The sequence below is a fragment of the Lissotriton helveticus genome, chromosome 1_2 (genome assembly GCF_964261635.1).
Source record: "Lissotriton helveticus chromosome 1_2, aLisHel1.1, whole genome shotgun sequence".
Lineage (NCBI taxonomy): Eukaryota > Metazoa > Chordata > Amphibia > Caudata > Salamandridae > Lissotriton > Lissotriton helveticus.
In genome coordinates this window covers 364,455,693-364,584,533 of record NC_136058.1, presented here as the reverse complement: position 1 = coordinate 364,584,533, position 128,841 = coordinate 364,455,693, and the positions used below count along the sequence as shown (strand labels likewise).

General features: G+C 46.8%; 1 protein-coding gene across 1 annotated transcript; it reads right to left on the bottom strand.

Moving 5' to 3' along the window:
- Nucleotides 1-38,068: 38,068 nt before the first annotated feature.
- FAM216B (family with sequence similarity 216 member B) lies at nt 38,069-100,263 on the bottom strand. The gene is made up of 4 exons (XM_078672247.1): nt 100,104-100,263; nt 66,489-66,571; nt 66,237-66,357; nt 38,069-38,388 (listed from the first exon to the last, which is right to left on the bottom strand). Exons 2-4 carry the CDS (start codon nt 66,567-66,569, stop codon nt 38,279-38,281), a joined length of 312 nt encoding a protein of 103 aa, XP_078528373.1. The 5' UTR covers nt 66,570-66,571; nt 100,104-100,263; the 3' UTR covers nt 38,069-38,278.
- Nucleotides 100,264-128,841: the final 28,578 nt, after the last annotated feature.

Sequence of the window (128,841 nt, the reverse complement as noted above, 5' to 3'; positions counted from 1 at the left end):
CGCCGTCGAGGCGAAAGTTGCCGTCGAGGCGAAGGCATTTGCCGTCGAGGCGAAGGCGTTCGCCGTCAAAGAGGAGGCGTTCGCCGTCAAGGAAGAGACGCTCGCCGTCGAGGGGCCGACGCTCGCCGTCGGGTCGACGTTCTTCGACGCCAAAGAGGCGCAGAAGGAGTTCTGGTGCCATGAGTCAGTCTAGCCGGAGGCAGGTGCCGATAGGGGATTCTCCAACGCCCCAGCCTAGAAAAGGAGGCAGATCACCGGGCTCGGTGTACTCTGAAGTCTATACGCCTTCTAGGCCAAAGTCGGTTACGCCCCCTTACCCAGGGGACCGCCTCCGCGGGCTCCCACCCTGCCTCCGCTTCCACCTCAACCTCTACCTCAACCTCAACCTCAGCTTCCGGCTGACAGGCCTCCTCCGGTTCCTCCGAGGACGGCTTCGCTGCCTCGATATCCGACGCCCCCTAAGGGGACCCCTCGGCCGAGGGACCCTGCCGGGCCAAAGTCGCCCACTCCTGTGAGGCCGGCGGAGCGCCCGAAGCCAAGGAGGTCGCGATCTCGCTCCGGTCGGAGGGGGAGATCGCGGAGTCGTCTACGAGATCAAGAAGACGTCACAGGAGACGAAGATCACGGTCCCGCACGGACTCTTCCGGGACCAGAACCTACTCACCGACTTTGTCGGAATCCCCGGGGACGAGAGTATCTCCGGTGGACGACATCAGCACATTCCAGGATGTTCTCCTGAGGGGTGCAGCTAAGTTGGGTATCACGGTGACGGTGCCTACTCCCACGACATCCGTGATTTTCGAGACACTGCATAAAAAACACCTGTCTCGACCTTTACTGCCTCTAGTGCCAGGACTGGTAGAGCCCGCAGAGCAGTTGTTTCTCACCCCTGCGGTGACGAAGGCCGCTCCCTCTCGGCTCCTTAAGAAGTACAGGGCCCCGGATTCTGACCTGGCTTTTCTTTGGATGGATCCGACTCCGGACTCTGTCATAGTGACGGCGGCTAGGAAGCAACATGCCACTTCCCCGTCTTCTACTGTACCTCCTGATAAGGAGAGCCGATGGATCGACTCGGCAGGCAGTGGGACGGCCTCTACTGCGATGAAGGTGGCCAGTGCTGCGGCTTTGCTAGGGCGATACGATCGTGCCCTATGGGAGTCCCTCCAGCAATTTGCTGAGTTCCTTCCCCGAGAGAAGAAAGAGGACTTTCAAGAGATCCTGAAGGAGGGGATGCTGGTGTCGAACCAGCTCATCAGCACGGCTGCTGATACGTCTCTTCTGGCGGCACATGGGTTCTGTCATGGTGTCAACCAGCGACGCCACGCTTGGCTTCGACTTACATCGCTCAAGCCCGAAGCTCAGCAGCGGGTGGCCAGTCTGCCTTTCTCGGGGAAAACCCTGTTTGGCAAGCATGCGGATGACGAAATGGCCCGCATGAAGGCGGAGGCCGAGACCCTAACGGCGGTCGGGCTGGAGAAGCCCAAGGAGAAGAAGACCTACTGCCCATTCCAGAGACGGTTTGGGGCGCAGGGCAGAGGGCTGTACTCCCAGTTCTTTCTGGTTCGCAAGAAGGACAAGAACGAGTTCAGGCCCATTCTAGATTTGCGACAAGCAAACAAGTGGATTCGCAGAGAGAAGTTTCGCATGCTGTCGTTGCATCAGATTTATCCTCCGCTGCAACAGGGAGACTGGCTATGTGCTATAGACCTACAGGATGCGCACTTCCATGTGCCCATTGCACACAAACACAGGAAGTTCCTGCGATTCCAAGTCGGTGCCAATCATTATCTGTACACAGTACTGCCATTCGGGCTGAAGTCTGCGCCCAGAACATTCTCGAAGTGCATGGCAGTGGTAGGTGCACACCTAAGGAATAACAAGGTGTTTGTCTACCCGTACCTGGACGATTGGTTGATCAAGGCGTCCGTCTTTTCGGAAGCTCAAGCGCACTTCCAGAAGACGTGTGTTCTCTTGAACAAGCTGGGGTTGCACATCAACATGTCCAAGTCTGTCCCGACACCGGTCCAGTGCATACAGTACTTGGGAGCCTCCATCAATACGATGTCAGCAAGCGTGAATCCTTCGGAGGAGCGACGGTTATCACTCCTTCGGAAGGCTCAGGCTCTTATGACCGCTCCATCTACAACAGTGAGGACGGTGTCTTCTCTACTGGGGTCGATGGCCTCTTGTATCTTCCTCACGCCACACGCACAGCTGCACATGAGACCATTGCAGGAGTGCTTGGAGGATCAGTGGGATCAGAGGAAAGGGTCTTGGGACGACAAGATACGACTGTCTCTGCATGCTCTTCAGTCTCTGAAGTGGTGGTGTTCAGCGGAGAACCTCCTCAGAGGAGTCCCCTTCCACAAGGACATTCCCACACAGACTATCGTGAGGGATGCGTCTCCCCACGGCTCGGGGGCGCACTCCAGAGACTTACAGATTCAAGGAACGTGGTCCCCGACGAAGTCCACGTACCACATCAATTTCCTGGAACTCAGAGCAGTTCACTTGGCATTACAGGCCTTTCATTCGTCCTTCCGGACCAACTCTCTGCTTGTACAGACAGACAATACGACCACGATGTATTACCTCAACAAGCAAGGGTGCTCGAGATCACGCACTCTGTCACAGGAGGCGCAGGCGATCTGGCGCTGGCTTCTGGCCAGAGGAATGACGATAACGGCCACCCATCTACCAGGTGTGCAGAATGTTCAGGCAGACGCACTGAGCAGACTGATTCAGGAAAACCACGAATGGGTCATAAACGACGAAGTGCTAGGAGAAGTCTTCGCAAGGTGGGGGACTCCAGACGTAGATCTGTTCACCACTGCCGAAAACAGAAAATGCCGAGACTTCGCCTCCAGGTACTACCAGCAGGGGATGTTGGGGAATGCGTTATGGATCAACTGGTCGAACAGCTTTCTGTATGCTTTTCCACCCATTCCCCTGTTTCCGGCGGTGCTCAGCAAGTTGTCCCAGTCCAGGGCGCGGATGATCCTGATTGCCCCGGAATGGCGAAGACAGTGGTGGTTCACGGACCTGCTTCACCGGTCTCTCCTTCCTCATATACGGCTGCCGTGCAGGCCGAACCTTCTCACGAAGTTCGGGGGTCAGATGGTGCACCCCAACCTCTCGTCTTTGAGTTTGGCGGCATGTCTCCTGAGATAGTGCAATATGGCCATTTGCATCTACCAGAAGATTGTATGGACATACTGAAGGAGGCTAAGCGACCTTCCACTAGGACTTCCTATGCTTACAAGTGGAAGAGATTGTGCATCTGGTGCAAGTCCAAGAACTATGACCCGACGACGTGTAAGGAAGATGTTATCCTTACGTATCTTCTACATTTGGCGTAATCTGGCCTTAATGTCCATTCCATTAAGGTTCATCTCGCTGCGCTGACTGCCTACAGGAAATGCCCTTCACAGACTTCCTTCTTCCAGATCCCTGTGATCAAAGATTTTTTGGAAGGCTTGAAGAAAGTGATCCCTCCTGTCCGGCTTCCTTCGCCTTCATGGGAATTGAACGTGGTGCTGTCCAGATTGATGAAGGAACCTATTGAACCTATTCATAAGGCTTCGTTGCAGCACCTGTCCTGGAAGGCGGCGTTCCCCGTGGCCATTACATCGACCCGCAGGGTGAGTGAAATTCAGGCGTTGTGTTGCCAAGAACCTTATACTGTATTTCATGCTGCTAAGGTTGTTATGCGTACTCACCCTAAATTTCTTCCAAAGGTTATATCTGATTTCCATGTTAACCAGACCATAACTTTACCTACGTTTTTTCAGAATCCTTCATCTCCAGCGGAAAGGTCCCTGCATTCCCTGGATGTTAGGAGGGTGTTGAAATTTTATCTGGATAAAACCAAGGAAATTCGTAGGTCAGACCAATTGTTTATCAATTATGGATCAGTCAGGACCGGTCTTGCTACCTCGTAACAGTCCATCTCGAGGTGGATTGTTCCTGTATACAATTGTGTTACCAAAAGGCTAATAAGATCTTAGGGGGTAAACCTAAGGCTCATTCCACCAGGGGCAAAGCTGCCACGACTGCTTTGCTACGTAATGTTCCAATTGCAGAAATCTGCAAGGCGGCCACTTGGAAGTCGGTCCATACCTTTGCTAAGCTCAGGTTGGGCAGGCTTCGCTGCGAAATCTGTTCGCACAGTAGTGGAGTTATTTCTCTTTTCTCCACCGCCGCTTTGGTGTGGGGATGGGCTTGCCATTCTATTCACTAGATTATGACTATACACAGAGATCCCCTACTACAGAAGGAGTAGTTTCTGTCCTGTAACTCCAGTTCTGTAGTAGGGGTATCTCTGTTATAGTCATAAGCGCCCGCCCTCCTCCCTGGTGGAGAGAGATACTCATGTAAGGAATGCTACAGGTCTGGCGTGTTACGCTTTCTAAAAGAACTGAAAGTAAAAGGGACCTGCAGTGCATTCTGGGATACTGTGAGACTTCTGGAAAGTTCTCTTAAAGGCACAGTATCCTGTTCTGAGCCACATAATGGCAGCCTATGGGGGCGTGTCTGTCCATTTCTTCCTCTCTATCATTCCAGAGGGTTTTGCTGTTAAAGGCAAGGTTTTTCTCTTAGAGAAATCAGGACAGGCTGTGCTGTTTGTGGATTTTGGTGGAATTTCTAGTTGAAGTACTGGACAGTGTAGCCTGTGGATATAGGCTGCATTATCTGTCTTTAAATTCTCTCTTAAGTGTCTGTGCAGTTCTGCATGTTTTGACAACTTAAGAGATTATTTTTGATTGCTCCGGGGTCCACGCACATGGGCGGGACTATTCACTTGATTGTGACTATAACAGAGATACCCCTACTACAGAACGGGAGTTACAGGACAGAAACTACTCCTTCTCCCCCTTATATGCCTGCCTCTCCTCCTATTTCTGTACACATTACACCACCTCCAATGTCACCTGACTCACAAGATGACGATTTTGGGGATGGGGACGGGAATGGGGATGACGATTATCATACCCTAAAAGGTCCGGACATACCACATGACATTGATCCATGGGGTGATTATGATAAGGATCCAGATCATCCTAATGAACCTGACCTGTTTCCCTCCAGACCGTCCCCACTTAATGACAACATTTGCTTTACAAAACTTATCAACAGGGTTGCCCAATATCACGGGGTGCAACTACATCAGACCCTCCAGAAGAGAATTTCCTGGTATAAACGTTCACATGAATGAATGAATGAATGATGTGAGTCTTGTTGTGCGCATACTTAGCCCCATGGGCGTCAAGGCGCCTAAAACAAATAGTACAGCTAGCAAATCAACCCAGCAATCCATCATTGATAGGCCTTGATGAAGTACCACGTCTTCAGGGCTTTTTTAAACAAATCAATTGAGGGAAGTGATTTAACCTCAATTGGAAGAGAGTTCCACAGCTTAGGGGCTACTACAGAAAAGGCTCTTGCTCCCCATGTGGCTAGCCGTATGCGAGGCACTACCAATTGGGAGAGACCAGCAGATTGTAGAGATCTAGCTGGAGGATAGTGAGAGAGCAGAGACCCAAGTGAGTCGTCCGCACCTGCCTTAAGTGCTCTATACGTAAGACATAAAATCTTAAAAGAGACTCTGTACTGAACAGGGAGCCAGTGAAGGTCTCTCCTGGCAGTCGTGGCAGAAGATGCCAAGGGAAGGGTCAACACAAAACGTGCTGCTGCGTTCTGTACTATTTGCAGTCGGTGAATAAGGCCCTTGTTGGACTCCGCATACAAGGAGTTGCAATAATCAAGCCTTGAGCCAACAAGGGCGACTGCAATCTGCTTGCGGCCTGGAGAGAGAGATAGTTACGGATCCTATTTAGGATCTTGATCACACCCCAGCAGGTGGCCACCGTCCTATTCACTTGGAGCTTCATGGAGAGTGAGGTGTCAAAGACCACGCCGAGATTTCTGGCTGATTGGGAGGGAGTGGGGCAGATACCAAGAGACGAAGGCCACCACTCACTCGACCAAGCATCTTGGTCCTTCCCAAAAACCAAGACCTCTGTCTTATCGCCATTTAGCTTTAAGGAGTTGATAATCATCCAGTCAGCTACATGCTGCATGCATGACCTAAAGCTAATGGCAGATAGATGATCAGAGGAATGGGCCAGAGACACCATGATCTGGGTGTCATCGGCGTAGGATACCACCTCCATCCCCTGCGATCTTACTAGCCTAGCAAAGGGGGCCACGTAGATGTTAAACAGGGTCGGACTAAGAGCCGACCCCTGTGGCACCCCACATTGCAACGACTTGGCAGGGGAGAGGAAGTCTCCAAGCTTTACTCTCTGTTCTCTACCGGTGAGAAAGGAGTTAAGGAGATTCAGAGCCGGCCCAGAAACCCCTGCCTCCCTAAGCCGAGATGTTAAAATGGCGGGAGACAGGGTATCGAACGCGGCTGTGAGATCTAATAGGACCAGTATAGTAGTTTGGCCACTCTCCACTTTCCGGCGGATGTTATCTGCCACAACGGTGAGAGCGGATTCAGTACTATAAAATTTCCTGAATCCGTGCTGTGTGCGATCCAGGTATTCACTGGTCTCCAGAAAAGTGGATAGATGTAGGTTAAGGTGTGCCTCCAAGATTTTCGCAGGCGCCGGAAGCAGAGAAATGGGCCTAACATTTTTAAGAATGCCAGGATCAAGAGAAGGCCTCTTCAGAAGAGGCCTCACAATCGCCTTCTTCCAGACAGATGGGAAGGAACCCTGGATGATAGCACTGTTCATAACTTCTAGCAAAGGTGGGAGAATACTATTCCTGCACTCCTTCAGAGTTTTTAACGGCAGGGGATCCGTAGGGGAAGAGGATTTAGTCCTATCAAGTAGGAGACTCAGTCCTTCTAGAGACAGTAATGGAAATTGCCCAAATTGTTTAGAAGGGAATTCACCCATGGAATCTAAGTTAGAAATAGCAGAGGAAGTATCCCTGTCCAAGGAATGTCTTTGTCCTTCTAAGGCGATATGAATGTCCAGAATCTTGTTATGAAAGAAGTCAGAGATGTTATTGCAAAGGTCCTGGGAGCTGACCACAGGGTCAGGGAGTTTGAGAGAGCATAGTGAGTCAGCAATTTTGAAGAGTTCCCTTGATGAAGTTAGGGAACCTGTAAGATTGGTAAAATACTCTTGCTTCTCCACTATGACTCTCTGTTTGTAGTCTCGTAAATCAGACTTCAGGGTCTCTCGATCTTTCGGATCCCAGGACTTCCTCCATCTTCTCTCACTCCTCCTGCAACCCTGCCTTAAAAGTCTCAGATGTTCAGAGAACCAGGGTGCGGTAGGTTTCTGCCGGGCTGCATATCGAAGGGATGCAGGGGAAAGCTTTTCTACAGCACTAGTAATGGAATCAGTAAATTTTTGAGCTGCCTCGTCCACACCCTTCAGGGAGATAAGTTCTAATGTCCGTATATGAGGAACAATAGTATCGTCAGTGATATTTCTAAAATTTCTCCTGAGAATAAATGAAGAAGCGGCCGAATTGGATGAAAAGGGGTCAGAGAAAACAAGTTCAAATGGCACAGCAAAATGGTCTGTCCAGACCAAAGGCAGAGGCGAGCCAACAGTTAGCCTGAGATCACTCGAAAATATTCCATCAAGAATATGGCCAGCCTTGTGGGTTGAACTACTCACTAGCTGAGTAAAGTCAAAGGCTCTGAGTAATTCAGTTAGTGTCTGGGTATCCTTGGAACTAATGTCGTCCAAATGGAAATTAAAATCACCCAGGATAGAGAGATAGGTCTTTCCAAAGTAAGGTTCTAAAATTTCCAATAGCTGTGAAGAAAAATTCGCCCTCGGGCCAGGCGGCCTATAAAGCAGTATCCCAGTAAAAGAGACTGATGGAGCGCATAATATACTAAAATAGAGTGCCTCAAAACAATCTCCTGGTCTTAACAGCGATTTAGTGGTACAGGGGAGAGATGACTTACAGAGGACAGCTATTCCTCCTCCTCTACAAAGTGGTCTGTCCTGTCTATACAAAGAATAACCGTCAGGAATGGCCAGGAGTAACTCATGTCCAGAGGACTCCGAGGCCCACGTCTCAGTAATAAAAACCCAGTCCGGCTGTCTTTCTTCCACAAAATCGGGAAGACGACATTATGCTTGATCAGCGATCGTGCATTGATTACAAACCCAGTTTTAGAAATCGGGATAGGGCGACATCCTGAGCGAGGATGAGATCTAATAGAGTTAATATCAGGGCAGTGAAAAGAGGTCTTACATGAAAAGCATTGCTGGGAGTGTCGGAATCCTTCGGGGGACAAGCGGTGAAAACACCGTTGCACTGGAGGCTTAAATGCCCTGAGTTCCAGCACGGAGTATTGCCTGGTTACCTTACAGGATGGAAGGAGAACGCCTACCATGTGCAGCCCGTCCTGCAGCCCGTCCTCAGCGCGGACGGGCGCAGACGGGCTGAACTCAGGCGTAACTCCGGCGGAAATCCGGCGATCCCGCTGCGCGTAGGCATGGCTGCAATTTATGCTGGTCCAGCCTCCTAGCCGAGGACTAGACCGCGAGATGACTCAGCCCTCACTCAATATGGCCCCCAATTCGAGACTGTGGAGAGGGACCCGCAAAATGCGGTGTATTCACAAATTATAATGCAGGTGAAAGTGGCAGCGTGCTGGTGAGCGTGGCCAATAGTTTGTTTTTAAAAACGAGGGAAAATACTAAACTAAAATGCTAACAAAAATACAAAACGGGATTGATTAAAAATACAAGGCTGCGCAATGCTACAGCGCTGCAGAAGAAATGCCATACTCGCAAAGGTCTACTAACTCTCTACCCATGCTCAAGGGCATGTTAAAACATACCGACGAGGTATACAAAGAGGTATTCAAAGACCCAGTTAGAGCCAGGATACTGACACCTAGGTGGATAAAACAATTCAAGCCCGCTCCTACAAACCCTGTATACATAAATGGCCAGTTACCGTTAGCCTCTCTTGTTGTTTCTAACGCCCGCAAGAGAGCTAACTCTCAAACTACAGGCAACACACCTCCTCCTGATAAGGAGTCAAAACATATTGATGCCTCTGGCAAGAGAGTAGCTTCACAGGCTGCCAATTATTGGCGCATCGTCAATGCTCAGGCTCTGTTAGCACTCTACAACAGGGTCATGTTATGATGAGTTGGGAAAACTCATGCAACGTTTACCAGAGGAATATAAAAATAAGGCTAACAACCTCATTCAAGAAGGGAAGCTCATCACCAACACTTCCATAAAATGTGCCCTAGATGCAGCAGACACACCTTCTCGTGCTATCAACACTAGCATTCTGTTGCGGAGACACACTTGGCTTCGAATCTCTGAATTCAAGCAGGAGGTACAATCCTCCATACTTAATTCACACTTTGATAAAGAGCATCTTTTCGGGCCAACAGTAGATACTTCATTTGAAAGAATAGAGAAAGACACAGAAACTGCTAAATCCATTGGAGCCCTACAATTGCCTTCTAGCAGGGGTTCCTTTTGTCGCTCCTTTTACAGGGGTGGCTCAAAAACACTGTCGTCAGAAAATCCCTCCTCCTCTTACAAAGGGAACAACCTATCTAACTCCTCCAGAGGCTATTTTCGAGGAGGTTACAGAGGAAATAATAGCAAGGGAAGAGGCAGCGGTAACTCCACCTGCACTTCCCCTGCCAATAAAGTGACTTCACTCCACTACCCCCGATCATTCCACTCCTGTCATGGGACGTCTCTCACAGTTCCTACCTGCCTGGGAGTCAATCACCTCAGACAAGTGGGTAATACAAATTTTCCAACATAGTTATTGCCTGGAACTTACCAGTACTCCACCAACAATCCTCCCAAGACAGCGTGCAATGTCGTCAGAACACCTCTCCCTGTTAAAACAAGAGGTTCTCTCTCTGTTAGAACCCATCCCATTGTCATCAAAGGACGGAAGTGTACTCCCTATACTTTTTGATTCCAAAAAAAGACGCCTCTCTCAGGCCCATACTAGACCTCAGACAACTAAATCTCTACATTCAATTGGACCACTTCCACATGATCACCCTTCAACAGGTGCTCCCGTTGCTTCAGCAAGGCGACTTTCTTTTCACTCTAGATTTAAAGGACGCCTACTTCCATATTCCTATTCACCCAGTGCACAGGAAATATCTCAGGTTCTTGGTGGACAGACAACATTACGAATTCAAGGTCCTTCCTTTCGGAGTAACTACAGCACCAAGATTCTTCACCAAGTGTCTAGCAGTAGTTGCAGCTCATATAAGAAGACACCACATTCACGCCTTCCCTTACGCCACACTCACAAAACAGTTCAGCTGCTTCACGACTTGTGTTTCACTGTCAACCTCACCAAGTCTCATCTTCAACCCTCCAACACGCAATAGACACTTGCAAAGCTCTAGCGTACCCCAACCCAGTCAGAATATGCAACATGCAAACCCTAATATCACAATTTCAATGCAGCACTCACTACCAGACTGTGTGTTTATGCAGTTGATCGTAATGATAGCGTCTTGCTTTCTAATTGTTTCTTACGCAAGACTCCAAATGCATCCCCTACAGGAATGCTTAGCACGTCAGTGGAACTAGGCTCAAGGTCAGGTAACCGATCTGGTGTTGGTGGACAGCCACACTCATCTCTCTTTGCAGTGGTGGAATACACAAAACCTTTCCAAAGGACGACCATTCGTTTACCCGGTTCCACAGATTGGATTGGATTGGAGACTTGTTAAGCGCTCGATTACCCGAAGATGTCTAATGTCCAGCTGATGAAAAGAAAACCACGATTGCTTTGTTAATGTATGATTTCTTCTATTTATTAAATAGCCATGTTTTTAGCTGTTTCCTAAATTCGAGTAGTGATTTGCAGTTTTTTAGTTGTAGCGGCAGGGAGTTCCAGATTCTCATTGCCCCTAATATGAAACTCCTGCCTCCCCAACGGGCCTGCCTGTGTCTGGGAGTACTCAGTAAAAGTGCCTAGGAGGATCCCAAGTTTCTGGCAGGGGTGTATTTTTTTAATTGGGTTCTCAAATAAAGGGGACCTAATCCCTGTCCTGCTTTGAATGCTAGACACTGGGACTTGAACGCTATCCTCTTGTCCACAGAAAGCCAGTGTAGTTCCTTCAGCCGATGTGATACTGATTGATGTTTTGGTATATTGAGGATCAATCTTACGGCTGCGTTCTGCATCCTCTGGAGCTTCATCAGCAGCTGGGATTGTGTGCAGACATATAAAACATTGCCGTAATCGAGTCATGAAAGGGCCAAAGCTGTGACTACTGTTTTCACGGAATCGGGTGGAATAAAACGCTGAATTTTTTTGATCATTTCGAGGATGCCCCAAAAGGTCGATGTGAGTTTGTTAATTTGGTGCTCAAAGGTTAATCTGTCATCAAAAATTAACCCTAAGTTCTTAGCTTTTTTTACTGGTTCAGGACAATCTCCCATTTCACTGGGCCACCATCTGGGGGACCAGAAAGGGGTCTTTGCACCCAGAAGGAGGACTTCCGTTTTTTTGCCCGTTCAGTTTTAAGCAGTTGTTTTGCATCCACCTACTGATGTTCGTCATGCAGGCATTAAAGCGGTCAGCAGTTTCATCGATGTTATCTGAGACTGAGACCACTATTTGTGAGTCATCGCCTTATGATATGGCCGAGAAACCTCCTTGTCTGATGATCTCTGCCAGTGGGGTCACATAGATGTTCAAAAGTGTGGGACTCCGGGGGGAGCCCTGGGGTACCCCACATGGCAGGTCAAAAGATTCCAGTTCGACTACAAATGTCATATTGCTCAGGTCTAACTGCATAAGGCGGATAGAGGTGTCATGGAATCCTTGATTCTTTAGTCGGTCTGCTAAGATTTCGTGGCTTATGGTATCGAAGATGGTGCTCACAGCAGACGAATCCCTCACTGGTTGGGGAGCTGATCCTCAAAAACGTCCCATTTAAGGCATGTGGACTCTACACCAAAAACAACTCCACATAAACCATCTGGAGCTGCTAGCAATTTTTCTAGAATTGAAAGCTTTTCAGATACATCTAATGAGCAAAGCTGTCCTAGGGCCCGATTCACAGATCTAACTTAAGACAAAATCCTAAACTTACTACTTTTGGTATTCACAGAAGTTAGGATTTTGTCTTAAGTTTGTCTTAAGACAGACTTAAGACAGACTTAAGTTAGGATTTTGTCTTAAGTCTGTCTTAAGTCTGTCTTAAGACAAACTTAAGACAAAATCCTTACTTCTGTGAATACCAAAAGTAGTAAGTTTAGGATTTTGTCTTAAGTTAGTTCTGTGAATCAGGCCCATTGTTCGTACACACAACATGACAGCAATGTACTACATACAAAAACAGGGGGACATACTCTGTACAGCTTTCACACCTAGCTTAAAGTATATGGAGATGGGCCATACCTCAAAAAATATATCTCCTTGCAGAACATCTCCCAGGAGTAAACCATCAAATTGCGGATCTGCTCAGTCGTCAAAGACAACAGATCCACGAATGGGAACTACACCCTCAAGTTCTTCTCACATTTTTTCAAATGTGGGGCTGCCCAGAGATAGATCTGCTGCCACAGACCGCAAAGCAAAATGCCCAAACTTTGCATGCAGGTATCCACACCCTTTGTCCACAGGTAATGTGCTTTGGATCAACTTGTCAGGGATATTTGCTTACGCTTTTCCACCTCTCCTGCTAATTCCATTACTGGGTCGGAAGCTCAAGCAACATTCCCTCACAATGATCCTAGTTGCTCCCACATGGGCTCGACAACCCTGGTTCACAACCCTGTTGGAACTATCAGTAGTTCCGCATCAAAATCTACACCTTTCCCCCAAGCTTCTCACGCAGAACCATGGAGAGATAAGGCATCCTGATCCCTGTCAACTCAACCTTGCGATCTGCCACCTGAAATCATAGAGTTTGGCTACCTTAATCTTCCACCAGACTGCATGAACGTCATAAAAGAGGCTAGACGCCCTACCACAAGAGCATACTATGCAGCAAAATAGAAACAATTTGTCATTTATTGTAATAACAATCAAATCAATCCACTTAATGCTTCAATTCAAAACATAATTTGGTATCTGTTACACCTACAACGGGTTAACTTAGTATATACATCAATAAAACTGCATCTTGCTGCAATAGCGGCTTACCTACCAAACAGGCAACACTTGTCCTTGTTTTGTGTACCCGCTATCAAAGCCATTATGGAAGGACTCAAAAGAATCATTCCTCCTAGACTTCCACCTTCACCTGTGTGGAATCTTAATGTTGTCCTTACAAGACTCATGGGCCCACCATTTGAGCCGTTGCACCAATGTGAGCTACAATTTCTGACCTGGAGGGTAGCCTTCCTTATAGCCATCACATCTCTTAGAAGAGTTGGTGAGCTCCAGGCACTAACCATACAAGCACCATTTTTACAAATTCACTAAAATAAACTGGTTCTTAGGACTAACCACAAATATTTCCCCAAAGTCGTTTCTGCCTTTCATCTCAACCAGTCTGTTGAGTTACCCGTGTTTTTTCCCCAACCAGACTCAGTGGTTTAATGTGCTCTTCACACATTAGATGTTAAAAGAGCATTACTTTATTACATTGAAAGAACTAAATCTTTTAGGGAAACCAAACAACTCTTTGTTGCTTTTTTCACCACCGTATAAAGGCAATCCTATATCAAAAGCAGTTATTGCACGGTGGATAGTTATTTGCATGCAAATATGTTACGTTAAAGCTAAACGCACATTAACAATTCCCCCTAAAGCACACACTACACGCAAACTGGGGGCTACCACAAATAGAGAGTAAGGTTCTAACTAAATTTACCTCTGCCTACTGTTGTGAGCTTATTTCACGCTCTTCTTCTTTCTTTGCCCTTTCCTCCTGTTCAGCCTTGTTGTGCATGAAACCTGATGACTGCATAGAATGTTGGGTGCTTGAGGTTAGGCAGTTGGTGTCAGCAGGCTGAGCAGTAAGGATATACTGCTCCTGGTGGGAAATACTTCATAGCCTAATTTACATCTTGGCTTATCTAAGCTTCCTGTAACTTACCTACAAATGAAGTTACTACTTGGAATCAACCACTTGATTTCTTGAAGATTCTAACTTTGTAACACCTACCTTTGGTGTTCCATTTGACTTTGTGCACACTATACCTCACTTTGGTATTGTATATACAGAGCCAGCTTCCTACAAAGGGTTTGCAGGGATTGCTTTTCGCAGAGACATATCAGGATTTTCTTTGAATTAAACTGGCTAGTGCAGGTGTTCATAGACAACACCATCTTTATGTGGTACTGTAACACACAGGGTGGGATTGGGTCATGGACTCTTGTCAAGAGGCCCTGTGTTTCTGGGCATGGCTGGAACATCAGGACATGTCCCTGGTGGTTCTACACCTTGCGGGCTGTCTGAATGCCACGGTGGATGAATTCAGCTGAAGATGCCTAGCGGATCACGAATGTAGTCTCCATCTGGAGGTGGTGAAGGTTCTCTTTCAGCAGTGAGGAGAACCTTGGTCAGATCTGTTCACCACCGCCAAGAACACGCAATATCAGCAGTTCTGAGCGCTGGAGTTTCCAAGGCAGCTCTCGCTCAGAGATGGTTTTCATCTCGAGTGGAGCTCTGGCCTTCTCTTCACCTTTCTGCCAATATCAATCCTGCCTAGAGATCTCAAGAAGATCAGGAGCGGTCGGGCCCAAGTCATGCTTGTGGGTCTGGAATGGGATCAGAGAGTTTAATATCTCGAGCTGTTGAGGATAGCATGGAGTTTGAGCAACAGCAGTTGACAGCTTTCGACCTTCTGCCTGAAGTCTGCAATGCTGCATTGGCAGACAGACAACCCTCCACCAAGACTGTGCATGCCTGATGTTGGGGCAAGCTGTGCCAAGGTGTGCAGAGAAACAGGTTTAGCCTCTTTCTGCTCCCCTCTGTCAGGTCCTTCTCTTTATCCTTTCTCTTTCCAGCAGGGCTATGCTTTGAGCATCTTAAAGGTCTAACTTTTTGCCATCTCAGCCTTTCTGCAGTTGTCATATCAGCCATCCCTCTTCAAGCCCTGTTGAGAGTAGGTTATTGTAAGGTTTACAATACATTTCCACCTTTGCCTTTCATCATGCCTCAATTGGACCTTAATCTAGTCCTAACGTTTCTGATGTGCGCTCCCTTTGGGCCATCGCACACTGTACTCTCAGGCTCCTTTACCATCAAGACAGCCTTCCTGGTGGCAGTAACATCTTCCCGGAGGGTCAGTAAGCTTCATGTTTTGACATCCAAGCCTCCATATCTGAACATCTATCCAGACAAGCTGGTTCTGTGCACTAGAGCTTCCTTCTGGCCGAAGGTCGTCACTCCCTTTCATGTAGGCTAGTCCATCACATTGCCTACTTGTTATGCTCCGCCACAACTCTCCAAGGAAGAGAAGCGACCACGGCTGGAAGTCTCTATCAGATTAACAAGTTACTTACCTTCAGTAATACCTTATCTGGTGGAGACTCTGTTCTGATTGCTCCTGAACAGAGGGAAAGCGCAAAGAGGGTATGATGTGTAGAGCACCTGCACTCTTCCTGTGTACTCTACTTCAGTGATCTTTTGCAGTAGATCTCCTCCCACAGTCGGAGGGGCAATTCTGCACCCCAACCCACAAAACCTACACCTTCATGTCTGTAGAATTACTGGGGATACCTGAGCTTCTTTCGCCTGCTGCCTGAGATGGTATATGATCCTGTCAGCTTGTCACTCCTCCACGAAGTCTGTTTACGTCAAATGGTGGATCCTTTCTGTTGGCTGCTGTGCAAAAGAGAATGCATACACCCTTGAAGGCACACATGTCAGATGTGTTAGATTTCTCTCTTTATCTGGCCCGGTAGGGTTGTGGATAGAGATTTCATTACAGCCTTTTCTGCATTCATTTGTCTTCCTGATCATCCATCTTGGGTTAAAATCTCCGATTGTTGCAAGATTTTGAAGGTGCTTACCTGCAAGATTCCTCCTTCACCATTTGTTACTCCCCTTATTTGGTTCTAAGATTATAGAAGCGTGTAGGGTCCTGTGTGAACCTCTACTCAGTTCATATATTTAAGCCTCATACCTGTCCTTGGTGGCCATCCCTTCAGCACGATGTGTCAGCGAGGTGCAAACAATGTGTTTTCGTCTACCAAATACGTGCGTCTACCTGGACAAAAAGGTCCTGAGTGCTAACCGCTTCGCTGCGGCCGAAAATCCCCCACGGTGCGGAAGAATTCCATGCATGCACGGTTCGGACGGCCCCCGGTTGTCCTCCGCACACACCCACCGGCCGGGGGATGTCAGACGCACGGAAGCGGCTAATGCAAATTCCCTGCCCAAGATGATGACCCGTTTTGATATGGGGCAGTCTATTACTCTTTCTACCTTTTTTCCTCTACTCCTCCCACCAAAGAGCAGAAGAGATCATCACATTGGCTGGATCCTCGTAGCGCAGCCAGTTTTTACATCGACCTGACTAGAGAGTTCAGGTCTGACAACCAGCTATAGGATATCCTAGTCTGAATGTTCCATCCTGGAAAAAGGAAGTGCTATGGTATCTATTAAAAAGGAAAGAAATCTGCAGATAAAAGTATCCATAAGAAGAAAAAGTTACCGCTGGTAATGATTTTCATGTGGTTACTCTACCTGCAGATTCCTCACTGATCCTGCCCACTCCCCTGTTCCGAGGCCTGAAAATTAATAAGGTTCCAAGTTATCGATCTGATGAGAGCCATTAAGGACTTGGAATTTAAATGGATTAGAAATATGACATAGGACACCAGGGTGGCATTAAATGGCTAAAGTAGTGTCACCTGCACTGCAGTCAGCACCACCTACCATGCAGGAAAGCTATTGTAACATCTTCCCAAAGATTTTCTATATGAGATAAAATAGTAGAACATTGGAATGTTGACAGCTCCATTGAAGACAGTGGAGTACCTCCGGGCTAATAATGGCTGGTATAAGCCCGGCACTCCAGCATTCCAATGTTTGTCTTCGTGTTTCTCCCTTTTTAATTTTGAAAATTTCTATCCTTAGTGGGTGGAATGTTCTAATAGCCTTATATCCCTTCTACATTTGGCTACACAAGTCGTTAAAGGTCCTCTACCTCATATAAAGCCCTCACCTGTGGCTTGGACCTATAACTCAGGTTCATGGCCTTTAACAATCGCTATAGGCCTCAGCAGTTGGCTATAAGGCTATATTATTTTCTTGCTTTTCCAGCGGGCTTCAGGGTTGCTTCTTTCATATACTTCATCTCCACTTCTTCCTTCTTTCTGGTAGGCAGAGTCCAGGGAGAGTTTGGCAGTTTCAGTCTTCACAACGATCATTCCATGCATCTCTAAAGTCCATCTTGAAGACCTGCATAAAGTGCGGGACAAAGATGATTTTTTGTCCACAATCTCAATGTTCAGTCAATTTATATTGCCTCTCTCCAAGATCATGTTAATCAGAATTGTGATAGTTTGCTCTGCAAAAACCTTCTGCGATATGGAAGGAGTTCAGTGTTTGATGCTCGAGCTGCCTCTATAGGTCAGGAATCTGTTTACGGTGATCTCCCACCACCAATGAAGTATTGCTCGGTTGGCTTCAGAGCCCTATGTCACTGTTACCGAGACCCTGAAAGATACCTCTTTGACTATTCTATTGACAGAATCTAATGTAGCACCATCAGCTGTTCCAAACCACTGCCAGTGTCGCAGAAGCCTCTTCCGCCACCAAAGACATCTTACCCAAAAGGATTGGTACAACTCTACCCTTGTCAACATCAGTCTTGTAACCACATTAACCCCTTCGACGCTCATGACGAGCTCAGCTCGTCATGAGGTACACCTCTCGTACGCTCATGACGAGCTGAGCTCGTCATGAACCGTGGGTTTTTAAAAACTTCAGCGCATAGCAGGAAAATGCGCCGCACGGATGGTGTTAATGTTGATGAAGGTCTCGTTTACGAATATTTCCTTGTTCACTTGAACATAATGTACAAAGCCATATCCTCTTCAACCTTTTTATGAAGCACGATTCAGGATATACCAATCTCACCTGCCATACCCTTAAAATCGATACAAGCGTCATCTATTAAAAGAAAAATTCTTGTGATGCTGATTTTGGAGGGATTGTCCTTTAGCTAAGGATGAATAAGTGGTATAAGCTTTCTTGGATAATGAAAAGAAAGAACCTAAGTGAGCGGGCGGACTGTCATTTTCATGTTTTTTCTTAACCTCTTTACCGCAGCGCAAATTCCGTCGCGGTGCGGGCGTTCTAATAGGTGGGCGGGGCCGCGTCGGCCAACGGACGTGTGCCGCACTACCGAGGTAGTACGAGCGACGGCCGTTGGCCGACGCGCGCAGCGAAGGGGTGAAAGTAGACTGAAGAAGAAGATCCTTCTTGGTGTAAGACTATCAAATATACAGCTAAGGAGTGTGTTATATGTTACCTGTTACCTGCTAGATAGAGCAATTATCAGCATCTCCCAGTTTTTCAGTTGTCTGAAACTCACTACACCCAGGTCCTTTCACCATCCATGTGCAAGACGAGTTCCATGTGCGTGCATGAAGTAGTTGTGGTGTATTTTACCCTAGCTAAAAGGGCCAAATCCAGTGGCACATAAGATGGAGGGAGAGAGTCAAGAAAGTTGATGTGACTTGGAGAGTCCTGTCTGATTGAGGAGCATTTAGAAGAGGATGCAGCAGGTTGTTTTGATGTCAAGGATTTCTCCCCTGCCCTCTGTTTTCCTCGCCCCCCCCCTCCTCAACAGTCCATCCCTACCCTGCTGGTTAACAGATAGCTGAGTGGTATAGCTTACATATATTTAGCCCCCTTAGTTTTGGTTTCTCCGGTAAGAGGACTCCATGCTCTCTCTCACCTCCCTGCTCACACTTTTCACAAAGACCATGACTGCACCAGTCTGCATGGCAATGGCAAAGATACTGAACTGCCCAGAACTGGTCACAGAACTAAACGACTAGAATGCACAAAGTCTGTCTGCAACTTGGGCATAATGATGGAACAGAAATCTCCAGTCATTGTAAATCCCAATATTTTCTTACCAGGTGCTTGGGGTCCCACACCAGTAGTGACTAGGGGAATACTTTGGGCTCCAGTGATGTGGCGCGAATTGCTAACTCCCTTTACCAGGTTCAGGACCAGAACCTGGGGAACATCTGACAAGAACCTGGGGAACATCTGACAATCCTGCGGGGAGGGGTAGCATCATCGGATCTTGACTGAGAGATATGACTGACTGCACAGGAAGGGCATGGGATGTGCCCTTGCAAGACGACACTACTCAGAAGAAGCGATGACTGCATGGGGTCTGACAACCCATCAGTATTACTATTGGGATAAGACTCAAATAGACTCGGTTACAGAGTACAAATATTTGGGGGTGATCATTGACAAAGGCGGGCACTTTGTAACCCAAAGATATATAATTAAAAGGAAGGGCGTAGCCCTAGCCACCTCAATGAGAAACCTCAATCCCAAACTGACGGGTCCCTCACTTGCACCACTGGTTGAAGTTATACGAGCACAACTCCTACCTACAATACCTTATTGGAGCGAGGCACAGAGGGGAAGGGACTCGAAGCTCTTGGATGTTGTGGTCGCAAAAATGTATAGAATCAGTTTTTGGTTTACCAACACGAGTCTCTTCAGCACAAATTAGGCTTGAGTTTGGTGTTTAAAAACAGACCATTGCAAGAAAAGGTGCGATAGTCATTTTCTGGGACACAGTAAGGAAATCCAAATCAGGTACCCTAAATTGGCACTTGTGGTCTGAGCTACAACAGAAAGAAGCATCACCAGCGGCAAAATATTTAGCAACTAGCTTGTCCACTTTGGGCAACCCCTATAAGTCATTGCCGCCTTAAAAAATCAACAAAGAAAATAGTAAAGAATCAATCTTGGATTGAAGATAAGGCACCCTTACAAGGAGGCCGCATGGCTGGATGATCTTGAGTTCCTATTCCTCCCTGGCTACACAAAAGTATCTAGCTTTGTGTTTTGCCAAATATACAAAATTAAAAATTTTAAAATACAGATTAGACTTGCTGCCATGCACAAAGCACTTTCCATAAAGGCTGAAAAACAATCTGATCCCAATTGTCGCATATGTGGGACATCGCAAGAAGATATGCTGCACCTTCTCTGCACATGCAAAGAACTAACAAAGGAAAGGAGACCACTTTTAAAACCACTTGTTAATCAGAGAGGTATTCGCACACGGAGACAGGCTGTGCTGACACGTTTTGCACCAAAGGACACACAGCTTAACTGCCGCTTTGTAAAATTCTTAAAACAAGTGGAGAGGAAAATGCCAAGTCAGGACAGTAATTCAGCTGACAAGGAAAAGTCGGACGCTGCTAGACAACTGCTTATTCCTTTAATGTACTGTAAACATCAATTGGTTATAGCAGTAAGGATATACTGCTCCTGGTGGGGCAAACTTCCTAGCCTAATTTCCATCTTGGCTTATCTAAGCTTCTTGTAACTTACCTACAAATGAAGTTACTACTTGGAATCAACCACTTGACTTCTTGAAGATTCTATCTTTGTAACACCTACCTTTGGTGTTCCACTGGACTCTGTGCACACTATACCTCACTTTGGTATAGTATATACAGAGCCAGCTTCCTACAAAGGGTTTGCAGGGATTGCTTTTCGCAGAGACATATCAGGATTTTCATTGAGTTAAACTGGCTAGTGCAGGTGTTCATAGACAACACCATCTTTATGTGGTAGTGTAACACACAGGGTGGGATTGGGTCATGGACCCCTTGTCAAGAGGCCCTGTGTTTCTGGGCATGGCTGGAACATCAGGACATGTCCCTGGTGGTTCTACACCTTGAGGGCTGTCTGAATGCCACGGTGGATGAATTCAGCTGAAGATGCCTAGCGGATCACGAATGGAGTCTCCATCTGGAGGTGGTGAAGGTTCTCTTTCAGCAGTGAGGAGAACCTTGGTCAGATCTGTTCACCACCGCCAAGAACACGCAATATCAGCAGTTCTGAGCGCTGGAGTTTCCAAGGCAGCTCTCGCTCAGAGATGGTTTTCATCTCGAGTGGAGCTCTGGCCTTCTCTTCACCTTTCTGCCGATATCAATCCTGCCTAGAGATCTCAAGAAGATCAGGAGCGGTCGGGCCCAAATCATGCTTGTGGGTCTGGAATGGGATCAGAGAGTTTAATATCTCGAGCTGTTGAGGATAGCATGGAGTTTGAGCAACAGCAGTTGACAGCTTTCGACCTTCTGCCTGAAGTCTGCAATGCTGTCTTGGCAGACAGACAACCCTCCACCAAGACTGTGCATGGCTGATGTTGGGGCAAGTTGTGCCAAGGTGTGCAGAGAAACAGGTTTAGCCTCTTTCTGCTCCCCTCTGTCAGGTCCTTCTCTTTATCCTTTCTCTTTCCCAGCAGGGCTCTGCTTTGAGCATCTTAAAGGTCTATCTTTCTGCCATCTCAGCCTTTCTGCAGTTGTCATATCAGCCATCCCTCTTCAAGCCCTGTTGTGAGTAGGTTATTGTAAGGTTTACAATACATTTCCACCTTTGCCTTTTATCATGCCTCTGGACCTTAATCTGGTCCTAACCTTTCTGATGTGCGCTCCCTTTGAGCCATCGCACACTGTACTCTCAGGCTCCTTACCATCAAGACAGCCTTCCTGGTGGCAGTAACATCTTCCCGGAGGGTCAGTAAGCTTCAGGCTGTGACGTCCAAGCCTCCATATCTGAACATCTATCCAGACAAGCTGGTTCTGTGCACTAGAGCTTCCTTCTGGCCGAAGTTTGTCACTCCCTTTCATGTAGGCTAGTCCATCACATTGCCTACTTGTTATGCTCCGCCACAACTCTCCAAGGAAGAGAAGCGACCACGGCTGGAAGTCTCTATCAGATTAACAAGTTACTTACCTTCAGTAATACCTTATCTGGTGGAGACTCTGTTCTGATTGCTCCTGAACAGAGGGAAAGCGCAAAGCGGGTATGATGTGTAGAGCACCTGCACTCTTCCTGTGTACTCTACTTCAGTGATCTTTTGCAGTAGATCTCCTCCCACAGTCGGAGGGGCAATTCTGCACCCCAACCCACAAAACCTACACCTTCATGTCTGTAGAATTACTGGGGATGCCTGAGCTTCTTTCGCCTGCTGCCTGAGATGGTATGTGATCCTGTCAGCTTGTCACTCCTCCACAAAGTCTGTTTACGTCAAATGGTGGATCCTTTCTGTTGGCTGCTGTGCAAAAGAGAATGCATACACCCTTGAAGGCATACATGTCAGATGTGTTACATTTCTCTCTTTATCTGGCCCGGTAGGGTTGTTGATAGAGATTTCATTACAGCCTTTTCTGCATTCAATTGTCTTCCTGATCATCCATCTTGGGTTAAAATCTCCGATTGTTGCAAGATTTTGAAGGTGCTTACCTGCAAGATTCCTCCTTCACCATTTGTTACTCCCCTTATTTGGTTCTAAGATTATAGAAGCGTGTAGGCTCCTGTGTGAACCTCTACTCAGTTCATATATTTAACCCTCATACCTGTCCTTGGTGGCCATCCCTTCAGCACGATGTGTCAGCGAGGTGCAAACAATGTGTTTTCGTCTACCAAATACGTGCGTCTACCTGGACAAAAAGGTCCTGAGTGCTAACCGCTTCGCTGCGGCCGAAAATCCCCCACGGTGCGGAAGAATTCCATGCATGCACGGTTCGGACGGCCCCCGGTTGTCCTCCGCACACACCCACCGGCCGGGGGATGTCAGACGCACGGAAGCGGCTAATGCAAATTCCCTGCCCAAGATGATGACCCGTTTTGATATGGGGCAGTCTATTACTCTTTCTACCTTTTTTCCTCTACTCCTCCCACCAAAGAGCAGAAGAGATCATCACATTGGCTGGATCCTCGTAGCGCAGCCAGTTTTTACATCGACCTGACTAGAGAGTTCAGGTCTGACAACCAGCTATAGGATATCCTAGTCTGAATGTTCCATCCTGGAAAAAGGAAGTGCTATGGTATCTATTAAAAAGGAAAGAAATCTGCAGATAAAAGTATCCATAAGAAGAAAAAGTTACCGCTGGTAATGATTTTCATGTGGTTACTCTACCTGCAGATTCCTCACTGATCCCACCCACTGCCCTGTTCCGAGGCCTGAAAATTAATAAGGTTCCAAGTTATCGATCTGATGAGAGCCATTAGGGACTTGGAATTTCAATGGATTAGAAACATGACGTAGGACATCAGGGTGGCATTAAATGGCTAAAGTAGTGTCACCTGCACTGCAGTCAGCACCACCTACCATGCAGGAAAGCTATTGTAACATCTTCCCAAAGATTTTCTATATGAGATAAAATAGTAGAACATTGGAATGTTGACAGCTCCATTGAAGACAGTGGAGTACCTCCGGGCTAAGAATGGCTGGTATAAGCCCGGCAATCCAGCATTCCAATGTTTGTCTTCGTGTTTCTCCCTTTTTAATTTTGAAAATTTCTATCCTTAGTGGGTGGAATGTTCTAATAGCCTTATATCCCTTCTACATTTGGCTACACAAGTCGTTAAAGGTCCTCTACCTCGTAAAAAGCCCTCACCTGTGGCTTGGACCTATAACTCAGGTTCATGGCCTTTAACAATCGCTATAGGCCTCAGCAGTTGGCTATAAGGCTATATTATTTTCTTGCTTTTCCAGCGGGCTTCAGGGTTGCTTCTTTGATATACTTCATCTCCACTTCTTCCTTCTTTCTGGTAGGCAGAGTCCAGGGAGAGTTTGGCAGTTTCAGTCTTCACAAAGATCATTCCATGCATCTCTAAAGTCCATCTTGAAGACCTGCATAAAGTGCGGGACAAAGATGATTTTTTGTCCACAATCTCAATGTTCAGTCAATTTATATTGCCTCTCTCCAAGATCATGTTAATCAGAATTGTGATAGTTTGCTCTGCAAAAACCTTCTGCGATATGGAAGGAGTTCAGTGTTTGATGCTCAAGCTGCCTCTATAGGTCAGGAATCTGTTTACGGTGATCTCCCACCACCAATGAAGTATTGCTCGGTTGGCTTCAGAGCCCTATGTCACCGTTACCGAGACCCTGAAAGATACCTCTTTGACTATTCTATTGACAGAATCTAATGCAGCACCATCAGCTGTTCCAAACCACTGCCAGTGACGCAGAAGCCTCTTCCGCCACCAAAGACATCTTACCCAAAAGGAGGGTACAACTCTACCCTAGTCAACATCAGTCTTGTAACCACATTAACCCCTTCGACACTCATGATGAGCTCAGCTTGTCATGAGGTACACCTCTCGTACGCTCATGACGAGCTGAGCTCGTCATGAACCGTGGGTTTTTTAAAACTTCGCCCACAGCGGAAAAATGCGCCGCACCGATGGTGTTAATGTTGATGAAGGTCTCGTCTACGAATATTTCCTTGTTCACTTGAACATAATGTACAAAGCCATATCCTCTTCAACCTTTTTATGAAGCACGATTCAGGATATACCAATCTCACCTGCCATACCCTTAAAATCGATACAAGCGTCATCTATTAAAAGAAAAATTCTTGTGATGCTGATTTTGGAGGGATTGTCCTTTAGCTAAGGATGAATAAGTGGTATAAGCTTTCTTGGATGATGAAAAGAAAGAACCTAAGTGAGCGGGTGGACTGTCATTTTCATGTTTTTTCTTAACCTCTTTACCGCAGCGCAAATTCCGTCGCGGTGCGGGCGTTCTAATAGGTGGGCGGGGCCACGTCAGCCAACGGACGTGTGCAGCACTACCGAGGTAGTACGAGCGACGGCCGTTGGCCGACGTGTGCAGTGAAGGGGTGAAAGTAGACTGAAGAAGAAGATCCTTTTTGGTGTAAGACTATCAACAATACAGCTAAGGAATGTTTTATATGTGACCTGTCACCTGCTAGATAGAGCAATTATCAGCATCTCCCAGTTTTTCAGTTGTCTGAAACTCACTACACCCAGGTCCTTTCACCATCCATGTGCAAGACGAGTTCCATGTGCGTGCATGAAGTATTTGTGGTGTATTTTACCCTAGCTACAAGGGCCAAATCCAGTGGCACATAAGATGGAGGGAGAGAGTCAAGAAAGTTGATGTGACTTGGAGAGTCCTGTCTGATTGAGGAGCATTTAGAAGAGGATGCAGCAGGTTGTTTTGATGTCAAGGATTTCTCCCCTGCCCTCTGTTTTCCTCGCACCCCCCCCCCCTCCTCAACAGTCCATCCCTACCCTGCTGGTTAACAGATAGCTGAGTGGTATAGCTTACATATATTTAGCCCCCTTAGTTTTGGTTTCTCCGGTAAGAGGACTCCATGCTCTCTCTCACCTCCCTGCTCACACTTTTCACAAAGACCATGACTGCACCAGTCTGCACGGCAATGGCAAAGATACTGAACTGCCCAGAACTGGTCACAGAACTAAACTACTAGAATGCACAAAGTCTGTCTGCAACTTGGGTATAAAGATGGAACAGGAACGTTCAATCATTGTGAATGCTCAGAGTCTGTCTGTAACTTGGGCATAATGATGGAACAGAAATCTCCAGTCATTGTAAATCCCGATATTTTCGTACCAGGTGCTTGGAGTCCCACACCAGTGATGACTAGGGGAACCCTTTGGGCTCCAGTGATGTGGCGCGGATTGCTAACTCCCTTTACCAGGTTCAGGACCAGAACCTGGGGAACATCTGACAAGAACCTGGGGAACATCTGACAATCCTGCGGGGAGGGGTAGCATCATCGGATCTTGACTGAGAGATATGACTGACTGCTCAGGAAGGGCATGGGATGTGCCCTTGCAAGACGACGCTACTCCGAAGAATCGATGACTGCAAGGGGTCTGACAACCCATCAGTCTTACTATTGGGATAAGACTCAAATAGACTCGGTTACAGAGTACAAATATTTGGGGGTGATCATTGACAAAGGTGGGCACTTTGTAACCCAAAGATATACAATTAAAAGGAAGGGCATAGCCCTAGCCACCTCAATGAGAAACCTCAATTCCAAACTGACGGGTCCCTCACTTGCACCACTGGTTGAAGTTATACAAGCACAACTCCTACCTACAATAACTTATTGGAGCGAGGCACAGAGGGGAAGGGACTCGAAGCTCTTGGATGTTGTGGTCGCAAATATTTATAGAATCATTTTTGGTTTACCAACACGAGTCTCTTCAGCACAAATTAGGCTCGAGTTTGGTGTTCAAAAACAGACCATTGCAAGAAAAGGTGCGATAGTCATTTTCTGGGAAAAAGTAAGGAAATCCAAATCAGGTACCCTAAATTGGCACTTGTGGTCTGAGCTACAACAGAAAGAAGCATCACCAGCGGCAAAATATTTAGAAACTAGCTTGTCCACTTTGGGCAACTCCTATAAGTCATTGCCTCCTTAAAAAATCAAGGAAGAAAATAGTAAAGAATCAATCTTGGATTGAAGATAAGGCAGCCCTAACAAGGAGGCCGCATGGCTGGATGATCTTGAGTTCCTATTACTCCCTGGCTGCACAAAAGTATCTAGCTTCGGGTTTTGCCAAATATACAAAAATTTAATTTTTAAAATACAGATTAGACTTGCTGCCATGCACAAAGCACTTTCCATAAAGGCTGAAAAACAATCTGATCCCAATTGTCGCATATGTGGGACATCGCAAGAAGATATGCTGCACCTTCTCTGCACATGCAAAGAACTAACAAAGGAAAGGAGACCACTTTTAAAACCACTTGTTAATCAGAGAGGTATTCGCACACGGAGACAGGCTGTGCTGACACGTTTTGCACCAAAGGACACACAGCTTAACTGCCGCTTTGTAAAATTCTTAAAACAAGTGGAGAGGAAAATGCCAAGTCAGGACAGTAATTCAGCTGACAAGGAAAAGTCAGACGCTGTTAGATAACTGCTTATTCCTTTAATGTACTGTAAACATCAATTGGTTAAAGTGTTTTTTAACTGGTTTTAATATTTTAAAAACTAATGACATGCAATGAGATATTTTGTAGCAATGGTTTTAAGTAACTCTGCTAAATAAAATAAACTTGACTTGAAACAAAAAAAACGTGTATTACTGTGATGGGGAGTGTGCCCCTCACCAAGGTACAGAGCGGGTGGTCTGGGTCCCAGACGTGTCTTACCAGCAGTAGCCACACCGACACCCTGTAATTGAGGCTGTCTGGCAACTCTGCTGAAAATGAGTTGCACTGTCCATGGCAAGGATTTTTTAAAGGATTGTCTGTCCCTTGACAATGTTAATCGTATCAGCTGACTAAAGTATGTAAGAGGTGACCTCCAAAGCCTGGGAAGGATGGATTTATTTGATAACCCAGAGGGCATATGCAAAAAGGTTTTACCTGGGCAAAAAGTGTTTTTTTTTAGTAGGCGTTGTTGTGATAGAGAAGCAACAGAGCTGAGTAAGCCAAGTGTGCATATGTACATTGGATTAAAAAACGTACAAGCCATTGAACCATATCTTTTGGGGATCAAAAGCAATCATGATCGTTTTTTACTCACCAGATTTAGGCTTGACCGTTTTCATTACCTGTTGACCCAACCACGTGGTACCCATAGAGGTCAGTGCCTCATGCCCTGTGGCTGCGATGATTGGTCTCTTCAGGACATGATGCACTTTTTAATGTTTTGCAGTTTTTATGAGGCAACCCAGAAAGTCTTTTATTATTCCTATTCTTAAAAAGACTGGTTTAAGGAGGGTGAGACCCGCTTTCATTTTTTACAACTTTTATCCAATGATACTGTGTTGTATACTCTTAGTTTTTTGATGGCTGCCATTAGGCTTGGGTCAAGCTGTGATTAGTTCTGTCAGTGTTTTTTTTATCATTATCATATCGTATTGTAATCATTTTAAAACAGGCACAATGTTGGGTTATTTTGTAAAACCGTGGATTTAAATTGATGTTTGTATGGCTTTTATGGTTTTATCTGAAAAAAACGAGTAAAGTTTGTTGATGATGAGTTGCACTGAAAAAAAAAGTGCCAAAAAGTCATGAAGCACTTCGACAAGCTGCAACTACTGGATGTGGCTCGACTCTCAAAAAGTGCCAAGGTAAAGTCAAGTCCAGCCTAGAAGGCCTACTGCTGCAATCAGGGGTGGGCATCTGTTTGGGTGGGTCAGTGGGGGGAGGTTTTGGAGTTGGGCTGGAGGATAACCGAAGTAGCACGATCTCCACGACTGTGAACTCCAACACCTCCAACGCACCCTAAACAGACCGGTGCTGGCGTTGCCACCACTGACCGAAGCTTGCAAGTGCGGGCACTTCTCTCACACGTGGAGACTGCCCTAACCTATTTGGACAGTAAATACTGCGAACTTGACTCCTAAATGAGCAGGTAGAAGTCAGAAGTGAATTACTAGTGAATGTGTGTGCATGCTAAACAGCAGGATGGGTTCCCCCACCTGATGTCACTGAGATCCTCTCCTTACAGGGCAACTGGTCATGGCATGTTACTTTCAGAGTTTCCCTGTAATACCTGTAGGTATAGTGCTCATTAACACCAGTAAAATGCCTTTTGTATGTTATATGTAGTAATTCAAGTTGTTTGCAGGCTAGTGCAATAAAATACTTTGTTTTGATAAACCAAACTTCTGCCTGGACAACAATGTATTTATTTATATTGGCTGTTTGTTGAGTTCTGAGTCTCTAAACCCACACCACCTCCCTGAGTAACCTTTGGCCTTCTCACCCACACTCCAAGTTTGGGTCCAAAAGTATGGTTAAGCCCCAGGATGCCAGTGGCAAGGACCCAGAATCTCAGAATCTAGGCCCAGTAACCCCTGACTGGACCAAGGTTCTTAAAAGTATCCCCACATATGCCATCCTCTGCAGAGGAAGAGAAGCAGGGTGATGATGTCATACTTCCACCAGTGTTTAATTTGTGAAAGAAAGAGTGTCAATAGCCGAAGCTCTGTTCAGAAGCTGAAGGCCAGTGCAATTAAACATAGGCATACAGAATAATACCAAGACTTGTAGTCTTTAATCCACTACCAAACATTCCCTGCCCCGTAGTCTCACACTTGCTAGTTCCTGCTTTCTGTTTATAATGGTTTTGCCGTCTTTTTTCCCCCTCCATCTTTTTGATCTGTCGTCCCTTCTCTTGCACTTGGTAAATACCTGATATGAGAAAAATAAGTGCCGGTGCAACCCATTGGCTCAAATTAAGCAATGCTTTCTACACTCCCCCCCAGGGGCTGATCAACTTTGGAACGTACGAATGGGATATCTTAGTGGCTATGATATAATCTTCATATATTTCCCATTTAGGGATCTCGTTTTGCATTATATGCATTAATTTATTCAAGCGTATATTTTCCATTGGAAATGCACCAATGTAAATATTGTTCATATAGCTGTTTCATGGCAACATAATGTAGCTTGCTCGCATATTTGTTCTAAAATGGTTTGATAGCATGATCCTCTAGTTAATGTTCTTAAATAGTCAAAAGATTTCATAGAAACTGGTAACTTTTTTACTCTGTGTTTTTGTTTTTAAACAGTAAGGATTATTTTACTTACCCTGTAAGCATCTGTTCTCGGCATGTAGTGCTGTAGATTCACATGCTTTGCATAAGTACGGCATCTAGTGTTGGGCTTGGATGATTACATGTTGTTTTTGTTCCAAGAAGTTTTCTTCAAGACAGGCTGTTTGACTCCTCGTCTCGGGAATACTGCACATGGTCATCGACGCGATCTTCAGATTGTTTTGCCGTGGGTAGGTGAGAACGTAAAGAATGCTGTGCATGTATGCATTGAGATGGCCATGCGTTCATATGAGATAAAGTATATGAACTGCAACCTACACAAGAATTTAGGGAGGAGGGATGGCGCATGTGAATCTACAGCACTGTATGCCAAGGACAGATGCTTGTAGGGTAAGTAATATAATCGGTTTGAGGCATGTGTGCCGTAGATACACATGCTTTGCATAGACTGTAAATCAGTCCCTCTCTCTAGGCAGTGGTTAACCGGTGAGGGTTGCAGTTGTCTGAAAAAGAGTCTTAAGTACTGCCTGACCAACATTGGCTTGTTGGCATGCAAATACATCCACACAATAATGTCTTGTGAAGGTGTGTGGAGTAGACCATGTTGCTGCTTTACAAATATCAGCAATAGGAATGTTCCCTAAAAAAGCGATAGAAGCTCCAATTTTTCTAGTGGAGTGTGCTTTTGGTGTAACAGGTAAAAGTAGTTTAGCCATTTCATAGCATGTCTGTATGCATTTAACTATCGATCTTGAAATGTCTGAGTTATAAATTGCTTTCCCTAAATGAGGAGGTACAAAGGCAACAAACAATTGTTTAGTTTATCTAAATGATTTAGTTCTGTCAATGTAATACATTAATGCCCTTTTTACATCTAAAGTGTGTAATGCACTTTCTGCAACTGTGTCAGGTTGTGGAAAAAACACAGGTAAATCACTGTATTGATTAATATGAAAACTGGAAACTACTTTTGGTAGACATTAGGGTACGTTCTCAGCACTACCCTATCTTTGTGTAATTGTTTTAGGGTTAATGCCTGAATTTCACTGACTCTTCTAAGAGAAGTAATAGCAATTTAAAAAGCAAGTTTCCATGAAAGATAATGCAAGTGACAAGAATGTAATGGTTCAAAAGGAGGACCCATTAATCTTGTCAGGCAAATGTTTAGATTCCACGCTGGGGCAGGTGGACGTCTAGGGGGATTTATCCCTTTAAGTCAGTCCATTAAAGCATTTATAACAGGATTTTAAACACTGATATTGTTGTTTATTCTGGAGATATGCGGCAATAGCTGCAAGGTGTAATCTCATAGAAATATATGCTAATCCAGCAAATTGTAAATGCATTAGGTATAAAAATGAGCGTTTGCACCTTAGCTTGAAATGGATTAAAGTTTTGTTTGACAGAATATAACAAAATGTTTCCATTTTGCTGCATACCATTGCCTTGTAGTTAGTTTATGAGCTTCTTTAAGAATGTTTATACAGTCTTGAGGCAAATTTAAATAACACTTCAAGAGCCAAATTGCAAGACTCATTTCTTTGGGATTTAAATGTCTTAATGTTCCATGGCTCGGCATGAGAAGGTCTGGGTTGAGGTGAAGCTTCTCGTGTGCTATTAGAGATAGTTCCATGAATGTTGAGAACCATGGTTGTCGAGCCAATGTGGGATCTATTAGCATCATGGTGAGCGATGTTTTGCCTGAGTTTCCTGATCACGAATGGAAGTAGTGGGAGAGGTGGAAAAGCAAATGCAAATACCCCATACCAGTTCATCCACAGAGAATTGCCTTTGGACTAATGGTGGTGATATCTGCTTGCAAAATGCGGACATTTCGTGTTTTCTTTTGTTGCAAAGAGGTCTATCTCTAGAAATACTCTTTGCAAAAGTATGGTTGAAGAACATTAGGGTACATTTTCCATAAGTGAACTGGTTGTTGTGATCTGCTCAGAAAGTACGCAAACTGATTGCTTGTCCCTGGAACATGTTCTGCTGCTAACAGATGAATGTTGTGGTGTATTGCTAACTTTCATATTTTCTGAGCAAAGCGAGATAATTGGAGCGAGTGTCCTCCCCCCCATGTTTTTGTAAAGAATACATTGTTGTTATATTGTCTGTTCATATAACTTTGTGTTGTAGGTGAATTAAGATTTATTTGCTGGATAGGTGATTGATATGGAGATTCTTGTGTTTGGAATACCATAGACCCTAAATAGTAAGGTGTTGGAGATGTGCTCACCATCCTGTTAGAGATGCATCTGTTGTTAGAGTTATTTGTGCAACTGGGTCTTGGAACGGTCGCCATTTGGATACATTTTTTGGTTTGCACCATTATAGACAGCGATACGTGCAGTTGTTTACCAACACTAGATCGTGAAGTTGACCCAATGACTGAGTCCATTGCTGGGAAAGACACTGTTGTAGAGGTCTCATGTTGAGTCTGGCATGTGGGGCTATGTAAATACAAGATGCCATCATGCCCAGAAGTCTGAGAAATGTTTTGGCTCGAATGTGAGTTCCTATTTGAAATTGTTGAATTAAAGCTAGTATATTGCATTTCTTTCTGTGTTTGGGGATGCTAATGCTTAATTTGTGTTGAGCGTAGACCCTAGAAATGCTTGAGTAGCAGCTGGCGATGAGATTTTCGTAGGTTGACAGTGAAGACATGAATGTTTTCCCTGCGCAGATGTGCTGCCACAACTGCTAAGCACTTTGTGAATACTCTTGGTACTGTAGTGATTCCAAAGGGAAGACCTTTGAACTGATAATGATTTCCCTGAAATAGAATTCTGAGGTATTTTCGGTGTGCATGATGAGTTGGTATATGCAAATAGGTGCCCTTTAGATCTAAGGTTGCCATGGAGTATTCTTTATGTGATAAAGGGATGATTTCTTGAAGAGTGACCATATGGAAATGTTCTGATATTATGTAATGATTTTGTGGTCTGAGATCTAGAATGGGCCTGAGAGATGCATTCTTTTTGGGAATAAGGAAGTATAGTGAATATACCCCTGTCCTGTGAAATTGGGGTGCAACTGGTTCTATTGCTCCTTTTTTGCAACAGAGCTGTTGTTTCTTGTTGCAGAAGGATTTGGTGTTGCATTGATAGATTGTGTTTGCGAGGTGGAATATTTGGAGCAGTTGTTATGAGTTCCAGAGAATAACCATGTTGAATAAAGTGTAAGAACCATTGGTCTGTTGTAATTGAATTGGAGAAATTGTTGAAGATGACCCCCAACTGGTGTTTGGTGCTGTGGGGGAAAGGTAAAGGAGTCATTGTTTATTGTTGGTATTTGAGGAACGTGTATTGTTCCCTTTGCCTCTTGCTTTAAAATTGCTTCCTCTGTAGAAGGTCTTAGTTGTTGAGGTTGGTCCTTGATTTTTATATTGTGAACCAGTGGTATCTGTGGAAGCTGTCCTTGCCCTTCGTTTAAAATTTGGCATACGAAAGGAACTTCTATAGGTGTTTGTTTGAAGAGCTCCCATTGATTTTGCTACCTGTGTCATTTTCCTTTTTGTGTCTACCTGGGGGCCAAGGAGATGTTGCTTGTCAAATGGGAGGTTCAGTATAGTCTATTGTACCTTAGCTTTGAAACCTGACACCCTTAACCATGCATGCCTTATTATTAAGACATTGGTATTTATACTCCTAGCAGCAGTGTCGGCTGCATCTAATGCACACTTAAGAGTTGTTGGTGATAAGTTTGCCTTCATTAACAATCTCTTGACCTCTTTTTCTGTGCTCCTTTTGGAGATGTTGGAGAAGGCCCTCCGTTTCGTCCCAGTGGGCCCTGCCATACCTTGCTAGTAATGCTTGGCTATTAGCTTACGCCAATGATTAGCTGCTTGTGCTGCAACTCTTTTACCAGAAGCATCCATGAGTTTGGATTCTTTTTCTGTTGGTGGTGCCTCTCCAGTTGTTTGGGAATTAGCCCTTTTTCTAGCATTAGATACTGCTATTGAGTCATGAGTTAATTGACATCTAATAAAATGGGGTCTGAAGGTGGTGGTTTGTATTTTATATGAATGCGAGGAGTAATTACACTTCCTTTAACTGGTTGTTTGAAAACTTCTAACAGACACATTGAGTCTTCAGGCAGGACCAACAGGTGTCTTCCTACTGAATACTGCCTCCATTGTTCTCTTAAGTTGTGAGCAAGGCCATGTAAGAAACCCAATAGGTCCCTTCAAATGCTAAGATTAGCTTAGAGGAGGTGGAAAATCAATGCAGAACAATCCTAAATTATTGTTTCAATGTTGCAGTATTTTCTGTACTTTTTATTGACAAACATTGTTACCATTAATCTTATATATCTTTATATTAACCACTGTTTCATATTGTATGCACTGGGGTGAGTTTTTGATTTAAATTAAGTAGATTCCTAGTGTGAGTTCTTGAGTGTGTCTATTCATGATGAAAGAAGGTTGAGGTCCATTGATCACAATACTCCTGTGCGTCTTACAGGACTGATCAATACCTAATGTGCACCCTTCTCATGTAAATGCTCAGTGGGCTGTGTGAGTTAAAGTCCATTGAGTTCACTGTCTCATGTTGACGAAGTCTTCACTGCCAGAGGGTCTAGATAACCCTATCCTAGACCGTGCCACGAAGGAAATTCCATAAAACATATTGGCCCTAGAGGAATGTCTTTATTTTTCATTGTAAGCAATTCTCAACCTGATGTGATTGGGAAATTCTGCAGGTGAGTGGAACAAGCGTCACAAATGTTTGATCTCCTCATCTCCCCGACAAATGGAATATTTAACTAAAAAGAAACAAGTAGTGCCTGAAAAGTAAGCAGTGGAAGGACAGAAGTAACGAGGCCATGCTCCAGAGGAGGGACAAACACAAGAAAAGGATGGAAAGCACACACAAGCTGAGAAACACAAAGCAGACAAATGAGAGTGAGAACAGGGTGGTAAGCCATGAGTGGGCTCCAAACCCACTCAAACCTGAAAAAAAGTAATATTCTCAAACAGACGGCTTGAGTGCTTCAGAACAGAAGGTCTTTGCTTGATAAATCCGTATTTGTAGAGCGCGAACTATTCACCACTACGGGTCTCAAGGCGCTGGGGGCCATCATGGAAATCAGTGAGCTATTGCCCAGAGTCACATGGTGCTGAGCTGAGCTGCCGCCGGACCCGGGGATTGAACTGTGAACCCCGTGCTCCGAAGTCAGCTGCCCTGGCCGCTGCACCACAATTCTCCACTAGGTTTCTGGAAGAGTAGCAGGGCCAGCGATATATTTATTGAAGGTGATGAAGCATCAGCAGACAGCGAGGATGCTTTAATGCATAGCCCTACAGCTTAACTATTGTCAGTACTGGGACAGTATGGTTGGTTCTAGAAGACCTCATTCAGACTGAAAGGCCAAGTCCAGATATGGGATATGCCCTTTAGACAAGCTTTATTATTTCTCCAGCATTGTGACAAAGCACGTCAGGTGATAAAATCCAACACTGAAACCGCAAGATTGCTGAAAGCTTTGCAGATTGTACCGACTGTTTAGGTAAAAAGCGATTACCTTCTAGAAGAGTGATCAACATTTTATTGCTATAATGAAGATTGAAAAAAGAGAAGTAATAGGGAGAGCCAAACCTAGGTTCTGGCTTGCCACTTAGAGCCCATGCACCAGCCAAGCCCTGAAAATAATTGCTATGTAAATCTACAACATAGAGGGTGTGAGCAGCGCGAGCTAGGCGCTGGTGGTGAGAGGTGTTCTGTTCCATATTCAGGCTAAAAAACTGGATGACTTAGAACCGCTGCATTTTTAAACAAATATTTTAAAACCACTTGTGATTTATTTTGGAGCAATTCTGATCTTTGTACTTTCATGTGCGAATTTATTGGCTGAACTTTTGCACATTGCTACTTTGCACATCTACCTCCGGCACTTTGGTCAGTCCCCGTTCCGTCATGGCTGTTTGTACCGCTTGAACGGAGGGACGCGACTCCTCCCCCTCTTTCACTTCACTCCCGGATACCCTCCCCTAAAGGGAGATGTGCACGAGGCCGCGCCGCGGACGCGCGCTGCTGGCGCGCCGAAGGCAAGCCCGTCTACGCCTGTCCGCGACCGTAACGCGGCTGGGGTCAAGGGAGGAGCTATTGGCCCTGAATTCAGAACAGTTCTGCAGAGCGGCCAGGGCCGATTTAGCTTACACTAGCCTATCTCAGGTATGTCTGCACTGCGGGAAGTTGCTCACCAAGGCTAACTCCACCCGCACACACAAGCCCAAAGCCATAGCAGGACGTCCCAGGTATGCCTTCAGAGCAGGCCTGCTGAATTGCAGATCACTGGCTAAACATGCAGAAGATATATGGCTGCTGTTGGAGGACTCGGAGTGGGACGCCATGTTTCTGACAGAAACATGGCTGAACGACCACAATATGACCGCCATTGCTCTAGCTGTTCCACAAGGCTTTAGAATGTGCTTTTCGAATCGGGATAGCGATAGAAGGGGCGGGTGGGGGGGGGTGCCTCTCATTTTTAAAGACAGGTACACGCTTACATCCTCACAGCCGACTACAATCCATGGGGTGGAAGGGATAAATTTTTGCCTCCAATTTAACCCTCAACAGTCGCTGGCTGGGCTAGTTATTTACCGACCCCCTGACTGTATGGTGGCCAGCTCAATCGAACTTATGGACATTATTGTCCAAAGCTCTCTTTCTCACCCGCATTTTTTAGTAGAAGGGGACTTCAACGTGCATGCCGATAGTGCCAACTGCCCCCTGGCGGAGCAGCTAATTTCTACTCTGAGCGCCGCCAACCTGTCATTGACTATCACTGGGCCCACGCACAGAGCGGGACATACGCTAGATTTGATTTTTTCCAACATTAGGGATTTATCAGCTGAGGCACCACAGCTGCTACTTTGGTCGGATCACGCTCTGATCCCCTTCGTTGTTACATTACCAGTTGGGGGGCAGGAGGTCGGAAGACGCTCCTTTCTGCATAGACAATAGAAAAATCTGCAACCTGAAACCATTGGTCCAGCCCTCGCACGGAATCCCCCGGCATTGACTTCTAATACTAATGCTGATGCAAAGGCTATGAATCAATGGATAGGGGATATGGTGGAGACTATTGCCCCAGTTAAACGTGCAATGTCACGGAGGGAATCCCCCTCGGCCCCCTGGTTCTCTGCGGAACTGAGGGCAGAAAAATCAGCCTGTAAGAAGTTGGAGCGAATATGGAGGGTTAACTATTGCGAATTGGCTAGGAATCGTTATAGGATGGCCATCCGCAAGCTTCAACAATCAATAAAAAAGACAAAAAAATAGTGCAGTCTTTTTTTAAACCCAGAAGCATTGAAACAGAGGTTATCCCTTCTGAAACTCTCTGTGATAGGATCTCGGAATTTTTCGATGACAAAATCAGGACAGTATACAGGGCTTTCTCCCAGCCCAATCCCACGGTAATGGTGGATATGGCTGAAGCCAGTGTCTCTCCTGCGTCCCTAGGTCAATATCATCCAATCTCGCTCTCGGAGGCTTTGCAGGAAACAAAGAGATGTAAATCAGGGTCGCCAGATGACCCATGTCCACCTAAGCTTTGGAGTATGATGGCGGATTCAGTCGCGCCCATTCTCCGGCATATATGGAACATGTCTATTTCCACGGGGGTGTTTCCCGATTGTTGGTAACATGCCACACTTCTCCCTCTGAAAAAAAAAATGAATGGGGATTCGGACGCCCTCAGTAACATGCGCCCAATTTCTCTATTGGCGGCACCAGGCAAAATGATGGAGAAACTGATTCAGCGCCAACTGAATAGATTTACGGACGACAATAAGATCTTGCACGAGACCCAATCGGGCTTTAGGGCTGGTTTTAGCACCGAGACCGCCCTGATTGAGGAAGCGGAGTCGGTCAGGTGGTCGTTAGATTCAGGGGCATCGGCTATGCTGGTGCTCCTGGTTCTATCTGCCGTTTTCGATACGGTCGACCACGGCAGACTACTACGGCGACTGGAGGAGATTGGCCTTCAGGAACAAGCACTTGGGTGGCTGCACTCTTAATTGTCTAATAGATCACAGAAGGTGGCACTTGGCGCTTTTTCCTCCAAACCTAGGCGGCTGGGTTGCGGGGTCCCACAGGGATCGGCACTCAGCCCGTTGCTTTTTAACATTTATCTTGCCCCCCTATTCACTTTAATTGTGAACTAAGGAGTCACGGCGATCTCATACGCCGATGACACCCAGCTTGTTTTCCCGTACTCTGAGGTGTCGGAGACAGCGTTTGCTAAATTCAAGGGCTGCCTACGTGATGTAGGAGAGGAAGGCAGATAAAAGCTCGGCTTGTTATGGGCTCGAAGTTCCAAAAGGACCTCGAGCTGAGCCAGTGCCAGACTTCGGCTTGAGCTTTCAGTGGCTCGCCCACCTCAACTAAGGACTTGACATTCATGTTTCCACAGACAAAACTTTAATTTACCTTGTGCAAAAAAATTGTTTCATCCTATGAAAAAGTGTAATATTACCCCTGTAGGCCACTGCTAATGAAATGGCCTTCCATCTCTTGGCTCCCACAATTACTCAGGCGCTCCTTCGTTTTCCACGCCTGTTACTTTCTCATTTGAAAATAAGTCTTCACAGAATGCAGGAATTACATTTTATGTAAGACATTTTCAGCACAGTTCTTTTTTCGTAGCTTAGTAAATTTGAGACCAAAATAAAGCAGAAGTTTCCAGCCTCTCTTGTTGAGAGGACAGTAGGTTCATGACAAGCTCTGTTTAAAGATGCTGTTGCGACACACCATCCGACACACCCCTGGCATGACCCAATCCCAGGATGGTTTCTGACGCTTTTCATCTCCTGCTGGCCCTCTTGTCTCTGATGCTTTTGGTGGTGGCGTGGTCCATCTCTGGTCTCATCAGAACAGACAAGTAGCGCGCCGCATCCGCATACGTGATGTAACCTGGACCAATGAGCAAGAAATACACTCGATTAATGGACCATTGTGGAGGAAGACTGTTGTACCCACCAACATTCCGTTACCATCTCTCACTCTGGCTGAGCAGCTAGGAGGAACTAGGCTGATATACATATAAATGTAAACCTTAGGATATAACAAAGACCATCCCTGACTAATCAAGAGAGCTTCTGGCTGCAGCCTCCTTAGACACGCACATCAATGCTCAGCCTATTTCACCTCGTCTGCAGCAGCATCAGAGCCTCTGCTTCATCCGAGGGTCTCCTGGCTGTTGTAATGTGAGATGACTGGTTCCTTATAATGATGGAGCATGCCACCACAGGTGGGTCAGGGAACCCCTCCTTTGAAAGGGATGCCCACCCCTACTGGCCCTCTTTTCTGCCTTTTCCTGTCTTGTTTGTTGCAGACCCAGGTGTTTCTGTTGTGGTGAGGACCACTGGTTTGGCCATATGTTTAGCTCTTGGGCTCCCACTGCTGGGAAGCAGGCAGAACACTGGATCACTTAAAGTGTTTTGATGCTCCCCAGCACCAACATCCAACTGGTGTGAAGCAGCGTGAACTCTTAAAACTGTGTTACAAAAGGGATGGGCAACCAGCATTTGAGTTACCTCTGCTTATTGGCTAAGCACCTCACCAGGGCACTCGTCCGATCCAAGACCCCCCTCTGATTACAATGTGTTGTGCGGGTAAAACCTGTGTGCTCTGGGGCGAGCTTTGTGTGCACAGATTGCAAGTTCTCTTGTGGAAATAATGTTGCTAATTTACACATGCGCAAAATGGAACCTTGTTCATAATCTACAGTACCGCAGATTGGGTTAGAAGGGCGTAAAGACAATAGGTAAGGTGGGAGGGGCTAGAGACAACAGGTAAGGTGGGAGGGGCTAGAGACAACAGGTAAGGTGGGAGGGGCTAGAGGCAACAGGTAAGGTGGGAGGTACTAAAGACAACAGGTAAGGGAGAAGGGTCTACAGACAACAGGTAAGAGCGAAGGGTCTAGAGACAACAGGTAAGGTGGGAGGGGCTAGAAACAACAGGTAAGGTGGGAGGGGCTAGAGACAACAGGTAAGGTGGGAGGGGCTAGAGACAACAGGTAAGGTGGAAGAGTCTAGAGACAACAGGTAAGGTGGGAGGGGCTAGAGACAACAGGTAAGGTGGGAGGGGCTAGAGACAACAGGTAAGGTGGGAGGGGCTAGAGACAACAGGTAAGGTGGGAGGGGCTAGAGGCAACAGGTAGGGTGGGAGGTACTAAAGACAACAGGTAAGGGAGAAGGGTCTACAGACAACAGGTAAGAGCGAAGGGTCTAGAGACAACAGGTAAGGTGGGAGGGGCTAGAAACAACAGGTAAGGTGGGAGGGGCTAGAGACAACAGGTAAGGTGGGAGGGGCTAGAGACAACAGGTAAGGTGGAAGAGTCTAGAGACAACAGGTAAGGTGGGAGGGGCTAGAGACAACAGGTAAGGTGGGAGGGGCTAGAGACAACAGGTAAGGTGGGAGGGGCTAGAGACAACAGGTAAGGTGGGAGGGGCTAGAGGCAACAGGTAAGGTGGGAGGTACTAAAGACAACAGGTAAGGGAGAAGGGTCTACAGACAACAGGTAAGAGCGAAGGGTCTAGAGACAACAGGTAAGGTGGGAGGGGCTAGAAACAACAGGTAAGGTGGGAGGGGCTAGAGACAACAGGTAAGGTGGGAGGGGCTAGAGACAACAGGTAAGGTGGGAGGGGCTAGAGACAACAGGTAAGGGAGAAGAGTCTAGAGACAACAGGTAAGGTGGGAGGGGCTAGAGACAACAGGTAGGGTGGGAGGGTCGAGAGACAAGAGGTAAGGTGGGAGGGTTTACGGACAACAGGTAAGGGAGAAGAGTCTAGAGACAACAGGTAAGGTGGGAGGGGCTAGAGACAACAGGGAAGGTGGGAGGGGCTAGAGACAACAGGTAAGGTGGGAGGGGCTAGAGAATCAGGTAACATGGAAAAAAGCAACAGTGAAACCCATCCTTAAAAAGAATAATGCTGATCCTAAACTGTCTATTAACTACCGCCCTATTTCCCTTTTACCATTTTTTGGCAAAGTCATGGAGTCCTTAATAAATAACCAACTGACTAAATATCTAGAAGACAACATGATCTTAGACACCTCCCAATCGGGCTTTAGAGCCTGCCACAGCACTGAGACCGCGCTTTTAGAGGTGGTAGACAACATCCGGCTGGCCCTGGATGCCAAACAATCGGCCATCCTGATCCTATTGGATCTGTCAGCGGCCTTCGACACCATTTCCCATAGCGTCTTGTTGAGACGGCTGGCGGAGATCGGTGTCGGAGGCCGCGCACACAGTTGGATCCAGAGCTATCTTGCCGGAAGACAATCTCAGATTAAGATCGGTCCATTCTCGTCCCCCTTTGTGGAAAATGATAAAGGAGTACCGCAGGGCTCCATATTGAGCCCCACTCTATTTAATGTTTATCTATCCCCACTAGCAAAGGTAATCAAAGCACACGGCTTTGATACGATATCCTATGCTGATGACACTCAGATTCTGATAACCTTAGGCCCCAATCCGGCAGATGCCAAAATCAGATTCCAACAGTGCATGATCGACATTCAAAAATGGATGAACAACAATTATTTAATGCTGAATGCTGCAAAAACAGAGATCATGCTATTTGGCATGGCCAATAAAATCTGGTCCGACGAATGGTGGCCTACGGCCTTAGGCCCCTGCCCTGTCCCTAAAAACACAGTCAGAAACCTGGGAGTCATCATTGATGATAAACTATCCCTGACCCCACACATAAACAAAATTGTCCATTCAAGTATCGGATTAATGAGAAGTCTTAGAAAATTTTTTAAGTGGCTCCCACTTGCTTCTCGAAAACCCCTCATTCAAGGCCTCATAATCAGTCGTCTTGATTATGGAAATGCGCTATTGGCCGATGTGAACGACAGTGCCCTCACCAAACTCCAGACTCTGCAGAATTCAGTGGCAAGGCTGACTCTAGACCTCCCACCCCGCACACCTTCAGCCCCATGTCTGAAGGCGCTCCATTGGCTCCCCATAAGAAAACGTATTTCATTTAAAATCTGCTGCTTGGTGCATAAATCCATCAACGGACACGGACCAAAATACCTACAGCGGAAACTCCAAGGTTACTGTCCCGGGAGAACCCTGCGCTCTTCTACTAAACATCTTTTAAAGGTCCCCAAGGTCAGGACCGTAAGAAACGGAGACAGAAGCTTCTCCAAAATAGGCCCCACCATCTGGAACACACTACCACTAACCATCAGACTGGACCCCAACCTTAAAACTTTCCGCAAAAACCTTAAAACATGGCTTTTTAGTCTGTAATTAATCCCCTTTGGGTTCTCTTCTCTCCAGTTGTCTCGCAAGCGCTCTGAGACCTATTGGTGAATTATGCGCTATATAAAAATAAATACATAGACATAGACATAAGGTGGGAGGGGCTAGAAACAACAGGTAAGGGAGAAGAGTCTAGAGACAACAGGTAAGGTGGGAGGGGCTAGAGACAACAGGTAGGGTGGAAGGGTCTAGAGACAACAGGTAAGGTGGGAGGGGCTAGAGATAACAGGTAAGGTGGAAGGGTCTAGAGACAACAGGTAAGGTGGAAGAGTCTACAGACAACAGGTAAGGTGGAAGGGTCTAGAGACAACAGGTAAGGGAGAAGGGTCTACAGACAACAGGTAAGGTGGGAGGGGCTAGAGACAACAGGTAAGGTGGAAGGGTCTAGAGACAACAGGTAAGGTGGAAGAGTCTACAGACAACAGGTAGGGTGGAAGGGTCTAGAGACAACAGGTAAGGTGGAAGAGTCTAGAGACAACAGGTAAGGTGGAAGAGTCTAGAGACAACAGGTAAGGTGGGAGGGGCTAGAGACAACAGGTAAGGTGGAAGGGTCTAGAGACAACAGGTAAGGTGGAAGATTCTAGAGACAACAGGTAAGGGAGGAGGGTCTACAGACAACAGGTAAGGGAGAAGGGTCTACAGACAACAGGTAAGGTGGAAGAGTCTAGAGACAACAGGTAAGGTGGAAGAGTCTAGAGACAACAGGTAAGGTGGAAGATTCTAGAGACAACCGGTAAGGGAGAAGAGTCTAGAGACAACCGGTAAGGTGGAAGAGTCTAGAGACAACAGGTAAGGTGGGAGAGGCTAGAGACAACAGGTAAGGTGGAAGGGTCGAGAGACAAGAGGTAAGGTGGGAGGGTTTACAGACAACAGGTAAGGTGGGAGGGGCTAGAGACAACAGGGAAGGTGGGAGGGGCTAGAGACAACGGGTAAGGTGGGAGGGACTAAAGACAACAGGTAAGGTGGGAGGGACTAAAGACAACAGGTAAGGTGGAAGGGTCTAGAGATAACAGGTAGGGTGGAAGGGTCTAGAGACAACAGGTAAGGTGGAAGGGTCTAGAAACAACAGGTAAGGTGGAAGAGTCTAGAGACAACAGGTAAGGTGGGAGGGACTAAAGACAACAGGTAAGGTGGAAGATTCTAGAGACAACAGGTAGGGTGGAAGGGTCTAGAGACAACAGGTAAGGGAGAAGGGTCTACAGACAACAGGTAAGGTGGAAGAGTCTAGAGACAACAGGTAGGGTGGAAGGGTCTAGAGACAACAGGTAAGGGAGAAGGGTCTACAGACAACAGGTAAGGTGGGAGGGGCTAGAGACAACAGGTAAGGTGGAAGGGTCTAGAGACAACAGGTAAGGGAGAAGGGTCTACAGACAACAGGTAAGGTGGGAGGGGCTAGAGACAACAGGTAAGGTGGAAGGGTCTAGAGACAACAGGTAAGGGAGAAGGGTCTACAGACAACAGGTAAGGTGGAAGAGTCTAGAGACAACAGGTAAGGTGGAAGAGTCTAGAGACAACAGGTAAGGTGGGAGGGGCTTGAGACAACAGGTAAGGTGGGAGGGGCTAGAGACAACGGGTAAGGTGGGAGGGGCTAGAGACAACAGGTAAGGTGGGAGGGACTAAAGACAACAGGTAAGGTGGAAGGGTCTAGAGATAACAGGTAGGGTGGAAGGGTCTAGAGACAACAGGTAAGGTGGAAGGGTCTTAGAAACAGCAGGTAAGGTGGAAGAGTCTAGAGACAACAGGTAAGGTGGGAGGGACTAAAGACAACAGGTAAGGGAGAAGGGTCTACAGACAACAGGTAAGGTGGAAGAGTCTAGAGACAACAGGTAAGGTGGAAGAGACTAGAGACAACAGGTAAGGTGGGAGGGGCTAGAGACAACAGGTAAGGTGGGAGGGGCTAGAGACAACAGGTAAGGTGGAAGAGTCTAGAGACAACAGGTAAGGGAGAAGGGTCTACAGACAACAGGTAAGGTGGAAGAGTCTAGAGACAACAGGTAGGGTGGAAGGGTCTAGAGACAACAGGTAAGGGAGAAGGGTCTACAGACAACAGGTAAGGTGGAAGAGTCTAGAGACAACAGGTAGGGTGGAAGGGTCTAGAGACAACAGGTAAGGGAGAAGGGTCTACAGACAACAGGTAAGGTGGAAGAGTCTAGAGACAACAGGTAAGGTGGAAGAGTCTAGAGACAACAGGTAAGGTGGGAGGGGCTAGAGACAACAGGTAAGGTGGGAGGGGCTAGAGACAACAGGTAAGGTGGAAGAGTCTAGAGACAACAGGTAAGGTGGGAGGGGCTAGAGACAACAGGTAAGGTGGAAGAGTCTAGAGACGAGAGGCTAGGTGGAAGGGTCAAGAGACAACAAGTAAGTGAGAAGGGTCTAGAGACAACAGGTAAGGTGGGAGGGGCTAGAGAGAACAGGTAAGGTGGAAGGGTCGAGAGACAAGAGGTAAGGTGGGAGGGGCTAGAGACAACGGGTAAGGTGGGAGGGGCTAGAGACAACGGGTAAGGTGGGAGGGTCTAGAGAATCAGGTAAGGTGGAAGAGTCTAGAGACAACAGGTACGGTGGGAGGGTTTACAGACAACAGGTAAGGTGGAAGGGTCTAGAGACAACAGGTAAGGTGGGAGGGGCTAGAGACAACAGGGAAGGTGGGAGGGGCTAGAGACAACGGGTAAGGTGGGAGGGGCTGGAGACAACAGGTAAGGTGGGAGGGGCTGGAGACAACAGGTAAGGTGGAAGGGTCTAGAGACAACAGGTAAGGTGGGAGGGACTAAAGACAACAGGTAAGGTGGAAGGGTCTAGAGATAACAGGTAAGGTGGGAAGGTCTAGAGACAACAGGTAGGGTGGAAGGGTCTAGAGACAACAGGTAAGGTGGGAGGGACTAAAGACAACAGGTAAGGTGGAAGGGTCTAGAGATAACAGGTAGGGTGGAAGGGTCTAGAGACAACAGGTAAGGTGGAAGGGTCTAGAAACAACAGGTAAGGTGGAAGAGTCTAGAGACAACAGGTAAGGTGGGAGGGACTAAAGACAACAGGTAAGGTGGAAGATTTTAGAGACAACAGGTAGGGTGGAAGGGTCTAGAGACAACAGGTAAGGGAGAAGGGTCCACAGACAACAGGTAAGGTGGAAGAGTCTAGAGACAACAGGTAGGGTGGAAGGGTCTAGAGACAACAGGTAAGGGAGAAGGGTCTACAGACAACAGGTAAGGTGGAAGAGTCTAGGGACAACAGGTAAGGTGGAAGAGTCTAGAGACAACAGGTAAGGTGGGAGGGGCTAGAGACAACAGGTAAGGTGGGAGGGGCTAGAGACAACAGGTAAGGTGGAAGAGTCTAGAGACAACAGGTAAGGTGGGAGGGGCTAGAGACAACAGGTAAGGTGGAAGAGTCTAGAGACGAGAGGCTAGGTGGAAGGGTCAAGAGACAACAAGTAAGTGAGAAGGGTCTAGAGACAACAGGTAAGGTGGGAGGGGCTAGAGAGAACAGGTAAGGTGGAAGGGTCGAGAGACAAGAGGTAAGGTGGGAGGGTCTAGAGAATCAGGTAAGGTGGAAGAGTCTAGAGACAACAGGTACGGTGGGAGGGTTTACAGACAACAGGTAAGGTGGAAGGGTCTAGAGACAACAGGTAAGGTGGGAGGGGCTAGAGACAACAGGGAAGGTGGGAGGGGCTAGAGACAACGGGTAAGGTGGGAGGGGCTAGAGACAACAGGTAAGGTGGGAGGGACTAAAGACAACAGGTAAGGTGGAAGGGTCTAGAGAAAACAGGTAAGGTGGGAGGGACTAAAGACAACAGGTAAGGTGGGAGGGACTAAAGACAACAGGTAAGGTGGAAGGGTCTAGAGACAACAGGTAAGGTGGAAGAGTCTAGAGACAACAGGTAAGGTGGAAGGGTTGAAAGACAACAGGTAAGGTGGAAGAGTCTAGAGACAACAGGTAAGGTGGGAGGGGCTAGAGGCAACAGGTAAGGTGGGAGGTACTAAAGACAACAGGTAAGGTGGGAGGGTTGAAAGACAACAGGTAAGCTGGGAGAGTCTAGAGACAACAGATAGGGTGGAAGGGTCTAGAGACAACAGGTAAGGTGGAAGAGTCTTGAGACGAGAGGCAAGGTGGAAGGGTCTAGAGACAACAGGTAAGGTGGAAGAGTCTCTTGTGACATTTGATAAAAGAGTCTTCCTTTTCTATAACTAAATATCCAGTTGCCACTCCCGTTCATATCCCCTCCTCACCTGGAACATCGCCTTGTAAAAGATAGCAGACACAAGTACCGCTCCCAGGTATTCTAGAAGGAGATAAGGGTGTGAGGGCATTAGGAGGATAGGGGGGCCAAAGACTACGACTTGGATTAATGAAGCTCTCCTGCAAGTAATCTGGATGGTCCATCTCATAGTGGTGTGGTAATACCAGACCTGATATTTATGGTACTCTTTAGGTGCAGTACTAATGAGCCCTGAATCTAGTAGGATTGTGGTAACACCACACCCGGTAATCACAGTGCTGAGGAGCCCTGAATCCCATAGTGGGGTGGTAATACCACACCTGGTAATTACACGATCCACAGGTGCAGTGCTAAAGAGCCCTGAATCTCATAGTGCGGTGGTAATACCACACCTGGTAATTACACGCTCCACAGGTGCAGTACTAAGGAGCCCTGAATCTCATAGTGCGGTGGTAATACCACACCTGGTAAGTACATGCTCCACAAGTGCAGTACTAAGGAGCCCTGAATCTCATAGTGCGGTGGTAATACTACACCTGGTAATTACATGCTCCACAGGTGCAGTGCTAAGGAGCCCTGAATCTCATAGTGCGGTGGTAATACCACACCTGGTAATTACACGCTCCACAAGTGCAGTACTAAGGAGCCCTGAATCTCATAGTGCAGTGGTAATACCACACCTGGTAATTACATGCTCCACAAGTGCAGTATTAAGGAGCCCTGAATCTCATAGTGCGGTGGTAATACCACACCTGGTAATTACACGCTCCACAGGTGCAGTACTAAGGAGCCCTGAATCTCATAGTGCGGTGGTAATACCACACCTGGTAATTACACGCTCCACAGGTGCAGTACTAAGAAGCCCTGAATCTCATAGTGCAGTGGTAATACCACACCTGGTAATTACACGCTCCACAGGTGCAGTACTAAGGAGCCCTGAATCTCAAAGTGCAGTGGTAATACCACACCTGGTAATTACACGCTCCACAAGTGCAGTAGTAAGGAGCCCTGAATCTCATAGTGCGGTGGTAATACCACACCTGGTAATTACACGCTCCACAAGTGCAGTACTAAGGAGCCCTGAATCTCATAGCGCGGTGTTAATACCACACCTGGTAATTACACGCTCCACAAGTGCAGTACTAAGGAGCCCTGAATCTCATAGCGCGGAGGTAATACCACACCTGGTAATTACACGCTCCACAAGTGCAGTACTAAGGAGCCCTGAATCTCATAGTGCGGTGGTAATACCACACCTGGTAATTACACGCTCCACAGGGGCAGTACTAAGGAGCCCTGAATCTCATAGTGCGGTGGTAATACCACACCTGGTAATTACACGCTCCGCAGGTGCAGTACTAAGGAGCCCTGAATCTCATAATGGGGCGGTAATAACAGACCTGGTAATTATAATGCTCCTGAGGCGCAGTACTGAGGAGCCCTGAATCCCTTAGGATTGTGGTAATACCACACCTGGTAATTACACGCTCCACAGGTGCAGTACTAAGGAGCCCTGAATCTCATAGTGCGGTGGTAATACCACACCTGTTAATTACATGCTCCACAGGTGCAGTACTAAGGAGCCCTGAATCTCATAGTGCAGTGGTAATACCACACCTGGTAATTACACACTCCACAGGTGCAGTACTAAGGAGCCCTAAATCTCATAGTGCGGTGGTAATACCACACCTGTTAATTACATGCTCCACTAGTGCAGTGCTAAGGAGCCCTGAATCTCATAGTGCGGTGGTAATACCACACCTGGTAATTACACGCTCCACTTGCAGTGCTAAGGAGCCCTGAATCTCATAGTGCGGTGGTAATACCACACCTGGTAATTACATGCTCCATAAGTGCAGTACTAAGGAGCCCTGAATCTCATAGTGCAGTGGTAATACCACACCTGGTAATTACACGCTCACAGTTGCAGTGCTAAGGAGCCCTGAATCTCATAGTGCGGTGGCAATACCACACCTGGTAATTACATGCTCCACAAGTGCAGTACTAAGGAGCCCTGAATCTCATAGTGCAGTGGTAATACCACACCTGGTAATTACATGCTCCGCAAGTGCAGTATTAAGGGGCAGTGAATCTCATAGTGCGGTGGTAATACCACACCTGGTAATTACATGCTCCACAAGTGCAGTACTAAGGAGCCCTGAATCTCATAGTGCAGTGGTAATACCACACCTGGTAATTACATGCTCCACAAGTGCAGTACTAAGGAGCCCTGAATCTCATAGTGCGGTGGTAATACCACACCTGGTAATTACATGCTCCACAAGTGCAGTACTAAGGAGCCCTGAATCTCATAGTGCGGTGGTAATACCACACCTGGTAATTACACGCTCCACAGTTGCAGTGCTAAGGAGCCCTGAATCTCATAGGACCCGATTCACAGAATGAACTTAAGACTAAATCCTAAACTTACTACTATTTGGTATTCACAGAATGCACTTACTACTTTCGGGATTCACAGAGTCAACTTACTACTTTCGGGATTCACAGAATAAACGTACTACTTTCGGTATTCATCGAATTGATTTAAGACTACTAACTCTTAGTCCGAACTCGGGCAGGAAATTCCGGCCCGGAGGCAGAGCTTCCGGCTTGGAGGCGGAGCTTCCGGCTTGGGGGCGGAGCTTCCGGCCCGGAGTCGGAGCTTGCGGCTTGGAGGCAGAGCTTCCGGCTCAGAGGTGGGGATTTTAGCCATGGCTGAAATCTCCACCTCTGGGACGTAAGCTCCGACTCCGGGCCGGAAGCTCCGCCCCCAAGCCAGAAGCTCCGCCTCCAGTCCGGAAGCTCCACCCCAAGCCGGAAGCTCCGCCTCCGGGCCAGAATTTCTGGCCCGAGTTCGGACTAAGAGTTAGTAGTCTTAAATCAATTCTGTGAATACCGAAAGTAGTAAGTTTATTCTGTGAATCCCAAAAGTAGTAAGTTGACTCTGTGAATCCCGAAAGTAGTGAGTGCATTCTGTGAATACCAAATAGTAGTAAGTTTAGGATTTAGTCTTAAATTCATTCTGTGAATCGGGCCCCACGTGTGGTGGTAATAGCACACCTGGTAATTGCATGCTCCACAAGTGCAGTACTAAGGAGCCCTGAGTCTTATAGTGCGGTGGTAATACCACACCTGGTAATTACATGCTCCACAAGTGCAGTACTAAGGAGCCCTGAATCTCATAGTGTGGTGGTAATACCACACCTGGTAATTACAGGCTCCACAAGTGCAGTACTAAGGAGCCCTGAATCTCATAGTGCGGTGGTAATACCACACCTGGTAATTACAGGCTCCACAAGTGCAGTACTAAGGAGCCCTGAATCTCATAGGGCGGTGGTAATACCACACCTGGTAATTACAGGCTCCACAAGTGCAGTACTAAGGAGCCCTGAATCTCATAGTGCGGTGGTAATACCACACCTGGTAATTACATGCTCCACAAGTGCAGTACTAAGGAGCCCTGAATCTCATAGTGCGGTGGTAATACCACACCTGGTAATTACATGCTCCACAAGTGCAGTGCTAAGGAGCCCTGAATCTCATAGTGTGGTGGTAATACCACACCTGGTAATTACATGCTCCACAGGTGCAGTGCGAAGGAGCCCTGAATCTCATAGGGCGGTGGTAATACCACACCTGGTAATTACATGCTCCACAAGTGCAGTACTGAGGAGCCCTGAATCTCATAGTGCGGTGGTAATTACACACCTGGTAATTACATGCTCCACAAGTGCAGTACTAAGGAGCCCTGAATCTCATAGTGCGGTGGTAATACCACACCTGGTAATTACATGCTCCACAAGTGCAGTATTAAGGAGCCCTGAATCTCATAGTGCGGTGGTAATACCACACCTTGTAATTACACGCTCCACAGGTGCAGTACTAAGGAGCCCTGAATCTCATAGTGTGGTGGTAATACCACACCTGGTAATTACACGCTCCACAGGTGCAGTACTAAGGAGCCCTGAATCTCATAGTGCAGTGGTAATACCACACCTGGTAATTACACGCTCCACAGGTGCAGTACTAAGGAGCCCTGAATCTCATAGTGCGGTGGTAATACCACACCTGGTAATTACACGCTCCACAAGTGCAGTACTAAGGAGCCCTGAATGTCATAGTGCGGTGGTAATACCACACCTGGTAATTACACGCTCCACAAGTGCAGTACCAAGGAGCCCTGAATCTCATAGCGCGGTGGTAATACCACACCTGGTAATTACACGCTCCACAAGTGCAGTACTAAGGAGCCCTGAATCTCATAGCGCGGAGGTAATACCACACCTAGTAATTACACGCTCCACAAGTGGCAATACCACACCTGGTAATTACACGCTCCACAAGTGCAGTACTAAGGAGCCCTGAATCTCATAGTGTGGTGGTAATACCACACCTGGTAATTTCATGCTCCACAAGTGCAGTACTAAGAAGCCCTGAATCTCATAGTGCGGTGGTAATACTACACCTGGTAATTACAGGCTCCACAAGTGCAGTACTAAGGAGCCCTGAATCTCATAGTGCGGTGGTAATACCACACCTGGTAATTACACGCTCCACAGGGGCAGTACTAAGGAGCCCTGAATCTCATAGTGCGGTGGTAATACCAGACTTGGTAATTATGGTGCTCCTGAGGTGCAGTACTGAGGAGCCCTGAATCCATTAGGATTGTGGTAATATCACACTCAGTAATTACAGCGCTTCACAGGTGCAGTACTAAGGAGCTCTGAATCTCATAAAGGGGTGGTAATATCACACCTGGTAATTAGAGTGCGCCACTGGTGCAGCACTAAGGAGCCCTGTATCCCGCAGTAGTGTGGTAATACCATACCTGGTAATTACAGTGCTCCATAGGGGCAGTACCTCTGCATTGGTTTTCACGTGGATCGTATAATGAAGACCTAGCTGAGAAGTATTTATTTACAAAATGTAATTAAAAATTCCTTTTTGGGGATTTGGCAGTGACAGTGTGGCACTTACGTATGCCTACTACCACTCCTGGGGTATAGACCATCAACCAGGGCTATCCAGCCCTCTGTCCTGGGCCCTCTGTAGGGAACTGTGACCCTTATTTCCCCTCTTCAACAGTATTTGACTACAAACACCATAATGCTTAGGGGGCCAGCAGCGCTGCCCAGTACAGGATGAGGCCAGTGCGTCGAGAAGTCTGAAGCCAGAACCTGCAATCAGTGGGGCATATTTACAAGGAATTGACGCAACGCAACACGGAAGGCAGCTTTCTGCGCCGCGCCATAAGGAAAGTGCAGGGTGTGTCGTATTTACAGCAGTACGACACATCCTTGTCCTTACCTTTGCGCTGGCGCACAATTGCCTCACTAGCGACAATGCGGGCACCCTTGCAGCATGGTGCAAAGGTTTCTGCATTGAAATCAGGGTGTTTTTGTGGGGGAGGGGACACCTTCCCTCATAAATTACGCGGGAACACCTATCGCAATGCACTTGGAATGCCGATTTGACGCAGAGTAATTGCGCTGCTTACTCCTTAGTGACGAGACCATGAAATACACGTCAAGTAGCTTTGCGTGGCCTCATAGATATGGGTCTGTACTCTGTGCCACCACTACGTCAAAAACAGTGATGCAGCCGCAGCGCAGCCTCCTTGTAAATATGCCCCATTATTTCTAACCGGTTACTCTCTCAGTCCTGTGGGTGTCCATGCTCTTTCAAGTCAAATTATCAAACTGAAACGACCTAAAGGCCAACAGACTGCCACCATCACACTGAGAAGGACTTAAGACTTCTCTGAATTTCTGATAAAATATTTCCTGTTCATACTGAGCAGCATTTACAAAACTTGTTTTTAGAAACTTACTTGTGGATTTCATTGTGACTGTGTGGCACCCTCTCTCCCATCTCCCTCGCAGGTTAACTTAACTTTACTTTAGCAATCTTTATTTCGGCCATGTGGCCATCAAAGATATACAATAAAACATATACAACCATTATAAAATCATCCACAATCAATACAAATTTATACACTGTAAAATTGTTCATTTCTGTAATTTGAACTACTAAAATCACATTTGGATTTGTAGGCTTAAAATTAAATGGGAACCTGCGACTTCAGGATACGGGTGCGGGTGTGCCAGACATTGGAGAGAAATTTTGCTAATGCAAAAACGATTGGAGTTGAGACGTCGGTTTTTAAAATTCTGTACATCGGGAGATACTCCCTACAACCAAGGTTTCTAATAAGTGGAAGGAGCCAATATTTCCTAGCTGCCTTGTAAGTTGTGCAAAACAGGACCACATGTAGATCGGTTTCCTCGGCACAGGAGCATGCCGGGCACTGCTTGGAAGAGGGCGGGGTTGACCAGGAGCTGGTAAAAGATCGCAGAGGCAATGTGCCATATCTCCATTGGAGAAACAGCTTCCTGGCCAGCACGGGGGATATAGCGTCCAGAACCCTCTCCAGCCTATAAGAGTCCTTGCTTAACGCAAATGCAGATGTTAATGACCCCTCCCCCTGGGAATCCAGGGCAATGCCTAGTTTCTGTTCATGATAAACATTGACCAAAGCTCTCCGTGAGATGTTTGGTGAGGCGCTAGCAGTGCTTAATTTGTAAAATATGAAGTGCAGGTGCTCAAATTTTTGTTGGAGGCCACACCTACTTTCTCTGGCTCCACCCACTTCCTCCATTGGCTCCACCCACTTCCTCTTTTAGCTCCTTAATGTATTTTTTTTGCCCTATTTATGTAATATGGCCACATCAGTCAAAAACATGCCACCTTTTAGCAGGCAGTGCAATTGTAGCACAAGAAGGGAGAGTACAGGTGTCCATGGTCAGCACTGGAAATAACCTTGCTGGGCTTTCTGGCCTCTCCTCTTTTGTGAAACAATAAATCCACACTTCTGTGAATTTCAGGCTGGCTCTCCATGTCACCCCCAGACCCCATCTGATTGACCCTGGCTGGGGTTTGGGCTATTGCAGATGATTCACAGGAAGGGTTTCCACCTGGCCACCTTTTATAGCATTTGTTTTATTGTTCCAGGCGGTACACAAATTAGGAAAATACCTTAAAGCTGGTATTTTTACCTTTTATCATTAAAGCCTTAAAACTGTAACTATGAGAAGAAAGCACTTTAAAATGTGTTCTAAAGCTCATTGAACATCCCAAAGTGATAATTAAAGTAAACAAAGACAGGCCACATTAAAACTGAACACAGGTGAATTTCCATAACGTTGTTTTTAAGTATCATGTCCTGGCCCTAGCATACTCTTAACAAGTAAACAAATGACTAGTATTTTTCTGTGGGAAACGTGGCTACCCTCTTCACAGGGCTGCTCCATGTTTGGGTTTCTGCCACTCTCCTCCTTCCTTGTCAGGGCTCAAGCACTGCTCCCTTGAATCAGTTTATTAAGTGATATATTTTGTAGTTTGATATAGCATGTATCAGACCTGGTACGGACTTGTTACAATAAGGTGAGAGAGCGTAAAAAAACAAATACAAGAGCGAAATGTATGCACACACCACTTAGACCTGATAGGTGGGAAATGATAAAGTGTAATGAACAAGTCTGATGATATTATACTAAGTAAATCAGCAATGGGAGTCAACACAAACAAGTCATCTGGATGCTGTTAGCTGCGTTCGTTAGAGTGATCTGAGGCATCACCTTGAATGGTGCTGGTAGGTTTGTTGGAGTAGTTAGACTAGGGATCAGTGCTGTTCAAATAGAAGGTTCTTCAACCCACTTTGAAATACATCTGTAACAAACCATGCAATCTGTAGCGTATGTTACACAAGCAGCACCATAAAACTTGCCTCACTTTTGCCGATGATAGATTGTGGCCAGCCACTGTTCTACCCAGAATCAGGCCTAGAGCTAAATAGCCAAGGACAGGCCCTGGAACCGCTGAGGGGAAGAAAGGTGGCTCACTAGAGTAGCGAAGTTATGCAATGTAATTGCTTTGCGATGTAACTTGCCAATGGAGAGGTTACCAGGATGGAGAGCAGTAGTACCTGCAGCAGAGGTATGTATCACAGGGAGGCAGGGCAGAGGGTCTGGAGGGGTAGGGAACTGATAAAACAAAACAACAAAGGTGAGAGTACGGAATGCTGATGGATGAATTGCACACATCGAAGAGCCAAAAGAACTGTGAAACGTTGGAAAGCACTGACTGAGTTCCTGCGCTGAGTTTATATAGTCACTGCCTCCCAGAAGCCCTGCCCATAATTCAAAGGTATCCATCAAGTTAAACGTCAGGATCCCATGCGCCATATATGCCAATCCTGACATTTAAATATGACTGAAGGCATGATGCCTGCATGGCTGAGTATTGGCCTTTCGTTAGCTAAATCTTTACCTCCCTGCTAGCAAAAATCATTACTCCTTTGGGGTTTACCTCTCAGAGTGGATTTCTTCGGGTACTGCTGGAAAAACGTAATAACCTGTTGGGCTTGCATAAAAGAGGCTTTCTCCCAGGATTTTTAAAGAGGCATCATAACTATTTGTGTGCAAAATTAACATAATTATGCAAAATTAGAAGGATGCGTTTTGCGTTAATAAAAGTGCAAACAATCAAAAGCACATAAACACCAGCCACTCATGTTCCGTTGTTCTAGGGCACTTAAGGCAAACAGAGCGTTCGTTGTAAATGCTTACAGTGAATGGCACCGGGTTGGTTCTGATTGGGTTGCCGTTGCTCACACACACTGTAGCTTCGCTGGTGATACTCAGTCTGAGTCTGACCCCTGAGTCTCTAGCACTCTCTGCCTGAGGCTGCGAGGCACCAGTTGTGTGATTGTGTCTCTCCCTCTGCCCCCACCAAGTGTTGCACAAAGTCACACTGCCGTCTCAGTAATGCTGCGTGCCCCTCCCCCGCCTACTAACAGGGTTTGTGCACACACACTTTGCGTCTGCAGCCTCAGTGTGGCTGGTGTGTGATGTCTCCCTGCCCTCAGAGTGTTGCCCGGGCTGGGGTTACAACGCCACGCCACCACACCCAAGTCTGACCCGAGAAAGTGAAACCATCGGGATCGGCTTCGCACACCAGCCGCCATGTTTGAGCAAGTCAGCGAGCGGCTGGGCGAGTAGGCTATTCCCGCAGGCTGCGCAGGCCAGTACAGTACTGCGGGGCCAGCACATTATACCGATACGGCCAGTGGGCCTTTAGCGAATCTGATTCTTTGAATGAATGAAAACATGGATGTATTGAATGCATGCATTGCAGCATTTGCATTCTACTATTCCTAATAATCAGTATTATAATATCGTAGCTTATGGAGCTGCCGTCCCCCCTATTGTGAACTGCGCCATGCACAGCACTCTTGTGAGTCACCTCTGAACTCACCCCCACAATGCACTGAGACAGTCACTCATGTCTCTGTTGTCTAACATCACCTACTGACATCCCCCATCGAGAGGTTCACAGCATGCCAGCACTACACGCCTCTTGAGCCCTGCAGCCGGCACAACGGGCCCATTTCTTTGAGCTTCGCAGCACTACAGAGAGCCACACCTGAACTGCGCTGTGCACCAGTGTGCTGGCACTGTGAGCTACCATACTACCTTGACATAAATGTTGCATGGGTGAGATGCCCAATAAGCTCTCAGACTAATGACGCACATCTGTCCTGACTGGCGAGTGCACGTACCCTAGAAGTGCCTCATTAACACAGCTCCCACAATGCACCTCTGTTTTAAGGAGCAGTGCATGGGCTGACATCTGAGGATGGAGACTATGAGAGCACTCCTGGCAGCTCACGCGGGCCAATACGGTTGAAACATGTCTCTCTTTGAGGTAGTTCGGGGGTTAACACGCCTGCTGCAGAGATCTGCTTGGGTGGATACGAGTCTCACGCTGCTGTATACCCTTCTTTGCTCTCCAATACCGCAAGACCGGTATTTCCTCAGGGCAGTCAGTGTGCACAGTATTTTGGGTTGAAAATGCTCCAAACGAGGCATTTCCAGTGAAATAAATGTTCACACTGCACTTTCGGGGTGTTTGCTCGTCATTGCGAAGACGTTTCACGTGGAAAATTACACCTGCTTTGCTTTTCATTGGCAATGTGTGTCCTGTAATGAACCCGAAGGTGCGATTTTCTAGTCATTACATTACATTACATTCCTGAAAACTGGTACCAAGGCCTGCGCGTCCCTGAACCTTCAAACAGCAGATAGACACATAAGGGCAAACTTATTCTACTCGGTAGTTTACTAACTAATTCATTCAATCAATGTTTCATTTAACTTAATCCTTACCGTTACTCGTGGTGGGCGGTCCGGCTCAGTGAATAACTTATGTTTTTTTCACGATTATGCGGCCTGCTGGCCTGCCTGCCCTGCTGCATACAGGCTGCCCTCAGGCTCAGCCTCAACGGCGTCATCTGTGGGGGGCAGTACGGGCAGCGCCGGTGGCTCGTGGATGATTCAACAACGGATAACCAGGAGGTTAGCAGTGAGCTGCGATGGTTATGCTGGGGCGTGGCGCGGCGCGCGCCGTCATATGAAATAAAAAAATCTGCGCATGCCGCGCGCTGCACGTACAGCCCCCAGGCCCGGCTCCAGGAATGTGAATTTGGGTGGGCCAAGGGTGCATTTTGGTGGGCCACTGCGGGCTCGATTTGTCGCATACATTTCTAGGCAGACCTCCTTCAGGGCCCTCCTTTATCTCTTCTTAGTCTTACAAGGCCCAGTAAAACTCACTCTTTTCGAAATATCTTTGTAATGTGATCACTATCAAAAAGTGTTTTTTCGATGTAGTGTTCCTTTGATGGGAAGAGGAGGTTTCTGAGGTGAGAGTATCAGGCAAGTGGCACTTCTCGGGCTTGATTATCTACTGTTCCTCTCCAGTGCACCTTATCTCAGAGATTACCTTGGGCCCCATATCAGGCACCATTGGGCTCCACTTTCATTTTTCCCGGTAAAAACATTAGTAAAATCACCTTCATACTTAAAACATTGAATATAGCAGTAAATATAATTAGCACGCACTTTAAAGTATGTTCCACAGTAGCCCTTATGGCCCGACTGCTAATTAAATAAACAAAAACAGAAAGGCCATGACAGGGCCGGCTTCGGCGCTGATGTAAAAAGTATTTTTTGGCACAGCACCAATAACCTCTTTCTCTGTAAATACCTTTACTACCACCTTCCAACAGTGCCCCTCATCCCTCCATGGCCCCCCTATTGACATCTTCCTCGGATTCCCTCAGTGCCACACGCCACAAGTGCCCTTTATCTCCCCATAGCACCTCCCCCTTATGACCTCCTCCTCGGATTCCCTCACTGCCACCCTCAACCAGTGCCCCTCATCTCTCTGTAGCCCCTCCCCCTCATGACCTCCTCCTCAGACTCCCTCACTACCACCCTCCAACAGTGCCCCTCATCTCTCCGTAGCCCCCCCCCCCATGAACTCCTCCTCGGACTCCCTCACTACCACCCTCCACCAGTGCCCCTCATCTCTCCATAGCCCGCCCCCCCTATTGACCTCCTCATTGGATTCCCTCACTGCCACCCTCCACCAGTGCCCCTCATCTCTCTGTAGCCCCTCCCCCTCATGACCTCCTCCTCAGACTCCCTCACTACCACCCTCCATCAGTGCCCAACATCTCTCCTTAGCTCCTCCCTCCACCCCATGACCGCTTCCTCGGATTCCCTCACTGCCACCCTCCAACAGTGCCCCTCATCTCTCAATAGCCCCTTCCACGACCTCCTCCTCGGATTCCCTCACTGCCACCCTCCATCACGGTCCCTCATCTTTACGTAGCCCCTCTCGCATATGCGTTTCAATTGTTGTATAGCGCTTCTCATATCAGTGTAGTATGTCAGTACTTTACACCACGCATACATTATACAGAGACAATGAATCATACAAGTATGTAAATCAGTCTACAGGGAATGTCACATAAGCCAATGAGGATTACAAGTGTAGGAATCACATGTCATCCATACTGGTGGGCAGTATATTTTAAGAGGGGTTGGTCACGGGAAACACAACCTTAGGATTTAAAGAGTATTCCATGGGAGTCAGCTTTACTGATAAAAATGTACATCTGCCCAAACATACTCATTTTAGCAACATTAGAATGATGAAAGGCTGGGGAAGTTCTAACTATATCACAAAACAAAAAAAGCGAAGTTCTTTCCATACCATTCATTTTTGTATGCAGCTCATTGGTCACTGTTCTATGTTAGGATTGTAACTTCTGAACTGCAAGTTAACACAAGGATCTCTGTGACAAAGGCAGTAACCCACTGAGCTATCCACATGAAATACAGCTCATCTGCATTTAAAAACTACTAACAGACAAATGATTAATCACCAGCATTATGTGGGCATTTTGTATTGTCTTATTGTTGTCCTGCTTCGGCCATGATAATGAAAAAAAACTGTTTAACCACTTCCATGCTCATGACGAGCTCAGCTCGTCATGAACAATGGAAATAATGGATCTGCAGCACAGAGGATGAATTGCTGTAGCATTCATGTGGTTAAATGAAGCACACAAGTATGTGTCCTGTTGGGCCTGGGCAGATTTTAAAAAGAAAAAAAAATTAACACATTCTCTTACCTACTCCATTAGTCAAACTTTTTGTCACAACCTGATGTGATAAGCCGCTGCAGGGGCCAGGAAAGGTGACTAGGAATAAACAAACTTATTTTTCCTGCGCTGCATAGAAAAGATATCAAGGCAGCAGGACAGCAGGCAAAGGTTACCAAAGGTTACCATTGTCAAAGAAAGGATTTGTCGCCTTTCGCCATGCAGAGATGAAGGGGTTAAAAAATAAACAAAGCCTCATTAACATGTAAATTATCTTTTAAAGACCTGTGAAGTACTCGGGCTGCACTAATCTCTAAAACTGTTTGTGTGTGTGCTCGCACGGGAAGCTGTCTCGGCCCGGGCTGACACGCACAACCTGTGCGTTGCATGCCGGCCTTTAAGCCCTCACTGCGAGGGCCAAGGCTCCTGGTTGGGTGGGCCTGGCCCACCCGGCCCACCCGCTAGAACCTGGCCTGCTGTTTGGCATCTTTCCCAGATAGGAAAATTGAGAGGATGTAATGTTAGGGTCAGACAGGCCCGGCTCCAGGAATTTTTAATTGGGTGGGCCAAGGACGCATTTGGGTGGGACACTGCGGGCTCGATTTGTCGCATATATGTCTAGGCAGGCCTGCTTCAGGGCCCTCCTTTACCTCTTCTTAGTCTTACAAGGCCCAGTAAAACTCACACTTTTCCAAACCTCTTTTTAATGTTATCACTCACAAAAAGTGTTTTTTCTATGTAATGTTCCTTTGATGGGAAGAGGAGGTTTCTGAGGTGGGAGTATCAGGCAAGTGACACTTCTCTGGCTCCCTCTGTGTGAGCCTTCAGGGAGAATCCCTCTTCATTACTACCTCCACCTGACCACGGACTCTTCAACGCACTCCCTTACAAGCTTGATTAGCCTCTCCAGTGCACCTTATCTCAAAGATGACGTTGGGCCCCGCCCCATGTCAGGCACCATCTCCCGGTAAAAACATTAGTAAAATCACCTTCATACTTAAAACATTGAATAGAGCAATAAATATAATTAGCACGCACTTTAAAGTATGTTCCACAGTGGCCCTTATGGCCCGACTGCTAATTAAATAAACAAAAACAGAAAGGCCATGACAGGGCCGGCTTCAGCGCTGATGCAAAAGTCTTTTTTGGCGCTGCACCAAAAACCTCTTTCTCCATAAATACCTTTACTACCACCTTCCAACAGTGTACCTCATCCGTCCATGCCCCCCTATTGACCTCTTCCTCGGATTCCCTCACTGCCACACGCCACAAGTGCCCCTCATCTCCCCGTAGCCCCTCCCCTTTATGAACTCCTCCTCGGATTCCTTCACTGCCACCCTCCCCCAGTGCCCCTCGTCTCTCTGTAGCCCCTCCCCCTCATGACCTCCTCATCAGGACTCCCTCAATACCACCATCCACCGGTGCCCCTCATCTCTCCCTAGTTTCCTCCACCCCATGACCTCCTCTTCGGATTCCCTCACTGCCACCCTCCACCAGCGCCCCTCATCTCTCTGTAGCCCATCCCCCTCATGACCTCCTCCTTAGACTCCCTCACTACCACCCTCTACCAGTGCCCCTCATCTCTCCCTAGCTTCCCCCTCCACCCCATGACCTCTTCCTCGGATTCCCTCACTGTCATCCTCCAACAGTGCCCCTCTTCGCTCCATAGCCCCTCCCACTACCTCCTCCTCGGATTCCCTCACTGGCACCCTCCACCAGCGCCCCTCATCTTTACGTATCCCCTCTCTCATATGCATTTAATTTGTTGTATAACGCTGCTCATATCAATGTAGTGTGTGTCAGTACTTTACACCACGCACACACTTACAGAGACAATGAATCATGCAAGTATGTAAATCAGTCTACAGGGAATGTCACATAAGCCAATGAGGATTACAAGGTGTAGGAATCATAGGTCATCCATTCTGGTGTAGTATATTTTAAGAGGGTTTGGTCTGGGGAAACACAACCTTAGGATTTAAAGAGTATTCCATGGGGGTCAGCTTTACTGATAAAAATGTATATCTGCCCAAACATACTCATTTTAGCAACATTAGAATAATGAAAAGACTAGGGAAGTTCTAACTATATCACAAAACAAAAAAAGCGAAGTTCTAATTATACCATTCATGTTTGTTTGCAGCTCTTTGGTGGCAGTTCGTTGTTCACTGCCTTTTGTTAGGATTGTAACTTCTGAAGTAACACAAGGATCTCTGTGACAAAGGCAGTAACCCACTGAGCTATCCACATAAAATACAGTGCGTCTGCATCTAAAAAATACTAACAGACAAACGATTGCTCTAAAGCAGGATCATTAATCACCAACTTTATCTGGATATTGCCATTTTGTATTGTTTTATTGTTGACCAGCATCGGCTATGATGAAATGATAAAAACTGTTTGAATGAAGCACATACGAAGTATGCGTCCTGCTGGGCCTGTGCAGATTTTAAAAAGAATTTTTTTTTGTAACACATTCTCTTACCTACTCCATTAGTCATATTTTGTGTCACTGCCTTATGTGATAAGCAGCTGCAGGGGTCAGGGGGTGACTAGGAATAAACAGACCACTTTCCGCTGCGCTGCATAGAAAAAGAAATATCAACGCAGCAGGACAGTAGGCAAAGGTTACCAAAGGTTACCGTTGTCAAAGAAAGGATTTGTCCCCTTTCACCATGCAGAGATGAAGGGGTGAAAAAAGTAAACAAAGCGTAATTAACATGTTAATGGTCTTTTAAAGACCTGTTAAGTACTTTGGTGCGGCTGCGATAATCTTAAACTGTCTGTGTGTGTGCGCACGGGAAGCTGTCTCCCCGGGCTGACACACACGACCTGCGCGTTGCGCCTGCCTTCAAGCCCTCACTGCGAGGGCCAAGGCTCCTGTTTGGGTGGGCCAGGCCCTAACCCCTATCAGAACAGAACAGAAACCAAATCCAGCCCTCCCCTGGTGCCCCAATAAATCAGTGTGTGTGACAGTTAGTAACCAAGGGTGCGGCCACCATGATCACCTGCAAGCAACTGCAACATACTGTACACATCATTTATTCTCTTGACGACGAATGGACGGCACCGCAGGCACGCAGGCAGCCTCAGTGCAGGCAGGGCATCTAATGTTAACCTCTCACTGTGACCTGCATGATTGAACACGCTGAGCACAGTATTATTACGGGCAGACTTGGTAAATTAAAAAAAAAATCTATGTGCATGTGTGACGCACGTTTGGGATGTGTAGACCCGGCCCTGTCAATTAAGTGCCGGTGCTAAGCACCGGAAAGCACCGGCACAAATTAAGCACTGGGCGTTAGCAGGATCAGACCAGAGGTCAGGAAACCCCAGTCTCGTACAGGATTTTTGAATATATTTTATCCAGGGGATCTGTAATGCTTTACGATGAGTTAAAAGCTCCCTCAATTCCGCCCTATAAACAGAGAGTTCTTGACTACTCCATAGCCTTCGCCAGAAGACTATGGGTCTGAGACCTAGTTCGTCAGCTATTGGTCTCAGTCCCAGATCCAGCCTCAGGGGAAGTAGTGGGGTGCTGGGCGGAAGTGCAACTATCTGTCTGATAAAGTTGTTCTCAGTTACGGACAGACTGCGGGAAGATGTATGGCCCCATAGTTCCGCCCCGTACATAGTAGCACCCCTGGCCTGTGCCTTGTAGATCTGGATGAGTGGCCCCAATGGGCGGTATGTGGAGCCTTTCATCATCCGAGTGATACCCCCAGTGGTCTGTACTAGTTTGAGGTTGGCCCTAGTCTGATGTGGTCCCCAGGACATACTTTCGTTCAGGGTTACACCTAGGTATTCAAAGGTGGAGACTCTCTCTAGCCGTGATGCTCCCAGGCATGGATTCGGGCGCAATTTTTGGCTAGGATTCAGGACCATGAACTTAGTTTTTGCAGCATTAATTTCTAGGCCCCTGTCTGTGCAAAAGGCCACAAATGAGTCGAGGATCCTCTGGATCCCCATAGGGGTTTTAGACAGCAGTAGGGTGTCGTCTGCAAACATGATTGCAGGCACCCTGCTGCCGTTCAGTTTTGGGGCGTCAGTATATTCAGTGCCGTTCAGATGGGCGATTACCCCGTTGATGAAGAGGCAAAACAGGGTCGGTGCCAACACACAGCCCTGCCTAACCCCCCTGTCAACGGGGAATCTATCCGTCAATTCCCCAGACCTCCCGCACCTCACTCGAGCATAGTTATTATGATGCAATCTCTGTAAGATTATCAGGATGTCCGGGGGTACGCCCATCTCGGCCAGGACACTCCAAAGTTTCCCTCTGGGCACCAGGTCGAAGGCGGCCCTCAGATCCACAAATATTGTGTATAAGCTGCCGCCTTCGAATATCGCTGCCCTCCAATAGATGATGTTCAATCGGAAGACCTGATCTACTGTGGAAATTCCCTTTCTGAAGCCCGCCTGATAGGGACTAAGGACCCCCGTTTCTTCTGCCCAGTCCTGAAGCCGGTTCAGCAGTACCCTAGCAAACAGCTTCTGTGGCACATCAATTAAGCTGATTGGTCTGTAATTGGCTGGGAGCAGAGGCGAGCCCTTTTTGAATATGGGAACCACCTCTGCCCCCAGCCAGGTACTCGGGATTTCCATGCCACTCACAACTCCGTTAAACAGAGCGGCAAGGTAGGGGGCCCAAACATCGGGCTCCTGCTTGAACAAATCCCCGGGCATCCAATCCTGGCGCCTTACCCGAAGTCAATCCTGCTATTGCTGCCCTAGCCTCCCCCACTGTTATTAAATCCCCCTCGTAATCAGCCCGACCAATACCGGTGTCATTCCTAGTTTCTCCCAACTCAGAGCTATAAAGGGATTGAAAGTGTGCCTGCCACACCCCTGCTGCGATGTTAGGCTCAATAGCTGAGTGGAGGCTCCCCGACCCCCCGTTCACTACTCTCCAGAACATTCGATGGTCTCTTTTTGCAAGGGAATTAGTAAGCTCCTCCCATTGATTCTCCTCCCATTCAGTTTTAGCATGGGCAATTAGTTTTTTGTATGCCTGTCTGCTTTCTCTTAGCTTCTCACCCCCTAAGCCCTCCTTGATGTTTCTGAGAAGTTCTCCCTTTGCCTTTCTACAGGCTGTATTATACCATGAGGATTTGTGTAGCTGCCCCCTCCTCTGTGCACATAAGTGGAGGAGTTTGGGGCCAGAACCTGGGGAGCTCGAGTTAACCCCTCTCCTGCTGGAGGCCGGTGCTCCGACTCTGTCCTCCTTTGAGTCCCTTTTCTGTGCTGGCTCTTCTGGGCTGACAGCGGAGGAGACCACAGGTGGGCCTGTGCAGGGTGGTCTGCACACCCTCAAGGGCAGGCCAAGGCCCGACGTCTGCTGTGCTTCTCTTGATTCAGTCCTCCTCCCTACAGGTATTCTTGACTGCAGCAGAATGGTTCTGTCTTTTGATCAGCTGGTTTTGCACTATCGTAGAATTAATGGTCCAATAACTTTATATCATCAACGGGCTCTGAGGGGCTTATTTATGAGCCCTTGCTTCACTTTTACACCGCCGGTGCGCCACTTTTTGTGACGCAGCAGTGACGTAAAAAATGCGCCTTGTTGAACCATATGTACAAAGTGACGCATCTAGGTAGATACATCATTTTGTAAACCCCTGCGCCACATTATACCTGCGCCAGGTATAATGTATGCAGGGGGGGCGTTCTGAAGTAAAAAAGGGTTGAAGAAGTGAAGCAGTAAAATCTATAAGATGTCACTGCGCCACTTCTAGGACACAAATGCGTCAATATCTTACACCTGCGTAAGACTGACACAGACACATTTCACATGGGACTTGCCCATTTGTGAATGACCCATTGCTAGAGTTGCGTCACTTTTGTGACACACTCCAGCAATGCGTCATTTTTGCATCTACAGATATGTCAGAAATACTGAACTATTTGTAACTCTTTGCGACATGATGCGTCATACAGTAAATATGACGCATCATTGGTGTCGCAAGGAGGGCGCAATGAAAAGTGACGCATTGCTGTTTTCTCGCAGTGATGCGTCACTTTTCATAAATGAGGCCCTCAGTTTTTAAGTGAAATCTTAAACCTAGATTCCCAAAAGAGCTGTGTGCGGTACTTCGAGGGGGAGTCCAAAGGCAGGGTACATCCACTTAACATTTCACTGCCTTTTTTCTGTGGCACAAATACAAAGAAGCTTGTACCTGAAAATATTGAGATCTTCAACAAAAAATGTAATTGGTGGAAACATGTTCTGCTCATACTTTCATCAAGATAAAATGTCTGCACTCTGAAACAAGGGCTATTCTCAGGATTAGCAGAGCAGATCTTTGAGCTCGAGCAGAACTATCGGAAATGCTTGTTGTGGCACAAAATATTGTGAGAAGGCATCTAACATAACATTACACGAGTATTTGTAAAGTGCATTTATCACCCGTGGGTCTCAAGGCGCTGAATAACAGATGTTTATTGTTTCCCAACTCAATGGTACTCATTTTTATCAACCTCAGATGGATGAAAGGCTGAGTGGACTCGCCGGGATTTGAACCTGTGACCATGAAGTCGAACACAGGCCCCTGCAGTGGATGCATTAGTGCACTGAGCCACCAGACCCGGCTGCGGGTGTGATAATACTGTCATTCTCTTTTATTATTTCCACTGATGAATGCCAGCCTGATAGGACCCGAGAGCGCCCCTCTCCACGGTGGGCATCCTGCAGAGACTGTGAATTCAGCTGCAGACACGCGAGGGGTGGATTCTTCAGAGGTCTCAAGATTGGACCCCCACAGCCCTGAGAGGTGTTTATAGGGCACGAAGGCCCTAGTGCCAGGTGTTGATAGGATTCATCATCTACTAATATGACTTGTTTCTTGGGGCTCATCCTTCCCCTCATGGCCTCAAGCATCATAGCCGTGAAATGACATCTTTCTGCGCTGCCAGGGGGCCGTGCAACTCCGCAACGCAAAATGGGAATGCCGTGTTGACAGTTACACATAATTAGGGCTCACGGTTTTATGGTATTTATTTATTTGACATTTCCGTCTGTATTTATCCATATTTCTTTTTTTCAACTTTATCTGTATTTATCCATTTTTAGTAAGGGTTTTTTGAGAAAAATAAAGCTGAAACTGGTATATTTCCACATTTATTTAACCAATAAATATGCAATTGGACTTGAATGCCTGCGTGGTATCAGTGACATGACCACCCGCAGAAGATAAATCAATGCACTTTTATGAAAATATGCACATTTCAGTATCAGCCTTGTGCATATCTGCTGCTGTTTAAGCCTCTTTATTAAAATTCCTTTTTTTAACCCCCTTACCTATCAATCCTCACGGTTATTCGCCTGGTAGTCATGACAAAGTGTATTTAGAATCACTCAAAAAGCACCCAATTTCCGTTTTTATCCACATTAAAAAAAATACAGACAAGAAAATAAATGGTTTTCTTGTCTGTATTTATCTGTAAAAATCAGTAAAAACGGAAAACAGGGAGTCTTACACATAATGAACTATTAGAACACATGAAACCTAATAAAAAAGAAACCAAAGAAATAAAATGAATAGCAATTGACCTGTCTTTACCTTTGGTTTGAGTAGGCCGGCGAATGTTTGCTTAAATATACAACAGAGTCATTGTTGGTAGGCCTACACCCCCGATGTTTGGGGGGCGAGTGCCCCTCAGATCTGGAGTGGGTTGGACCCTGCACAGGGTAAACATTCCTAGGGTTTGGGATAGCGCTGAGAAGCACAGGCCAGGTTCTTCGTGGCCCCTTTCATCAGGTCACTTACCCAGAAGGTTCTGGCGTTGCAGGCTGTGGGCGTACTTGTCGTACATGATTTCCCGGTCCGGCACAGCATCATACACCTGCATAGTGCTGTATAAGTAGCGCTTCTGTCCAGGCCGCAGCCCCTGGGAAATCAGGAGATGGGGGACAAGGAAGAAGATGAAGGCCCTGGCTAGATAGAGTCACCATACTTAAGACTCGTTCAGTTCTCCCTTAATATCACCTCCCTCCTGGCATGACCCATGTCTCTCCTCACCCTGAAAATGGACATATTGCGTGCAGAAGAAGGGAGTCGGACTCGGTCTATCTTCTCCAGGTTCCGTGCGGCCCCTTCCATTCCTGTGGGAGAGGAGAAGGAAAACAGTGTTCAAGGTGAGACACCCATCCAAGTTTTCATAATTTATTAACAGAAGCGCTAGACAGTGCCTAACCCACATCAGAGAGCTAGAGTATAAACTCCACTGGAATGGTCTATTACTTTTTGGGACAAACTTTGGTCCCGTTCTCTCAAAATCTCTTGTTCCGCTTCTCTTACTCAATCTATGTTCTTACTATACCATAGGCTTTATCTCACTCCCACCTCTATCGCTAAATTCTATCACTCTATTAATACAAACCGTTGGACTTGTGGTTCAACTAATGCCGATCTTCTTCACATTCTTTTTCTCTGCCCTGCAGTCTCCTCTTTTTGGGAGAAAGTTTGATCCTAAGTGTCTCGCCTACTTAATATTTCCATTCCCTATTCTATCCCCCTGCTTTTCTCTGGAAGTCTCTCTGATTCCATAGACCTTCTCCCTCATAAAAATTGTCTTTTTGACCTCATGCTTGCTTTGGCTATCCAACACATTACTCTCAATTGGAAAACACTAACAAAACTCTCCATTCAATACTGGTGGAATAGCCTCTGTCATATGCATCGACTTGATATTGCTTTTGCCTCCTCTTGTAAACCTTTGCTCAATAGAGATCTCTTTTGGTAACCCCTTACCACCTATTTAGATAATTTAGTATTAACTGATAACGCTCGTTTAAATGCTGAAAATTTCAAACCTCCTTGAACATTTATTTTCCTAATTCCTTACCTTTTACTGTTTTTTGATTACTACATATATTAGCTTAATTAGTTTTATCTTTCTTATTCCGATGTAAGATGCAATTTCTTAATTTATTAGTTTTAGAATATTGTTAGAACTGGCTATTTCTGGTAGGCTAAGGCTGATGCCAAAGCCAGGCAGAAACCACCATTCTAGTCAGGGCAAGGGAGTCACACGCCAAGATAACCCCTGCTCACCCCCTTGGTAGCTTGGCACGAGCAGTAAGGCTAAACTCGGAGGCAATGTGTAAAGCATTTGCGCCAGCACACAACAGCAACAACATCCTAGGCACACCACAAAAGGAACTCCACACAAGGTTATATAAAAATAATTTCTGTATTGTCAAAATCACATCAGATAGAAATCGCACATGTACATTGTGCCAACTGGCACGGGCAATATTCACAAGGGATTATTCACAAGACAGGGCCACAGTCAGGATCAACACTTTAGAAATAGAAATACTGTCAGAAATTAGAATAAAAGGATATAAAATCACTGTAGCACAAATTAGCAAGAATAGCACACAACCAGTAACTACTGGTAACAGGTAAGTACCACCTACGCAACCCTAACCACCTTAGGAGAATGTCACGCAGGGGACCAGGACCTTACTAGGACCACCTGTACTGGAAAGAACAACCACCTAAGAATAAAATACATTTAGGGGTATCAGCAAGAACACATTACACATGATGCATCAAACATTCAGAGGTGTAGGGAAAAAGGTAAACACATGATGTATAAAAACACATTCAGCGGTGTAATAATAAGGCACATGATGCATCATAAACACATTCAGAGGTGCAGGGAAGGAAAAACACATGATGCCTAAAAACATTCAGAGGTGTAAGATCAAGGTGCGCAATCATATTAAAAGCATTACATTTCCTAGCACCACACCACACTGCGCAAAACTCACATATAGCCATGTCTGAACTGGGGTGGCAGAGTGGGCTAAAGAACGGTGATGGATTAAACCCAGATCTTTTGACTGGGTGTGAGTGTTTGATTGATTCAGATGCTCCGTCCATCACCACCCCCTTTTGTACCGCTTTTGGCCGCCATAAGTGTGGCAGGGTATGCTCAGATGTGAGTCCCTTGCTCACTTTGCCACTGGATTCAAGCAAACCGGGCTGAAGACGGCTGGAATGCCAGAAACCGGTCCTCGGAAGCTTGTTTCCGGTCCAGGGAAGACATGGCTTGGCAGTTCGGGCTGGACTGTTCCCATGAGGCACAGGGGCAGACTGATTTGCATATAGCCATGTCTGAACTGGGGTGGCAGAGTGGGCTAAAGAACGGTGATGAATTAAACCCAGATCTTTTGACTGGGTGTGAGTGTTTGATTGATTCAGATACTCCGTCCATCACCACCCCCTTTTGTACCGCCAAACTCACATTAGGCAATTACCATCACATAGATAATCACTTTGCGCCTAAATAAAATCACATACCAGCCCCCATCTCATAAAGGGATTAAAGAGCCCTGTGTCCAGAATGTCAGGGCGTGCTGCCAATGCAGCGCCAATCAGGGGTGCGCCACTGGCGCAAAACCTAAACGTTGCAGGTGCCCACTACTTGCTGGGCACCTGAGAACAATCAAGACCTAAACGGTGCCCAGCAATTAGTGGGCAGCTGTGAGTCAAGACTGCGACAGGGTCCTCACCGGCCCTTAGGAGCAAAGTCTGCACCACAATCTCTCACTAGCCCCTCATGACAATAAACAGGTGCCCCCAAACGTTGGAGCTCTCAGGCTCTGGCCACAAACATGCGGCCTGGGCTCTCACTAGCCCTCTCTAAACAAGTGTGTCCAACGTACACACATGCCCTTGAGCCTCTCAGGCTCCTAAAACAAATATGGCTGGAGGCTGTTCTGCCAAAGTCAGTTCTATGCTAACTCTAGCGCTGTTCTGGGGCGCCCGTCCTGTGTTTATCAGAGGGATCGCCTCCACACCTCAGTAAAGCTTTCCCGCGGTCACGTGAGGTCCCGTCAGCTCTCCGCCCATTCGAATGACTCCACGAGCAGCGGGGAGCTAGGATGCACCTTGCGGGCTGGGACGGCTGCTCGAAGACGAGGCCCACACCCACGGATCCCTCAGCGAGGTCGGGTCTACTCACGGATCCCCCGGCGAGGTCGAGTCTCCTCACGGGCTCGGACGCAGCTCCTTCCCACGGTCCAATCAGTGCGCGGCCCTTCAGGCGAGCCCCTCGTGACGTGTAGACTCCTTGAGCTGATGGCCACTCGCAGCGCGGCTCCACCGGCGAGCCTCCACAGGAACCCGGGAGTCAGCCAATGATAGCACGGCTCCCGGGACAAGCCCTTCTGACGTCACAGCTTCTGCGGGGCGACTCAGCGAATCGGAGCGCGGCTCTCGGGGCAGGCCCACAGCAGTGGCCAATCAGAGCGCGGCTCCTGGCGAAGAACGACCAATCAGGTCGCGGCCCCTTCGTTTTCTCGACTCTGCGACCTCGGAGCGAAGACAGCCGCTTTTGATCAATTTCAGGGCCCCGGGCTGCGGCGATGAACTGCAGGCAGGCGAATCAACACGCCCCGCACTGGGGAAGCTCACAACCCTTCGGCCACCACCAAACACGTGTCGATGAACACGTCGACCTCGTAACACGGCGGCAGCAGTCAGCGCGGCACTCTCAATCAGATCAGAGAGCAGCCAGCGTGCTACACGGGGCAAGCAGCAGCTCTTAGTCGAGCCGCCCCCGATTTCCACCGCACACAGCAGCTTACGATCTCTTCAGCCCACAGCAGCTTCAGGGGACAAAGCAGAGTCTTGTAGTCCTTAACAACCTTTCTATCCCTGGGTTGCAAAACAGGAGACCAGCTCTTTTCAGGCCCTTGGAGATTCAGAGACACAGCACACAGCAAAGTCTTTCTTAGGTCAAGCAGGAAGGGTCACAGCACACAGCAAAGTCCCTCTCCTCCTCAGCTTCAGTTGGTCAGCAGAACAGGTCAGCCCTTAAAGCACACAGCAAGGCAATCTTCCTTCAGTTCTCTAGCAGTCCTTCTTCCAGCAGAGGTTCCTCTTGATTGTAGAATCTAATTTTCTGTTGTCAGGGGTCCTTCTCTTATACCCCTAAAAGTCTTTGAAGTCCTTTGAAGTCTTTGTGCAAGTGGGCCCTGAGCCCGGTCTAAACCAGTTCTAGGTGTTGCTGGAGCACTGGGGCTTTCCTGGCTTCCTTCTCTCTTTCAGTATCAGGGACAGAGGTGACAGTCGCCCAGCGAGAGGTGGAGCCAGCATTGTGGTCAGGCAGGCACAGCCCTATTCACTCCCAGGTGCTATCTCCTCCCACTTCCCTGGCAGCAGATGCATCCTTTCATCCACGGACTCAGACAACCTCCTGGGGGCTCTGCAGCCCCTGTCACCCTCAAGCTAGACAGTCAATCCACAAGCAGGCCCAGGCTCACTCCTGGGGCCAGGCTCCAGCCAATCACACGCCAGGCACAAATTACACAAATATACCAACTATTAAAAGTGGCACTTCTAGACTAGACACAATCATGCCGCATATACCATTGCGCAGCATTCAGTCTCACAAGTTCCTACATACCAAACTCGACCCTGCACTCCCCACACATAAGGAACTACCATGGGCATACATATTCCCCATTCATTCCTATGGGAGGGCAGGTCACTCACCACACATACACAGAGAGCTCACGCACTTTACACTGTACCACAGTGAAAAAGTGCGCAGAGGCCTAAAAATCACCAACACCAGGTCACAGAAACAGGCTAGGAAAGAGCAAAAAGTTTCGGGGTGAACCTGCCAAAAGGGCCAAGTCCAACAAATATTTACCTTCCTTCCTTCCCTCTCCCCCCTTCCTTCCCTCTCCCTTATTCCCTTATTTAAATTGCTTTCTTTTCTTCTGTAAATAAACCTCTCATTCGATATGTTTTTCCCTTATAATGAAGTAATTTGTATCATTGGTTTCTTGTTCTCCGTACTACCTTTTATTTGAAATAAAGCTTTTAAACTTATTTTTAAAAAAGAAACTCCACTGGAATTACAAAGAAGCCAGATGCACAGGATGGGCCTGGAGACGCAGATCCCGGCCTAAGTGTAGTTGGCTTTTGTCAACGTCTTGAATGTTTTCTTTTACACTTTCTGATGTTGGTGAACTTCAAAAAACAACGTCTGAAATCCCTCGAAAATAATTTGAGTGGTTAAAAAAAGCAAAGAAAACATATTTGCTGTAGGAAAATTGCTCACATTTTGTTACTGTCATTTTCCAATTGCAAGTGAAGCTTTGCAGTCATTGTAAACTTTGAAACTTCATGAACTTATAAAGTTGACCAACTTTGCCAGTTGAATTATGAAGTCATGCACCCCTATCTGCACCCGGTGCAGAGGGGTGCCATCTCTTTATGCACATGGGCTGGGAGGCAGGTTAACCTAAGTCCTCCATATGCAGGACACCGCAGCATGACCGGAGGGGAGGGCCACAGGGGAGTTTCTTTGGCCATTGGGATCTCTGTGTTCTGAATAGAAGTATTAAAGGGCCCATCCATAGGAGAGGAAAACAAAACCAACTTGTCGCCAATTGTTGTAGTGTTAACTCACGAACAAGCTGTGCTCAAAACACGTTTGTTTGGCTTCCAACTCCACAGCTCCCTGGAGACCATCTGAAACCCACCCGTGGTCAGTTCCAAGCCAACATTCCATCTCAAACCCCTTATGACATAGGTGACATAGAGTTGACTTTTACCATAGAGTATGACGTACAATAGTCTCCTTGTTCATGCCTGCATCTTTAACAATCACTAACAACAGGCATTCTAGAATGTTGCTTTGTTGGATGAGGGCAGCTATTTTTGAAATGTATTGTTACGCCATAAACAAGATGACCGCTTTAAGATTTGTGAGAGACATTCTAGGATGTTGCTTTGTTGGATGAGGGCAGCTGTTTTTGAAATGTATTGTTACGCTATTAACAAGATGGCCCCTTTAAGATTTGTGAGAGGCATTCTAGAATGTTGCTTTGTTGGATGAGGGCAGCTGTTTTTGAAATGTATTGTTACGCCATAAACAAGATGGCCCCTTTAAGAATTGTGAGAGGCATTGTAGAATGTTGCTTTGTTGGATGAGGGCAGCTGTTTTTGAAATGTATTGTTACGCCCTAAACAAGATGGCCCCTTTACTATTTGTGAGAGGCATTCTAGAATGTTGCTTTGTTGGATGAGGGCAGCTGTTTTTGAAATGTATTGTTACGCCATAAACAAGATGGCCCCTTTAAGAATTGTGAGAGGCATTCTGGAATGTTTCTTTGTTGGATGAGGGCAGCTGTTTTTGAAATGTATTGTTACGCCATAAACAAGATGGCCCCTTTAAGATTTGTGAGAGGCATTCTAGAATGTTTCTTTGTTGGATGAGGGCAGCAGTGTTTGAGGTGGATTATGATGCCATAAACAAGATGGCCCCTTTAAGATTTGTGAGAGGCATTCTAGAATGTTGCTTTGTTGGATGAGGGCAGCTGTTTTTGAAATGTATTGTTACGCCATTAACAAGATCGCCCCTTTAAGATTTGTGAGAGGCATTCTAGAATGTTGCTTTGTTGGATGTGGGCAGCTGTTCTTGAGGTGTATTATGATGCCATGAACAAGATGGCCTCTTTAAGATTTGTGAGAGGCATTCTAGAACGTTGCTTTCTTGGATGAGGGCAGCTGTTTTTGAAATGTATTGTTACGCCATGAACAAGATGTCCCGTTTAAGATTTGTGAGCGACATTCTAGAATCTTTCTTTGTTGGATGAGGGCAGCAGTTTTTGAAATGTATTGTTACGCCATAAACAAGATGGCCCCTTTAAGAATTGTGAGAGGCATTCTAGAATGTTGCTTTGTTGGATGAGGGCAGCTATTTTTGAAATGTATTGTTACGCCATAAACAAGATGGCCCCTTTAAGAATTGTGAGAGGCATTCTAGAATGTTGCTATGTTGGATCAGGGCAGCTGTTTTTGAAATGTATTGTTTTGCCATAAACAAGATGGCCCCTTTAAGAATTGTGAGAGGCATTCTAGAATGTTCCTTTGTTGGAGGAGGGCAACTGTTTTTGAAATGTATTGTTACGCCATAAACAAGATGGCCCCTTTAAGATTTGTGAGCTGCATTCTAGAATGTTTCTTTGTTGGATGAGGGCAGCAGTTTTTGAGGTGTATTATGATGCCATAAACACGATGACCCCTTTAAGATTTGTGAGAGACATTCTAGGATGTTGCTTTGTTGGATGAGGGCAGCTGTTTTTGAAATGTATTGTACGCCATAAACAAGATGGCCCCTTTAGGATTTGTGAGAGGCATTCTAGAATGTTGCTTTGTTGGATGAGGGCAGCTGTTTTTGAGGTGGATTATGATGCCATAAACAAGATGGCCCCTTTAAGATTTGTGAGAGGCATTCTGGAATGTTGCTTTGTTGGATGAGGGAAGCAGTTTTTGAGGTGTATTATGATGCCATAAACACGATGACCCCTTTAAGATTTGTGAGAGACATTCTAGGATGTTGCTTTGTTGGATGAGGGCACCTGTTTTTGAAATGTATTGTTACGCCATTAACAAGATGACCCCTTTAAGATTTGTGAGAGGCATTCTAGAATGTTGCTTTGTTGGATGTGGGCAGCTGTTCTTGAGGTGTATTATGATGCCATGAACACGATGGTCCCTTTAAGATTTGTGAGAGGCATTCTAGAATGTTGCTTTCTTGGATGAGGGCAGCAGTTTTTGAAATGTATTGTTACGCCATTAACAAGATGACCCCTTTAAGATTTGTGAGAGGCATTCTAGAATGTTGCTTTGTTGGATGTGGGCAGCTGTTCTTGAGGTGTATTATGATGCCATGAACACGATGGTCCCTTTAAGATTTGTGAGAGGCATTCTAGAATGTTGCTTTCTTGGATGAGGGCAGCTGTTTTTGAAATGTATTGTTACGCCATGAACAAGATGGCCCGTTTAAGATTTGTGAGCGACATTCTAGAATCTTTCTTTGTTGGATGAGGGCAGCAGTTTTTGAAGAGGATTATGATGCCATAAACATGATGCCCCCTTTAAGATTTGTGGGAGGCATTCTAGAATGTTGCTTTGTTGAATGAGGGCAGCTGTTTTTGAAATGTATTGTACGCCATAAACAAGATGGCCCCTTTAGGATTTGTGAGAGGCATTCTAGAATGTTGCTTTGTTGGATGAGGGCAGCTGTTTTTGAGGTGGATTATGATGCCATAAACAAGATGGCCCCTTTAAGATTTGTGAGAGGCATTCTGGAATGTTGCTTTGTTGGATGAGGGAAGCAGTTTTTGAGGTGTATTATGATGCCATAAACACGATGACCCCTTTAAGATTTGTGAGAGACATTCTAGGATGTTGCTTTGTTGGATGAGGGCACCTGTTTTTGAAATGTATTGTTACGCCATTAACAAGATGACCCCTTTAAGATTTGTGAGAGGCATTCTAGAATGTTGCTTTGTTGGATGTGGGCAGCTGTTCTTGAGGTGTATTATGATGCCATGAACACGATGGTCCCTTTAAGATTTGTGAGAGGCATTCTAGAATGTTGCTTTCTTGGATGAGGGCAGCAGTTTTTGAAATGTATTGTTACTCCATGAACAAGATGGCCCGTTTAAGATTTGTGAGCGACATTCTAGAATGTTTCTTTATTGGATGAGGGCAGCAGTTTTTGAAATGTATTGTTACGCCATAAACAAGATGGCCCCTTTAAGAATTGTGAGAGGCATTCTAGAATGTTGCTTTGTTGGATGAGGGCAGCTGTTTTTGAAATGTATTGTTACGCCATAAACAAGATGGCCCCTTTAAGAATTGTGAGAGGCATTCTAGAATGTTGCTATGTTGGATGAGGGCAGCTGTTTTTGAGGTGTATTATGGTGCCATGAACAAGATGGCCCCTTTAAGATTTGTGAGAGGCATTCTAGAATGTTGCTTTGTTGGATGAGGGCAGCTGTTTTTGAAATGTATTGTTACGCCATAAACAAGAGGACCTCTTTAGGATTTGTGAGAGGCATTCTAGAATGTTGCTTTGTTGGATGAGGGCAGCTGTTTTTGAAATGTATTGTTTCACCATAAACAAGATGGCACCTTTAAGATTTGTGAGAGGCATTCTAGAATGTTGCTTTGTTGGATGAGGGCAGCTGTTTTTTGAATGTATTGTTATGCCATAAACAAGATGGCCCCCTTAAGATTTGTGAGAGGCATTCTAGAATGTTGTTTTGTTGGATGAGGGCAGCTGTTTTTGAGGTGTATTGTGATGCCATGAACAAGATGGCCCCTTTAGGATTTGTGAGAGGCATTCTAGAATGTTGCTTTGTTGGATAAGGGCAGCTGTTTTTGAAATGTATTGTTTCACCATAAATAAGATGGCGCCTTTAAGATTTGTGAGAGGCATTCTAGAATGTTGCTTTGTTGGATGAGGGCAGCTGTTTTTTAATGTATTGTTACGCCATAAACAAGATGGCCCCTTTAAGAATTGTGAGAGGCATTCTAGAATATTGCTTTGTTGGATGAGGGCAGCTGTTTTTGAAATGTATTGTTACGCCATAAACAAGATGGAATGACAGGTTTGTTCCACTCCTCCAGGAGTCTTTGGAGCCAAAACGTTTCCAAGTCTGTGGTTTCTCAGGATGTTAGGAGCACTGTGCTGTGATACAGCCCAGGGTTGCAAGACCTCAGTAACAGCACCTATCGTCTAAGTTCTTCTCCGGTCCCAGACAGCAGATACAGTCCTCTTCTGATCGTCCAAACTTCCAGCAAGTGATCTGAGGAGGGCAGTGGGAATACTACTTTTACTGCTGGCACCACCTTGTGGGTGACTACTAGTCCCTCCCTAACTAAAAGGGTGACATTTCAAGGGGTAACCGTACCCACTTTTTAAGCATTTCCTGTGTGCCCTACAGCAAATAATCCCATAGTGCCCCTCTCTACAAAAATACGTCTCCCCTTGTGCAGATGCCTGTGTGCCCAGCTCAGAGGTGAGGTCAGGGAAATGAGCAACCCCACCTCTATGGTAACTCTAACCTAGGTCTAGGGGCAGATCCTCTCCGACTGGGCTTGGAGCCTGCCTGACTGGGGCACAAAGGAAGGGTCTGCCAAGTTGATAACATTTACCTATCACATGGTATGCCCCTTTGAAGTTGATCAAGGTCCGGGGTACAGTCCACAGGCCATTCTGTCAAGGGAACAACACCACCTCCCCACACACAAGCCCTTTGTGCTGCTCTGGAAGTGTTTTTCGTGCCATATCAAAGGGACTATTCAGCTGCCAGGTGACAGTTGGAGCTCATGCAAATGGGCCGGCAGATGTTTTAGGCAGGGAAGGGTATAGTTCTAAAAGTACCTATTCCGTAATAGTTATTAAAAATTCAATTATACCATTATATTGGATTTTGAATACCTATTAAAAAGAGTCTTAGTATTATATTTCAAACTCTATCCTAACCAAAATTAGCATTATTAAATGTAATAAAGTAACCCACTTTTTCCAATTGTACAGATAACTTTCACACAGAAAAGTATCTTTTGGGGCTTTTTCGCTGTAGGACAAGCTTAAAACTAAACATTTATATGTCCTACTTTTAAATACACTGCATATACCCTGCCTTATGGGTAAGGTTGGACATTATTTGCGTAATTTGCTGTAATGTAATTATGTGAAATTTCAGCAAAATTGCATGAGATTACATATAATTATGTGAGCAGCGTAACCCTAAATAATGAACCAGAGAATGAATTTTGCGTTCGACAAATTGTATTTAAATGCAACAGAACTTAAGCAGAAGTAGCCAGCAGCCACTCGTGCTCCGTTACAGTACTCTTGGGTAGGCAATTATGCAAGCAAGCGTAATTGCATAATTTTCAGTAATTTTGTGCTACAAGAAAAAAACACATTATTAAAATTACTCTGACTACTCCGATGTAATACAAATTTTGCCCAGACCTACTTGTGGGCACTAAGGCCTACTTAGGGGGTGACTTTTAAATATTTAGAAGGAAGGACACCCCAGTGCATTCATAAAAAAACATCATATAGGGGACTGCAGAGCTGTTCAAAACTACCAGCTTACTGAAAACCATAAACTGTCTGCCCATCTCTCACACCTCTTCACCCATCACACCGATCAGCATTGCATCCTGTAACATATTACCCACACCCCGTAGTCATCACATTCAACATGGAAAGACTTTGACACAGGATCAAAACAAAGACAGCGCACCTCCAACCACACACCCATGTAGGCAAGTGCTTCAGCACTCCAACACAGAGTAGTAAGCACTATAAAATGTAGTAATACAATATAATAAATAATGTTTTAACTTATGTTTTCCACCATGCTCCATATTTCTTCCTAGTGAAATCTTTATTCCCCTCTTGCACCCTTCCCTTCCCTGGATATTGTTTTTTCACCTCAGCCGGCAAGGTACATGGTTTGTGTGACTGCAGACATTCTGATGCTCAGAAGATCTCCAGTGACCACCCGTTTACCGCATGGAAACAGCCCTGCACACCAATCACAACTGCCTTAATGAACTCCATCCACTCTGGAGCATCATTCAACCCATGCCCTCATCAACTCTTTAACCTCAGAAGCAACAAGATCAGCCACCAGCTCACCGCCATCCTTAACACCTTCATCACCTCAGCCACTTTTCTCAACACCGGGAAACACTCAGAGGTCAGACCCCTCCTCAACAAAACCTCCGCAGACCTGAGCGATCTCCTGAACTCCCGCCCATCTCGCTGCTTCAGTTTCCCACCAATGTCCTGGAGCAGGCCATCAACCTCCAAATCATCAAACACCTGGAGAGAAACATCCTACTAGACCCCTCCCAATCAAGATTCAGAGCCAACCGCAGCACTAGACGGCCCTGATTACCACGACAGATCGACAGAGGAGAATCACCCGCCGCCTGATTCTTCACGACCTCTCCACAGCCTTTGACACCATCTCCCACCACACACTCATCAAACGACTGTGCCAGATCGGAATCAAAGACGACACACTTAGATGGATGGCATCTTACCTCACAGGGTGTACCCAGAGAATCCGTCTCCCTTCCTACACCTCACAGTCCAAGCGCATCATCAGCGACGTCCCGCAAGGTTCATCCCTCAGTCCAACCCTATTCAACATCTAAATGACTGCTAGCAGACATCGTCAGAACCCACCAAATCAACATAATTTCTTCCACGGACGACACCCAGCTCATCCTGTCGCTCTCAGCTAACCCCACCATGACAAAGTCCAACTTCCACAACTGCATGAGAAAAGTCTCCACCTGGATGAAGAACAACTGCCTGAAGCTCAACACAGACAAAGCCAAAGTGCTGATTTTGTCCGCCACACCTCCCTTGAAACGACACCTGGTGGCCATCGGAATTTGGAACCACCCCCACACCGAAAGACCACGCTGGCAAACTCAGCATCATCTTGGACAGTGAGCTCTCCATGACAGGACATGTCAACACCATCTCCTCAGCCTGCTTACACACCTGCATGCTCTGCAGAATCTTCAAATCGCTCCCCCTCGGTACCAGGAAAACAGTGACGCAAGCCGTCATTACCAGCCGCCCGGACTATGGCAGCACACTATGCAGACACCGCCAGTGAACTCATGAGAAGACTCCAGGTGATTCAGAGCGCAGCAGCACTGGCATCCAGGAAAGATGTCAGTTCAAAATACAGAGGTCCTGAGCAAATTAAAGAATTATAAACAAATATAATATATAGAACACAATGGTAGCTATATAATTCTCCTGTCCAGCCGGACCAGGGATTTATTGTCAATGCATAACACAATAAGAAGAAATACAAAACAGTAATCATGGAAGGTAGGGCACAATCCTGTGCCGTACTGGAAAAATAGGGACAGACAAGAGAGAGATTACACAGGCAAAGAAACAGAGCAGCCTGGACACTAGTTATATCAGTGCAAGTAGTGTTCTCCAGAGTAGAACATACACAGTATTTACACAATGGTTTACATGTATGTCTACTTATAAAAGTCGACGATGTTTCGATCCATTTGCTCTAATCTATGAGGATCATCCTCAGGACTAAAAATCAATTGTATTTTGCCTGAATTAAATGATACGCCTGTTTGGAAGGAAACAGGAGGGAAGAAAAAGAACAAGGGTTTCTTTTTAGAAGATCAAAGTGTAAAGGGGGTCAGCATTTCGATTGCTTTTTCACACAGTTACAGTATTCGGAAACGCAGTGAACCATCGGATATCGTGCCGGTATTGTGCCACTACAATCGCCATGTGTAAAAGTGCGAGAATTATCTCTTGATTCGCTATCGGATTCCAAGTTGTGAGGGCAGTGTTGGTGAGATGTGGCGTAGAGAGACCACCGTGCAGCGAATTGGCCGAGCTAGGTGACGAACTCACTAGACTGCTGTTATTGGGGTGATAATAGAACGTGCATCCTAACGTCACTGGAGGGTAGTCATACTGTGAAGTTATAGTGCTTGTTGGTTGGCAGCTTACCTCTTTTTGGAGGGGGCTGAATGCTGATTAAGGCATCTGCCGCTTCGGGCAGTCAAGAGGTAATGCAGATTAGGGGACACGGATTTTTTGAAGTCACAATTCCGCTGTAAGGACGAGAGGGGTTTTAGCCAAGAGGCGAATAATATCATGCATTTCAGTTGGCAGTGTGAATGGCGAAACCTTACCGAGTGGGATTTCAGTCTGCAGTCACTGGGTATGGGATTACCCTTCTTTTCGCGCGGTTTCTGGATGAGAAATCCCGCTGTGCAACTGGGAGAGACAAAATATTAAACTCACAGGGGGCTTCGGATAGGGCGGTAGGTGGGCGAGCGTGGCCACAACTACGCGGGTGAGAAACTTACCGAATTAGCTGATAAAGGACAGGATTTCAAAGGAAGGTCCGTGGCAATCCAACGGGGTACACTTGCCTTATGGTCAGCCTGTGAAGTTACTCGGCAGCCATATTAAGAGACCTGGGATTCGTGGTCAGGTGATCCTGAACCTTGGTCACGCGCTAAGGGTTAGAAAGGTCTAACCGCAGTGACACTGAACCCTGGCGGACATCTTGGAATGGTGAGGGATCGTATGTATAATGGTGAAGAATTAACGAAAAGTGATTATTAAAATACGGCGCAAGTGAGTGAAAGGTGTCCGTGACAGAGGATTTTTATAAAAACATTATACACATTATAAAAGTACACATTTAGATAACGACCGCCTGAACTGCGGTTGTTCAAGTACAGCGCACGTGTCATTCATGGTTTCTAGACTACAATAAGGTAGTCCAGTCCTCAGTTCTATTGAGACCTGTCCATATAGTATCAAATTGAATTATACTCTTCAATTCCTCCCGATTCAGGAGTTGGGCCAGATTTCCACCTCTCTGTGGTAATTTGACGACCTTCAGGATTGTCCATCTGATATCATCGTCAGTGTGGTCCATTTCCACGAAATGTTCAACCAGTGGAGCATTGGGAGTCCTGCACCTGATCCGGCTCCTATGTTGACAGATGCGGATCTTTGCTTTCTGCGTAGTCTGCCCCACATACATTTAAGGGCAAGGGCACAATATCGTATAGATAACATTATGAGTGTTACAATTGGAAAAAGATTTTAACTCAACATTGACACCATTATGATCAAAATTTCGTGTCTCAATTGTGTACCCACAGACATTGCATCCACCACATTTCACATGGCCCAGAAGCGGGGGGAGATTCCAATTTGCTTCAATCGTTGTTCTAGGGACAGGGGCGGGTAGCGCTGCTCTGACCAGGTGGTCCTTAAGGTTCTTACTCTTTCGGAAGGCAAAAATGGGTCTCTCTAAGTGGATGGGGCCTGCATTGATCATTGGCCAGTGCTTCAGGATAGATTTTCTGATTTTGTTTGATACCGGCGAAAAGGTAGTAACACAGGCTATTCTTTCTGTTTGGTCACGTACCTTCGGTGTTAATAAGGCCTCCCTAGGGCAATACCATGCCCTTTTAGATGCATTCTTGACCAATCTCCTTGGATACCCACGGTTTTTTAGTTTGTTTGATAGAATGGTGGCCTCTCTGAAGTAGTCAGATTTGCATGAACAATTACGTCTTATTCGTAAAAATTGCGAATAAGGCAGAGAATCTATTAGTGCCCTGGGGTGATTGCTCCCATAGCTCAGGAGCGTGTTACGCTCCGTAGGCTTTCTGAAGAGACGTGTAAGTAATTCAACTTCTTTGTGGTAGATTGTGAGATCCAAAAATGCAATCTGTGCTTTATCATGCGAGAGTGTGAAGTGAAGATCAGCACAGTTGTTATCCAGCCAGTGCAGAAAATGATGCAGCGTATTGATGTCCAAATTCCATATGAGGAAAATGTCATCAATATATCGCCGCCACAACCCAATACTTGAGTAGAAAGGGTTAGAGTCTGACAGGATTGCGGTGGTCTCAAGTTCGTCCATGAAAAGAATAGCCAGGTTCGGGGCAAAAATAGCCCCCATGGATGTCCCCTTTATCTGTTGGTAGAAGGCATTATCAAAGGTGAAAAAATTCCTTGTCAAGCAGAGCTCCAAAAGTTGGAGGATAAAGAGGGTTGGGATTTTATGTGGCCGTGGACGGGAGTCAAGTTTTTTCTGGATGACTAGTAGAGCCGCTATTTGAGGGATGTTCGTATATAATGACTCTACGTCTAAAGTGCACAGTGTGCTAACTAGTGGATCAAAGGGGTAATGTTCAACTAGGTTAACCATAGCCATGGTATCCCTAACATAGCAAACGGTACCTGGCACGAAATCTTTTATAAAGAAATCAACGAAGGCACCTAGTGGCTCGAGGACTGACCCGCAGGCAGAAACAATTGGTCTACCTGGGGGGTTGCTAGTGCTCTTGTGCACTTTAGGGAGAGTATATATGACAGGTAGACGTGGAGATTTTACATTAAGGAAATTAAACTCCTTTTTGCTCAAATATCCTTCAGCACATGCTTCAGATGTGATTCTGAGTATAGTCTCCTGAAGGTCCTTGGTGGGGTTCCCTGCCAATCTTTGATAGTGGTCGGTGTTAGAAAGTTGTCGTAAGATTTCATCTTTGTATGAGTCAATGTTTTGAAGGACAATCCCGCCGCCCTTGTCTTCACTTTTTATTATTAGTGAGGGATTGTTCTTTAGTGTGCTTATGGCATCCTTCTCTTGGCGAGAAATATTGTAAGGAATGAACAATTTTTTCTTTTCTAGTGCTTGAAGATCATTTTGAACTAATTTTTCGAAGGTCACGATCTCAGATGGGATCATGCTGGCAGAGGGCAAAAATGTAGATGGTGGACGAAAAGGTGTACTTGAGTAGCTAGAGGGTGAGGGGTGGAGTTGGAAGAAGGCCTTTAGACGGACTAACCTAAAAAATCTTAAGAGTTCCGTCTGAAGGTCCATAAAATTAGGTCGAATTGTGGGGACAAACGATAGCCCTTTCTTTAGGAGTTCAAGTTCGGAGTTTAGCAGGTTATGGGTTGAGAGGTTAAAGTTCGGAATGATTTCTGATGCAGAGGTAAGAGAGACCGTCCCTAAATATGAAACAATGGAAGCATCAGCACATTTAAAAATGAGGCTGTCGCCGCTGCGGTGGGGTCAAAGAAATACCCCACCACTTTTGTGTTTATGGTGTACATGTGCTGTGTGGGCTTGGCACGAAACAGTGAGCACGCCACTCTTAAAAAATAAGGTTAAAAAATAATGGTTGAAGAAGGAGATAAAAAACTTGGCTTAAAAAGACGGTGTGCAACTCTTTCTCTTACGTGATATTGTCAAATTTAGCCCTGTAAGGGTTAGCACCCAATGAAGAAAAGTTCTCTGTAGAAGAAAAAAAGAGGAAACATCGAGCATTTCATGCCGGGCGGAACAACACGGTTCACCTAGCACGTCTGCTTAACACGAGTCAGTGGAAGATGTGAAAACTAATACTTAACCATGGACATTCGATGAATTCACTGTGGACATTTTACTACTTATGTGTTTAAACAAGATATTTCAGAGCAATAGAGATATTGTTATGTTATAGCAGTGCGAATTTTGGATTGGATAATATAGTACGTCACCATAAGGGAATATGGGAGATGTAGTTGCCCCTACGAGTGTCTGTTTATTCAGGTGCATGCTATGGGATTAAGTAAAGGGGCGGGTCTCAGTTACGTAGGCGGGAGCTTGGAGTTTAAAATGATGAAGAACAACGCAGTAGAGAGAGCGTTTATTTCCACAAAGGACAGGAAGATGACGTTAACCGAGCAGGTATGTTGAATGTGAAGATTCGAGAAATAAGGATGAGGGCGGGTAGAGAGAAGAAGTGAATTAGAAAGAAGATGGTAGAAGAAGGGTGATGGAAGGTTCAGTTGACATGTGCAAGCAAAACCGTGGGTTGAAAGGGTGTGGAAAGTTATCACAGAAGGAATGTAGGGAGGATACTGAGCTGACCCCCAGGGAGAATGAAGAAACTCTTTATTCTGTAAGCACACGAAGGGGATAACGTTAAATTAACAAATTAGATAGAAGGAGGATATCCGTTTAAGCGCTGTATGAATATGTCTAAATAATATGTAAGTTTAAATAACATGTATGTTAATACGCAGTACGATATGAAAAGGGTTTTAAAGAATTGGAGACCATGGGTTAAATAGTGGGTTGCTAATATATGTTCTATTGTTATTTACAGTATGTTCCCTGACGAAGGACCCAATGGGTCCGAAATGCATTGGACAAATAAACAAACTGCTTGAATGGAACCTTGCATTATTTCGTGTTTTTGGTCAAGAGGTTCAGATGGCCCGCCATTACATGAGAAACTTGGAAAATTTGCATTTGCCTTGCATGATGAGAAGTTTAAGACACACGACTTAAATGAACATGATTGCGCAGTGCATAAGCTATGGTTTAAGACAAGATTATAAAAAGATGAAAAGTTAAATATGAAACAATGGAAGCATCAGCACATTTAAAAATGAGGCTGTCGCCGCTGCGGTGGGGTCGAAGAAATACCCCACCACTTTTGTGTTTATGTTGTACACGTGCTGTGTGGGCTTGGCACGAAACAGTGAGCACGCCACTCTTAAAAAATAAGGTTAAAAAATAATGGTTGAAGAAGGAGATAAAAAACTTGGCTTAAAAAGACGGTGTGCAACTCTTTCTCTTACGTGATATTGTCAAATTTAGCCCTGTAAGGGTTAGCACCCAATGAAGAAAAGTTCTCTGTAGAAGAAAAAAAGAGGAAACATCGAGCATTTCATGTGGGGCAGAACAACACGGTTCACCTAGCACGTCTGCTTAACACGAGTCAGTGGAAGATGTGAAAACTAATACTTAACCATGGACATTAACATGTATGTTAATACGCAGTACGATATGAAAAGGGTTTTAAAGAATTGGAGACCATGGGTTAAATAGTGGGTTGCTAATATATGTTCTATTGTTATTTACAGTATGTTCCCTGACGAAGGACCCAATGGGTCCGAAATGCATTGGACAAATAAACAAACTGCTTGAATGGAACCTTGCATTATTTCGTGTTTTTGGTCAAGAGGTTCGGATGGCCCGCCATTACATGAGAAACTTGGAAAATTTGCATTTGCCTTGCATGATGAGAAGTTTAAGACACACAACTTAAATGAACATGATTGCGCAGTGCATAAGCTATGGTTTAAGACAAGATTATAAAAAGATGAAAAGTTAAATATGAAACAATGGAAGCATCAGCAAATTTAAAAATGAGGCTGTCGCCGCTGCGGTGGGGTCAAAGAAATACCCCACCACTTTTGTGGCGATATATTGATGACATTTTCCTCATATGGAATTTGGACATCAATACGCTGCATCATTTTCTGCACTGGCTGGATAACAACTGTGCTGATCTTCAATTCACAATCTCGCATGATAAAGCACAGATTGCATTTTTGGATCTCACAATCTACCACAAAGAAGGTGAATTACTTACACGTCTCTTCAGAAAGCCTACGGAGCGTAACACGCTCCTGAGCTATGGGAGCAATCACCCCAGGGCACTAAAAGATTCTCTGCCTTATTCGCAATTTTTACGAATAAGACGTAATTGTTCATGCAAATCTGACTACTTCAGGGAGGCCACCATTCTATCAAACAAACTAAAAAACCGTGGGTATCCCAGGAGATTGGTCAAGAATGCATCTAAAAGGGCATGGTATTGCCCTAGGGAGGCCTTATTAACACCGAAGGTACGTGACCAAACAGAAAGAATAGCCTGTGTTACTACCTTTTCGCCGGTATCAAACAAAATCAGAAAATCTATCCTGAAGCACTGGCCAATGATCAATGCAGGCCCCATCCACTTAGAGAGACCCATTTTTGCCTTCCGAAAGAGTAAGAACCTTAAGGACCACCTGGTCAGAGCAGCACTACCCGCCCCTGTCCCTAGAACAACGATTGAAGCAAATTGGAATCTCCCCCCGCTTCTGGGCCATGTGAAATGTGGTGGATGCAATGTCTGTGGGTACACAATTGAGACACGAAATTTTTATCATAATGGTGTCAATGTTGAGTTAAAATCTTTTTCCAATTGTAACACTCATAATGTTATCTATACAATATTGTGCCCTTGACCTAAAATGTATGTGGGGCAGACTATGCAGAAAGCAAAGACCCGCATCTGTCAACATAGGAGCCAGATCAGGTGCAGGACTCCCAATGCTCCACTGGTTGAACATTTCGCGGAAATGGACCACACTGAGGATGATATCAGATGGACAATCCTGAAGGTCGTCAAATTACCACAGAGAGGTGGAAATCTGGCCCAACTCCTGAATAGGGAGGAATTGAAGAGTATAATTCAATTTGATACTATACGGACAGGTCTCAATAGAACTGAGGACTGGACTACCTTATTGTAGTCTAGAAACCATGAATGACACGTGCGCTGTACTTGAACAACCGCAGTTCAGGCGGTCGTAATCTAAATGTGTACTTTTATAATGTGTATAATGTTTTTATAAAAATCCTCTGTCACGGACACCTTTCACTCACTTGCGCCGTATTTTAATAATCACTTTTCGTTAATTCTTCACCATTATACATACGATCCCTCACCATTCCAAGATGTCCGCCAGGGTTCAGTGTCACTGCGGTTAGACCTTTCTAACCCTTAGCGCGTGACCAAGGTTCAGGATCACCTGACCACGAATCCCAGGTCTCTTAATATGGCTGCCGAGTAACTTCACAGGCTGACCATAAGGCAAGTGTACCCCGTTGGATTGCCACGTACCTTCCTTTGAAATCCTGACCTTTATCAGCTAATTCAGTAAGTTTCTCACCCGCGTAGTTGTGGCCACGCTCGCCCACCTACCGCCCTATCCGAAGCCCCCTGTGAGTTTAATAATTTTGTCTCTCCCAGTTGCACAGCGGGATTTCTCATTCAGAAACCGCGCGAAAACAAGGGTAATCCCATACCCAGTGACTGCAGACTGAAATCCCACTCGGTAAGGTTTCGCCATTCACACTGCCAACTGAAATGCATGATATTATTCGCCTCTTGGCTAAAACCCCTCTCGTCCTTACAGCGGAATTGTGACTTCAAAAAATCCGTGTCCCCTAATCTGCATTACCTCTTGACTGCCCGAAGCGGCAGATGCCTTAATCAGCATTCAGCCCCCTCCAAAAAGAGGTAAGCTGCCAACCAACAAGCACTATAACTTCACAGTATGACTACCCTCCAGTGACGTTAGGATGCACGTTCTATTATCACCCCAATAACAGCAGTCTAGTGAGTTCGTCACCTAGCTCGGCCAATTCGCTGCACGGTGGTCTCTCTACGCCACATCTCCCCAACACTGCCCTCACAACGTGGAATCCGATAGCGAATCAAGAGATAATTCTCGCACTTTTACACATGGCGATTGTAGTGGCACAATACCGGCACGATATCCGATGGTTCACTGCGTTTCCGAATACTGTAACTGTGTGAAAAAGCAATCGAAATGCTGACCCCCTTTACACTTTGATCTTCTAAAAAGAAACCCTTGTTCTTTTTCTTCCCTCCTGTTTCCTTCCAAACAGGCGTATCATTTAATTCAGGCAAAATACAATTGATTTTTAGTCCTGAGGATGATCCTTATAGATTAGAGCAAATGGATCGAAACGTCGTCGACTTTTATAAGTAGACATACATGTAAACCATTGTGTAAATACTGTGTATGTTCTACTCTGGAGAACACTACTTGCACTGATATAACTAGTGTCCAGGCTGCTCTGTTTCTTTGCCTGTGTAATCTCTCTCTTGTCTGTCCCTATTTTTCCAGTACGGCACAGGATTGTGCCCTACCTTCCATGATTACTGTTTTGTATTTCTTCTTATTGTGTTATGCATTGACAATAAATCCCTGGTCCGGCTGGACAGGAGAATTATATAGCTACCATTGTGTTCTATATATTATATTTGTTTATAATTCTTTAATTTGCTCAGGACCTTTGTTTCTTAAAGTAGCGTATACCCGTGGTCCTTTGCTACCTAATGGGTCCCCCTTGTTTTCCAAAAAGAAGTTCAAAATACAGACCTGCACCTACAAAAAGCCCTTCATGACCAAGGACCGGCATACCTGAGCCGGCTGAATTTCCACAAACCATCTAGAAACCTTCGCTCGCCCTCGCACAGACACCACGGGGTAGATTCACAAACCCAGTATGCCACATTTGCACCGCCGTTGCGTCACTTTTGTGACGCAGCGGCGGCGCAAAGCCAGCGCCATGCTGCGGGGTATTTACAATGTGGCACATCTAGGGAGATGCGTCACGTTGTGAAGCCCTGTGCCACATGTGGGCGTTCCGGCATGGGGGGGGGGGGGGCATTCCGGCGCAGGAACACCTCGGAAAAGTGGCTGAGTGAAATCTACAAGATTTCACTCAGTCACTTTTACGGCCATGCTGCGTCAAAACCCGGTGCCTGCTTGAAGCAGACGTAAGGATTGACGCAGCATGTTAGGCATAGAGGCACCTCGAGCCTTGCTGGAGCTGCATCGTGCTTGTGGCGCGACTCCAGCAATGCGCCGCCTTTCCGCCGGGGGATGCAACGCGCATCAGTGGTGGTGCACGGATGGGTTGGCGTGTCGCAACTGTTCTGGCGCATCCCTGCTGATTAGCAGAGATGAGCCAGAAGTCGTAAATCTGCCCCTACGTATCTGCCGCTGCTGCATTGGAGCATGCTTCTTCGCCCACCTCGCCGCCAAGTTCTGGAACGCCCTCCCCCTCTGCCTCCGAACATCACCCTCGTTGACTGACTTCAGGAAGAGAATCAAGATCTGGCTCTTCTACTGCAACCCGCAGCCCAGTGCCTGGACACCCTCACAGGTGATAAGCTGCACTTTACAAGTAGCATTTGATTGATTGAAAAGCCCCGTTCTGGCCACGCTGTGATACTTCAGCGCACCTCTAGGTGGCGGCGTTAGACCGATAATTAACCTTTCCTATAGGAGCAATGGCCGGGCAGGTAAATTCATCTGAAAGTAGTACTCTGGGCCCGTGGCAGCAGTGCAGCAGCTCGTGCCTCGTGCATGTTGAGAAAAGGTAATAATGAAACACTTTTGTAATGTAATTGCAAGACAAACCCCTATGCAGAGCTCCAGGTAAAGGGGAAAACTTATAGCTATAACGCTTCCTTGTGGAAGTCTCGAAGCTTCCATGCATAAAGAGTTATCAGACATCTTGTGAGGGGCGAGGAGGAATACACCTTATTTGCAGTTTTTTTAGAGGAAAATGGAGGCTCACCCCCCACAAGGAAGATACTCTAGAAAAACCCATCAGTTTAAGATATTTCTGAGGATTCAAATATTAAAGCTATAATTGAAAAAACAATGCAGTCTATCGCCGTCTTGGACTTCTTGACTCATCATTTTTTTTTTACTCCAGTTAATCTCAGTAAGGACTTGAGAGACAGCTCTGCTGTCTGAGGCCTAAGCCTTTTACATCTGTGCAGCCTTGAGGTAGCTCTGCTGTCTGAAGCCTAAGTCTCTTACATCTGTGCAGTCGAGGGGTAGCCCTTCTGTGCAGTCGAGGGGTAGCTCTGCTTTCTGAAGCGTAAGCCTCTTACATCTGTGCAGTCGAGGGGTAGCTCTGCTGTGCAGTCGAGGGGTAGCTCTGCTGTTGGAAGCCTAAGTCTCTTACATCTGTACAGTCGAGGGGTAGCTCTGCTGTCTAAAACCTAAGCCTCTTACATCTGTGCAGTCGAGGGGTAGCACTTCTGTGCAGTCGAGGGGTAGCTCTGCTTTCTGAAGCGTAAGCCTCTTACATCTGTGCAGTCGAGGGGTAGCTCTGCTGTGCAGTCGAGGGGTAGCTCTGCTGTTGGAAGCCTAAGTCTCTTACATCTGTACAGTCGAGGGGTAGCTCTGCTGTCTGAAGCCTAAGTCTCTTACATCTGTGCAGTCGAGGGGTAGCCCTTCTGTGCAGTCGAGGGGTAGCTCTGCTTTCTGAAGCGTAAGCCTCTTACATCTGTGCAGTCGAGGGGTAGCTCTGCTGTGCAGTCGAGGGGTAGCTCTGCTGTTGGAAGCCTAAGTCTCTTACATCTGTACAGTCGAGGGGTAGCTCTGCTGTCTAAAACCTAAGCCTCTTACATCTGTGCAGTCGAGGGGTAGCCCTTCTGTGCAGTCGAGGGGTAGCTCTGCTTTCTGAAGCGTAAGCCTCTTACATCTGTGCAGTCGAGGGGTAGCTCTGCTGTGCAGTCGAGGGGTAGCTCTGCTGTTGGAAGCCTAAGTCTCTTACATCTGTGCAGTCGAGGGGTAGCCCTTCTGTGCAGTCGAGGGGTAGCTCTGCTTTCTGAAGCGTAAGCCTCTTACATCTGTGCAGTCGAGGGGTAGCTCTGCTGTGCAGTCGAGGGGTAGCTCTGCTGTTGGAAGCCTAAGTCTCTTACATCTGTACAGTCGAGGGGTAGCTCTGCTGTCTAAAACCTAAGCCTCTTACATCTGTGCAGTCGAGGGGTAGCACTTCTGTGCAGTCGAGGGGTAGCTCTGCTTTCTGAAACGAAAGCCTCTTACATCTGTGCAGTCGAGGGGTAGCTCTGCTGTGCAGTCGAGGGGTAGCTCTGCTGTTGGAAGCCTAAGTCTCTTACATCTGTGCAGTCGAGGGGTAGCTCTGCTGTCTAAAACCTAAGCCTCTTACATCTGTGCAGTCAAGGGGTAGCTCTTCTGTGCAGTCGAGGTGTAGCTCTGCTTTCTGAAGCGTAAGCCTCTTACATCTGTGCAGTCGAGGGGTAGCTCTGCTGTGCAGTCGAGGGGTAGCTCTGCTGTTGGAAGCCTAAGTCTCTTACATCTGTGCAGTCGAGGGGTAGCTCTGCTGTCTAAAACCTAAGCCTCTTACATCTGTGCAGTCAAGGGGTAGCTCTTCTGTGCAGTCGAGGGGTAGCTCTGCTTTCTGAAGCGTAAGCCTCTTACATCTGTGCAGTCGAGGGGTAGCTCTGCTGTGCAGTCGAGGGGTAGCTCTGCTGTTGGAAGCCTAAGTCTCTTACATATGTGCAGTCGAGGGGTAGCTCTCCTGTCTAAAACCTAAGCCTCGTACATCTGTGCAGTCAAGGGGTAGCTCTTCTGTGCAGTCGAGGGGTAGCTCTGCTGTTGGAAGCCTAAGTCTCTTACATCTGTGCAGTCGAGGGGTAGCTCTGCTGTCTAAAACCTAAGCCTCTTACATCTGTGCAGTCAAGGGGTAGCTCTTCTGTGCAGTCGAGGGGTAGCTCTGCTTTCTGAAGCATAAGCCTCTTACATCTGTGCAGTCGAGGGGTAGCTCTGCTGTGCAGTCGAGGGGTAGCTCTGCTGTTGGAAGCCTAAGTCTCTTACATCTGTGCAGTCGAGGGGTAGCTCTGCTGTCTAAAACCTAAGCCTCTTACATCTGTGCAGTCAAGGGGTAGCTCTTCTGTGCAGTAGAGGGGTAGCTCTTCTGTACAGTCGAGGGGTAGCTCTTCTGTACAGTCGAGGGGTAGCTCTGCTGTCTAAAACCTAAGCCTCTTACATCTGTGCAGTTGAGGGGTAGCACTTCTGTGCAGTCGAGGGGTAGCTCTGCTTTCTGAAACGAAAGCCTCTTACATCTGTGCAGTCGAGGGGTAGCTCTGCTGTGCAGTCGAGGGGTAGCTCTGCTGTTGGAAGCCTAAGTCTCTTACATCTGTGCAGTCGAGGGGTAGCTCTGCTGTCTAAAACCTAAGCCTCTTACATCTGTGCAGTCAAGGGGTAGCTCTTCTGTGCAGTCGAGGTGTAGCTCTGCTTTCTGAAGCGTAAGCCTCTTACATCTGTGCAGTCGAGGGGTAGCTCTGCTGTGCAGTCGAGGGGTAGCTCTGCTGTTGGAAGCCTAAGTCTCTTACATCTGTGCAGTCGAGGGGTAGCTCTGCTGTCTAAAACCTAAGCCTCTTACATCTGTGCAGTCAAGGGGTAGCTCTTCTGTGCAGTCGAGGGGTAGCTCTGCTTTCTGAAGCGTAAGCCTCTTACATCTGTGCAGTCGAGGGGTAGCTCTGCTGTGCAGTCGAGGGGTAGCTCTGCTGTTGGAAGCCTAAGTCTCTTACATATGTGCAGTCGAGGGGTAGCTCTCCTGTCTAAAACCTAAGCCTCGTACATCTGTGCAGTCAAGGGGTAGCTCTTCTGTGCAGTCGAGGGGTAGCTCTGCTGTTGGAAGCCTAAGTCTCTTACATCTGTGCAGTCGAGGGGTAGCTCTGCTGTCTAAAACCTAAGCCTCTTACATCTGTGCAGTCAAGGGGTAGCTCTTCTGTGCAGTCGAGGGGTAGCTCTGCTTTCTGAAGCATAAGCCTCTTACATCTGTGCAGTCGAGGGGTAGCTCTGCTGTGCAGTCGAGGGGTAGCTCTGCTGTTGGAAGCCTAAGTCTCTTACATCTGTGCAGTCGAGGGGTAGCTCTGCTGTCTAAAACCTAAGCCTCTTACATCTGTGCAGTCAAGGGGTAGCTCTTCTGTGCAGTAGAGGGGTAGCTCTTCTGTACAGTCGAGGGGTAGCTCTTCTGTACAGTCGAGGGGTAGCTCTGCTGTCTAAAACCTAAGTCTCTTACATCTGTGCAGTTGAGGGGTAGCTCTTCTGTGCAGTCGAGGGGTAGCTCTTCTGTTGGAAGCCTAAGTCTCTTACATCTGTGCAGTTGAGAGGTAGCTCTGCTGTGTGGTAATTAAGACGGTTACATCAGTGCAGTCGAGGGGTAGCTCTTCTGTGCAGTCGAGGGGTAGCTCTGCTGTCTAAAACCTAAGCCTCTTACATCTGTGCAGTTGAGGGGTAGCTCTTCTGTGCAGTCAAGGGGTAGCTCTGCTGTCGGGTAACTAAGCCTGTTACATCTGTGCAGTCAAGGGGTAGCCCTTCTGTGCCATCGAGGGGTAGCTCTTCTGTTCAGTCGAGGGGTATCTCTGCTGTCGGAAGCCTAAGTCTCTTACATCTGTGCAGTCGAGGGGTAGCTCTGCTGTCTGGTAACTAAGCCTGTTACATCTGTACAGTCGAGGGGTAGCTCTGCTGTCTAAAACCTAAGCCTTTTACATCTGTGCCATCGAGGGGTAGCTCTTCTGTGCAGTCGAGGGGTAGCTCTGCTGCCGGAAGCCTAAGTCTCTTACATCTGTGCAGTCGAGGGGTAGCTCTGCTGTCTGGTAACTAAGCCTGTTACATCTGTGCAGTCGAGAGGTAGCTCTGCTGTCGGGTAACTAAGCCTGTTACATCTGTGCAGTCGAGGGGTAGCTCTTCTGTGCAGTCGAGGGGTAGCTTTTCTGTGCAGTCGAGGGGTAGCTCTGCTGTCGGAAGCCTGTCTCTTACATCTGTGCAGTTGAGTGGTAGCTCTGCTGTCTGGTAACTAAGCCTGTTACATCTGTGCAGTCGAGGGGTAGCTCTGCTGTCAGGTAACTAAGCCTGTTACATCTGTGCAGTCGAGGGGTAGCCCTTCTGTGCAGTTGAGGGGTAGCTCTTCTGTGCAGTCAAGGGGTAGCTCTGCTGTTGGAAGCCTAAGTCTCTTACATCTGTGCAGTCAAGGGGTAGCTCTGCTGTCGGGTAACTAAGCCTGTTACATCTGTGCAGTCGAGGGGTAGCCCTTCTGTGCCATCGAGGGGTAGCTCTTCTGTGCAGTCGAGGGGTAGCTCTGCTGTCGGAAGGCTAAGTCTCTTACATCTGTGCAGTTGAAGGGTAGCTCTTCTGTGCAGTCAAGGGGTAGCTCTGCTGTTGGAAGCCTAAGCCTCTTACATCTGTGCAGTTGAAGGGTAGCTCTTCTGTGCAGTCAAGGGGTAGCTCTGCTGTTGGAAGCCTAAGTCTCTTACATCTGTGCAGTCGAGGGGTAGCTCTGCTGTCTGGTAACTAAGCCTGTTACATCTGTGCAGTCGACGGGTAGCTCTGCTGTCTGGTAACTAAGCCTGTTACATCTGTGCAGTCGTGGGGTAGCCCTTCTGTGCAGTCGAGGGTTAGCTCTGGTGTCGGAAGCCTAAGTCTCTTACATCTGTGCAGTTGAGGGGTAGCTCTTCTGTGCAGTCGAGGGGTAGCTCTGCTGTCTAAAACCTAAGCCAATTACATCTGTGCAGTTGAGGGGTAGCTCTGCTGTCTAAAACCTAAGCCTGTTACATCTGTGCAGTTGAGGGGTAGCTCTGCTGTCTGAAGCCTCTTACATCCGTGCAGTCGAGGGGTAGCTCTGCTGTCTAAAACCTAAGCCTGTTACATCTGTGCAGTCGAGGGGTAGCCCTTCTGTGCAGTCGGGTAGCTCTTCTGTGCAGTCAAGGGGTAGCTCTGCTGTCTAAAACCTAAGCCTGTTACATCTGTGCAGTCGAGGGGTAGCCCTTCTGTGCCATCGAGGGGTTGCTCTTCTGTGCAGTCGAGGGGTAGCTCTGCTGTCAGAAGCCTAAGTCTCTTACATCTGTGCAATTGAAGGGTAGCTCTTCTGTGCAGTCAAGGGGTAGCTCTGCTGTTGGAAGCCGAAGTCTCTTACATCTGTGCAGTTGAGGGGTAGCTCTGCTGTGTGGTAACTAAGCCTGTTACATCTGTGCAGTCGAGGGGTAGCTCTGCTGTCTGGTAACTAAGCCTGTTACATCTGTGCAGTCGAGGGGCAGCCCTTCTGTGCAGTTGAGGGGTAGCTCTTCTGTGCAGTCGAGGGGTAGCTCTGCTGTCTAAAACCTAAGCCTCTTACATCTGTGCAGTTGAGGGGTAGCTCTGCTGTCTAAAACCTAAGCCTGTTACATCTGTGCAGTTGAGGGGTAGCTCTGCTGTCTAAAACCTAAGCCTCTTACATCTGTGCAGTTGAAGGGTAGCTCTTCTGTGCAGTCAAGGGGTAGCTCTGCTGTTGGAAGCCTAAGTCTCTTACATCTGTGCAGTCGAGGGGTAGCTCTGCTGTCTGGTAACTAAGCCTGTTACATCTGTACAGTCGAGGGGTAGCTCTGCTGTCTAAAACCTAAGCCTGTTACATCTGTACAGTTGAGGGGTAGCTCTGCTGTCTAAAACCTAAGCCTGTTACATCTGTGCAGTTGAGGGGTAGCTCTGCTGTCTAAAACCTAAGCCTGTTACATCTGTGCAGTCGAGGGATAGCTCTTCTGTGCAGTCGAGGGGTAGCTCCGCTGTCTGAAGCCTAAGCCTGTTACATCTGTGCAGTCGAGGGGTAGCTGTTCTGTGGAGTCACGGGTAGCTTCAGACAGCAAACCTACCTGTGACCCACAGAATAGCTACCCATCAACTGCACAGATGTAACGGGCTTAGGCGTCAGGCAGCAGATCTGTGCAGTCGAGGGGTAGCTCTGCTGTCTGAAGTCTAAGCCTCTTACAACTGTGCAGTTGAGGGGTAGCTCTGCTGTCTGGTAACTAAGCCTGTTACATCTGTGCAGTTGAAGGGTAGCTCTTCTGTGCAGTCGAGGGGTAGCTCTGCTGCCTGACGCCTAAGCCTGTTACATCTGTACAGTCGAGGGACAGCTGTTCTGTGGAGTCACGGATAGGTCTGCTGCCTGACGCCAAAGCCCCTTACATCTGTGCAGTCGAGGGGTAGCTATTCTGTGGAGTCACAGGTAGGTTTGCCGTCTGAAGCTTAAGCCTGTTAGATCTGTGCAGTCGAGGGGTAGCTCTGCTGTCTGACGCCTAAGCCTGTTACATCTGAGCAGTTGAGGGGTACCTCTGCTGTCTGAAGCCTCTTACATCTGTGCAGTTGCTCAGGTTAGCTCTCCTGTCTAAAATAAGCCTGGGCGTAGTTCGCGAAGTTGCGCTACGCAAAGTGCACTACGCGAGCTACGTGAACTGCGTAGTGCACTGTGCAAAATGCTGTTCGCACTGATTGCACAGTGCGGACAAGCATCCGTCACTGTGCAATCAGTGCAAACTTCATTTTGCACAGTGCAAGCGGTCGTTTTCTGCCGCTTGAGCTGATTTCTAAACGCGGACTGGTAGTTTCTCATCGCGAGCGGTCGCGAGCATACGCGATCACTTGCAATGAGAAACATGATCTCCCCGCGTTGAGAATCTCGCCGGGAGGTTTATTTTCCACGCTCGCAATCGGCAACTTGATGTTGCTGATCACGAACGAGGAAAAAGTCTCGCCGGGATGTCATTTTGCATGCTCGCGGTCGCCAACTTTATGTTGAGGACCGCGAGCAAGCAAAAAATGACCCTACGCTATGCGTGTTTGCACTGTGCTCTGTGCAATTCGCGTAGTGCAAAGTAGCGCAAACTACGCGAGCGTAGCGTAGTGCTTGGCCCATGGTTAGTCTAAAACCTTCTTGCCGGACATCGTTTTGGAGTAAAATAAGACCGCTGCGCTGACCGCGAAGGCCTCTGATCGTTTTTGGAGAGAATATCATAGAAGGAGTTTGAGATCCGCTTATGTATATATAGCAGGAAGTGCGATTAAGGAGTAGAGATTTTTTTATCCCAGTGAATACATTATCTCTCATTTACGAGGAGCAGCTTCGATATCCCTTGAGTATTACCCAGATCTACACTCTATTTAAAGGCAGTTAGGTGATAAGACTGATGACATCCATTTAAATACAGGCAATTACTATGGAGTGAAGATTAATGTCTAAATCCAGATATACTTTTCAAATCAGAAGAGAAAGCAGATTCGACCATATAGGAACCATATATAATAAAGAGCAGATAACATTGGCAACCACTGTTAAAGAAAACCCTGACGAAGGCTCTGCCGAAACGCGTTGGTAGCCAACAACTATGACCAATGTTTAGAGATTGGATCTGATAATATCATCTTATTTCCATCCCTTTTATCTACATGTAATATCTAATAGAGTTCTAAACAATTGTATCGCAAGTGCAGATGTAGATTCAAGTAGGGTCTCTTGTTATGTATTAATCGGTGGTTTGATAATCCATGGACAAATATGTTTTGATCTGTATATGTGTATATATTGTTTTTTCCATGTAATTAATTGTCTTTTGTAAATTTTTGATAAATTGATTTAATAAGATACAAAAATAATAAATCAAAAATATATTTTTGATATATTGTTTCATGTATTTTGATTGAATAACGGTCGGTTGGTCATAAGTTTCAACTAAAATATTCAGCACTGAACCCGGTGCAGCGCTGGTTTCTCAATAGTAGTCTAAAACCTAAGCCTGTTACATCTGTGCAGTTGAGGGGTAGCTCTTCTGTGCAGTCGAGGGGTAGCTCTGCTGTCTAAAACCTAAGCCTCTTACATCTGTGCAGTTGAAGGGTAGCTCTTCTGTGCAGTCAAGGGGTAGCTCTGCTGTTGGAAGCCTAAGTCTCTTACATCTGTGCAGTTGAGGGGTAGCTCTGCTGTCTGGTAACTAAGCCTGTTACATCTGTGCAGTCGAGGGGTAGCTCTGCTGTCTGGTAACTAAGCCTGTTATATCTGTGCAGTCAAGGGGTAGCCCTTCTGTGCAGTTGAGGGGTAGCTCTTCTGTGCAGTCGCGGGGTAGCTCTGCTGTCTAAAACCTAAGCCTGTTACATCTGTGCAGTTGAGGGGTAGCTCTGCTGTCTAAAACCTAAGCCTGTTACATCTGTGCAGTTGAGCGGTAGCTCTGCTGTCTAAAACCGAAGCCTGTTACATCTGTGCAGTCGAGGGGTAGCTCTTCTGTGCAGTCGAGGGGTAGCTCCGCTGTCTGAAGCCTAAGCCTGTTACATCTGTGCAGTCGAGGGGTAGCTGTTCTGTGGAGTCACGGGTAGCTTCAGACAGCAAACCTACCTGTGACCCACAGAATAGCTACCCATCAACTGCACAGATGTAACGGGCTTAGGCGTCAGGCAGCAGATCTGTGCAGTCGAGGGGTAGCTCTGCTGTCTGAAGTCTAAGCCTCTTACAACTGTGCAGTTGAGGGGTAGCTCTGCTGTCTGGAAACTAAGCCTGTTACATCTGTGCAGTTGAAGGGTAGCGATTCTGTGCAGTCGAGGGGTAGCTCTGCTGCCTGACGCCTAAGCCTGTTACATCTGTGCAGTCGAGGGATAGCTGTTCTGTGGAGTCACGGATAGGTCTGCTGCCTGACGTCAAAGCCCCTTACATCTGTGCAGTCGAGGGGTAGCTATTCTGTGGAGTCACAGGTAGGTTTGCCGTCTGAAGCTTAAGCCTGTTAGATCTGTGCAGTCGAGGGGTAGCTCTGCTGTCTGACGCCTAAGCCTGTTACATCTGTGCAGTTGAGGGGTACCTCTGCTGTCTGAAGCCTCTTACATCTGTGCAGTTGCTCAGGTTAGCTCTCCTGTCTAAAATAAGCCTGGGCGTAGTTCGCGAAGTTGGGCCACGCGAAGTGCACTATGCGAGCTACGTGAACTGCGTAGTGCACTGTGCAAAATGCTGTTCGCACTGATTGCACAGTGCGGACAAGCATCCGTCACTGTGCAATCAGTGCAAACTGCATTTTGCACAGTGCAAGCGGTCGTTTTCTGCCGCTTGAGCTGATTTCTAAACGCGGACTGGTAGTTTCTCATCGCGAGCGGTCGCGAGCATACGCGATCACTTGCAATGAGAAACATGATCTCCCCGCGTTGAGAATCTCGCCGGGAGGTTTATTTTCCACGCTCGCAATCGGCAACTTGATGTTGCTGATCACGAACTAGGAAAAAGTCTCGCCGGAATGTCATTTTGCATGCTCGCGGTCGCCAACTTTATGTTGAGGACCGCGAGCAAGCAAAAAATGACCCTACGCCATGCGTGTTTGCACTGTGCTATGTGCAATTCGCGTAGTGCAAAGTAGCGCAAACTACGCGAGCGTAGCGTAGTGCTTGGCCCATGGTTAGTCTAAAACCTTCTTGCCGGACATCGTTTTGGAGTAAAATAAGACCGCTTCGCTGCCCGCGAAGGCCTCTGATCGATTTTGGAGAGAATATCATAGAAGGAGTTTGAGATCCGCTTATGCATATATAGCAGGAAGTGCGATTAAGGAGTAGAGATTTTTTCATCCCAGTGAATACATTATCTCTCATTTACGAGGAGTAGCTTCGATATCCCTTGAGTATTACCCAGATCTACACTCTATTTAAAGGCAGTTACGTGATAAGACTGATGACATCCATTTAGATACAGGCAATTACTATGGAGTGAAGATTAATGTCTAAATCCAGATATACTTTTCAAATCAGAAGAGAAAGCAGATTCGACCATATAGGAACCATATATAATAAAGAGCAGATAACATTGGCAACCACTGTTAAAGAAAACCCTGACGAAGGCTCTGCCGAAACGCGTTGGTAGCCAACAACTATGACCAATGTTTAGAGATTGGATCTGATAATATCATCTTATTTCCATTCCTTTTATCTACATGTAATATCTAATTGAGTTCTAAACAATTGTATCGCAAGTGCAGATGTAGATTCAAGTAGGGTCTCTTGTTATGTATTAATCGGTGGTTTGATAATCCATGGACAAATATGTTTTGATCTGTAAATGTGTATATATTGTTTTTTCCATGTAATTAATTGTCTTTTGTAAATTTTTGATAAATTGATTTAATAAGATATAAAAATAATAAATCAAAAATATATTTTTTATATATTGTTTCATGTATTTTGATTGAATAACGGTCGGTTGGCCATAAGTTTCAACTAAAATATTCAGCACTGAACCCGGTGCAGTGCTGGTTTCTCAATAGTAGTCTAAAACCTAAGCCTGTTACATCTGTGCAGTTGAGGGGTAGCTCTTCTGTGCAGTTGAGGGGTAGCTCTGCTGTCTAAAACCTAAGCCTCTTACATCTGTGCAGTCGAGGGCAGTTCTGTTGCACAGGTGTGGGTAGCCCTGGTGCCCTGGAGGCGGCAGAGGCTGACAGGGGTCATCCGCACAGCAGGTAAGGACAGACATGAGGTCAGAGCGGGTCACAGGACAGGCAGTAAAACCCCGGACAGCATTACCCCTGCAATAGTTAATAGTGATAATGGACCGACAGGTACACCAGCCCTTACAATGGCCTCTGCTCCTCTAACTGGGGGAAGAAAAGGAAACATGTCCAAAGCTCTGAGATTTTGCTACATGAACAGCTCCCGTGAATGTGCGGGGGTGAGTGCGGGTGGGTGTGTGTGGAGGGGGGGGGGGGGGTAGTAGGAGGAATATCCTCGAGCTCCCAGATTGTCACCAAATATATTCTCTTTGACCCCTGTTGCTTTCTGCAGACCGGACTCAGTCATGGACAAACAGGCCAGTTCTGCACAGTGGAGAGGGCCGCCAGCCACTTGTGGCCTGTTGTAACCTGCAAGTTGCATTCTGGGACTTGCAGTTTCACCTTTGCATGTGTATTTGAGGATTCAAACCACCCACAGCTAGGAAAAGCCAGAAGTAGCCGAGACCGCTGGCTGCAGCCACAGATGTGCTGCCTGCCCCGAACCCCTCCCAGTCACGCCCGGCCCTCCTGACTTACCTGCGAGAGGGCTCCCGTCCCCGGTGCTGCCTTCATGCACTCTCTGGCTCCGACCTCACGCACGCCACGTCCGCCCGCAGGGCTCCTGTGTTTACACCTGGAGCACCTAGCAGCGAGGGAGGGGCAGGAATGGGGGAGGGACGAGAGTCCTGGAGAGAGGGAGGGGGAGACGGAGGGAGGGACAGAGGCCTGGAGAGAGAGAGAGGGAGGGAGAGAGAGAAGAGGGACAGAGGCCTGGAGAGAGAGAGAGAGGGAGGGACAGAGGCCTGGAGGGAGAGAGAGAGAGAGAGAGAGAGGGAGGGACAGAGGCCTGGAGGGAGAGAGAGAGAGAGAGAGAGAGGGAGGGAGGGACAGAGGTCTGGAGGGAGAGAGAGAAGAGGGACAGAGGCCTGGAGAGAGAGAGAGGGACAGAGGCCTGGAGGGAGAGAGAGAGAGAGAGAGAGAGGGAGGGACAGAGGCCTGGAGGGAGAGAGAGAGAGAGAGAGGGAGACACAGAGGCCTGGAGGGAGAGAGTGAGGGAGGGACAGAGGTCTGGAGAGAGAGAGAGAGAGAGAGGGAGAGAGAGAGAGAGACACAGTGGGACAGAGGCCTGGAGAGAGAGAGAGAGAGAGAGATAGAGAGAGGGAGGCACAGAGGCCTGGAGGGAGAGCGTGAGGGAGGGACAGAGGTCTGGAGAGAGGGAGAGAGAGGGAGGGACAGAGGCCTTGAGGGAGAGAGGAAGGGGGGGCAGAGGCCTGGAGAGCGAGAGGGGGGGGGGAACAGAGGCCTGGAGAGGGAGGGAGAGGGAGGGGCAGAGGCCTGGAGAATGAGAGAGAGAGGGAGGAACAGAGGCCGGGAGGGAGAGAGGGAGGGAGGGACAGAGGCCTGGAGAGAGAGGGGGGGGGGGCAGAGGCCTGGAGAGAGAGAGAGAGAGAGAGGGAGAGGGAGGGAGAGGGAGAGAGAGAGAGAGAGAGGGAGGGACAGAGGCCTCGAGGGAGAGAGGGAGGGGGGACAGAGGCCTGGAGAGTGAGAGGGAGGGGGGACAGAGGCCTGGAGAGTGAGAGGGAGGGGGGGACAGATGCCTGGAAAGAGAGGGAGGGAGGGACAGAGGCCTGGAGGGAGCGAGGGAGGGGGGCAGAGGCCTGGAGAGAGAGAGAGAGAGAGAGAGAGAGAGAGAGAGAGAGAGAGGGAGGGACAGAGGCCTGGAGGGAGAGAGAGAGAGCACCTGATGGAGGCAAATTCTGGATAGGACTGTAAAGAATTGATATTAAAGAAAAAGGGGTAACCCTGTGTCCCTCAGGGTATACAACCATTACCACGCAATTTTTACAACGACCTACCTTTACCACGCAATTTTTACAACGCAGGATCCATTACAACGAAGTACCATTACAACGCATGTATTTACAACGCAGATACCTTTACAACGCATACTATTACAACGTAAGTATTGGTAAGTATATAATTTTATTAAAAATATTATAGGTTTGGGTTTTTGGGTAAAGGGGTATTTTTAGGGTTCTGGGCAAGGTTTGGGTTTTTGGGTAAAGGGGTATTTTTAGGGTTCAGGGTCAGTTTTGGGTTTTTGTGTAAAGGGGTATTTTTAGGGTTCAGGGCAAGGTTTGGGTTTTTGGGTAAAGGGGTATTTTTAGGGTTCAGGGTCAGTTTTGGGTTTTGGGGTAAAGGGGTATTTTTAGGGTTCAGGGTCAGTTTTGGGTTTTTGGGTAAAGGGGTATTTTTAGGGTTCAGGGTCAGTTTTGGGTTTTTGGGTAAGGGGGTATTTTTAGAGTTCAGGGTCAGTTTTGGGTTTTTGGGTAAAAGGGTATTTTTAGGGTTCAGGGTCAGTTTTTAGTTTTTGGGTAAAGGGGTCTTTTTAGGGTTCAGGGTCAGTTTTTAGTTTTTGGGTAAAGGGGTATTTTTAGGGTTCAGGGTCAGTTTTGGGTTTTTGGGTAAAGGGGTATTTTTAGGGTTCAGGGTCAGTTTTTAGTTTTTGGGTAAAGGGGTATTTTTAGGGTTCAGGGTCAGTTTTGGGTTTTTGGGTAAAGGGGTATTTTTAGGGTTCAGGGTCAGTTTTGGGTTTTTGGGTAAAGGGGTATTTTTAGGGTTCAGGGTCAGTTTGGGGTTTTTGGGTAAAAGGGTATTTTTAGGGTTCAGGGTCAGTTTTGGGTTTTCGTTGTAAATACATGCGTTGTAATGGTACTTCGTTGTAATGGATCCTGCGTTGTAAAAATTGCGTGGTAAAGGTAGGCGTTGTAAAAGTATGCGTTATAACGTCATACATCCGTCCCTCAGAACCTGGGTATTTAATAGTTAAGCAAAAAAGTGGTTCTGTTGGGTAAGACACATTACTTTGACAATGCTTATTAATGCAATCAAGAACAAGTGCTCTCTGATACACACCTAAATTGAGAAATGAATGCTCAAAATACAAAGTCGTGAAATCAAGAGATTATATTGTGCAATTTATAACAGAATTCATTCATTTTGTATCTGAATTGCTTCATTCAAGGATAACATATACAAATATATACAAGTGTTGCATTGGCCAGATGGCAATTTGCAACCAAGGATTCCTAGTGTTCTTATTGGGATCCTGGTGGTTCTGGACCTATGACATGCGTCGACGTTTCGACCATCATGCGCCCCAGTGGGTGGTCGGTCCACAGCATCTGATTCAAAGGGTTGTTGCTAAGAATTGGCAAATAAGGGAGAGAAGAACAAGGTGGGACAATTCCTAAAATCAGACAAGATGGGCCGCCAGTATCGGAAAGTATTGTGTACCTGTGAGTTCCGAATACCAGTTGTGTTAAAACCTATTTTTTTTAATTTAATATGCTATAATGTGATGTATCAAAGCCAATGCTTCACATGCTAAAGACAAACACTTCTCTTGAATTTTATCATATTTTACATGAATATGTTATATGATTTACACAGCAAACATATAAGGGCTTCGTCGTGCACGGGCTCTAAAATCTGAGCCAGATCCTTGGCTGTGTACTCATTGTTAATTTGTTGGCTCGCCCACCTGGAAGATATCTGTAACATAGTGCTTAATGCTTGTATTCCTTTATTCATTTGTTCCTATGTTTCTCCATTGCATATTTCAGGCTTCCTAGTGTTTTCCTTTAAGTAGCACCATGGAGATAGAATCGTGCATGTTTGAGAGGAGTCAGCTGCACCTGGCTTTAGCTGGTGGATGAATTGGTTTTCATTCTCTGGATGAAAACTTACTTCTAACCTACAAGGCTTCTGTACCTCCCTCTGGAATGCAGCTCATGACACTCCCTTGCAGGTCAGCTGAGGAATCTCAATTGTGGAAATGAACTTTTGTTCTTTATCTGAGAGGCTAAAAGTAAGGACAGTTAAAACATTCATTACAGATGATTGGTCACACTAGCCTGGAGTGGGAAGAGAGAAGTAGGGGAGGGATGAGAGGCCTGGAGGGAGAAGAGAGCAGCAGGGGAGGGATGAGAGGCCTGGAGGGAGAAGAGAGCAGCAGGGGAGGGACGAGAGGCCTGGAGGGAGAAGAGAGCAGCAGGGGAGGGACTAGACAACTGGAGGGAGAAGAGAGCAGCAGGGGAGGGACGAGAGGCCTGGAGGGAGAAGAGAGCAGCAGGGGAGGGACTAGACGTCTGGAGGGAGAAGAGAGCAGCAGGGGAGGGACTAGACGTCTAGAGGGAGAAGAGAGCAGGGGAGGGACAAGAGGCCTGGAGGGAGAAGAGAGCAGCAGGGGAGGGACGAGAGGCCTGGAGGGAGAAGAGAGCAGCAGGGGAGGGACTAGACGTCTGGAGGGAGAAGAGAGCAGGGGAGGGACAAGAGGCCTGGAGGGAGAAGAGAGCAGCAGGGGAGGGACGAGACGTCTGGAGGGAGAAGAGAGCAGCAGGGGAGGGACTAGACGTCTGGAGGGAGAAGAGAGCAGCAGGGGAGGGACTAGACGTCTGGAGGGAGAAGAGAGCAGGGGAGGGACAAGAGGCCTGGAGGGAGAAGAGAGCAGCAGAGGAGGGACGAGAGGCCTGGAGGGAGAAGAGAACAGCAGGGGAGGGACTAGACGTCTGGAGGGAGAAGAGAGCAGCAGGGGAGGGACTAGACGTCTGGAGGGAGAAGAGAGCAGCAGGGGAGGGACTAGACGTCTAAAGGGAGAAGAGAGCAGGGAGGGACAAGAGGCCTGGAGGGAGAAGAGAGCAGCAGGGGAGGGACGAGAGGCCTGGAGGGAGAAGAGAGCAGCAGGGGAGGGACAAGAGGCCTGGAGGGAGAAGAGAGCAGCAGGGGAGGGATGAGAGGCCTGGAGGGAGAAGAGAGCAGCAGGGGAGGGACTAGACGTCTGGAGGGAGAAGAGAGCTGGGGAGGGACAAGAGGCCTGGAGGGAGAAGAGAGCAGCAGGGGAGGGACTAGACGTCTGGAGGGAGAAGAGAGCAGCAGGGGAGGGACGAGAGGCCTGGAGGGAGAAGAGAGCAGCAGGGGAGGGACTAGACGTCTGGAGGGAGAAGAGAGCAGGGGAGGGACGAGAGGCCTGGAGGGAGAAGAGAGCAGCAGGGGAGGGACTAGACGTTTGGAGGGAGAAGAGAGCAGCAGGGGAGGGACTAGACGTCTGGAGGGAGAAGAGAGCAGGGGAGGGACAAGAGGCCTGGAGGGAGAAGAGAGCAGCAGGGGAGGGACTAGACGTCTGGAGGGAGAAGAGAGCAGCAGGGGAGGGACTAGACGTCTGGAGGGAGAAGAGAGCAGCAGAGGAGGGACCAAAGACCTGGAGGGGGGAGAGAGCAGCAGGGGAGGGACGAGAGGTCTGGAGGGAGAAGAGAGCAGCAGAGGAGGGACGAGAGGCCTGGAGGGAGAAGAGAGCAGCAGGGGAGGGACTAGACGTCTGGAGGGAGAAGAGAGCAGGGGAGGGACAAGAGGCCTGGAGGGAGAAGAGAGCAGCAGGGGAGGGACTAGACGTCTGGAGGGAGAAGAGAGCAGGGGAGGGACAAGAGGCCTGGAGGGAGAAGAGAGCAGCAGGGGAGGGACGAGAGGCCTGGAGGGAGAAGAGAGCAGCAGGGGAGGGACGAGAGGCCTGGAGGGAGAAGAGAGCAGCAGGGGAGGGACGAGAGGCCTGGAGGGAGAAGAGAGCAGCAGGGGTGGGACTAGACGCCTGGAGGGAGGAGAGAGCAGCAGAGGAGGGACGAGAGGCCTGGAGGGAGAAGAGAGCAGCAGGGGAGGGACGAGAGGCCTGGAGGGAGAAGAGAGCAGCAGGGGAGGGACTAGACGTCTGGAGGGAGAAGAGAGCAGCAGGGGAGGGACTAGACGTCTGGAGGGAGAAGAGAGCAGGGGAGGGACAAGAGGCCTGGAGGGTGAAGAGAGCAGCAGGGGAGGGACGAGAGGCCTGGAGGGAGGAGAGAGCAGCAGGGGTGGGACTAGACGCCTGGACGGAGGAGAGAGCAGCAGAGGAGGGACGAGAGGCCTGGAGGGAGAAGAGAGCAGCAGGGGAGGGACTAGACGTCTGGAGGGAGAAGAGAGCAGCAGAGGAGGGACGAGAGGCCTGGAGGGAGAAGAGAGCAGCAGGGGAGGGACTAGACGTCTGGAGGGAGAAGAGAGCAGCAGAGGAGGGACCAAAGACCTGGAGGGGGGAGAGAGCAGCAGGGGAGGGACGAGAGGTCTGGAGGGAGAAGAGAGCAGCAGAGGAGGGACGAGAGGCCTGGAGGGAGAAGAGAGCAGCAGGGGAGGGACTAGACGTCTGGAGGGAGAAGAGAGCAGGGGAGGGACAAGAGGCCTGGAGGGAGAAGAGAGCAGCAGGGGAGGGACTAGACGTCTGGAGGGAGAAGAGAGCAGGGGAGGGACAAGAGGCCTGGAGGGAGAAGAGAGCAGCAGGGGAGGGACGAGAGGCCTGGAGGGAGAAGAGAGCAGCAGGGGAGGGACTAGACGTCTGGAGGGACAAGAGAGCAGGGGAGGGACAAGAGGCCTGGAGGGAGAAGAGAGCAGCAGGGGAGGGACTAGACGTCTGGAGGGAGAAGAGACCAGGGGAGGGACAAGAGGCCTGGAGGGAGAAGAGAGCAGCAGGGGAGGGACGAGAGGCCTGGAGGGAGAAGAGAGCAGCAGGGGAGGGACGAGAGGCCTGGAGGGAGAAGAGAGCAGCAGGGGAGGGACGAAGGCCTGGAGGGAGAAGAGAGCAGCAGGGGTGGGACTAGACGTCTGGAGGGAGAAGAGAGCAGCAGAGGAGGGACGAGAGGCCTGGAGGGAGAAGAGAGCAGGGGAGGGACAAGAGGCCTGGAGGGAGAAGAGAGCAGCAGGGGAGGGACTAGACGTCTGGAGGGAGAAGAGAGCAGGGGAGGGACAAGAGGCCTGGAGGGAGAAGAGAGCAGCAGGGGAGGGACTAGACGTCTGGAGGGAGAAGAGAGCAGGGGAGGGACAAGAGGCCTGGAGGGAGAAGAGAGCAGCAGGGGAGGGACTAGACGTCTGGAGGGAGAAGAGAGCAGGGGAGGGACAAGAGGCCTGGAGGGAGAAGAGAGCAGCAGGGGAGGGACTAGACGTCTGGAGGGAGAAGAGAGCAGGGGAGGGACAAGAGGCCTGGAGGGAGAAGAGAGCAGCAGGGGTGGGACTAGACGCCTGGAGGGAGGAGAGAGCAGCAGGGGAGGGACTAGACGTCTGGAGGGAGAAGAGAGCAGGGGAGGGACAAGAGGCCTGGAGGGAGAAGAGAGCAGCAGGGGAGGGACTAGATGTCTGGAGGGAGAAGAGAGCAGGGGAGGGACAAGAGGCCTGGAGGGAGAAGAGAGCAGCAGGGGAGGGACTAGACGTCTGGAGGGAGAAGAGAGCAGCAGAGGAGGGACGAGAGGCCTGGAGGGAGAAGAGAGCAGCAGGGGAGGGACTAGACGTCTGGAGGGAGAAGAGAGCAGGGGAGGGACAAGAGGCCTGGAGGGAGAAGAGAGCAGCAGGGGAGGGACGAGAGGCCTGGAGGGAGAAGAGAGCAGCAGGAGAGGGATGAGAGGCCTGGAGGGAGAAGAGAGCAGCAGGGGAGGGACTAGACGTCTGGAGGGAGAAGAGAGCAGGGGAGGGACAAGAGGCCTGGAGGGAGAAGAGAGCAGCAGGGGAGGGACTAGACGTCTGGAGGGAGAAGAGAGCAGCAGAGGAGGGACGAGAGGCCTGGAGGGAGAAGAGAGCAGCAGGGGAGGGACTAGACGTCTGGAGGGAGAAGAGAGCAGGGGAGGGACAAGAGGCCTGGAGGGAGAAGAGAGCAGCAGGGGAGGGACGAGAGGCCTGGAGGGAGAAGAGAGCAGCAGGGGAGGGACGAGAGGCCTGGAGGGAGAAGAGAGCAGCAGGGGAGGGACTAGACGTCTGGAGGGAGAAGAGAGCAGGGGAGGGACGAGGGGCCTGGAGGGAGAAGAGAGCAGCAGGGGAGAGACTAGACGTCTGGAGGGAGAAGAGAGCAGCAGGGGAGGGACTAGACGTCTGGAGGGAGAAGAGAGCAGCAGGGGAGGGACTAGACGTCTGGAGGGAGAAGAGAGCAGGGGAGGGACAAGAGGCCTGGAGGGAGAAGAGAGCAGCAGGGGAGGGACTAGACGTCTGGAGGGAGAAGAGAGCAGGGGAGGGACAAGAGGCCTGGAGGGAGAAGAGAGCAGCAGGGGTGGGACTAGACGCCTGGAGGGAGGAGAGAGCAGCAGGGGAGGGACTAGACGTCTGGAGGGAGAAGAGAGCAGTCGAGGGACAAGAGGCCTGGAGGGAGAAGAGAGCAGCAGGGGAGGGACTAGACGTCTGGAGGGAGAAGAGAGCAGCAGAGGAGGGACGAGAGGCCTGGAGGGAGAAGAGAGCAGCAGGGGAGGGACTAGACGTCTGGAGGGAGAAGAGAGCAGCAGGGGAGGGACTAGACGTCTGGAGGGAGAAGAGAGCAGGGGAGGGACAAGAGGCCTGGAGGGAGAAGAGAGCAGCAGGGGAGGGACTAGACGTCTGGAGGGAGAAGAGAGCAGGGGAGGGACAAGAGGCCTGGAGGGAGAAGAGAGCAGCAGGGGTGGGACTAGACGCCTGGAGGGAGAAGAGAGCAGCAGGGGAGGGACTAGACGTCTGGAGGGAGAAGAGAGCAGGGGAGGGACAAGAGGCCTGGAGGGAGAAGAGAGCAGCAGGGGTGGGACTAGACGCCTGGAGGGAGGAGAGAGCAGCAGGGGAGGGACTAGACGTCTGGAGGGAGAAGAGAGCAGGGGAGGGACAAGAGGCCTGGAGGGAGAAGAGAGCAGCAGGGGAGGGACTAGACGTCTGGAGGGAGAAGAGAGCAGCAGAGGAGGGACGAGAGGCCTGGAGGGAGAAGGGAGCAGCAGGGGAGGGACTAGACGTCTGGAGGGAGAAGAGAGCAGCAGAGGAGGGACGAGAGGCCTGGAGGGAGAGGAGAGCAGCAGGGGAGGGACTAGACGTCTGGAGGGAGAAGAGAGCAGCAGGGGAGGGACTAGACGTCTAGAGGGAGAAGAGAGCAGGGGAGGGACAAGAGGCCTGGAGGGAGAAGAGAGCAGCAGGGGAGGGACGAGAGGCCTGGAGGGAGAAGAGAGCAGCAGGGGAGGGACTAGACGTCTGGAGGGAGAAGAGAGCAGGGGAGGGACAAGAGGCCTGGAGGGAGAAGAGAGCAGCAGGGGAGGGACTAGACGTCTGGAGGGAGAAGAGAGCAGCAGGGGAGGGACTAGACGTCTGGAGGGAGAAGAGAGCAGGGGAGGGACAAGAGGCCTGGAGGGAGAAGAGAGCAGCAGGGGAGGGACGAGAGGCCTGGAGGGAGAAGAGAGCAGCAGGGGAGGGACTAGACAACTGGAGGGAGAAGAGAGCAGCAGGGGAGGGACGAGAGGCCTGGAGGGAGAAGAGAGCAGCAGGGGAGGGACTAGACGTCTGGAGGGAGAAGAGAGCAGCAGGGGAGGGACTAGACGTCTAGAGGGAGAAGAGAGCAGGGGAGGGACAAGAGGCCTGGAGGGAGAAGAGAGCAGCAGGGGAGGGACGAGAGGCCTGGAGGGAGAAGAGAGCAGCAGGGGAGGGACTAGACGTCTGGAGGGAGAAGAGAGCAGGGGAGGGACAAGAGGCCTGGAGGGAGAAGAGAGCAGCAGGGGAGGGACTAGACGTCTGGAGGGAGAAGAGAGCAGCAGGGGAGGGACTAGACGTCTGGAGGGAGAAGGGAGCAGGGGAGGGACAAGAGGCCTGGAGGGAGAAGAGAGCAGCAGGGGAGGGACGAGAGGCCTGGAGGGAGAAGAGAGCAGCAGGGGTGGGACTAGACGCCTGGAGGGAGAAGGAAGCAGCAGGGGAGGGATGAGAGGCCTGGAGGGGGGAGAGAGCAGCAGAGGAGGGACTAGAGGCTTGGAAGGAGAAGGAAGCAGCAGGGGAGGGATGAGAGGCCTGGAGGGGGGAGAGAGCAGCAGAGGAGGGACTAGAGGCTTGGAAGGAGAAGGAAGCAGCAGGGGAGGGATGAGAGGCCTGGAGGGGGGAGGGAGCAGCAGAGGAGGGACTAGAGGCTTGGAAGGAGAAGGAAGCAGCAGGGGAGGGATGAGAGGCCTGGAGGGAGGAGAGAGCAGCAAGGAAGTGCTGAAGCTCTGTGGCACTCCCTGCCCCAGGGCTGTCTCTAGGCAGAGTGTCCTGAGGGACAGCAAAGGACTCGAGTACTCAAGCCAGGCAGAGGTGCTGAGAGACAGCACTGGTGCCCACCTCAGGGCAGGGTTTGACTGGTCCATAGGGCAACCTGGCAATGCCCGCTGGGCCGGTCTGACGGGTCAGTGTGTGGGCCGATTTGTGGCTGCTTGTGGGCCAGTTTTAAGATCCGGTGGGTCAGTTCTTATGTTGATTTCCCTGTTTTTACCACATATTTTGCCTGCAGCAAGTACAAATCCATGCAGTCTCGCATACTTTGCAAAATACTCACAGTGTGTCTCTACAAGTTCAAAACAATCCCGATTTGCAGATGAGGGCTACTTTTTAGGATATCCAATTCGCTAATGGGGCTACTTTTATTTTGGCCTGGGGATATTTTCGGTCCCTGTCCAACCCGGACTCAGGGCTTTCTCTACCCCACCCCCCCATCGCTCCAAGGCTGAGTCCGTGGAGAGGGTGGTGAGGGACAGCACTGGTGGCGGCTCGAACTCTCAGGCCCTCCTGTCTCAGGTGTGTCGAGGGTGGAAATGACGGACAGCACAAAGGGTTGGACCCTCCCTACCTCAGGGCTGAGTTCAGGGACAGCACAGGCAGGGTGATGAAGGCCTGAGCCCTCATCGCCACAAGGTTGTCGCTAAGGAGAGGATGTTGAAGGCAGCATATGCATGATGTGGAAGGCCTCATCCCTCGCTGCCTCAGGGCTGTCGACAGAGAGAACCCAGCTGTAAGGAAACAGGCGTTTTTGCCGATACCCGCCCCACTTTTTGCCATTTGACTATATTCTGTTTTTTTGGCTCTGACAGTGCACTGAAGCCTGGTAATCAGGCCCCAGGGGCAATGCTATCTCCTTAAAACAGATATGTGTGAGTTGGTAACATCAATTGGCAAAGAACTTTAACCACCTTATAGGTCGGTAGTACGTGGTGCCAGTGGTACCCATGGAATGTGTGTTAAAGGGGAGGAAAGGGCCTGAAGCACTGTCTGTGCCACCCTCAATAACTCATGTAAGTTACTGACAGCAGGCCTGCCATTGCAGACTGCAAGAGCATTGTAAACTGCTCGCACCCAACTTTGCCCTCACCATTTTAGGTACAGTCAATGGCCGCCACCCCTATAGGACGCCTCCTTAGTCCAGGAGGCAGGGTTCATTATATTAAACGGTGTGGACATGTATGTGCAAGCTTATATGTCTCTATGTTATCCTTTACCATTACAGGACACTATAGGTGAAAGACGATCCATAGCATAACATGGGCTGTCACCCAGGCAAACCTGAGTTTGGCAGCTTCATTATGGTACCACCTAAATATGTTGTGTTTGGTATCAACCAACGTGCCTCATCACCCCTGACACGATTCTCATGCCAAGGACCATGTGGCATGTACCCAGGTGGCTACATTAGAGGTTGTCCACCTGGTTCTCCCTGCCTTTCCCGTGCTCTGGCTGCCACCAAGAATGCCAGAGCTAACAGGGTGCCTCACATAGGAAGAAACAGCTGTCCCTCTGCCCCCAGGCCCATTTGCACCTGGGCAGGTGGAAAAATTAGTGCTTCAGGAGGTGTACACACCAAGAAGGCCAGCCACACCCCTAGGGTGGGCTGCCCGGTCTGTACAGCCAAAGAAGGTTTCTGCCATTTTTAGAAGTGGTAGAATAGAGGGTTCTGGGTAGCAACGGTGACCCACTCCCCCGGATGTTGTCACCTCAGGGTCGGACTAGCAGCAGGGACTAGTACCCCATTGGATACCTGCTCCCTCACTCTTAACTCCCCAAAATCTAGGATTTAAGGGACACCCCGGTTCTGAACCAACTTACATCAAAGAGGACAAAGAAGAGAACCTAGTCTGCAACAACAGGACTTGCACAAACTAAAAGAGGGAAACTGCACCTGTGGCAACTCTCCGGGAACTGCACGACTGCAACTCGCCCTAGCACCAAGCTATGTTCTGCCAGACAGAGGGACAAATTGTGAGAGTCAGAAGCAGGCTCAGACTCTCCTGGACTAGTGGCACTACAATGCAGCCTACATGAAGAAAATGGCCTCCCTATAAGCCCCTGGCTGGGCGGCGGCCCTACCAATCACAACGCTGCCATTGCACCGTTGTGAGGGGAGGGGGAGGAGAGAGGCTGCCTGCTTCCTGTTGGAGGCAGGAGAGTAGGAGCCAAGAAAACGGAGGACCTGGCCAGCGGACAGGTACTTTTATTATTATTATTATTATTATTATTATTAAATTAACCCTCCCCTCCCCGCGCAACCCTCCCCTCAAAACCCCCACCACCTGCGATTAATGCCTGCCGCGACTGGGAACATCCTCATTTTTCATAAGAGGGTCCTCACACATGTCTACAAAGCTCTCCAAGACAAAGGATCAGCCTACCTCATCCTCCGCCTCGCATTCCACGTACCCGCCAGACAACTCCGTTCCACCCAACTTGCCCGGGTCTCCTTCCCCAGGATCCACAATACCAGAACCGGTGCAAGATCTTTCTCCTACCTCGTCGCCAAGACCTGGAACACCATGCCCCTTCACCTCAGGCAATCTGTGTCATTGACCCAATTCAAGATGGATCTCAAGAACTGGCTCTTCGAATGATCCTACACCCAGAAGTACCAGCAGCCCCCGCGCCTTGAGACCCTCATGAGTGAGTAACCACACTATACAAGCCCCTGATTGATTGATTATGTGATACAACCCATGTCTACTTTACAACAAATTATTGCAATGGAACCAATGCCAGCAAGTGAAATTTCCGGATGAATAAAGATATACATGACAAAAGAATTAAACAGAACTTGCAGTGGTTGCTACTCTTGCTCTCTCATAGGAAAAACATTTAATTTGTGTGAAAGCAGGAACATGGAGTATACATATGCCTGAAAAAAATCTTGGAGGGCTAGTGTTCACTATGTAGGAGAGAGGTCAGAGGGGGCAGAGAGGTCCAGTGCTCAGTCTGTAGAAGAGAGGCCAGAGAGCCAGGGCGGTCCAGAGCTCAGTCTGTAAGAGAGAGGCCAGAGTGACCCTGCGGGCCAGAGCTCAGTCTGTAGAAGAGAGGCCAGAGAGAGATATGGCGGGCCAGAGCTCAGTCTGTAGGAGAGAGGCCAGAGAGAGATATGGCGGGCCAGAGCTCAGTCTGTAGAAGGGAGGCCAGAGAGACACAGCGGGCCAGAGCTCAGTCTGTAGGAGAGAGGCCAGAGAGAGATATGGCAGGCCAGAGCTCAGTCTATAGAAGGGAGGCCAGAGAGACATGGCGGGGCCAGAGCTCAGTCTGTAGAAGAGAGGCCAGAGAGACACGGCGGGCCAGAGCTCAGTCTGTAGAAGAGAAGCCAGAGAGCCATGGCGGGCCAGAGCTCAGTCTGTAGAAGAGAGGCCAGAGAGACATGGAGAGCCAGAGCTCAGTCAGTAGAAGAGAGGCCAGAGAGACATGGAGGGCCAGAGCTCAGTCTGTAGAAGAGAGGCCAGAGAGACATGGCGGGCCAGAGCTCAGTCGTTAGAAGAGAGGCCATAGAGGCATGGCGGGACAGAGCTCAGTCTGTAGAAGAGAGGGTTAGGGGAGGCCTGGAGCCCAGGGCACTGTTTGCAGGAGTGAAGTGAGAGGAAGGCGTTGTAGGACCAGAGGTCTGTCTATTTGTAGGAGAGAGTGTCAGGGAAGGCTTTAGAGGCGCAAACTTCTGTTTGTTGGAGAGAGGGTTGGGAGAGGCTTGGTGGCACACAGTTCTCTAAGTAGGAAAGAGGCCCACGGTGGGTGAAATTACTGAAACCAGTAGCCTGAGGCGGGCTGGCCAACCTCTGGAGAGGCATGAGGCAGGCGGGCCAACCTGGACAGGCTTGAGGAGGGATGGCCACCCTCTGGAGAGGCCTGTGGCTGGCTGGACACCCTGGAGAAGCCTGAGGTGGGTTGGCCACCCTGGGGAGGCCTGAGGCGGGCTGCCACGTTGGAGAGGCCTGAGGTGGGCTGGGCACCTTGGAGAGGCCTGGGCACCCTCTACACCATGATAGTGCCGTTTGGTGGTGGTGCATGCCACTTTACAACATCGTCTGCTGCGTCCCTTGTGGCAGGCCACACCAGAACACAGAGACACACTTACTCCACTTCCTGCACACGGACATGTCCGAGACATCCCTTTCCCCTTGCCGGATAGGTACACCCCTGCGCTGACCTGTGTACGCCGGACCAGCACATGTCTGTTGTACATGCAGGAGGATGCGTGCGTAGCTATATGTCCAGGCTCACTGCCAACGCTGAGGTGACAGCACACTGTGATGTTGCAGGGCCTGTGCCTATCATGCTAACACAATGACCACAGGGACACACTTGCTCAGATGCGGGATTGGGGGGCGTTGTTGCGATGAGTCTTGTGGCCCTCATGGGTATGTTTGTATCATGCTCATTGATTCTATGGCACCTGTGGGTGTTCTGGTGTGGCTCTTGGCTGTGTTCCCTTTCATGGTGCAGGTAGTTGTCCTACTTAACACCAGCAGAAAGCAGGTGTATAATCCGTGGTGCTAACCTGGCCCCATGGGGTGGTCTGGCCACTCTGGAGATGCCCGAGGCAGGCTGGGCACCCTCTGGAGAGGCCCTCTCACAGACAATACCCAGAGTCAATACTAAAAGCTTACCCTGCCTCTGACTCCTCCGGGCGTTGATCCCGTAATCTTTTGGTTAAGTCCGTGGTCAAATTGTGGTCCTGGGCCAGTAACTTTCCCATGAGAGGGTGGAACTTCAGTCTGCAGAGTGCACGACGGGTGGTGTTTGCACAAGAATCTGTGCTTCTGCACCTCGGAGGCTGCCAACATCGGAGCCAGGCACTGAAACAACACACTGGCAAACACTGCTGCAGAAACCCCTACGTGTTAAAATATTTTTAAAACCTTCATCTTTGTTTTTAGTTTTAGGACAGGTAACTTGGTGCAGAAACCTGCTGGATTCCCAGCGACCTCCATCCTGTGCAATCCATCTTCACCACTCCCCCTTCACCCCCCCTCCATCAGGTACCCTCCTGAATCTCACAACGGTCCAGGAGGTAGTGGGTTCCCCAGGCAACTCGAATGGCGGGAAAACTGTACAATTCTGATTAGTCACAGGGCAGTTAATCACTTTAGTGACCATCACGATGGTCTTTTTGTGGTAAATAAATAAATAATACCCTATTTTTGAATGTATAAATGAATAACAGATAGCTCAATAAATAAGAGTCAAGATTCGAGGTAGTAGGAGTTTCGCAGGTTTATTACAGCATAAAGGACAGGAACAGGACAACCTGCATAGGAATAGGATGGCAGGGCCCAGCAGCTGCCGGGGCTGGATCTGGGATGAGCGCGCTAGCATTTAATAACAATACACAAGCATATATAGTAAAACAGTCGCATTACAGTACATATGATAGGCGGAGCAGTGGGTGGAGCAAAGGGTGTGACGCGTAGCAGTCGCGAAAGATAAGGGTGAAAGTGGGTGTAACCATAGACATGTGATGCAAACGTAACAGAAAATGTCATGAATGGGGCGGAAACATGGAGGGGGCTACCTAAGGAGCCGGGACCTCTAACCTGATGGTGCGCGCAAACTGGCAATGACGTATCACTAGGAGAAGCTGGGGGCTATGAACTCTGTGCTAGGAGCAGAGACAGAAGTCTGGAGAGTCAGGGCGACATGTACCTAAGCAGTATCTAGTATCTGATGTTTAGAGAACATGTTGATATAAACTAGAAGTCAGGAGGGGAAAGGCTAACTTGATTCTAAGACTGGACCATGCATTATTCTACATGTAGTGCGTGATGAAGAATATTAAATGATCATTAAATGCAGTATTTCTCTAACGTGGAGACGTGAAGGCTAGACAATGACGGAAACTATTGATGCAGTTCAGTAGCTTAGGAATGCAGAGAAGGAGGACTGAACTGATAACTGAAACTATAACATACTCTTGGCAGACTCAGAGGCAGAGCCAGGGTGAGCCGGGCACTGCGAGGCAGGAAGTAAGTGAAGGGTCGAGGATACAGGTGGGGGCTGTATCGCTCCTCAGCGAGGCTTCAGGAGACAGGAGCTGAATCTGGTGTCCAGGCCCTTTTGAGGCCTAGAAACGGGGACTTTACAATGAAATAACGTGCACACTGAGAGACGTGGCAACGTAGCTTTACATAGACCTGATATTCGTAGTATTCACGAGAACTGGAAACTGACATACTAGAGGTGGACACAACTATAATTGCGTCTTGAATCGAACATAGGGAATACATATGCATATTAATCATGCACACATAACATATGATGGATGACACGTGGGGACACAGAACATGGCAGAATTTACTTTTCCACATTCCCTCCTTGTCACTACGTTTCCATCAGGAAACATCAATATTCATGATACCATCTATCATTTCATACAGTATCATTTGCTCGTCTCGAATTATCCTGGAACGGGATTTAGAACGGGGCTTGGGATTAGGAATACAAGAGGTAGCACAAATGCCGCAAATCGCAGGGCCACATTGTATACAGAGGCAGCAGCTGAATATGATCGCTACTGCAATACCTAGGAAGGACAATATTTTCCATCCCCATGCGGAAATTATATTCCAGAACCAACCGGACCATGTCCAGGTGCCTGGATCTTGGTGTAACAGATGGGCAATTTTATGGAGTCTGGTTATAGCTGAATAAACAGACGGCGCGTTATTTGGAATGAAAATGCAGCAACTAGATCCGATGACTCTACAGGCCCCGCCCCTATCGGCCAGTATGACGTCAAGGACGAGACGATTCTGTAAAACGACAAATGTCATAGCAGATTGCTCTTCGGTTAAGTTACCTAGAGCAGAGGCAGTCTCATTTACTACAGCTTCGAGGGTTCTTGTTAACCTACGGATCAGTTTACTATTCTGGATAGGTCCTATAAAGAAGAAGAAACCTCTGTTGAAATCTGTATACTGTTCTAGAGCAGTTTCAGTATAATCGACAATTGGGGACTCCCTTCTATGTCTAATGTGTACTAGATGTGTGTTTCTGTGATAATCAGATGGGGCTAGGAAAACAGGTGGCAGTAGGAAGGCAATGTAGCAGGTTCCCTCCCAATCGAGGGGCAGACGAACATATGCAGTTTGACCACAAATAAAATAAGAATGACGTGAAGCTTTGAAAATAGATTTCCCACTGTCACTATACTTGACAATAGTAGTACAATCACTATGTCCTACATGTACAGAACCATAATTTCGGACACATAGTTCGCCTTTGACTGGTAATACTGAAATAGCAGGTAAGTCTGGAGTAGTATCAGACTGAACATTCAGGACCATGAAATTCGAAGAATAGTTACCTAAATTATACACTTCATTTTCTAGATCTAAACCTGTTCTGTGGGGGAGACCTTGCTTGTCTGGGAAACATGTACTGTTAAGAAAAGACATATCTGTTGAGGATGACGTTAACGTGGACCATGCTCCACACGAACCATTATGTGAAAATGGATAAGGAAAAAGTGGCAGAACTCCCTTCGGTGTCTGGAAAGGGGGGAGTCGACCACACACCCAACAATTAGTGGCATTGCTGGTCTGGTGTGAGTAATGTAACATGCGGATAAAGGAATTATTTCGCATAGCGAGGCGGTAAGAGAGTTCATGAGGAGGCAGATCACTAAACGTGTGCTCTACTGTAGCATTAGCAGACTTATTTACATGAAGAACTGGGAAATACAAGAAAAATGCATAACTGGTGCAGGAAATCATAATGCTGAGAAATAATATGAAACATAGAAAAACGATACATCGAATTGAGTTTTGACTGACTCTCTCACTATGGGGGTCTATTTTATACATGTCAGAAACAGTCTAACCGTTTCACCTAGGGGAGGACTTAGACAATCAAACTGACTGACTTATTTTACTAGACCGGAGTTTTAACTTATACTCCTGTTGCGGAGTTTTCTCTAACAGGGGGGGTGTAGTAACATGACCATGCAGTGGTCATAATCCTATTTATGAATATCTGTATATTCTGCTACAAAGGTCCTGAGGAAGGTGGTTCAATACCGCCGAAACGCGTCGACCTTGCGTAACAAATTCGCGCTTCAATCTGCGATCCCTCAGACGCAGAATAATGAGTGAATGAAGTATGAATGAGAAAGTTTGTTGTGTGAAATTGCAATATTTGTTTAGTCCTAGATGTCTCTTCTGCATGGTATGGTTATGTCTTTTATTGTCTTAAATGAATCACTATATGTTTTACAAAATGAACTATGAAAATGTACATGTCAAAAAGATAAATTGATGAATGATATTTTGTACTTAAAAAACAATAAAAATATAAATGAAAAAAAGTTAATGTCACCACCCTGTGTTAAACAATAATTTCTAAAGTATAGAGGTTGCCATTTCTAAATATGTTTAGGTCATAGGGTAATATTGTTATCTGTTATGTTTTTGTTGTTCCCCTCTTTTCCCTGACCTGTAAAGTAAATATACAGGGGGTCCCATATTTATGTCAATATAGTCACGGTTTTTCAACTGTGGGATTCAGTTGTTGGATCAGCTGACAGAACTTTAACTGTTTCTTGCAGGTTGATTCATTCCAGTACCTCTGTAATTCTGTCACTCCTTTATAGTCTTGGAAAAAAAAAAAATTCTCTCTTGATTTCCTTACTTACTCTCTTGTTGACTATCGCATATTTATCTATTAGTGAGGTCACAAGACACGTCTGTCTTTTACGTTAGAAATAAAAAATAAAAAATCATGGACAGACTTGAAACCTTTGGTTTTACGGATGCAGACTTTAGTTCTTTATTGGGTCATGTGGTAGATAAAAACAATACCACTAATAATACATTGGGTGACAATAGCGAATGGCAAAACCTACTCAATCTCAGGAAGAGAGCGAGACGCATTGAATCACACGCATATTATATGAGGGAATATCTGTTGGCAGGGGTCATTCCATCGGGCCTTAGAGTCAGAAATGCTCCAGCCTTATTCATCGAAATACGTAAATTCCTTGAAAGATGGTCTTTGATATCCAATCGCTCTTCCAGAGATTGGATGTTATTAATTATAGAGACCGCCAGAGATATTCTGATTACACTAAATGAAGAAATTCAGAAACTGGAGGAGAAACTCAACTCCTCTGATGCAGTAGAAGATGCCAAAGCAAAATTAGAGAAAATACAAACTGAAATGAAAGATTTTGATATTTATCTAACCAATAAGAAGACTGAAAAATTGAAAAACGATGTGAGGTGGTTCTCCAAGGAGAAGATTTATCCTTACTTGAATCCAAGCTATTACCAAGCAGGTAATCCTAATGAATATCCACCTAATGTTTCCAATAAGAAAAATTACACCAACTTTTCTGACACTGGTTCATCTGGGTCTGATAGTGATAATTTTGCTTATGCAGGCCCTAATGGAGGGAGATATAACCCTGGACCTTTCAGAGGAAGACAAGGACAGCGTAATTTCCAAAACAGGTTTTTTTTTATCAAGGGGCCCATACAGGGGCAGACAAGTCCACTGGCAACAACACAGAGGGGGCCCACATACTTCGAGCCCACATCCTCAGCAACAGTATGTGAAGACCAGGAACCAGCAGTATTGGTGGTAGAGGATAAACAAGATCATAATAGATGTAGTGACACTCTTCCTATTTATAATTTATCCTCTAGTTCATTGAAAGATGAAGAATCTTCAGTCCTGAGTAAGGGCCTTTCTTTTGTTCCTTTCTCTGCATTGGACAAATTCAAATTACATGTTGACCTCCACGCTTTCTTTAGAAAGGTCAGATTAAAAAAATACTTTAAAGGGAGAGACATATTAGATGAAGAAGAAAATCTTTCAAAATGTAAACCTCCATCCATTTTCTCTCCCACCTTGGACATGGTGGGTCCTGAAGTTCAGATCTTTGAGAAACAAGTCTTGACAGACATAAATAGACTCTTAGCCGTACCTCAGAGGTTTAAATATAATCTTACTAAACAGGAGAATTTAGCTTTAAAAAATCTGGCAAGCAACACCGATTTAGTGATAAAACCCTGTGATAAGGGTGGGGGGATATTAGTGTTTGATAAGTCAGATTATGATAACAGAATGAGAACGATGTTATCAAATACAGAACATTATAGACCCGCTAATGTCAGAGAGATGCATAGACTTAGTGTTTCCATTGGAGAAATGACACAAGAAGCTTTTTCAAATGGGTACATATGTGATAAAGAACTGCAATTTCTGAATAAGTCCTGCCCGATTACTCCAGCTATGTATGGTCTTCCTAAGACGCATAAGAACGAAATCAACCCACCCTTACGCCCAATTATCTCCACTATTGGCTCAAACACCGAGCCGCTATCTAAATATGTAGACACCTTTCTATGTCCTCTAACTCAGAAATATGATTCATTTGTGAAAGATACAGGGGATATGATAAATAAAATAGAAGGTTTGGCATTTAACCCTGTGACAGAGATCTTAGTGACCCTTGACATTGAGGCGTTGTACACCAACATCCCTCAGTGTCAAGCTTTACAGGCAGTAACATCATTATTGCAGAGATATCCCAACAACAGACCAGATGAATTTATCATCCAGTGTCTGGAAATTGTGCTTTTGAACAATTTCTTTGAGTTTGAAGGAAATCTATTTAAGCAGATAAAGGGCACAAGTATGGGCGCATCTTGTGCGCCGAGCGTGGCAAACACCTACATGGGTGAATGGGAGAGGAAGAACATCTTCAATACTAATGCCCCATTTTTTGAAAATGTCTCCCAATGGAGACGCTTTATTGACGATATCTTTTTTATTTGGCATGGCGACACAACACAATTGGAAGACTTTATTCTGTGGCTTAATGCCAGTGATAAAAATCTTAAATTTACTTCCAATTACAGTCACGAAAGAGTCGAATATTTAGATATTGCGATTGAAGGAAAAGATGGAGAGTTGAAAGTAAGCCTCTATCGCAAACCAACTGCAAAAAATACCATCCTCCAGTTTGAGAGTTTTCACCCTCACTGTCAGAAGGATTCTATTCCCTTTGGGGAATTCCTTCGTATTCGACGAAACTGCACATTCCTTACTGACTATGATCATTACAGTATATCTCTACGAGAGCGACTAGTTGAAAGGGGTTACCCCCATCGCTTAGTTCGTCAGGCCTTCAAGAGGGCGAGATATTACGACAGAGATGCCCTTCTTAAAAATAAGAGAAATAAGACCCAAGACAAGATCGTATGTGTCATAAACCATTCTACCCTCAACTACAAAATTAAGAACATAATTAACAAGAATTGGAGAATTCTTGAAGTTGAGAATGAAGCTATCTTGGAGAAACCACTAGTGACATACAGGCGTAACCAGAATCTAAGAGACCGGTTGGTTCACACCAGGCCCAAAACTGATTCAATTGAAAAACAAACAACTCTGACAAATGGAGATATTATTCGTGGCAATCACAGATGTGGCAATTGCCATGCCTGTGATTCTGCCATTATAGGTAATAGTCTCCAACATAACAATACGTCCATCGAACTAAGATCTTTCACAAATTGCCGAAGTAAAAATATCGTCTATTATATTGTATGCCCGTGTGGTCTACCATATATAGGCGAGACAGGACGTGAATTCAGACAAAGATTTAGTGAGCATAAATCGTCAGTCAGGACTAGTAAGACATCAGCACCCTTGACCCAACATTGTATCGATTTGAACCACAATGAATTAGAATTAAAGTGGTGTATTCTGGAAAAAATCCAATGCAGAAAAGGGGAACAACTAGAGAGAACAAGGAAAAAACGGAAATGTTATTGGATTTTTCGTTTCGATAGCGTCAGAAGGGGTCTCAATGAAAATATATCCTGGTACGTGACAGAATGATTCTACTTCACCTTTCATCTCTGAAAATAGAAGGCATGGTCGTTTTTATAAGGTCAGATACTTAAATAGATATATGAATTGGAATGACATGGCATATCTATACCATCTGCAGTGACGTTGCCACATACCGGTAAAGTGAACCCTTACAACTACTATAGTCAAAATTATATGTCTCTACAGAACATCTCTTAGATCTATGGGTTTGGTCGATTGTGCACAGTGAGCAACATCTGGTTTACATTGATGCTTAAGCATGATGACTCAGTATCACTGGTTGTCTGTAGCCTTCTCTGGAATCATATAAACAGTGCCATTTTTCAAAGTACAAACGTACTTTATAAGGGCACCCGACTGACCATCGGTCTCAAATTGTTAAGTGCCAATTTTAACATCGATGGGTATGTGTCTCTCTTGGATACAAACTCTGCATACACTGATAGTGGCACCAAGATATATGATGCTTTGATCTCCTCTGCAGGATGAGAGACGCATCTGTGAATTTGAGAGAAAAACATCATATATTTTAAATCCTTTCTAATTATAACCAAATTTTCCGTGTTTGATGGAACTTATGAGTAAAAAGTGGAAATAACCGATTGGCCATGTTTGCGGCAACAAAGGTAAAAAGTAATGTAGAAAAACACCACTTAACAATGGCCGCCATAATCGCGATCACGTGACCAACCTGAATGTAAGATATATTCGCGATAATCAGAATTAAACATCGTATACTTAGAATCTTTCTAAGATTCTTTAAACCGGTTCTCTTACAAGGATTTAAAGGTGAGAAATTAGGAATAGTAAACCATCATCCATTCGTCACTTTAAGTAAAAGAAATTCAGAGTAACACCACTTAATAATGGCTGCCATGATTGCGATCACGTGACGAAACACTTTGGCGCCAAACAATATGTATATAAAGAAAGACGCGCTGTAAGTGACTTTTGGCTCCCGGTCAGTTTCGAGGGGATATCGGCGGAAGTTGGTCTATACGTATTCCAAGAGAGAGAAAGTAAGTGTCATCCAGGGACTGGTTATAATCTCCACAGGCTGTATAGTAGATAAAGAGTAGCCAGTATTCTCTTTTAAAGAAAGTTCTTAGAGGACTATTCTAGACATAGTAGAGGAGAGATGCGTATGGGGAGGTTGATTACGGTTTTGCTCTTGTTTTTACTATCGACCCTAGTCATGCTAGAACCAAGTATTGACTATATGATTATACCATTTTCCGTGTAGGGTTACTGGCTTAACTCCTCAATTCCCTCTGTCTTTTTGGTTTCAGTTGAGGATAAACAATTTTAAAAGATAAACCAGATAACTCACAGAAGTGACTCAACGAAACAAAAGTAGGCGAAAAAAGAATAATCTGTTGGGACACAAAGTGCAGGAAGAAGGTTAGTATCAGTATTTCATACCCCTTTAATACATAGTTACCCTTAACGCCATATACCCGAGACTCAGAAATGTTGTTGGCTTTTTTAGAAAACCTGGTCTTGCTGGAAGAAGATATATAATTCAAAAGTACCCCCGAAACTGTAACCAACTGAGGAACAGTCAGTTCTCATGCTTGGTAAGCAATGATAACTAAATCTAAAGTAGACCCTCAGTATGTTCTACATCCATAGTGAACTGATATCAATTGGTTTTTATTTAATAGAGGAACTTCCATGAATGACATTTCCTATTTTGACATGATCTAATGACTGGAGCAGGGTCCCACCCTAGTGAAAATTTCAGGGTAAGAACTCGCAATATTTTTTGTGGTAAAAACACTAGGATGGGTCTCACCCGTTTGTATTCTAGCTCCGTAATAACTGCATTCAATTAATAAATGAGATGAAATATAACTTTAAAGCGAGAGGATCTTTTTAAAGGATAGGGTTTTGTCATAAAAACTTGGTTAATTGTTTGTTTTTCTTATTCTTTCTCACCTTTCTGAGTCTTTTTTCATAAAACTAAAAAAATTTTTTCACTGGGAGGTGTGTATAGGTACTGACGTACTGGTTTTGGATCAACCATGGAAGATATTAAGTATCTGATTTAGTTATATGAGGTAGCATCCACTTATGAAAACACAGGTCAACTCAAATTATAGTACCGATGTTAAGTATGATTAACCTTAAGAAATGTAAGAGGTTCAAGATACAAATATTTGTTATTTATCGTTACAGATACCCCACCATGCAGTGGTCATAATCCTATTTATGAATATCTGTATATTCTGCTACAAAGGTCCTGAGGAAGGTGGTTCAATACCGCCGAAACGCGTCGACCTTGCGTAACAAATTCGCGCTTCAATCTGCGATCCCTCAGACGCAGAATAATGAGTGAATGAAGTATGAATGAGAAAGTTTGTTGTGTGAAATTGCAATATTTGTTTAGTCCTAGATGTCTCTTCTGCATGGTATGGTTATGTCTTTTATTGTCTTAAATGAATCACTATATGTTTTACAAAATGAACTATGAAAATGTACATGTCAAAAAGATAAATTGATGAATGATATTTTGTACTTAAAAAACAATAAAAATATAAATGAAAAAAAGTTAATGTCACCACCCTGTGTTAAACAATAATTTCTAAAGTATAGAGGTTGCCATTTCTAAATATGTTTAGGTCATAGGGGAATATTGTTATCTGTTATGAAGTCGCTTTTGAAGCAATGGCTGATTCTGGTTCGCCAATTACCATTTTGTCTGATGTGTTCTTCAATGATAATTGGAAAAATGTTAAGCTTAGGAGTTCAGATGTGAATCCCAAAGCTTTTGGTAATTTTGATATTTCAATGTTAGGATATTTTGAAAATTCTTTAGAATTTGAAGGTAGAAGGATCTTTACAAAAATCTATGTTGCAATTGATGGGAAGAATATTGTGGGGTGGTTTGATTTGGGCAGGTTAGGAGTTAATTTATGTCCTGGTTCTGACCGCCCTCTACAATTAGGAGAATTTGATGTCAACAACATTTCTATGGAAAAGTTTAGTGTAGAAATGATTCTTAAAAAACATAGTGATGTTTTTAAGAATGAGGTCGGTCAAGTCAAAGGTTACATGCATAAAATCAAGCTCAAAGAGTGTGCAGTTCCTGTGCAACATAAAGTAAGAATGGTTCCACTCGGTATTCGATAGAAACTTAAAGAACATCTCGATTCTTTGTGTTTAGAAGGTATTATCGAACCCACAGACAGTTCTGAATGGGTTTCTGCTATTGTTACAGCGCTTAAAAAGAATCAAGATCTAAGATTGTGTGTGGACTTTAGGTCCCTTAATAAAAATATTGTAATTGATACACATCCTATACCTCGTATCCAGGATATGTTAACAGCTGTTAACGGGGCAACATTTTTCTCGGTAATAGATCTTAGATCTGCATACCATCAGGTACTTTTGGATGAATCATCCTGAGACTTGACTACGTTTACTACACCTTTTGGTTTATACAGATTTGTGAGGATGCCGTTTGGCCTGGCATCAGCAGCTAGCGTTTTCCAAAAGCTAATTGAAAATCTTTTTCAAGGCATTAAAGGAGTTCAGTCATTTCAAGATGACATTTTGATTTTTGCTGAGACGTGAACAACATAATGTCATTCTCAATAAGGTACTTGGTATTCTTAGTTTGAAGGTTATGACTGTAAGTAAAGGAAAATGCTAATTTTTGGTGGAGGAGATTAATTATTTGGGTCATAGGATTATAGCAGATGGCATTTTTCCTAAAGAGGATTTGGTTAATACTCTGGAGAAAATTTGCACACCTAAAGACAAGGACTCATTGCGTTCTTTTTTAGGGTTAGGAGAATACTATTCGAGATTTGTTAAGAGTTATTCCTTGGTAGTAGAACCTCTTAGACAATTGTTGAGGAAAGGTGTTCAGTTTAATTGGACCAGTATACATGATGAGGCATTTTGTAATGTGAAGAAACTTATTTCAAAAGCACCAGGTTTAAAAACCTTTGATCCTCAAGGTAAATCATTTGTCACGGTGGATACTAGTGCGATTGGTTTGGGTGCTGTTTTCACCCAGTTGGTTGATGGACGGGAAAGAGTTATCTCATTTATTTCAAGAGCTATTCGTGGAGCAGAAAAACACTATAGTACAATCGAAAAAGAAGCCTTAGCCTGTGTTTGGGCAGTAGAGAAGTTCAAGTGTTTCTTGTGGGGAAGACCTTTTATTCTTGTTACTGATCACAAACCCCTTGTTTTTATGATGGCTGGTATTAGGTGTGGAAAGGCGTCTTCTAGACTAGTGAGATTAATAGCCAGGTTACAAGAGTACAATTTTGAAATCCAACATATTCCTGGTGGGAAAAATTTGACAGCGGACTGTTTTTCAAGACTTCCACCTATGGAGGAGTAAACTAATGAGAATATTGATCAACATGAATGTGTTGTAGCTTTGGTTGACGCTATTGATTCTGTTAAATCTGCTATTTCGATAGAAGAATGGGTTGAGGCTATGGATAAGGATTTAATTCTTGAAAGGGTGAAACAGTTTGTTGTCAAGGGATGGCCTCCTTTTAAAAATTTAGACGAGCATTTGAAGTGTTTTGCACAACTTGCTGATGAATTAAGTATTGAAAATGGTATTCTTTTGCGTCAGAATTTATTTGTACCTCCTGTGAGTTTGAGGAGCAAACTTATGATGTTGGCTCATTCTGGTCATCCATGAATCTCAGGCACTAAAAAAATTCTTAAAACTCGGTCCTGGTGGCCAGGTATGGATGCCTGTGTGGAGAGGTTTATTGACAATTGTTCTATTTGTGTGAAGGCTGACAAACATTGGAAAGTTTCAGCTCAACCTTTGTCTATTCGTGAGGGTGCAGTCAGACCTTGGGATGAAATTTCAGTTGATTTTTCTGGACCTTTTGAGTGTTTGGGGAAGGAAAAATATTTTCAATTGTTGTCATTGACAATTTTTTTCAAAATGGATATATTACACTTTTGTAGAACATCCTGTCACTGATGCTGTAATAGATTTTTTGGACTACATTTTCAGAATAGAGGGTGCACTCAATCTCATTTTATCTGACAATGGAGTGCAATTTGTTTCTAATAAAATGAGAGCATTTTTGAAGAAATTTGGTGTTAAATCTATAACCACTCCGTTATATTGTTCTAGGGCCAATGGTCAAGTGGAGAGGGCAAATAGATTTATTAAGGAAGGGATTCAAGCAGCATTGGAAAGTAATTTAGATGTTTTTGAGTTTTTGAAGGACAAATTGTGGAGTTATAACATAACTCCTAATACTTCTACAGGTGTTTCTCCTTATTTGCTTATGAGAGGAAGGAAGGAAAAGTCATTGTTGGAACCTGAATTCATGAAAGAGTCTTTTGATGTGAACATGAAAGAGGTTATTGTGAGAGCTAAGGAAAATATTCAGGTTTCACGCAATGCAGGTAAAATGTGTCATGATGCTTATCATAAAACAAAAGACAAAGTAATTAAAGTGGGGGATTGGGTACGTATCATTAAACCCACTTTGAATGCCAAAGGTTCATCTAAATTCACCAATCCTTTTAGAGTTGAAAAAGTTACTGAGTCTGCTGTATTTATCAACGAGAAGGGCTGGTGTAGCAAAGGTTCAGTAATTCTTCTTAAACCAGGGCAAGAATTGTTTTTTGCTAAAGATGAGGATGATGTATATCATTGGAATGATGCTAATTTTGGAAAGGAACGTTGCTCCAAAATTCTACTTTCTTATGATAGTTGCTTGGTAGGTTTCAATTCTCAAGAAGTTGGTTCTGAGCAATCCAATATTGCCGAGCAATCTAATGTCTCTGTTTCTATTGAGGAGGAACTTATTGGTCCTTCTGTTCAAAATAACACGTTGTCACATAAAAGAGTTTCCAAAATTCCTAAAAAATGTGATGATTTTATTTTAGATGTGTAGTTTTATTTTGTTTTTTTGTTTTATAAAAAAGGTACATGTGGTAATATAGTCTTTTCTTAGTTTCCATCTCTGATGGCTCATGTGGTTTTGCTTTGTAGAATTTATGTATGTCATTTATGGAACACTATGTTGTAATGTAGAATGGTGAATTTTATGTATTCTGTTTGAAGACGGTTGCACTTGGGACAGCTCAGACGCTTTCCTTGTTTCTCCAGTGGGTCTTTTACTTATACACTTAATAAAGTGTCTTTCTTTAATTTTCTCTGTTTGCTGAATCTTTACAAAGATGACGTTTATTGGTAACAAACAGCTTATACATCCACAATCCATGAAGAAGATATTCTTACTCCCAACTCCCCACTCATGGAATGTTAACCCCAGAGAGAACAATAACATTCTACCAGCATGTGCCAGACATTCTACAAGGAAGTGCAGTACTTACAGACTAATAGGAATACTACACACCTTCCTCCAAGCAAAAAAAACAATAAAAAACATACAAATAAAACATCATAAATACAACCATCAGTGAATGAAATCTTTCAATTTAACAGGTGTATGCTTGATGAGAGAACTTTTCCTCAAATCCCCTACATCACTACCCGATTCCCTAGCAATCTCACTTTGAATCTCAGTATTGTTAGAGCAAATAGGAGGAGATGATTCACTAAAATTACCAATATCCCCAGAATGCGATTCTCCATCCACCAGAGGTGACAATGCATTCTTAAAGGAATCAAACAAAGCAGAATGGCATTCATCATCCCCCCGAAATTTCTGCAAATCAGACCGTGAAGCTTGCACATTAGGTTGAGGTTGAGAAATATTATTAGGATACACCTCTTTGCACAAGGAGATACGTCTAAAATTCCAGATTTTACCACCTTCAACTCTAACAGCTCTGCTGAAAACGTCAATTACCCTACAAGGATTGGACCATTTAGGACATTGCTTTCCAAGTAAATCTCCGAATTTAACACGCACAAAATTCCCAATTCCTATCTTTGGAACATGACAAGAGCGTGCCCAAACATTGCCTTTCATTTTCATTTGATAAGTCTGAACCTTATCCTTAACTTGAGACAAATCAAAGCTAGAATCATGTGGTAATTTAATTTTCATCCACCAAGGTCAACAATTTTGATCCAGGTTTTCTTCCACGCCACATCTCAAATGGCGAGACACCAGTGACAGAATTGGGAGCAACGCGATACGACAATATGGCAGCACGCAGAGCTTTCCTCCACTCCAAACCATTTCCAATAGTTAATTGGATAGAATCTTTAATAACCCTGTTGAAACGTTCTACCTGACCATTGGCCATTGGATTATAATTAGATACTCTTTTATGAACAATACCACATCTATCAAAAAAAGAAACAAAATCTTTGCTAATAAATTGTGGACCGTTGTCCGAAACAATCTTCGCAGGAATGCCTTCA

What these genes read in the sequence shown, in the direction of transcription:
- FAM216B (XM_078672247.1), bottom strand. Translation starts at nt 66,569, where the DNA reads ATGGAAGGGGCCGCACGGAACCTGGAGAAGATAGACCGAGTCCGACTC. An exon ending in GCAATATGTCCATTTTCAGG is followed by an intron (nt 66,358 to 66,488) that starts GTGAGGAGAGAC and finishes CTGATTTCCCAG; the next exon opens with GGGCTGCGGCCTGGACAGAA. An exon ending in GCAACGCCAGAACCTTCTGG is followed by an intron (nt 38,389 to 66,236) that starts GTAAGTGACCTG and finishes TCATTGGTCCAG; the next exon opens with GTTACATCACGTATGCGGAT.